The sequence below is a fragment of the Melospiza melodia genome, chromosome 3 (genome assembly GCF_035770615.1).
Source record: "Melospiza melodia melodia isolate bMelMel2 chromosome 3, bMelMel2.pri, whole genome shotgun sequence".
NCBI classification, from domain to species: Eukaryota; Metazoa; Chordata; class Aves; order Passeriformes; family Passerellidae; genus Melospiza; species Melospiza melodia.
This window is the reverse complement of record NC_086196.1, coordinates 34,316,806-34,446,322: the sequence shown is the minus strand read 5'-3', so window position 1 is coordinate 34,446,322 and position 129,517 is coordinate 34,316,806. Positions and strand designations below refer to the sequence as shown.

At 42.4% G+C, this 129,517-nt stretch overlaps 3 protein-coding genes and 1 long non-coding RNA gene across 4 annotated transcripts; 3 read left to right on the top strand and 1 right to left on the bottom strand.

Annotated features, from left to right (window-relative positions):
- The first annotated feature begins 22,138 nt into the window (after window positions 1-22,138).
- Window positions 22,139-23,128, top strand: MAS1 (MAS1 proto-oncogene, G protein-coupled receptor). The gene has a single exon (XM_063153446.1). It carries the CDS (start codon window positions 22,139-22,141, stop codon window positions 23,126-23,128), a length of 990 nt encoding a protein of 329 aa, XP_063009516.1.
- A 12,209-nt stretch (window positions 23,129-35,337) lies between these two features.
- Window positions 35,338-91,593, top strand: IGF2R (insulin like growth factor 2 receptor). Its single transcript, XM_063151245.1, has 48 exons — window positions 35,338-35,451; window positions 43,671-43,804; window positions 49,105-49,229; window positions 50,857-50,955; window positions 51,324-51,450; window positions 52,448-52,568; window positions 53,671-53,788; window positions 55,312-55,474; window positions 55,630-55,810; window positions 56,540-56,643; window positions 57,017-57,181; window positions 57,858-57,998; window positions 58,357-58,509; window positions 59,438-59,569; window positions 59,964-60,111; window positions 61,477-61,654; window positions 62,213-62,328; window positions 62,710-62,872; window positions 64,370-64,549; window positions 65,578-65,679; window positions 66,535-66,636; window positions 67,301-67,475; window positions 68,800-68,967; window positions 69,523-69,666; window positions 70,938-71,116; window positions 71,484-71,571; window positions 72,978-73,184; window positions 73,546-73,676; window positions 74,328-74,425; window positions 75,247-75,383; window positions 75,987-76,177; window positions 76,750-76,876; window positions 77,249-77,371; window positions 78,338-78,600; window positions 80,231-80,443; window positions 81,382-81,531; window positions 82,190-82,351; window positions 82,838-83,039; window positions 83,431-83,577; window positions 83,710-83,944; window positions 84,912-85,048; window positions 85,566-85,683; window positions 86,557-86,703; window positions 87,124-87,308; window positions 87,688-87,874; window positions 88,642-88,806; window positions 89,419-89,488; window positions 89,906-91,593. Exons 1-48 carry the CDS (start codon window positions 35,357-35,359, stop codon window positions 90,305-90,307), a joined length of 7,398 nt encoding a protein of 2,465 aa, XP_063007315.1. The 5' UTR covers window positions 35,338-35,356; the 3' UTR covers window positions 90,308-91,593.
- On the bottom strand, window positions 88,554-94,783 carry LOC134415646 (uncharacterized). Its single transcript, XR_010027102.1, has 2 exons — window positions 94,584-94,783; window positions 88,554-88,788 (listed from the first exon to the last, which is right to left on the bottom strand). It is a non-coding gene; the product is annotated as an uncharacterized LOC134415646 (long non-coding RNA).
- On the top strand, window positions 93,986-104,467 carry LOC134415645 (solute carrier family 22 member 2-like). The gene is made up of 11 exons (XM_063151246.1): window positions 93,986-94,479; window positions 96,636-96,739; window positions 97,702-97,856; window positions 99,967-100,135; window positions 101,144-101,258; window positions 101,363-101,469; window positions 101,586-101,800; window positions 102,070-102,178; window positions 102,559-102,671; window positions 103,728-103,827; window positions 104,321-104,467. Exons 1-11 carry the CDS (start codon window positions 94,069-94,071, stop codon window positions 104,385-104,387), a joined length of 1,665 nt encoding a protein of 554 aa, XP_063007316.1. The 5' UTR covers window positions 93,986-94,068; the 3' UTR covers window positions 104,388-104,467.
- Window positions 104,468-129,517: the final 25,050 nt, after the last annotated feature.

The following is a 129,517-nucleotide window of genomic DNA, read 5'->3' as shown; positions in this document are numbered from 1 at the left end:
CACGTTTCTGATAAAGTTCAGAAAGTTCTGAAATGAAAGATGCTATTTTAGCTTCAGTTGTAAAGCAGGGGAAATGTCACTGTTTACCAAATGAAAATGGGCAGAGTTGATGGAGAAACCACTCTTGGGGCTCATGACAGATTCTGGAGAATAGTAAATAATTTGCAGTGCTGTCAGTGCAGTATCATGCACTGGTATTTTCAGTGGCAGTGTAGCTGAGGTTTGACACAGATAAGTGGAATTTATCAGGTTCCAATTTGTGGAGTATACAGAGGTCAGGTGAATCAGCACACATTTCTGTTTGCTTCTAGTGCTCAGCATGTGAGCAGTCCTTTGTCCAAAGCAGCATGAGACATGCTTTGTGGATCAGTTTCTCTTGATAGAGCTGGAGTATTTGTCAATCCAGGGAATTTGGTCTTCAGAGATTTTTTTTTTTATTAATCCCCTCTTCTTAAAAAGAACCTGTTGATCCAGGGTTTCCATATAATGGTTCTTAGCTGTCATTAGTCAGACTTAATTGGATGGGGCCCATGCTCACCTAATAGGCAGAATGTGCCTTTAATTGCCTGTAACGTGTGGGCTGCTGCAGGGGACCTGAGGCAGCAGCACAGCCCTGCTGTGTGCCTGAGGATCATGTGCTCTCTGCTGCTCTTGAGGGGAGGAGGGCTGCACATCTCCACACGTGGTTCTTGAGTTCTGCACAGCTGTGGTGTACAGCTCTTGTTTCACAAACAAGACAAGGAACAGACTTCTTGATGACCTTTTTTATGACCCTTTAGTGATGGGGTTCTCTGTCACAGTGTTCCTTCAAGTACCAGTGTGTCTCCCTGCTTATTCTGTAAAGTTAGTTTGTCTTCTAGCATCATTAGACACCCACCTGGTGTCAAGGAGAGCACAGGCTCTTTGTGTTGTGTAGGTTTAGGAAGATTTCCACTGGGTGTTATATACAGTAGCATGTGTTTTCACATAAAAACACTCTTCTTGGGAAACATAATACCCTTATTCTCTGAGGTCTGGATTCAGCTATCTGTTTAAATGTGGGGAGACAAAGCCTCACTTGCATCTAATCTTTACAGTCTGGGCATCATGAAGAAACAGATGCTGTTACCTGTGAGAAGCCCAGGAGTTTCTAAGAGAGCATGCACTTTGAAGGAACAAAGAAATTGTTCTGTCTTTAAATTTTGTTCCTTCCATTTTCTTCTCAGAGTGGCATACAGACACATAATGACTCAGTTCCCTGCAGTGCTCTTCTCTCTCTTGGCTCACCTCTAGAGAAGCACACTTCCCCGTGGACAAAAGTAGAGATCCTCTCACCCTTTTTTGGAGAAATAGCCCATGGGTCTGACCACGTGTTTTCCATGTCCAAGAGACAGACACACCTCATGTAGCAACATGGTGTAGTGAATCAAGAGACTTGATTTTCCTGCTTTACAGCTGGGAGAAGGGACAGTTACTGTAGAACTACTAGATATTCCTAGTATAAATCAGTTACGTTTACATGCAGAGTAAAAACATGAAGAGATCAGAGTGAGTTAAGTATGTTCTGATCTTCCAAGGGAAGACTTCACAGAAACAAGTTGCCTTCTCTAATAATCAAGGGTCCCTCGCTGCTTAGAGCCTGTTGAAGGGCTCATTGTGATGTACTGGCAGTCAATTCCAATGAAGTGTGTTAGCTGGGGGCTAGTCAAATCAGAACAGAGCAGGATTTGGTCCTGGGAACAGAGCAGCAAGTTTTCCTGAGCTCATGTTGATCAAGAGAAAAACTTCCTGAATATGTCAATCTGGCCATTCCAACCTCAGCCCTTGCTGTTGCTCCAGACTAGAAAATTCTTACTAATTGAACTTGGAAGTATCCAAAGTTTTTCAGGTTATACCTGTTCTTACCTGTCTCTTGCAAGAATGAGATAATTTAGACAGTAGGAGATAATTTAGATTCTTGTGAGGCCAATTCATGGTGGTGCAACCTGACTTGTGACTCTGGCCCTGAAGAGATGCATGTCAGAGCTTCTGAGTTGTTCTGAGGGCTGGCAGTTCAGACAATCAAACCTGTCTCCCTTGGACAGTGGTAAAACCACAGCAGAGTCCCTAGGAGCAGTTACAGCCCACCTGCCTCTTAGCTCTGTGAGAAAATTGTACTTCAGCTGCAAGGCTTGAAAGGATAATTCCAACCCTCAATGAAAAAAATGTAAAAATTGAAGTTGTGAAGGTGTATGCTAAAAATACAGCCCTGCAAATGGAACACTGCAGATCAGAATATATTTATTTACAAGAACAATTTGATTTCTAATACATTGACTTTTTTTGAGGTGTTCAAGTTTAAATATGTGAGTTTTGATATAACATCTCCACTCCAATGAGAAGGCATGGAAAAGGCAGAACTATCTCTAAATATTCCTTTGTTCTTGCTGCAGCTCATGGCTTCTGTGATAGTAGGCCAGATTCCCACTGGCACTGGAGGAGAGGAGAGCAGGATTTACCTCTCTGAAAAGATACTTTTTCCATATAGAAGAAAACTTTTTATAGTTCTGTGGTTTTAAATGGTGTGAATCAACAGTTCTTCACAGTTTGTTTTCATTCAAAAGACATCATAGCAGAAAACCTTGGAACGGTGAGGTTGCAGATGTCTTGCTGGATGAATGAAGTGCAACAGCCAAGTGCCAGCAGTGCTCAGCCCCTTGGTGGGAGGTTCCCTCACAAGCCAGAACAGCTTTGGCTGTGCTGCAGCACCACAGCTGGGTCAGAACTCTGTGTGCTGATGAAGAGACTCACAGAGTTTCCATATGCCTTAGACATGGGAAAACCCTGCTGTGCAACTGCTCTGTTAACACATTTTTGTGGTGATCTTTTATATGCAGCAGCAATAAAACTTTTATTTTCTGGTTTTTAATCTCTCTTTTTCCCATGGCTTTCCCCAACAGCCCCTCTCCACTGGTTGCTGTAGTTATGGGAGTGCCTTTGGGCTTCCCTTCTGGGAAGGATCTTGGCACAGTCCCATCTCTGAGGGGTACCTGGGCTGGGGTTGCTCCATTTTAAGCACAGACACACTATGCAGATATGTTCCCACCTGGCATTCAGACCCCTGCCCTGCACCTTGGGCAGGGGAATGAGACTCTCATCCTCAGTGGATTCAAATCCCATCAGCATCCTAACAAGCAGGTGAGTAGTTGGATCCTCTTGAATTTTCTCCCCAGCCAAATGAGAATATAAACAGACGTTTCACCAAAGGTAAGATGGAGATGGGACTCCTGCACCACTTCCTCCCCATGCAGGGCAGCTAAAGACCCCCTCCAGACACAGGAGAGATTGGCACTCATTCTCCTGTTTCTGGAGATGGCTGTGTTAATCCATTGACCTTCCATGGTCAAGCTTTAAAAGAAGATGGCAGCAGCAAGTGTGTTGGCAAAGAACCTCATTAAAATATCTGTGGGATGGAAATCTGTGAAAGGTAATAGCCACTGTGCAGGGGAAACACATGGTGCCCCGGCAGAAACACATCCAGTCTAAAAGGAAAATAAAAGAGAGTGCTATTTAAAACTTAAAGACAGCTTATTAAACAAAAGGTGCCCACAAATTAAGGAAATCCTAAAGTTCTTCTAAGTTTGGACCTGGTCCACCCATGAACACTCCTGGAGTTTACCTGGGTTTATAAGCAGTGGAAGAGTAATCTGCAATCCTCATTTTGAATCTTGAAGTAATACAAACTATTTTACTGGCCCCATAAAACTTGGCACTAGTGTTTGAACAGATCTGTAACATGTTCTGACCTTGCTTGAAAAGGTGCTACTAGAAATTCCTGCTTTGCCTCCAGCTTTTGGTTAACAGAGGTACAGCTGTCTTAATTTCTCACCACTTAACAAGATGCTTGCTTACAAGTGCAGCCAGGCGAACCAAAACAGGCAGTCATTCACTCACTCTGGAACTTATCTGTCCTGTGCATGAAACATGCACAACTGACTCTGCCATGCCTACACAAGTGCCTACACAAGATTTGCAAACCCACAGGCTCCCACAGCTGCCTGCAGTGCTCAAGATTTGCCCCCTCCCCTGGGATGCAGGACAGAAGCAGCTTGATGCAATTGTTCCACAGGGCCACTTGGTCATGGGAAGCAGTGCCACAGGAGACACGCTGGGCTCCTGGGCCTCCCTTGGGGTCCCACAGCCTGCAGAAGCTGGGCAGTCTCCAGGGATGGACTGGCTCTGGCTGCCCACTGAAGGGCGTCTGGGGGCTCTACAGCCAGGGGCACCCCTGTGAGGGGGGTGCTCTTGCTCCATGGCTTGCATTGGTGAATGTCCTAAATGTACCATAACACAAGAGTACTGCACGCTGACGGGGGAACAGAACTGCAACCAGAGCTCTTCCCAATTCCACAGGCACCTGTCTCCATCTTTAACTCCCAAGTGCTTGCACAGTCTGGCTGGCACCTCTGATTCTGCATCTGCTCCTAATGAACTTTCCCTCCTTTACTTGCATCCTTCCAGTGGTGTAACTGCTGAAGGAGGAGGAACAAATAGCGCCTGTCAGTGGCTGCTGGCTCATAGCGGGCTCAAATCGAGCAGGAGGCAGGGCTGTGGCTCCACAAAGCACCGCCCCATCCCCTTGCTGTGGGCAGCTCCCGAGGAAGACGTGCTTGCCTGTCTCATATTTCTATGAGTATTTGTGCTGGAGCAGTGGCCGTGAACTCCTGGCACACATGCCAGGATCAGCAGCCTCAGTGCTGCTGGGGCAGGAGGACCCTGGCCCTGGGACTGGCTCAGCTGCTCAGAGCATGGTACTGATAACACAGAGCCTGTGGGTTCAGTCCCTGTGTGGGATATTTGCTTGAGAGTGGAACTCAATGATCCTTGTGGGTTCTTTCCAACTCAGGATATTCTGTGAATCTGTGAAACCTGGTCCCCCCCTTCTTGCAGTTTTTGGCCCCCACCACATCCCTGTAACAGCAAGCACAGGAGAGAGTTGGGCTTTGCTCCTCAGCAAGGAAGAAGAATTGGGAGAAAAAGTTGGATTTGGAAGGAATGGGCAGGAATAAGTGACTGGGAGCTGGAGGTGATGTGAAAGGCTTTGCTAATGATGATCTGCAGGGAGAAAATAGTCAGGGAGAAAACAGGGAGAAAAGATCTCCAGTCTTTAGAGAGATCTCTCTTTAGGAGATTTTGGCACTTCAGCTGCACATAAGTTTCTCCTCGCTGAAGGTTTTTGCACATTCACCCTCTAATCTGCCACATTCACCACAAATCCCACCAGAGATGGAGCAATGGATGTGGATGTGTGGACCTGCCAACCTACAGGAAGGGTCAGTGTTGCTTTCCTGCTATTCTCCCTCTACAACTCTGAAGTTTGGAAATGAATGCACTTTCCTCTGTAAGTACGGATTTCCCCTGACACCAACACTTTTTCCAGTGTAGGGATAGTGCTGGCTCTGTGTCTCATTGTCAGGCAGGTGTCCCAGAAAGCTGAATACATCCAAGGTTGCCCTACTCTGCCCCCAGCCTGTCACAGGTGCAGGAACCAGCCTGGACTGGTGCCAGTGCCCTCTGTGCTGGAGCTGGCTTCTCTGTCCCTTTTAGTCTGCTCAGCTGGCAGAGACTGGGAGGAAATTTCCCTTGGATCACTCTGGCAAGGACCCTGTGTGATTTTAATATTCTAGCCAGGGGCAGGGTGCCTACCTGGTAGGGAGGATTAAGCATTCCTTCCTTCACTCCTTATTCCTGCAATGCCCAATCACCAGCTTCCTGTTCTGTAGCCACTTGTGCTTCATTTTTTTGAGATGTGAAATGCTATATCTTATTTAAATTTTTAGTTTTAGTGCGTTTGGGTGTTTTTCCAAGAAATCACAAATTCATTGACAAATGGAGTTTTCACCACAAAAAATGGGACTATTTTTGAAAACAAAAAAAAGGTGAAGTTTACCTTTTTTCCCCTCAAAAACTTATTTCCCATACCAATGGCATAATGCTTGGTTTTGTCACACTGCAAATCTGACACCACCACCTACCCCTGGTACCACCTCCCCCTCAAATCCACTTGTGCTGAAGACTATGACTCTTCTTGGGTAATACCATGTAGCAATTTGCTGTCTTTGTAGTCTCCAAAATCTGAAAAACTCATCCATCTGCAGAGTGCATCCCTTCAAGAGGGTGTAACTAAACCTCTGGGTTTCCAACCCATCCTGGCTCTGCTTCTGTTCTCACCTTGCTCCCCATGTCCCATGCATTAAGGCTTTCTGCAGGGCTCTCTGAATGGTTTCCCCAATTCTCATCTTCTTTCATGCCCTGACAGAGAAGGAGGCCGGGGGTTTTGCACTGCTGGTGATGCTGAATGAAGCAGAAATGTACAGGAGCCTGAGAGGCAGCAATGCAGGAAGCCTTTGTTTCACAGGGGTTGTGAGTCTGACAGCACAGCAAAGATGAGGAATGTCATGGCACTGGCCACTATGGTGAGGTCAAGCCTTATTTGGAGGCCACTTTTAGACAGTGATGAACAAGATCAAACTGGAGAGAACTATGAGTGAGTTAAAAATTAGGTAATTACTGAAAATACTGATTGCATTGTTGCTCCCAGAGCCCTTAGCAAACAGTTTGAGACCTTAATTTCTTGAAATCCTCCATCCCACTGAAACCAAACTAATGTAAGATGCTTCTCCTCTTTTGAGGTATTTGATAAAGACCCAGGAAATATAACCATGTTGGCAAATACCAGAGTTACAATGTGCTTCATCAGCTACTAGGTACTTAACATGGAAACCAATCTGATGAAATCGTAACTACCATCAAAGAAAAAAATCAACATCTGGATAAGGTCTTGTTTATCTAACTGAACAGTTTGTGATTTTTTAGAGAGCACAGTCATTGATCAGTGATCTGTTTTTCTCTGTGTTAAAATGGTAATTTATGTACTGTGTTAATAGATAAATGTATAAAAGAATGTAAAGAAAACTCACAGTATCATTCAATCTTTTTTGCCTTTTGCTATCTAGCAAAAGTAGTAGTTTGCTATATTTACATAGACTTGGAAAGCACAAAGTACCAAGCATTTTTTTACCCCATTTATGCTAGTACCAGCTGATAATGTTCAAGGTTTGGTGGGAATAGGTGCTACATCTTTCACAAGTCATGAACTTTGTTGTAATTTGCCTCCGAGGATCCATATGAGGGTGCAGCACTGATCTCTCCAGCTCTGGTGGGATGATTTCAGTTGATTCTCTATATCCACCAAAGGGGAGAGCTTGGCTGTGCCCTGGTCTTGTGCTCCCTGAGGCTGTCTCAAGGCAAGGGGACTTGGCCTCAATGCCTCTGTTGTGAGGAAGGGCTGAGCACTCAGCTTTGTCACTGTGACCTTCACCAGTGAGTCCTGGGTTATCTCCTGTCAACAAAGGTGAGCACCTTATCAGTCTGCTTTCAGAGACCTAGCAGTGAATGTGCAAGGGCATTTTTAGAGAATATAAGTAAGAATAAAACCCTACCATTGCTCTAAAAAAAAATTGAGTTTGGGACAAAATCTTGATTTGGTGCATTTGATTGCTGAGTTTTGAATAAAATGGCAGAAACCCTTTAGGCTGTTAAAATACTTATTTGTATACTCTATTTATTAAAAAAAAAGACACAGAAAAAAATTTTACTACTAGGTGGCATTCATTTAAAACAATGAGTCAATCAGTATTATAATTCAAATTATTTGTCTTCTCTCATAACCAAAGTGGCTCAGAGGCATTTCCTAAGACTCCTGCGTTATGCTCATGGTGCCCACATCCCCATGTCCTCCTTGCTGGGGCTGAATGTGAGCCTTGTGGCAGCCTCATGCGGTTTTTGTTTCCTGTGAAGGAGGAACTGTGGGCACTGTGGGGTGCATTCTTGCTGTTACAGTTATTTGAGGCTGCTCTGGTCTCCAGGGACTGGCAGGAGACAGCCACCCTCTTTCTCACACAGCTCCTGCTTGTCAGACCTGAAAAGTGAAGCAAATGGGATGCTGAAGGCTCCACTGGTTGTACAGGAATGGAAAGTCACAGACACACTTGTGAACTAGATTAAAGCCAAATAAGCAGGTTTATTAGTACCACTCCTGCACAAAAAGTGCTTGAATCCAGAATCCCCAAGGGCAGAAGAGATGCAAAGGAGAATATGCTGACTTTCTTTTTTTGTTTTGCACTACACTGAAGTAAGATCATTAATGTGCTCAAGAAGGAATGCAGGACTAGAAGGGAGTTCTTTGCAAAGCTGTATTTCTTGTTATTTCAATTAAAAAAAGAAAAACCCAAAAATCCCATCTTTAAGCTGACCATATTCTTTCCTGAAAGCATTCAGGATTTTGGATTTTCTGCCTCTTCTTATTCCAGGCTTACTGCAGAAGTCCTCTGGCACCAGATCAGTTTCCAGCCCAGTTTCACTGTCATGCTAGAGGTGATACACTCTTGTCAGCCAGGCCATGTCACTCTGACACTTCTAGATAATGTCCAACAGAAGTAATCATATCATTTCCTAACTGGAGGAAAAGACTGTGCTTCACAGGCAGCTCACCTCAGTTTTTCAGAACAAAAAGTGTAAGTCAACATTCAAAAAAGTGTCAGGCTGGGTCCTGCTCTCAGTTAAGCCAAAGGATGAGCTTGGCTGGAGGCTTCAGTGGGAGGTGTTGTGGTAATTCAAATGTTTAAGATATTGTTAGACATAATTATTTTTGTCTCAAAAAGCACCAGCATGCCGCTCTTTGCAGATAATGGTACTTGTGCATGCAAAGAATTGCAGACATTCATGGCAGCTTCCATGCTCATGGTGAGGGGACCCCCAGCTAGTCCAGCTCCTGACTCCTTTGCCAAGTGTGTTAGTGGTGTTCCAAATCTGTAGATGAGCCATGGGGGAGGAAAGTGAAGGATAAAGCTGAGGCAGGTCACCACATGCCCTTGGACAAGCTCTGGGGCTGATTTTGTAACTGGAGGGACAGCATAATGCCTCCCAAAAGGTAGCATTTCTTCAGTGCTCAGTGTATCTAAAGGGTTAAGGTGACAGAGAAGGTTTTGTTTTCTGCCTAAATTAGGAAAGAGAAGAAATTTCTGAGATTCCACATTTTGAGCATATGTCTGTGTCCTGGAAGACCTCTAGCAAATAAAGACTTTACATAAACAATTGGACAAAAATAAATTTTCTCCCTGAGGTAGAAGGAGCACATGGTAAGAGGGGGTGAAGGCAGCCCCCTGGAGCCACTGGGTGAGTTTGAAATGAACATGTAGACTGAGAAGAACTTTAATTGCTGGTGGTGTGACAGGAGATGGGTCTGAAGCAGGTTATGATCAGACTAGTGAGTAGAAATGCAGAGAGGATGAGGCAGGGAAATGCTGAAGATGCCTGCACTCTCCACACTCTCCATATTGGTTTTACTCATGCTTTGATGGCTCTGTCTGCACTGAAGTTAAGGAAAAAGTCCCATACCTCTTCACCTCTGAGTTTTTAAATTTTGGATCATTCTTCTTTCCATTTTCCCCAGTCTCTCAAGTCTTGTCTGGTACTTCAGGCTTTCAAAAGAAGAAAGTGAACACCTCAAGGGAGAGCTGCAGAAATGATGAGAGAAAGGACAGAGCAGGAAAAAAAAAAAAGCCATAAAGAAGGAAGAGGGAAATAGAAACACCCAAAGCTGTGGACACAGGAGTAATATGGTGGACGAAGGAGGCAGAAGAGTAATTTCAGTACTGCTTATTTTGCTCCTTCTGCTTGGTCCAATTCAACACAGGGCTGAAAGTTTGCAGCCAATGGAATGGCAGAAATACTATTTTAAGGTCTGTTTTCAAATCATCTGTTGAGCAGTCGATTCAGCACCCCAGGCCTTTGCCTAGCCCCAGGAGAACATCTCTACAGCCATCAGATTGTGCAGCTATCCAAGAGCAGAAAAGACCAGGGCAGACACCCAAAAAAATAAATGCTTCCCCTCCTTTCCCCAGAAGTGTTTCCAAATCCTCATCTGAGCTTGGCTTTGATATATGAGAAAGAAATGACCCTAGAAGAGAGGGGCCAAGTGTGCCTATTCCAGAGAATTCTGACCCTTAGGCAATACTTTCTATGGAAAGAAAGGCTTTGAAGTGCACAAACACATAATTTGCCTCGTGGTGCTACAACAGCCATGTCAGAGGGCGATACCAGGGGGTGATGTGCCTGTGGTATGATGGTGTATTTGAGATGTGTGAGGAACAAGAGAGAATATGAGTATCGCCAGTCACAGACCATGCCAGTTACTGCAGTGGGGAAGTGCTCTTTGCTGTGAATTGGGGCAGAGACTGTATCTCCTCTTGCATTAACCTGAAGCCTGTTCTTGGAAGCCAGAAGGGATAATTAGGCTTAATCAATCACATGTTTCCCACCAGGGAAGTCTGTTTCACCACTGACACGAGGGGATGAATGCCTGAACAGCCTGGCCTTGTTTTGCCTGGCACAATGTTCCTTCAGGAATCGCACACCTACAGTTTAATGATCATCCCAAGAAAGATTTACATTTGCAATTATGGAACAGGCAGCACCACCCCTCAGCTGTTTCTTCCCAGCTGATGAAAATGTGAAGACTGAAGAATTTAAGCCTTGTTTGAATAAAGTGCCTGAACAGAAGCTAGAATTTAGGTGGCATTTAAGACATGTTCTCATTCCATCCTGACTTGAGCTTGCCCTTCAGAAGAGTTTGTGTTTTATATACCATACAAAGCCTTTGTATTCAGAGCCTGCACCCTGATCCCATCCTGAGGTGCAGATAGCCACTTGCTTAAGTAGCTGAGAGGATGCAAGAAGCCCTTGTAAAACTAGTTAGCTGGGATCAGGCAGCACCTGGGGCTCATTGCCTGGTTTTGGGCTCACATATACTGTAGTGTAGTTTAGCTCTGCCAAAACAGAATTAGTATATGCCCACTGAGACTATCACAGGTGATAGCAACAAATACCACCCCACATTTACAGATTCTGGCCAGCATCTATTAATATTGCCTCCTCTGTCCCAGCAGGGTCATCAAACCAACAGCCATGGTGCAGGACACACAGACTCCAGTGGCTCATCTGCCATGTGAAGGGTGAGCCCCACTGCCATGCCATCCTGATGGTGCTGCAGGAGGCTCTGCTTCAGGACTCTGTCACCGGAGCTACCTCCCACCTCTGGATGCTGGCACTCCATCTCTGTGCCGGGTCAAAAGACAGCTCTGATTCTGGTCTTCAGCCATCATAATGTCTCCAAAACTTTCCAGTGAAAAAAAGAGAGACAGATTATCAGGTTATTTTACAAATCTCTTAATCTATTTTTTTCCTCTGACTCATATGGCTTATACACAATCAACTGTATTCTAGTCTCTTGCTGATTCTTCCTTCCCTCATCTCTGTCCCTCAAAAAATACCCCAATGCCAGAAACCAAGCCTTTCTTCATCTGTTTAATTTTGGTAAGATATAAATATTATGCATATTATGTGCTACACAGTCCCCTGGGTGATTGCTACACTTGGCCTGCTGAGGAGGAGCTGTATAGCTCTGTGGCTGACACCTCTCATCTCCTTCCATTGATTCCTAGTTGGAGGAGGACTAGGAAATAGCTTTGCTAAGAATATGTCTCAGATTAGAGTCTGATCTCTCTGTACCACAGCAGAACAATCCACATAACACAGTTGCAGAAAACTTATTAAGTGTATTTAAGTGTGCCCTGAGTCATGCTTGTAAACTCTGCTTGTCCACCTCCCTGCAAACGTGGATTTGTCAGTGGGAATGTGGGTGCACGTAAACCACAACAAGGCATTAAGAGATTAAGCCAGGATCAGAGAGAGAGAAAATAAAAGATACTGAGAAAGAGAAACAGGATAGATGATACAGAGCCACCAGCCTTCAGTCTTTTTTGTGTAGGTGCCTTGTGAGCAGTGAAAGTGCAGTCAAACACGTCCCGTGGGACTGTGTTGGCCTGGGGGTATAGGTGATATTTTCACCCCCAACAAAGGGGAGGAATGATGAGGAGGACTCCATCTTATCAGAAGGCTAATGAATTACTATATAATTCTAAACTATATTACATTACATCTAAACTGACTCTGCCAAGCACTGAGCTGCACTCCACTGCCCAGCATCTCGTGACTGTCAGCCAACAGTCCCGACACACACACGGATTCAATTGGCCAGTGAACCAAAACACTCACACCAGAATCCAATTATCAATTCCCTTCAGGTAAACAGTCTTCCATGATGCACTCCACTTGTGAGCAAACACAGGAGCAGTAAATGAGATAAGAATTGTTTTTTTGTTCTCTGAGGTTCAGAGAATGTGAAACCCAGAAACATTATTGGGAAGAATTGTGCCTTGCTTTTCTCTGTGAAGAGAAATATGGTGACACGGGGGCTGCTGGTAACCTGAACATTTCTACACTGCACAGCTGTATCAGGCCCTCTCCATCCCACTGTGGGTGCACAAGCAGACACAGCTGCCCTCCTGGGACATGCCCTGGAGCCCCACCTGCATCTGCCTCCCGTGTGATCAGCAACACTTACTGCATGGCTAAGAGCCACACGAGATGCTGGTGTGCTGCTCATGGGGCAAGGAAAGTCATGGGTGCTTGCTATCAAAAGGTAAAGGCAAAGTATGACCAGGAATAAAAAATTTAGTCCTGGGAAATGTATTCAGCAGTGAATAGAGGCAGCAGTAGCCCCTGGAACATCTAAATTCAAGGAAAATATTTTCTATTTATTAAAGAAACTAGAAACTTCAGCTGACTCAACATATTTTAGTTGTTGAAGTCCCTGTTAAGGAAAGAGAAAACAGTGGTGTCTTTAATCCCTCCAGCTCAGAGGAAGAAGGAAATTTATGTTTTAATCCAGGAGGAAAAAGTGGAATGCCTAAAACCACAAAATTTCAGGTTCTTAATCTGCAATTCAGTTGGTTGTTGTCCACAACACAGCTTATGTAGTGTTATCTCAACTCTGCAGGGCAAATACTTTGTTACCAAATCGAACTATGAATAAAAGAGGACAAGTCAATGCTGTTTCTGAAAGCAAACTGATAACACAACCAATATAGGTGTTTATGCTGGAACTTTGGCAAGATGTACTACTACACCATTGTAGGAGACAGAAATCCTGAACTCAAAGTCCTCCAGAACAGCCTTTTTTCATGGGCAGTCTTGGCATTTTATTGCAAAAGTTCCCGTACCTTCTCAGTGATTTCTCACATGTAACTCCTCACAGCAATGACTCCTTGTCACTCACAGCACAGCCAACAAACTCCAACTCTCTCCTCACCCAGCTAACCCACCCTTTTGTAGCACTCTGCTTCTTATTGGACCCAGCTGTGGCCTGTCAAGGGCAGGCCTGTTCCTAATCTTTGGTGATTAGCACAGCTGCAACTCCTCAGGGGTGAGATTGCCTTCTGCACTATTCTCCTACATTCTATCCCTCCACAGTGCAGGTGCAGGGCCTGAATTATGACCTGGTTTAATGACATGGATTTCTATGTGATGACTACCACAGCTTAGCATCTAGTCCCATTTCTGTCAAAGGTATAAAGGTGAAAGTTGAAAAAGCTGAAAATATATAAAGAAAAAGCCAAGACCCCTTGTTTTTCCTGTCAGAGGCTCTAACTAATTTCTTATTGTTCTTGTGAGGTTGAAGCAGTCGGTAAATTCCTTGTATTTTTAGTACTTCTATTACTGTGTTAGATAAGTGTCTCACAGATTTGAAGCTGGCCTCCCAGTGCTCCCATGCTACTCCCATTTTGCAGAGGAGGAATTTTGATGATGTTGAGGCAGTCTGAAACAGAGTAATCATGATTTCTACCCTCAGAGTCATTGTCCTGTACTCTTGCTACACCTTAACAATTTCATTTTTTAGAAAATATAATGGCCTTTTTTATATTTTAGGACTCTAGACCCACCCCATGTATATATGCACACTTGATAGAAGAGACAGTTCAGTGTTTTCATTCAGTGACCTTCTGACTTCATGCAGTAAACCCACTGCATGAGCTTGTTTTGCACTTGCGTTCAAGATACATCACCTTGAAAAATAAAAATTATCTCAGAGTCTATGTTTTGTCTTTGGAAAGAGACGGGTATTAGAGGCAATTTACAAATAATAGAAGAACTTTACTCAAAGGAAAATGTTTAGCTTCTTCATTTTAGAGTCTTCATTTAAAAATTCAGCATTTGGGAAAAATCCTAAAGCAGGAGGAAATATTTTCCTTCTGCAATGATATTTTGATGCACTGTGCTCTGGTTCTTCTCTATTAGTCATGCTCCCAGCTGGAGGCTAAGAGAAAAGAGAATTGTAATACAAAGTCATATTCCATGGTGCACTGTGGGAGGTTCTGTTCAAAAAGGAGAAATGAGACATGAGAAAACTGGGCTACAGTTTCCCTGCAAAACCACAATGTGATATACACACCCCCATCACAACAATGAAATTTTGATTTTTAAAATAATGAATTAATTCATGGACCTTTAGACCACTTTTACAGTTCTCGTGGAAATTCCTTCTTTAAGCCCCACCAACACGTAGTAATACACACCTCATTCAGGCATGTCATTATAAAGCTCTTGTTGTTTGCTGCTTATTATCTAACTACAGTCATACACAGTAGTTCCATTTTCAGCATGTCATTAGATGACTTGCAAAGATGTTGCCCTAAGGAGTCACAGACCAATCCTGGCTGATTCCAAAGAGTGTCCAGAAAGGGTTGTTAACAATTCCTGTGTCATCTACATTTTTTTTTTTAACTCCTGGTGCCTCCATACACGAGTTATCATCCTTTTTAAACAATTTTCCAGTACAAGGAATCCTCAGCAGTATAGCAATTTCTCTTGTGCAGAGAACAAGGAGACAGGTGAGCCATCAGACTTCAGTTGAAAAATCCTGAGTGTTCAGTGAACTGACCACAAGAGACACAGGTTTCACAGTACCATGCATCAAGCATCTTACTTAACCACCTACTCCTGCAGTACTGAGGGCAAATAAAGAATAATGGCTAATTTATGGAAGGCTGGAAGTGCATGCAAATGATAAATACGTGATGCAGATTAAAAGACAAGAGACAGATTAGTACATTCAAGATTAAAGATTATTTCAGGGTGATCTTTCTTACAAGGGTGAGCACTTGACAGACACAACTCAGTCTGACAAGCAACACTTTTTCAAGAAGAATTTGGATATATGTTGCTGGGAACATCCAGAAACAACGTGTGTTGAAAGAGAGAGCACCATGGTATCAGACCCTTCTTTCATTAACTTGATCAATAATACAAAATGTCTTACTCTATATGCACTACTGGCTAATCAGCATTCAGAGCTTTCCTTCCAGCATTTTATAATGGGAAGCTCTGACTCATCTCTATCATGCCTCAGTCACATTTTCTAACTGCAACTTCTTCTTTGCACAACTGAAGCTAGAGTGGTTCAAACCGCCTGTACTAATCATACACGCCAGGTTATTGCTGCCATTCTTACCCAATTGTCTCCCCAGTGGTTTCCTGCCTTGTTTTGCATATAGAAAATGAAAATGTAGAGAGAAAATGCTGTTTCCTGTATTCTCTTGCACTGCACAGCAGTGGTGGCCCCCACGTTTGGTTGCTGTTGGGCTGCCAGCAGACAGGTGCAGGGTACCTTCTCTTTTGATGCGTGATGACCCTGGGTTTGGTGCAAGCATTTGTGCCATCAGTGACCAGAACAAGAGGGAAATAAGTCTGAGAATGATTTTAGCAGGGGTAGATTTCCACTGGGGACAGACTGCGCTGTCTTCAAGGTAAGAACAACCACCTGCTATTCATGTTAGGGCTGAAGGCAGGTCTGCAGACTGGGGAGCCTCTGGAACCCAAGGATACAGGGGATAAAGATGGGCATTAGGAAACAATTATTTTGTATTATATTATTATTATAGTATTATTATTATATTGTATATATAATAGTATATAGTATATATATATATAATACATATATAGTATATATGTATATATACTATATAGTATATATATATACTATAGTATATAGTATATATATAGTATATATATAGTATATATAGTATATATATATTATATATAATTATATATTATATTATTTTGTATATACAATGATTTTGTATTCATTTTCCCCAGCTCACAGCAACACCAAGAGCTCCTCACTTGTTATGATATTCTCTCTGATTTGGGAAACTCCCTGCAATTTACTCTGGCTGCTTTCTCACCAGCTGTGACGTGACACAGAGGTATGAGCTCAGATCCAGAGCACCATGTGTGCTGCCACCCAGGTGGGTAAACACGGACATCTGCTGTTATGTGAATAGGTTTGTACAGCTTCCATAGCCAAACTGGCCAATTTCCCCTCTGGCTGTGGGAAGAGGAGCCAGCTGTGTTCCCCCAAAATTCAGCAGCCACGTTGGTGAGCAGCACACGCCCTGCCCCGAGGCTGCTGAGCTGGAGCTCTGCTCCGGCTGCTGCTGGCATCACCCCTGAGTGCCGAGCCCTGGCTTGCTACCCAGAGCTGTGCCGGTCAGAAAAATGAAGGTGTGGCTCAAGTCAGGAGCAGGAACATCTCCAAATCCTCCCTTGCTCATGAGACAGTCAGTTCATAAAGTTAACACATAAACAAGTCCTCTAACCTTCCACCAGCCTGCGCAACACCACCAGAATAATTGCCAGACACTTCACTTTGCTTCCAGAGATCTGCTCACCAGCTTGGGGCTTGCCTGGCCCTACCTCTTTTCTGCTATTAATTACCCTTTTCTCATCAGCATTTTCAGAGCAGAACCTAAAATTCATGAATCATTCAAAATTATCTCTGACAAAGAATAGACAAGTAATCTGAAAACAGCCTCGCCAAACTATTTTAGGAGCCTATAGGGTTCCAACACCAACTATAAACTGCTCCATCTCTCACTATATGCTTTATTCTTTCTTCAGATAAGGTTCTTCCCTGTTTCCCACAGTAGACTTGGCTTTCAGGCCCTAAATCCACTTTCATAAACATAACGTGGTGGGTCTTAACCACCCACAAAATAATACGATTAATTCACCTCAACCAACTTTAGCTGTCAAAATTTCTCAGTAGGATTACAGGATTAAGCAGGAACCCTTGATTCAGAGCCTGCTATTCCATACTGTTCTCATGAAAACACAATCCTGTTATTGCCACTAATAGGATTTTAAAATTGGCCTTACAGCAACTGAGCAGCCACCAAGAAGTCTTCTGCCTCACACCAATTCCAGACTTAGTCATCTTTGTTTTCTAGAATTTTAACTCCTACCATAACCTTACTTTTAGCTGTTAACAGATGACCTGTGTTGGCTTCAAAGCTTGCTGGTGACATATATTTCCACCTTGTTTTGCAGAAAGCAGCACTAAAGCCAGCTTTCATGCCCGTTTCCTATAAAACACAATCCATCAGTTACCACCCTTCAGGGAACTGGTATATGCTAGGATCATGGCTGGTAGGAGTGGGATAAAAGATGTCCAGCAAGTTCTGTGGTGAATTTTAGGTTAACCTTAATTCTTAAGTTTCCCAACACCTAACTCCTACTTTAATGACACTCTCACATCACTTACTGAGGAGTATCCATAAGTCATCATGGCTCTTCCAGTCTCTGTGAGACTTAAGGGGCCTTAAAACTCTTAGGATCCATGCATTTTGTAGTCACAGAATAGTTTGTGTTGGAAGGGACCTTAAAGATCACCCAGTTCTCATCTCCTTGCCATGGGGAGGGACACCTTCCTGTACATCAGGTTGCTCAGAGCCCTGGCCAGCCTGGTCTGGAACACTTCCAGGCTTGGGCATCCACAGCTTCTCTGGGAAAGTTATTCCAGTGCGTCACCACCCTCACAGTAAAGAATGTTTTCCTAATATCTGATCTAAAACCACTCTCTTTCAGTTCAAAGCCATTTCCCTTTGTCCTGTCACTACATGCCCTTGTAAGAAGTCCCTCTCCAGCTTGTTCTCAGTGTGTCCCGTATCCTCTGTTTGCACTCTAAAGCCCCCTGTTGACTTTTTGGCCCTCTTACAACCCCTGTTTCTCAGTGTGCCCTTCAGCTCTCTGTTAATGGTTTGCACCCAGATCTTCAGTCCACACTCTGAAACACAAGCCCAACTCCTACCCTTTGTTAGAACTGAATAATTAAGGAATGAATTCCAGCTGGAAAGTGGTAATGACTGAATGACCATCAGGAAAAACTGCACTTCCTGAAAGTACTACCAAAGCTCATCCATGAAGGGTTTTGGTTATGGCTCATGTAAGTATAAAGTGGGAGACCTGACCCCTGGGTACACAGAGGCTTTTTTACCACCTGTACCAACCACATAAACCCCTCTAATCTGGTTTATAAATCCTAGGTTGTTGGGTTGTGTTCAATGAACAAGTTAGAAGTTCTGTACAGGTTACCTTCTGTTTCCAGGAACTGGAGATGGGAGAATATGAAATTATTCAAAGACTCTAAGAAAAATGATAAAAGGCATCACTACTAGCTTCCTACATACAGGATACTTGCAAGTGTTAGTCCATTCAGTTTACATCCACTGCTCTGTTCCACCAAGTTAGGGTCAGAGAGAAAGATTTTAGGATAAATTATCATTCATGTGACATCTTGCTGTATATTCAGTTTAGACCAAAATGACAAGAGTTTCCATATTGCCCATCATGTCTTTACTGTCAGTACTAATTTCTGGTCCCAAGATCAGTTCAAGTTCCTCATTGTGCTATTGTAGGCCCCTTGTTCATATCTGAATACTTAAACTGATTCAGAAATAGCTGGTCCAACTTTTGGCAGCATCTGATATAAAGATTGCTATTCAACCTTCCTCTTACTCCCAAAATCACCAAGGATAAGGTGTGTTTGACCCATTCCCTCAAGACCAGGTCTCACTCGGCGCCCTGGCCATGTGGATGGTGACTGAGGGTGCTACAGGGATCAGTCATGCAGGAGGGGCTGTGTGCCTGAGGAGATCTCACAATCCAGCTGCCTCTGGGAGACTGGGAAGCCAGGGCATTTCCAACTTTGGACTGCAGTGGGCTGCAAACACAAGTACCTGGTCAATCTTGACATGTTAACATGTTCCTGTGATTACTCTCTCATTACTTGTATGCATATTTCCTTTTTGGGGAAAGGCGCAGGTTTTTTCCTTTTTCAGACATAGCTTGAAATTTTTGGTCCCATAGGTGTGGAATGTAAGGTAGGTTACAAGTTAAGCCAACAAAAAACAGTTAAAAGTTGTTTTAAAAGTTGTTTTCACTCTGTTCCCTTCCTAACTTTATTCTGACCCTCCTTTTGGGGTCATTTATTTCTCACATTAGTTAGTTGCTCTTCCCGTTTGGGGATTTGGTAGTTTTAGTGAAACATTTAAAGGAGAAGACCAAGCAAACTCTCTCCTTATTTGGCTAAGAATGTTTGTTCTGCTAATATCTGAATGTAAAAACAACCTAATACTTGGGACAAAAGCAGGGGGTATCCTCAGGAGACTTTTCAATCTCCTAGTTTTGTTTGAACTTTTCAGGGGAGACTGTTTAAATCTCGTGAAAAGATTTTTGTGTTTGGTTGGTTTTATTGTTTTTTTTAAAAGAATAATCTCAAGATATAGATTTTACCTAGAGGAATGGATGTGTGAGACTAACACAATGATGGACTATTTACTTTGCTCTGTGACCTTTCCTTTCCTTTCCTTTCCTTTCCTTTCCTTTCCTTTCCTTTCCTTTCCTTTCCTTTCCTTTCCTTTCCTTTCCTTTCCTTTCCTTTCCTTTCCTTTCCTTTCCTTTCCTTTCCTTTCCTTTCCTTTCCTTTCCTTTCCTTTCCTTTCCTTTCCTTTCCTTTCCTTTCCTTTCCTTTCCTTTCCTTTCCTTTCCTCCCTCTCACTTTCTTGTTTTCTTACATGAAAAAATATGAAACAAATTTGCAAATTGACTTTTTTTTTAGATAGCATGTGGTCCACAGTTCTAAATTGAGATTTTTTTCTTTGGATCTTAACATCCCCAAATAGATTTTCTACTCCCTTAATGTTTGTTTGTTTAAACTAAGTCTCTTGGTATTGTAGCAGCTCAGGACAACTTTCCATATACTGCCCTTCAGTTCCCACAAGAGTTAAATCCCAGGCTTTCAGCTAGATGGGTTGCCAGCTACTGAGTGATGCCATTTGAAGCTCAGCCTCAGATGATGAGCCTGGGACCTTTTATTTGGCATGCCCCAGACTTTTGGAGCAATGGGAGGACTGCACACTTCTTTTTGAGTCATGGTCAGAGTCACTGTTTGCTCCCCCTCTTACCAAAGGCAAATGGTTGGAGAAGGTGAACTTCAGCTTCTTCAAGGAAGTTCTTCAACAGCCTCAGGGAAATCTGGACAAACCATGGATGTATCTGGAAGAAGAGGATTCTTTCCATCCTCATCTCTGAATGCTGTCATGTGGGAATGACCTTAGTAAGTCAAGAACTTTTTCCTCTTTGTTTTACTCTCCAGAGAGAAAACTCCTTTCCTACAGTGATACAAATCCAGAACTTGCTTGAATATTTTCATACTCTGTTGCTTTTTCATACTTGAGTATTTTAATTCTCTTTTTTCCTTTCCTATTTGTTTTAACTCTCGAAGTAGATTCTCCTCTCCTTTTTTTTACTGATGACCTTTACTGGACTTCCAGCTTGAGCACCTTTCCTCTGCAGTTTTTGCAGAGCACTGCTTTTGGGACGCTTGCCACTCATTCTGGTCACTGCATTTACTTGTTGCATTCACTCTCCCCTACCACATCTCCAGCTATGTTGTTTGTTGCCTTCAACTGTCTCGGGTGGTGGCATGGTCAGCATACAGGTGGGATCATCATTAATGTTTTTGCACAGGCTTAAATGCCAGCAAGGCCTGAGGCTTCCCAGGTTGTTTACAGAATGCTCATTCTTAGACTGTGATATCTTTGTCTTAAGGAGCTGTTTTAAAATCAGGAAATGCAAGGGTCATGAGAGAAAAACTGTGACTGGGGTGAATGTCTCTCTTTAAATAATCATTGCTCCAGTAAAACTTCTTTACCTTGCATTTGATGTTCTTAACTACTTGACAGTATGGGTAAATTCTTATTGTGACACGTTAATGAACAAGGTAACTTATCTGGATGAACCAAGTCAGCTAGGCAAGCTTTATTGTCAACAGTCCCTGTTAACATCAATAAATCCAAAAGTGTCCTGAATGTGACTGCATCATCACAGGGCAGCTGGGAAGTTAATAGGGAGTGGGGTATGAAATATTTGTATGAAAATCAGCAGAAGCCAATGGTACCAACTCTCTGTTATGAGATAAAAGGAGAAGTTACCCCATAACTCAGCAAAACAACAGTTAAAACCATTATAACAATGGCAGGGAACCTGAACAGATTGTGGTGATGATGATGATGATGAACACGAAGTGATGAACAACATCTCCTTGTGATGGGTTAGATGGATAATGTTTGCAAGATATCTGTAGTCATGTTAAGTATTTAGAGTGTGTGAACATGTTTAAATTATGTTATGCTGCGATAAATAGCACTTAAAGCAGGTAAGAAATTGCTCTCTCAAAACAGTAACATTTTGCCTTCTCCTCCACACCTCTGTACTTGGAGGAAATACAATGCTGAATAACCACAAATTATTTTTACTTAATTAAATCCCTTTCTGGAAAACTAATGTTGGTATCAATGTTTTTTTTTTTAAGCCAAAAAACCTATGAGCCAAGTTCACCTGAAATGCATAAGTTTAACTTAAAATAAATGCCATTAACTTCAATAGGAACTGAAGAGACCTCTCTGGGAACAATCTAGGGCTCTAACAAGAGCTACCGATGCCATTTGTCATGACTATATAATGAAACTGTGCAATGTGATGGGGACATTGCTTGTCTAAGAGCTCTTTAAGAGACTCTCTTTAGCTGTGGTTTAGCACTCACAGACTGAGCCCCTTGGAGAAGGCAGCTCAGGATTTCTGCTAGCATGATGGGCTAGTGACCTTTAACATTGCCAAGAGCAGTTCTAATTGGGTTTTAGCTAGCATCAGTGTATCAAAGCTGGTGTGCCTTTTCTCAAGGCCTTCGTGTAAGACCAGAAGTTGAGGGTCCACGAAACAGAAGGAAAAGGGGGAGGGGAGGAGCACACAATGCTCACAGTATATTTTTATACATATTTACAGAAGGAAGAGCTGTGCTATCCAAACTTGAGCTTTCCCCATGGATGAGTCAAACATAACGTTTCATCCCAGCGAAGGCACAGAGAACATCTCAATGCACAGAAACATTTCTACACAGGAAAGGGTCTGGGAGATATTGACCCCACTTTGGGTAATTATGATCATCTCCTTCCTGGGTTTTTGTGAAAATGGAATTGTCCTCTGGTGCCTCTGCTTCCAGATCAAAAGAAACCCATTCACTGCGTACATCACACACTTGTCCATTGCTGATATCTCCTTACTGCTTTGTACGTTTATTCTGTCAATTGAGTACATTGCTGGTTTTGGATTCGCATACGGTTTTTACTATTATGTAACCACCACACTATCTATTGTCTTCCTTCTTGGCTATAATACTGGTCTCTATCTCCTGACAGCCATCAGTATTGAGAGGTGTCTGTCTATTGTTTACCCCATCTGGTACCGATGCCACCGGTCACAGCACCAATCGGCAATCGTGTGCGCCATTCTGTGGACTCTGTCTTTTTTCATGACAGTGGCCGAATATTTAACATGCAAAGATGATTCAACCAAGGAACAATTCGACGACGGCAACCATTGCCAAGCACTGCTCATCTTCACGTGGATCCTGACTTTCATGATCTTCATTCCTCTAATGATTTTGTCCAGCCTGATCTTGGTTATCAGGATTCGCCGTAACTCCCTGAGACCTCATTCGTCAAAGCTCTACATCATCATTGTGGCCACAGTCATTGTCTTCCTCATCTTTGCTATGCCTATGAGGCTGCTGTATCTTCTGAATTACCACCACTGGTCATCTTTGCTCAGCCAGCAGAACCATGTCACCATTGTTCTGTCCACCGTTAACAGTAGCATCAACCCCCTGGTTTACTTCTTTGTAGGAAGCAGCAAGAAGAAGAGGTTCAAGGAGAGCCTCAAAGTGGTTCTCAGCAGAGCTCTCACTGATGGCTTGCGGCCAAGAAGCCAGGAAGTGGGCATGAGTTTGGATATAGCCGAAACAATTTTCTAAAGCTTAGGGGGGAAACTGTAGGGGCAAATAATTGGACTTGGAATGTTTATTAAGCCTCTGCAAAACGAAAAGCATTTATCATAGAATGTAAAAAGCAAAGGTGAAATGGTGTTGTTATCTTTGGTGGTTGAGCAATGGAAAAACAGGGACTAGAATAAAGATAACTTTTATTTGTTGTTTTTTTTTTTAATTTGTATTTTCTTAATTATTCAAATACATGCTACATCCTAATGTGACTATACCAATCAAAGATACCACAGTGAAAAATGGATAGGCCAACAGAGAATATTAAAAAAGGACACAGAAATATGTTATAAATAGTGTGACATTTATAAAATCACCGAGCACCCATAAATGCTATTGAAGTCATCAGGGCCTGTGTGTGTTCGCATTTTTAAAAGTCAAACCCACTAAACACAGGATTCACGTTACATACTGGGATTTAATTTCAACTGTTTCCAGCTCGTTTAAGTGCGCAAAAGAGCTGCTCCCTGGGGGAAACAGAGGAAGAAATCCACGTATGACAGTAAGTCCCCATACATAGCAATGCACATACGGTGCAACTTTGATCTAGCGAGACATTTAAGTATATGTTAAAAGGCCTATTTAATCTGTTGTTAAACTTCAGAATTTGTTTTCAAAGTATATGTTGCAGAATTCCTACTGACACCGAGATGTCTCTGGGTCCTTGGATAATTTGGTACTTGACACATAGGATTATCTGGCAATACAGGGATGTTGCCAACTCACAGAGGGATTTTGCCCTAATTATGAAGGGTGGGGCGGGCTTATCCCCAAAATGTCAGCATTCCTGTAGGTTTAGATATTCAAGGAGTCTATGAGAAAGTCAGTCCCAACATTTGCTGTCTCAGGCACATACTTAGTTTTTAATCTCTTTGGAGAATATTTGTCCCCTGTGTGGCCTCCCTGTTTTATAACAACCGGTTTTGGAAAAACAGAAAAAAGAAAGGTGCCTTACACAATGAATGACTGGAGCTACACACCAGCCACACTTTTCCAGCTGCCTGCTTCCTTCTGTTGTATGCCAGGGTACTGGGGCTGTTATTTTGTGGAGTTTAATTCCCAGGGTCACTTGCCCAACTATAGCCAAGCTGCAGAATGCAGAGGGCAATAGGAAAGGTATGATGGGGCCAGATGAGCTTTATCACAAAGAACATGGCAGATTTTGTCAGTCAGAGCACATTGGCACATTTAAAGAGACACACATTTGCTTCTGGCCCCCATGGAGCCAGTTCACAAATTCAGCAGGAACTGAGATCTCCCCCCACAAGCAAAAGCAGCATCTTCAGCTTCCCGCCAAGTTTCCATTGGCACACTTAATAGCTAACAGGGGAAAGAAAAATACGACCCACCCCTCCTTTGTTGAAAGACTGCCAGTCCTGGAATAAGGAAGACTGTAGGTTTAGACAGAGGATTGGGTGGGAATTCATGTAGAAAGGAGATCTCAGAAGGATAAATGTCCTTTCTGCACATGCCCTTTCCTCCTTACATTAAAGCATTGAATTGTGTCATTGTAGAAGGCTTGGGAGAAGGAAGAGGTTACTCCTACATCTGCTTGAGTTCCTCACTCCATCAAAAGCTTTACCTATGACAGCCCCTCCCCCTGTTCCAGTTTTTGTCTTTGAAACTCCAGTCCCAGGCCTATCACCTCTACTGGTTCCAGCAGTAGATGAGTGGCGTCTGCTTCTCTCTTAGGGCAGAGATCTACTGTGCTGCTGGAATGACACATCAGCTGAGCTGCATCCCATTGTTGATGGGGAGTGCAGGAGAGGGCAAGGAGGTCTGTGGACACCTTGTGAGGGAGGGCCAGGGGAAAAGCAGGTTTGATATCCACATACATGTGTCATGTGTGTGCACGCAGCTGCTGAGGGCTAGGGGACTGCAGGGAAATTTTTCAACACTGATAAATGCCATAAACTTAAATACTAGGATAGATCTAGCCCCCACCAAAAAAACCCCAGACTTTCCTTCAAAGCTGTTCCCTACCCTTACCTCAAAATAATCACACAGAGAACCAGAGACAGGGGCAGCATTGCAGGAAGCATCTTCAACACATGCTTCTGCTGTAACCACACATGCAACCCAGTTCTCTCAGAGTGATTCAGGTGAGGTAAGGCACATGATTTCCAGTGCTTAAACATATCCAGATTATTACAACAGGCTTGGGTTAAGGATCACCATGCATGCAGCCAGGGCAGTGGATCTGAAGAGGCAATAATGTGCAGCAGAGCAATGGGGATGCTTGTGAGATGAATAGTGCTCTAGCTTTTAGCTTATTACCCCTTTTCACCTGGCCATGCCTCCAAATGTTTCAGATTTTGGACAAGTGTTCATAGATCAGTTCACAAAGCAACAAAAATTAACATTCAGCATGAGATGCACATGCAGAAGGACAAATAAGAATGAATATCTAACAGTTGAAAAATTACTAATATTTCCCAGTGGATAGATAAAAATAACTTAGGGATGTTCTTTCTTCTTTATCATAGCACCTGGTGACTGTTCTCCGTGCAGACAGGCTGCAGTACAAGGGGAACTAATAAGCACATGATTCCATGATTTAAAAAAACCAAAACACAAGACATGGAAAATGTGACAATTTGTTGCACAACAAGGATGTGATTCCCCACCAGCTTGCATCTTTAAAAATTATTTGCAACTGTGGGAGAGATTGAAATACCACTGTACAAATCAGATGGTTTTAGCACTTTTTAGTGGTGCAGAACAGGAAGGGTTGTCTTGAGGGTCAAGTACTATCGATGGAGCTTAGAGATGTGGGCTCTATTTTAATGCAGTATTGGCATCTAATTTTTCTGTGCCACTCTTTCCTACCTATAAAATGAGAGTTGTATTATTTTGCCTCCAGTGTTGTGCTTTCAGTTTTGCACTACAGGCACTTTAGAACAGCAACTATCTCTTGGTTATCTCTTGTAATGTCTGGGATAATAAGGATGTAATTTTGCTGTGCTGCCAAGACAAGGAATTATTCAGGAAAGTAATGTCCAGTATACAGCTTGCTTTGTTAAAATGCTCTTTACCAGGCTTCTGATCGAATTGATACTAATGAATGTTGTGGGTTGTAAAAGTGTGACTAGAAATACAAGGAGAAAAGTCACTTCCCTAGACACAGAAGAGTTTTTGTTCTTGTAGCTACTCCCTGGGTGCAGAGGATGGTACGGGGCAGGCTGCTGTTTCAGGCCCAAAATGATGTGATGAGTTTATGCAGCAGCTGTCCTCTATAACTCACAGAGTTGTGAGTTAAGGACTTTGTGAACAGTCCTTGTGACAACAAGGGTGGAGAGGTGAGGAACATGATATTGCCCAGTTTACTTCTAGCCTGAAGCATACCCTGGGAGATCCTCTAAGGGAAGCTGAAATGCTTCCCAGTTGTACTGGTTGCTGCAAACAACAAACCTCCCCTTCTCAGCATGAGAACAATCCACAAGTCCACAGCATTCCCTGGTAAAATGCCTCAGGTCACTTTGTGGAGTGAGGGTAAGAGGGATGGCTTCTTTGCAGGGTCCTCCAAAAACCCTAGATAGATTGTCTGGCTCCCCTCAGTGAGATTCTTCCTTCTCAAGTCCTCCTGCTGTGCCAGTCTCAGGGAGAGCACGACCCACACACTGGGTTTTATGAGCAGATGTTGCAGTGATGGTCGTGGCCAGCAGAAGATACTCTCAGAAGGTACCAGGTCAAGGCAAAGCAGAAAGTCAGTGTGAGCTTGTGTGTAGCTCACACCATACAAATGGCTGCCTTGCCATTTGTGTGCCTGCTGCTTCTCTTCCCAACTCCATGCAGAAATAATTCATTAAAATCCACTACACAGGGTTTCTAGCTACCCATCCAAATGGAAAGCAAGTTTGCCTTCTATTTGGTTGCCCAGGCACTTGTGCGATGTCCACATGGAATTATTTTATTTTCCAGTTGATTCACACAAGCCTAAAAGATGAAGCATTAGGATCCACGTTCAAACAAAAGTATTACAGGTGCAAAACTTTGAATTCAGATTAGAGGTACTGAGATAGCCTACATGATTCTAACACTTCTTCCTTGCATATAACATTCAATTTTTAATTATATTATTGCAACCTATTTTTTCTCCAAACTGGACTCTTGCCTCATTAAATACACAAGACTAGACCTGCTGCTGGCTTAGTTAAGTATTTCTAGAGTCCTTGCTTCAGTTGTTTCAGAGATATGAAGGGTAGGAAAGGGGAGGCAGTGGCTGTGGCTGTATCCATCTGGCCCCAAGTCCTATCTCCAGCAGTGTTCACAAGCAGATGCCTACAGAGGAGAAGGAACAGAGCAAACCCATATCATTCTTCATTCTCATCCTCTCCAAGCCTTCAGCAGTTACCAGCTCAGAAACACTTTGCTCTAGAAATCTTTACACTTGGTACCTTTCAATGGATTTCTCTTCAACAAAAACATCTGACCTCCATGGAAGCCATATGAGTTTTTTATGTCTTCAACACTTTCACAGAAGTATTTCATGTTTATTCTGAAGGATTGTCTTCAGGAATTGGAGAATTAAATTCTTACTTGGATTCCATCATTCTAACACCACTAAGCAAGATGCAATACAAAGCAACTAATTTTTTTCTCTTAGAGCACACGTTTTTCTTCCCTCTGGACACAAAGCATCTCTGGAATTGGAGTAACTTTTAATTATTTATTTCTCCTGTTAAGAATTTGCTTTATAAAATATATGGCTCTAGAAAAGTGGACATTATAGCAAATAGATAACAATTATAATGATAAAAGTTAACCGTGTTTTGAGGTAAAGAATAAATTAAAATATTCATAGAATCAGCATTTTTAGGTATAGTGTTCAAAGAGACGTAAAATTTAACAGCTTCGTGCAGGAGATGGAGTGAACACCTTGGTGTCACTGTTCTGTCTTAGAACAAAAACTCCATTTGCTTAACACATTTGAGGAGGGTGCTTTATGTTTCATGTTGTCTTTGGTCTGTCTGGATTTATTTTTGAACTCAAAGATTGATATATGTGTTTCAGATATAACTTTTTATATTATTTATAGGAAAAAAGTTCTCTTTGTTACAAGTCAAGTATTTCAGATGACCACATATGCTAAGCTCAATGACTATACTCAATTATATACTACAGCAAAATGTAATTATTTTGTGAAAATAAATATATACAATCAGTAATTTGTGTTTTGGCTAATTTTTTTTCCTTTCCCTGGGCATGGCCTGGAATGGACCTGTCCTTAGCCAGGGGACAGGCTGAGCCTGTCAGACCAGTGTCTGAACAGTAAACACCATCTCTATTGCTAACCTCGGCCTGGCTGAGGTCCTCTGTAAATATAGCTCTGCTCAATAACTATATTCTTTATATTGTCACCTCTCTTTTGGTTCATTTATCTGCCAGCACATATAGCATTTCAGTACAACACTGGCCTCTGTTTCTTAGCACCATTCAATGTGGAGAAACTTTTCTCTGTACTCTTGTGTCTGGATTTGATGCCACCTCCCAAAGCACCATTCAGCCACTGCATGTGCCATCCTGTGGGTTCTCCCTGGTTTAATCCCTGTGGCAGGAGACTTCAAGCCTACAACAGCACAGCTATTTTAACTCCTTGGGCAGACACAGTGAGAGACATGCCCTGCATCTCTCAGCTATCTATTCACCCTGAGCTTCCTACTGTGCACTCCACTCATACCTCCCTCCAGTTTCATTATTCACATCAGGCTTGTAAAATCCTGCAGAGATTTGATGCCTCCTATCCTGTCTATTCAGAGCCAGTGCAGCTATCACGTTCTTCTCTTGGCCATGCTCATGACATCATGTCCCTGCTCTGGGATAACAAAACACTGCCCAAGGGACTCAACAAGCTTTCAGCATCACTGCCCATCATCAAACAGTTTCAGTCTCCTCATTATTGCTTTGTGTGGAGCAGCAAGAGAGAAAAGACAGAAAATCCCTCCAACTAGTTTTATTGAAGGCTTCAAAGACAAATTACTGCTAGCCCATGAGAAAGCTCCAACACCTGTTTCAGAGAGCAGCCTCTGAGGCTCGAGCACACATTAGAGCATTGAGAAGGTAAAAGTTAAGACAAATAGTATACAGAGAAAACTATTTTCTCTCTTGTGTGGGACAAACCTTCTATCCTATTTTGGATGAGAACACACATGGCATTTCCTAATATTACTTTATGTCAGCTGCTGAGGCAGTAACTGTCTGACAATATCAGTATTTATTACTAGCAATTTGTCCACTACAGTATTTATTCACTTCACCTCACTTCCGTAAGGGTGAACCAAAAGATTTTCTTCCCCACTGTAACATTTATCATATCTTTAAATGTCATGTCAGTACCTGAAAATATGCCAGAAAACTCTTCAAGACAGTTGTCATTCCATGTCTATCTATGCATATTTCTTAGCACATTCACTATCATATTTGTACACTTTCTGTTCATTTTACTCTGGCTCTGACTGAAAAAGGCAAGGAAAGTCTGGATTACTGCAGGGATTCAGATGGCAATATTACAGATCCAAAACTGTGCAGTGTGGAGATCTCCTTCTTGTCTTGTGGTCCACACGTGCAACCGGTTTTAATGTTCTAATGTGAATCTCTAATTGAACCATTTATTCAGTACTGTGATGGCTTACCTGAGCCTTCATGCGTACACTGATACTTATTTTTCTCTACCATATCTCCTTTAGCAACTTGTGAATATAAAACATCTAGGGCAATGTGGTATCTATTATTAAAAAAACCTAGATTGTTACTTTTCTTTTAAGTAAATTAATACGTAAACTTCTTTCTTCTACTTCAGATATCTTAAAATGTTTTACAGACAATTGCAATGGAAATACAATGAATGCCTAGAAGGAGTTTAATACTGGCCTAAACCTATTTATGAATGTGGCTATAAAAACAAATATATATGCATGGACAGAATATATAAATGTATCATAAGAATATATCAATAAATTCTAGCAAGGCAGGGTGATAGAAAAATCACCCGAATAAAGTATACCACATATTTTAGTCCTTCACAAATATCATATTATGCAAGAAATTTATTGCTCAGTTCTTTACCCCTGAGAGGACTAGGAAGAAAGAAAATATAGGTTGAGCCTGGATGCTTTAAATGAAACAAATTTTTTAATTTCTCTGCTGTGTATGAAGTTTGTTATTTTTAAGTGTGATGCTGAAAATAGCATTTTGATTTCAGTGCCCTTCAGCTACATGGGAAAGAAGAATTTGTTTTTCTTTGAAATTTCCCATTACAAAGAACCAGGAAAAATACAGCAAACCAGAAATTTATCAGCTACCTTGTAACAATCAAGAAGGAAGAGATGACAACATATTTTCTTACATAATACTACTGAATTAGGTGAAATAACTACTGAACTAGAAAAAGAAATGTTGCCTATTGTCTTACAATAAAAATAAAATATGATGAAGCAGTAAGACTTCCAGATGATTCATTTTTTTCACTTCAGCTCTGCACAAGACATCTGCAGGTTTCTGCCATTGTAAAAATGTGGTCTTTACACATCTTGTACCAGCTTGCACTTCTTCCAGACAGGGATCCACAGCTGTTTCCAGCTTCAGGCATTGCTCTAGGTTAGTGCTGTGGTTTAGACCCAGCTGGCAACCAAGCCCCATGAGCCACTTGCTCTCTCTTTCAGGAGAGAACTGGAAGGGTAAAAGTGAGAAAACTTGTAGGCTGAGATGAAGACAATTTAATAGGGAAAGCATAAGGCACACCACAAGCAAAGTGAACAAGGCATTCATTCACTGCTCCCACAGGCAGGTGTTCAGCCATCCCCGGGAAAGCTCGGTTTCATCTCGTGCAACAGTGACTAGGGAAGACAAACACCGTCACCCCAAACATGTCCCCTTCTTCCTTCTTCCCCCAGCTCCACATGCAAGCACGATGCTGTGTGGTGTGGGACATCCCTGTGGTCACTTGGGCTTGGCTGTCCCAGTTGTGTCCCCTCCCAACACCCTGTGCACCCCCAGCCCTCCCGGTGGGTGTGGGGGGGTGAGAGGCAGAAAAGACCTTGATGCTGTGTGAGCCCTGCTCAGCAATAACCAAAACACCTCTGTATTATCAACACTAACCTCCTAAGCCACAGCACAAAACAGGGCCCTTTTCAGTGCAAACACCGAGGACAGCACGTAAGGACTTTCCCAACAAGACAAAGATTTCACATAAAGTCAAAGTGTTCAGACAAAGCTGATGTTCTTTTACAGTAGCATTGAACAGTACCATCTAGATTAGGAAATGCCATTAATTATCTCCCTAACTGCTTTGGGAAGCCTAAACCTAAGTCTGCAAAACAAGGTCATCTGGCACTGGTATTTTTTTGTTATAAAGCAGGATAACTCATCAGAACAAATCAGAAGGTAGCTCTTATCGAGAGCTTGCCTTTAAAAATGCTAAGGAAAGTAGACGTAGAACAGAAAGAAGTAGGAAGCATTAGAAACAAGCAGCAAAAAGAATAAGGAGCATTTAGAAGTAATGGCAATGGGAGTAATGTTAGAAGACTGAAGTACAGACTAGCAAGCAAGAGAACAGGAAAGAAAAGGAAACTACCCAGAGAGTGGCACATCTGTGCTTTCCGAAAAACTGCACAGCTCCACAGAAGAGCCTTGTGAAGTCTCCATGAAGTATAAAAGTAATTACTTCAACATAATGTAGCTTACAGACAGATAGAAAGAAACTGTCCAGACCTCACAGGGTAAGGAATTTTCCACAATCAAATGTAAAACAACTCTGGATGCTGAAATTTTTTTTTGTTCCTATTACTGAAAAAAATTAGAGATCAGATGTGAGTGTTAAAGGGGACTGAGACAGTAGCAGTAAAAGTGAGCTGCCTCTCAGCCAGCCTGACCTGCACAGCTGATGGTGGCCACATGAAGCAAGACTGTGAGTCAGAAGAACAAAAAATGATGTGACACTTGACACCTGGCAAGATGAAAAGAAGAATCCTGGAGGACCTGTGTATCCATCACTTATTCATGACACTGTACCTACTGAAAACCCAACATGGATATTGCAGCATGACTTTCAGGTGCATTGGGATTTACTCCACATAACTAGCAGCCATCGTGCTGAACTTCTCCTGAGGGAAAGGAAAAGGTAAGATTAACACAATTACATAATTTCAGAATATTTTAACACTCTGTCACAGTACATGGTTAGCTGAGATGCCAGTGAGATGAAGCATGGGAGGTAAATATTTACTTTATTATTTATAAATCATACTCAGAATGGCATATTCCTATGGGCTATTTGCAAAATACAGTTTAGGATACAAAAATGACTGATACATAGGTCCTGACAATTTCTATTGCATGTAGCTAGCTTGAAGCATGGCAGAAAATCCACGAATCTTGAGAGAACACTCTGGTATCCACCAGATTATAAAGGCTAAGAAAATTATGTAGTAAATGGAAACAGTCACATGATTGGAACTTGCAAACTTTTATTTCATTTTATTTTAAAGGTATTTGCACTTACAATGTGTATTTCAGTATTTCTGCAGCACCCTTGCTGTGTTGCAACACTGGTTCATTGTTAGGTTGATGCTTATGTATTAGCACAGCAGATGAAAGAAGAATTTCTGGTTTGTTCCTTTTTCCTTTCTAACTGGGATTTTTCCCCCAGGTATTTCAATTTCTTTCCTTCTTGCTAGACAGCTGTTCACATACTTTCCTCTGCATGCAAAGAAACTGCTCTGAAGTCCTGTGCAAATACAGAGCATTCATAGCAGTACAAAGAGTGAAAATGCCACTCTAAACTTCTTCATTCTTTAGTCAGTAAACAACTTTGAGTTAGCTCTTACCAGATAACTGAAATTAACTGCACTGCCAGGCCCTGACACTGCAATATTTATACGTATTCTTAATGCTACAAGGGGAGATGTCACATTGTCTTCAGTGGTACTCAGGTACTTAAATCCACACAAAGAAAATTTCAGGCATAAAGTCCTATGTGCAGAAACCTGGGTAGCCAATAAGATCAGCAGCTACAGAATGTCTGCCTGCTCTGCTGTTTGCAGTGAACATCCTGGCTGATATATTTTTAATTCAATTTGGTAAGCAGAGACAGGATTTCCACCAAGTCTTTTCTATTTGCACTGCTCTGTGTAGAGTGAGTGATGCCAGTCCTGCCAGCACTGCAGCAAAGTTTAAGAAACATAACCACAGAAATTCACAGACTTGGTATTCTTTTAGTCAACTGCTTCTGTCTTTTTGAGCCTTTGAGTTGGTGTCATCAAGCTTCTCTTTAAACTATACAGGATGGAGTCAAAAGCAGACAACAGGGATTCTTGGGTAATCAAATTTGGAACTTTTGGGAATCCACTGAAGGCTAAAATAAAAGACAAAGAATTGACAATAATCCATTATATTGCAGTAGAAAACTGTAGAGGACAGTAGCATTTACTCAGTCCCTTTTAATAGTTCTTTTTCTGCAGTTCCTCTGCCCCTTCTGGAGCTGCTGCTGGTGTTAGTGCAGATATGCAGTGAGCCTAGCAAGTCAGGTGACAGGTTCAGCTGCAAACCTGCACAAAACAATCAGAACAGTGTGCCAGCTTTCAGCCAGGGCAGCACCTTCAGGCAGCTGCCTGCCCTGCTGCAGGGCTAATGCTACAGCCCAGAGAGCTGGGCTGTACCTGAGAGAAAAGAGAGGAAGGGGAGATCACAGCAGCCTGGAACCACACTGAACTGCCTGAGAGGCAGATCTTCAGTGCTGCCTCATTCTCATGGATGCTAGGGAATGGGGCAAGAAAAACTATTCCAGTTTTAGGCCTTTTTCAGGTGTTTTTTTTTTTTTTTTTTTTTTGTGCAAATGGCTTTTGGAAAGTATTCATAATTAGAGAACAGGATTTCTTCACACAATACAGCTGTCTGTTTAATGAGTGTAACTTTTAGGTTTTTTTCTCTCTCCCACCCTTATGCCTCTTACATCTCTCAATGGTTCTTTTCTTCTTAACTGCACTTTCATAAAAATTCACTAATTAATTCCCTTTTTTGAATCTTTATGTTGCAGTAAAAATTTGCTAAATCCTGGAGATAACAATGCAAGCTCCAGGCTGGATCACTTTTCTCTGCAGGCCAGGAGGCAGTGGAGGTAGGACAGTGTGTGTTCCACTTCCTGCTGACAAGGCTGCTGCTGCCTTGTGCAAGCCTCCCCTCCTGTCCTCTGCTGAAATGGGGCAATTTCCACACCGCACCAGCCTCCCTGCTGCAGCAACAATTCTTGCAGCCAGACAACTAACCACTGTCATTGCCTCCTCAGCCTTCATCCCTAATGGGTTTAGTCTCCTGATCTCTCACAAGATTTCGCTGTACATTTTGAATAACTTATTTAAAAGCTCACTTAATGTTTCCCAACAGCATTTCTTTGATTCAAGCACCAAGCCACAGAATCACAGTGTGGTTCAGGTCAGAAGGGACCACAGTGGGTCATCTGGCCCAACCTCCCTCCTCAGGCAGGGTGGCCCCAGAGCACATGGCACAGGATTGGGTCCAGGTGATTCCAGGGAGGGAATCTCCAGTGAAGGAGACTCCACACTCTCTCGGGGCAACCTGTTCCAGTGCGTGGCTACCCGCACAGTAAAGAAGTTTTTCCTCGTGTTCAGCGGGATCTTCCTGTGCATCAGTTTCTGCCCGTTGCCTCTTCTCCTATTGCTGGGCACCACAAGGAGAGCCTGGAACACCCTCTCGGCACTACCCCTTAACACACTTACAGACACTGACTAGATCCCTTCTCCAGGCCCAGCTCCCCCAGCCTGTCCTTGTTAAGAACTGCTCCGGTCCCTTCACCTTTGTTCCCCTCAGCGGGACTCGCTCCGGGACACTGCAACCCACTGGCGGTGGGCCCCACTGGCCGGGCCCCTGCGCTGCTTAGCCGGCCAGACAACAGCCCCGGGGACACGGGTGCCGGTGTGGCAGTGTCCCGGTGTGGCAGTGTCCCGGTGTGGCAGTGTCCCGGTGTGGCAGTGTCTCGGTGCGGCAGTGTCTCGGTGCGGCAGTGTCCCGGTGTGGCAGTGTCCCGGTGTCGCCGTGTCCCAGCGCCACCGCAGAGCCCGGGGGGAGGGGGCGCGCCTCACGTGAGCGCCGTGCCCGCGCACGGCGGCGGTCACATGGCCGGGGCGGGGGCGCGCGGCGGTCACATGACGCGGCGGCGGCGGCGCCTGACGTCCCGGGGCAGCCCGGCCCATGGCGCCCATGGCCTCGCTGCTGCTCGGCGCCCTCCTGGCGCTGCTCCCGCCCGCCGCCGCCGCGCTCCCCGACTCCTACCAGGACCTGTGCAGGTGGGCGGCCGCCGGGACGCGATGGGGCGGCTGGGGAAGGGCTGTACCGGGGGGTACGGGGAGGGGGGGCGGTGTATCTTGGTGCCCGTGCCGCTGCTGCCCTCCGCGGAGCGCAGCGCCTGGACTCGGCAGCGCGGGCACGGTCCCCGGGCTATTGCTCGCCCGTCCCGGGAAGGGTCAGGCCGGGGGTCTCCGGGGGAAGCGCGGCCGGGTCCCCGGGCGTGAGGCCGAGGCTGGTCCGCGGCGGAGGCGCAGCCGGGCTGGGAGCCTGAGGGGCGGCTGAGGGGCCGCTGCCTGCGGGACCTCTCTGCTCTGCAGATACAGGAAACCTGCGGGCGAGAGGATGGGTAGGCTTGCGCTGTGCAAGGCGCCTGTGGTCGGTCTAGTCTGAAAAACACAGTGGTGTTGGTTTGGAAGGGATGTCACTTGCGAGTTGGCTTCTTGCTAAGAATATCACCATGAGCCATTCGGTTGCTTACAGGTGAGTTGAGAAAGCTTTGGGAAACTTAGCACGTGGAAATGTCACCATTATTCGTGTCTTGACATTTTTCTGCTCCAGTTTCAGCCGTGAATTTAATATAGCACCAATATCTTGCCAGTCCTAATTTCTTAATTATTTAGCCAGAATACGCAGGGTACATACAAGAACACATTATTTCAATCAGTATCACTGTGGAGGCACCAGTGTAGCAGGGTGAATGTTGCACTAAGGTCAGAGCTTGGATCGCTGGAGGGAATGGGCTCTCCACCTGGCAGAATCTGGGATATGATATAATAAACAACATTATATTGTTAAATGATGAAAAAAGGCGGTTAGCTTGCAAGAATAATCCATGACGGTGGCAAAAATTGGTTTTGTGGTTTTGTCAGATGACCACCCTAATTGCAGAATCGAGGCACTATTGTGTAGCTTTTGGAGGGAATTTAGCTGCTCTGATGAGTGATTTTTGTTGTTGTTGGGTTTTTTTTTTCCTTTTTTTCTTGGCTTTGTTGTGTTTCTATGACTAGAGGAATATTTGAGAGTCCTGTGGAGAGACACGCAGTCTCATTTTGGATGCAAATTACTTCAGCTGGTTTCATTTTGTTACTGGCAAGTGGAAATAATTTGCACGTAGATAGCACAATCAGCAGGTTTCCTTTTAAGATAGACTGCTTCAAAAACATGTATTTGCTGTTGTGCCACGGTGGGGGAAAAACTGCTTTGGAGGATTTATGTCCAGTAATCCATAATGGGTAAAAGAAAAAATAAGAACTTGTGCTCTGGTAGGTAGGAAGTCCCCATGGAGTTCAGTGGTGAAGTTTCTTCTTGGGTACAGTTGCCAAAAAACTTTACCAAGTGAGGAATGATGCAGGCAATGCACACGCACTGCTGGTGGATTTCCCAGCCAGAAGTTACAATGTCGGTGTGCAGGACAAGTCCCTGGCCAACCTATTTTTGTACTGGCTTAAAGCAAGGTTTTTATTTGTTTTACAGCTGTTAAGAAAACAGTGTCCTGGGCTTTGTGTGCTGAAATAGGGCTGCTGAAACTGCAGCAGCCGTTGTGTCTGGTGTGTGAGTGTCAGAAGGTGGGCAAAGAAGGAAATTGCTGGGGGTTAGAAGGGGCACTGGCTCTCCTTTAAGTAAGAGTAGGAAAGCTGTTTTGCAGGGAGGAGGAAAGGTGTCAAAACTGTTTAGCGCAAGAACTGCGGCATGAGGCCACTTAAACTTGAGTTGGAGCTTTTCATTGTTTGCTTTGTGCAGCCTTACTGCTGCTATGCTTGGATGGTCTCGGGAAAGAAGAAAAGCTTTCATTCCCTGGAACTTTGTCTAATGGCATGGCTTCAGTCACTGATTTTGTTGTGCTTTCTCCTTTGTTCTTGTGCGCTCCGACAGCTGACTGTGGCTGTCATGTGACTTGCAGTTGGAATTCTTTTTTTATCTTCCGTGTAGAGGTTTCTCCAGGATTGCTGCAGTATGAGTACCTGTGAAGGAGTACAGGGAACTGGTTGGATATAGGAAGTTACTGACTAGCTTGGTCTCTCACAGTTTTTCTTCTTCCCCTTATATTTTTCATGTCACGATGCAGGAAAACTTCTGGAGTCAGAGTTAATTTTGTGACATGTTATTTAAGTCCATCTACTTCAAAAGAAATCTTGACAGTTTGGGTTCACCTACATAACACTGCAAAAGTTGTTGTCTAATTTTCCTTTCTTTCTAAAAAAAAAGCAGAATATATTTTGGGTGGTAGGGCAGCAAATACAAAGTGCCTCCTCTATGAGCTGTTTTGCCTGAAAATCTATACTGGATGAAAAGTGATTTAATGACTGGATGTTTTTGCCCCCTTGCAAGGATAGGAGCTGGTGCATAATTTCAGTGATTTTTTGACTAGTGGATGTAAGGGAATCTCAAACTGCTGTACAACACAGGATTGCTGTTACACAGACTCCAGATTTTGGAGTTGTAAGTCAATTCTATTTTCTGTTAAATGTGTAGTTTTTGATAACACAACTCCTACAGCTGACTGTACCTACACTTCTGCTCATTCAAAACCCTGTCTTTTCAGCCTTTGTTGTGAAACCACAACTGCACTCATCTGTGCTGCTTGAAAGCCCAGGCTTGGCCTTGGTGAGGAAGCACGTGCTGAGTACAGAGAGGTGACCTTTGGGTGCACTCATTCAGCTCTATTAAGTGCTTTGACATATTGAAGTGGGAGATGTCATAAATAAGATATCACTGGACTTATATACCGATGTGAATGGGTGTGTCACGTGCCTGGGAAGCTGCCACTGTAGTGTCTGAGTGTGATTTCTCAGTACATGAGCCTCCTCCTATAGCTCTTGCTTACTTAAACTTCAGGTTGCTACCCCTTTTCTTAAGCATTCTGTGAAATGGTGTAGTAGATGTGGTTTAGAGTGCAGCATGAAAGCCCAAATGTCTTCTGGATGCAAAAAGCAGAAGAGCTTGTAGTGTAACTGAGGCTCTCATGCATGATGCACACAAGAAAACTTGCCTGAAGAGACACAGTGTGTGTGGTAGCTGGAAAAGGGGACGGGTGAGCTAGAGCAGAATTATGCATGGGTAGGGATGCATTAAAAAGCTCTTGAGGCATAGTGATGGCTGTACTCTGTGCTGTTCAAGCTCTCATTTTCTGTAAGGAGAGCTTGCTTTGACATAGAGATTTCTTTACTGTACACATTCGTGTGAAAAGGGTGGTCACATCTAATAGTGATTTCTGTGGCAAGTGAGCTGCAAGCTTCAAATTTACAGTGGCCATTCTGGAAATTGTTCCTGATCTTGTCTGCCCGAGATTGTGCTGGTTGAAACTGCTGGTGAGGAGCTTTGGATACTCGTTTAATCTCTGCAGTGTTCTAATAGCTGAGAAGCATCTGGGCACAAAATCGTGCGGCTGCATAATCACATGTGGATGTGCTTTCCAGCTCTGTGGCCGTGGCTTGCCTTGTCTCTCTGCCAGGTCGTCTGTACAGCACCCCCTCAGCAAAATGAGCTATTTCAGTGCATTCCCCCGAGAGGGAGCACATGATTCTCCGTGACTGTGCTTTACAGCCCTTTGGAGCAGGGTGCGCTGTTCTCCAGCAGTCATCCCTTGGGTGACGCTTGGAGAGCCAAAAAGCTTGAACTGTTCTTGGGGATCGGTGGCAGTGGTCTCTCTGGAGCTCTGCTGATTTGAAGTGGTTCCCTAGCACTCAGGCCTCAAAGGGGCTCTGGCATTGGGATTGTGAAAATGCGTATTTCATGATCGGCTTTTCACAAATTTTAAAATTAGTATTATCTGTGTTATGTTAGAAAGTTATTCTGTATTAATTTTCTTAAGTTGTGTGTTAAATATAATTTTAGGTTATAACATAAGGTTAAAATAGAAACTATGCTATGTAAGATACATTTTTTTAAAGAAAGGACTTGCACTGAAATAGCAGCCACAGGACACCTAAATCTTTCAGAAAAAAATAATTTATTGCTCTCTTATCAAAAGAAATTAAATTCTTCCTGCCTTGCTCAGCCCTGAAGATGCCTTTAGGATTAAGAGCAAGAAGTTGATGATGACCAGACAGAATCCTGTGTTTGAATGGAATTTATGCATCGTGTATGAGTATGCAAAAAGCTGTTGTTTTTAAGGGTTAATCTGTTGTTAACGTGTGTCCTTTTTTGGGCTTATTTTGCCCAGAAAAACATACCCAGACATCCATAACTCTTTGTTTCTATTGTCTCATATTGTCCTAATCCAAATTGTCCAAATTATTATTACTATAATTATATTGCTATTTTTATAACCATTTTATTACTATTAAGCCTTTAAAATTTTAAAAACAAGTGATTGGCGTTTTTCACAGGATGCACTTGCTGTGACAGGAGTTAGCCTTTCACACCTTGCTTGACTTCAGTGCCTCGGTTTCTCATCACAAAGTAACCTAGGCTTGCTTTTCCCTTTCTCATGTTATTTTTTCATATTGCTTCTTTGATTTGTTAAAAAAACAGAGCTCTCATTTGATGTTGCAGCTTGCCAAAAAGTAGATTTTCTTTTTCATATGATTGTTTCAGTGTCTCAAGAACAGTGCTAGGTGGCTGAAAAGGCTGACCTGCAGGCAGGGATATTCCCAATAACTCGTTTGGACCTTGCTTGCACAACTGCTTTTGACAGTGGTCTGAGCTGGCCCTGCCTCCTCCTGTGCCTCCTGCTGCTGGTGCATGGCCAGGAGCCACCGTGAGCCAGACGGGGAACTGGCCAGCCTCAGTGCCCCTCCGCACACATTCACATGCACCTGTTGTTTTTGCTGTGTTAATTTGGAGAGAGGACAGTCCCTGGGCCCAGCCTGTGTCAGGTGCTTGGCAGGAGACAGGAGAGCCTGCCCTGGGGGGATTGGCGTGGGTGTGTGTTTCATCCCTTAATTCTGGGATAGCTCGCAGTTGGGCTTATCAGAAAACAAGCGTCATGTTGTAGTTTCAGCAAAAATAACTGTTTGACAGTTTTATATAGGGCAGACAGCATGTTTGAGCCCTGACCTTGAACTGCTCCAGAAATGGCTGTTTGAATGGTTTAATCTGTGAGATGGCATCTGCACTGAGCCCCCTGGATCAGAGGATGCATCATGTCCCACCCCAGCATTGTGGCTGTTGCTTTTTAAAGGTGCTGATATAACAGCTCCCTAAACTAGCTCAACTGCATTGGAGCAGGGTAGCTTAAGCCCTTCAAACAAGATAAGTTCTTCTGGCCCTGGCAAAGAGGTGATTACATCAGGCATCACCACTGGTGGAGGTGAGTGCTGAGCAGGCTGGAGGAAGCCAGTCCATGTGACTCACATGGTCAGGATGGGCAGTGTGGTTGCCAACAGATTGTTTCCATTATGGATTGCAGTACAGAGGTCAGCTTGTATCTTACTGGAAAGTAGAGCACATGCAACTTGAAACTATTCCCAGGTACTGATTTAATGCCTGGAGTCTTACTTCTGTGAGAAATAATTGTTGCTTTTACTGTGAAAGTACTTTGCATCTCTGTGAGAACAGCTGCTTAGGCTACATCTGGGCTGCTGTTAATCACAATGAATAAATCCCACCTTGCTCCTCCTACACATTAGAAAAAATAGAAGTCTCTGTAACATCTATATGAAAGTAATACTACTCTGAAACTGCACTAGATGCTCACTTCTCTGTGCCCCTGAAGTTGTGGTTTGGAACATCACTGAACATTGGATTTGATATTTCTTTTGTGCAGACGGTTTTGAAGGATTCCTCAACCTTCCCTGTCCAGGGGCCTCTTAGAGGGCAGAGGGAAGGTCTGGCTTCAATGGCTGCTTTGCTTCTGTTCTGTAAGCTGCACATCTTGTTTCTGTTTGGCTTCTGGCCTGTGGGTGAACTGACTTGAAGATGCCTGTTTCCTCTATTTCATAACACGGAACTGGAAAAACAAAACCTTAATCTCAGAGTGATAATTCTGTTGTGTGAAGGACTTAAATTCTTGTTCCATTCACAAATAGATTTTAGCTTGCAAGGTCTCTATAAAAACCAACAACACACTGAAGAACACCCCAGCTTGATCAAAAACATTGTGCCTTAGTATTATATGTTACCTTTTTGTCATCTTCAAAACCAGTGAAAAAAAATAGAGTACTGAAGCCCTTCAGAAATTTTCAGTTCTCAATTTGAGAAATGCTAACTTTCTGGAACTTCATTGTGAAGAAATTTGGTTTGGATTGAAATGCATTTTCTCCTGGATGTAAAAGCATCTTTGGTTTTCATCTCTTGCTGTTTTCAGAGCTCTTGAAGATAGTCAGGTTCTTCTAACTTCCTTTTTTTTGTGTGTTGAGAAGCTTTATTCCATTGCTGAACTTTGGTTATTTTGTACTGTGGCTAAATTCTCATCATCCTCCTGCATCAATATTGTCTTTATCCACTTCAGAAATGCAACAGACTAGCTGAGAGAGCTAATCAGTATGATTGTAAAAGGTCAGGTCTGCCTGCTTATGAGGAAAGAATAATGGCAAGTATTTGTCTAGGATTGAGACACAGTCCTTGAATACATACTTTTATTGATGCTTTGGGTATGACTGGGTATACCTGGCAAGTTATTTTTGACCCTTATATTAGGATATAAAGCCTCAAATATAATATTATGCTAATGTATAAAGATTTTCTTTGTTTTTTTGAGTTCACAGAGAGTGCTCTTGTATTTGCCCCTCACTTGTTCCAGCCATCAGCAGTCTGAATTGAATATGACTGCTGTAGTACAGGGAATCCAATAGCCCCAGAGTCAGTAATTAAAATGGAAAAGTATGTGATATCTTACTGCTGGCTCTTTGATTAGATATTGGATGCACTGGGTTTGAGAGGAATCCTCAGAGGATTTAAAATTTAAAATAAAGTAACTGAACTGCTGTTGCCCCTTTCTCATCCAAGGACTGAAGTTCAGAACTGAACAGGAATGGTTTCTCCTCCTGGGGGGATCTGGAGTATGATAATGCTGAGTGGTGCAACACATATGCCCTAGAGATTAAGGCAAACAAACCTGATGGGTGAAGCTTCTTATCAACTGAGATTTGAACATTAAGCCAAATGCTTCTGTGGGTCACATAGGTGCACTAAGTTTTGTGTGAGTTTTAAATAACAGGAATGCCTAATAAGTCCCTGTAGTGTCCTCAGTTTTCTGATGTGTTGATGAATGTGTATTAATCCTGCTGAAGTTTCCACTTGGAATAGAAAGGCAGCTGGGAATCTGTTATATTGCAAAAATCAAGTGTCCAGAAGATGCAGGCTGCTGCCAGTGCCAGAAGAGGGATAGTTGAGCCAAGGTGGCAGCAAACATTTATCGAGTTGTGCTTTTTTAACAGAGCTTGGCCAGAGCACCCTGATAGTAAGCCAGGCTGTCTAAAGAGCTCCTGGCTCTAAACTGGATGACCTGGGCCTGCCTCAAAACTGAGCAGTGCTGTGTCATGCAACTGACCACATTTCACTGCAGTCATACTGCCTGCTGTGAGGGGAAGGGATCCTTGCTCTGCCTCTGAACTGTGCTGCATTTGATTTCGTTGCTGCTGTTACTTGGATTTATTCCTGGTTATATTTAACCTGAGCTTCGTGTTCCTTTTCCAGTTTTTAGACAGCTGGCTTTCTGATAGGCCTGTAGCTAGGTAGTGTGATCTTTCACTGGGTGTCTTGAGGATAGCCCTGCTTGTGTCCAACTTTTGACATATATGTAATGCCTAAAGGTGCAGCTAGGCCCTAATAAGCACTGTTAGCATCTTTTGGTCAGAATACTGTCAGACTCTCAACCCCAATTTTGACCCTGAAGCTGGGAGACGTTACTGCTCTATTCCATTTAGACTTAGCACTTCTGCCACTGTTCTTGGGCAGAACACTAAGGTGCAGTAGTGTCCAGCCAGACAAAGTCATGTGAGAAATTTATTGGGCTGTCAAGGATAAAATATCACAGGTGGTGATCCTTAGTCAGGGTGGCCTTCACAGAGATTTGATGGGGAAGAATGGATAATTGGGTGTTCAAGACAGGGAAAAATGGACTCGATGTTACATTCCACAAGTGGTTAAATCTGTTCTCCTCTTAGTCCCAACAAAATAGCAATTATTTCTGGCATTTACAAATACAGAACATAAATAGGAATTTAAGTTAGTGGTGCTCTTAGCCTTTAACTTGGTTATTTCAGGGACTGGTATCTAGATGGGATGCAATTCAGACCATTTGAATACCAACTGACGGGCATTTTTGTCTTTTCAGTTACACTTGGGAAGCAATTGATGCAGACAAAGAGGTGCTTTATAAAATAAATTTCTGTTCTGGTGTTGAAGAGTGTGGAAGGACAAGTGCAGTCTGTGCGTTTGACACGAAGACGAAAGCCCATCTGTCTGTAGGTAAGTACGTAAGTGTCTTGTAGGTAGTTCAGAGCCTTGTTAATGGATGCTCTTGTAACTGTTGCAAAGTTTGATGTGTTAGCAAAGATTTCCCTCCACTCCCTCCTGCCCTTGGAACTGTGTAAAACTTTGGTTTTTTGCCAGTTTACTAGGGAGATTTGGTAAAACATGATCTGATTGTAGATAATGACTTTATGGGACAGTGAAATGTATCTTATGCTCTAGTTAACTGTAATCTAGTGTGAAAGTATGCAAGGCTACCTCTGGTACAACAAGTGCATCTACCTATGGCAGGGTATGGACTGTGCACAACTTTGTAAATACTGAACACAGGACAGAGCTTGGGTTACAGCTCTGAAGTATACTCAGCCCAGCCTGATAGAGTGTCTGGTCTTTGTTCAGAGGCAGGTTACTCTTTGAAATGCAATCTTGGGAGTATTGCTAAGTGTCTGAGGTGTCATCTTCAAGTTGTTCCACACGGAAAGGAAGCTAATTACATGCAGTTCTCTGGTTGTGGTTACACTTGTGAAATCTGGTGTCAGCTTCAGTAGTTCACAGATGTCCTTGGTATTCTGAGGAGAGGCGGACTTGTGCATGCTGATCTAAATATGAAACTGACGTTTTCCTCTACATGTACGCGTGATTTCATCAGTCAGAAGCACCTTGTGCTCTGAACAGTATTTTTTCATGAGTTTATGTGATTTATTTTCATGCATGTTTGTCGCTTTCAAGGTTGCCCTTGTGTTTTGGCTAATGAGACAATAATATATGAGTACTGTTCAGGAGGCTTTCTCATAGTTGACTGTAAGTTCTAATAAAATAAAGTAATAGCATTCTGAAGAGCAATATCTCTTCAGACTGCTTCATAGTATCTGCAGATCTGAAGTCTGATTCAACATGCTTGCCAGTCTTGCCAGCCATTGGCAGACAGCTTTTAAAAGAAGCTATGATTCTTTGTTGAATTGCTTGAACTGCCAGAATGTGGTGAGGAGGAAAGTTTCTCATCTGTATGCCAATGCACAGCAGCTAGTCAGCTGCCATTCTCCCCACAGCTCTCTACTAACAGTGGAGATACTTTGGTTTTAGTCTATGGTCGATGAGTGCTTTTCAAACAAACTCTGTTAATGCTGGCACCCAGACTTTCAGAATCACTGAGTGCATGAATAAAGGTATATTCAGGCTCCAGAGTTCTCTGGGATGACTGGTAAGATTGCATTTGTATTCAAACTGCAACCGCATGTAGTGTAGCATCTTCTTTGAGGAGTATGGCATGTTGGAGCACTTGATGCTGTTATTCTTGTACATTTTAGGAATGAAACACATTTTTATTTTCTGCTGATGGGGGTCTCAGTTCATATGCTGTTGAGGCTTCAGTTGCCTGTGGGTTTGAAAAGAAAGCAGCATCTGAGTGTTTGTTTTAACATGCTGCTTTGGGTGAGACTGGAATGTGGCAGGTGGAGTGAGATTGAGGAAGTCTGTTCTCCACAGGGAGGTGTGAGAACTAGAGGCTTGTGTAGGTTTTGTTCCACACTTCTTGTGGAGAGAGGAAGGGTGAACAGAGCTGGGTGGTGACTGAGCAGTATCAAATATTCCTCTGTGTGCAAACCTTGAGTTCCTGAGTGCCTCTGTGGTGTGGAAGAGGATTTAGCAATAGATATACTGTGGTCTTGCCAAGGCAGTTTGAAATGACTTTCAAAGGTTAAGCCATGAATCTTGTTCAAGTGGGATATGTTTTTAACTACCTTGCAATAAAGTGCAAAAATAAGGTGAGCAGTTAACATTGTCATGGAATTTTGGTGTTTTTAATTGGTCAAATTGTCCAAGTTTTGTTCTTGCTCATGCCTCTAAATGCCTTTAAATGCCTTGAAGCTTCATCACCATCATACTGAGTTTAGATCATGCTAATGGGTCATCAAACTTTTCTGTTAAAAAAAAAATAAAAATCACTCCTAGTGAGAAAAGAGGAATCTCTCTTATCCAGGTCTAGGCAGGTGTAGACTCCTGGTTACCTAAACCAGCTAAACCACATACTTGTCTTCAAGCAATCCAGATGACATGAGGTTACCTATATGCTGAAGCTGTGTGCTGGTGAAGGACATTTATTTTGGGGAAGAAGGGCAGTTTGTTAACTGATAAATTTGATAATTTTTAAGTAGTAAGCTTTCTTCAACCCACAATGCAAACAATTGTGGGGTTTTTTTGTTGTTTTTGTTTTTTTTGTTTTGTTTTTGTTTTTTTTTAGTATTAGCTGTGCAAAGGATGACAGCTGTAGGACTGCTTGTTGCTCCCAGCTCTGAGGGGTGTTTAGGCCATATGCTCTGTGGCAGTAATCAGCCTGTATCCCAGGCAAGCCTTGTGGCTAATCTTAAGTGTGTGTCAGTGACATACCAGGGTTTGCATGGAGACCCCAGAAGCTTCTCCTCTGCACTTTTATTGATTAATCCTAGAAGTTTTCAAGGGTAGGCAAATGTTTAGTTTGTGAACATCAGTGAGAATGGAAATGACATGGTAGTTATTTAACTTTTCAGCTTACCATGATGCCTAGTGGCTCATGTGCCATGTACTTGGACTGCTCCTAGAAAATGGAGCTATTACTTTAAATGTCCCTTAATGATGGTGGAAGGTGCACTTTGTCCAGCTGCTGTAGGATGAGTGGACATGAAATGATAGCTGCTACCTAAATCCCTCTTTCTCCTGGACAACTGATTAGATACCTTCCATGAGTGCCTTTATCCTAGCTAAACAAATGGAGTCAATGATCAGAAGATGTTGCGGCCAGTGCCTTTGGTACTGATTTAGCACACCTGTGTAATATGAAGTATTTGGTGCTGATTTCTGTGAACAGTAATAGCTGATTTGTAATGTGTTGTTTTGTGGAAGGCATGAAGAAACATGAGTGATGATTGTAGAGGGAGCTTGATGCTCCAGTAAAAGTGGTTGCAGCTGTGGCAAGAAGCTGATCATGTGAGGGGCTGATGTTCCTTGCCCTGTGATGAGGCTGTGATGAGGCATGTGCCACTGAAGAGACTTGCTAAGACTTTTAGCAAGTTCTCAAACTAATTTTAAGCATGTGAGGGGGAAGAGAGCATACGTGCTGGCCTGTAGTAAACAAGATTTACTGGCTAAACTGTTTTTTTCTTGAATATTATTTTAACTGAGAAAATTGGAATCAGCTCAGAAGTGCCTTTAACAGTATGTACTGTGTTTTTAGCACAGAGAGAAGCTAGTGCATACAGAGCACGAAGTCCTCAGATGGTGCTGCCATAAGTTCCCTGCTAAATGGGAGCTTGTAGCTGTATACATTTATAACTGGAGGGGTTTTAAGTCATGTGCATATTGTTACTATATACATCTCTTGCCTAGAAAGTTGTGTTGGCTTCCTTCTGCTAATCTGTGGAAGAAAAGAGGACACCTTGACAGTATCTTCTAAGCAGTCATGTGATAAGTAACACTCTTGCTCTCAAAGCAGTATGTAGCTCTTAGATTTAAGACAGCTGCATGGCACGTTGGCTAGCATCAGTGCTGGAAGCTGTAGAACCTGAAGATGGCCTTTTGATAATACAGGAAATAAAAAAGGCACAAACCACATGGGTGGTCTTTCTGCACAGTTTTTTGGCTTCTGCTCCCCTTCTGTTCTCTAGGCTGTATTATGTGGGTGCGATGTAGTTTTCCTTGCCTTAAGTGAGGAGGTAACAGGCTCAGCAAAGTTCTTACAAGTGTATTTTTAAAAATGAAATAACATTTGGCCTAAGTGCAAAGCTGCTATCTGCAATGATTACAGATTTGACTTGCTTTCTCCCTAGTGTAGACATAAACTAAAATGGAAAGGGGGAAGCTCACACTTTATAGCATTTTCTGTAGTTCAAACCAAACTCATTGTAGAATTAAAATCTACTTCCTTAAAAAAAAAAAAAAAGAACAGGGTGGATTTAGCATGTAAGGTCTAAAAGCAGTTAGTGTTTAATATTAACCAAAATGGGCTTGAGCAGGAACATTTCAGTGGCCTGAGCTGGTGCTCAGTATGACTTGAAATGTGCTCCACCTTTCCCCTTCATGTCAAGTGCTGGGGAGGAGAGCAGTGTGCAGTGACAAAGCACTGCCCCTACTCATCATGCAGCATGTGAGCTGTGCTAAAGGGGATGGGGGATTTGCACTGAGGCAGTGGATCTCTGCTGGGTTTGTCTGCAGAGAGTGCCAGTGCACCAGTGTGTTCTTCATTAAGTAGATTAAAGATTAAGTAGTAGAGCCAGCAATGTGCACCTGCAGCCCAGAAAGCCAGCTGTATCAAAAGCAGCGTGGCCAGCAGGTCGAGGGAGGTGATTCTGCCCCTCCTTTCTCTCTGGTGAGACTGCACCTCAGCTACCGCATCCAGTTTTGGGGTCCTCAGCACAGGAAGGGCATGCCCCTGTTGGAGCAGGTCTGGCGAGGGTCACAAAAATGCTCACAGGGCTGGAGCACCTCTCCTGTGAAGACAGAATGAGAGAGTTGAGGTTGGTTAGCTTGGGGAAGAGAAGGCTCCAGGGAAACCTTATTGCAGCATTCCAGTGCTTATAGGAGGCTCATAGGAAAAATGAGGATTTAGCAGGGCCTGTAGTTAGAGGAAATTAAATTATTACCTCTTGTAATAAAATTATTACAAGAGGTAATAATTTTAAACCAAAGGAGGGTAGATCCAGACTAGATATAAGGAGTAAATTTCTTAGTGATGATGGTGGTGAGGCAGTGGAACAAGTTATCTGGAGAGGTTGCAGATGCCCCATCCTGAAAATGTTCAAGGTCAGGTTGAACAGGGCTCTGAGCAACTGATAGAGTTGAAGATGTCCCTGCTTATTGCAGAGGGCTCCCTTCTAAACAAAAACCATTCTGTGATAGACTCTCTTTAATCTTATGCTGATGCTATTAATATAAATTATATAAAGGCTGAGAAACTGATAAATAGAAACTCGTAGGAGGAAGGAGTGAATTGTGATTGAAACTAGTTGGTAACAGCTTTCCTTGTTCCTAAGGAGGTGACTGGATTGTAGTAGCACCTGCTGTTGTACTTTTATTTTACAAAGTGTTTGCTAAAAACCTTTAAGAAAGTACAAGTGTGACGAGAGAGTCAAATACTATCTTAACTTGGATCTGATCTTCCAAATCAGAAAATCCACAAAGATCTTTAGTTGTAGTGTTTTCAAGTGGACTGGTATCTCCTGTGCTGCTCAGTGGTTAAAACTAGATCCTGTTTGTTGAGCTTCTATGAAAGTGTTGAATTATAACACTCTTTTTTTCCCCCCCACCTTCTCATTTTTAAACCCTAGGTGAATTAGCCTTGCAAAAACTTTCTGAAAGTCTTCTGGAGCTCAACACTACACGTAACTGCTTGCAGCAAGGCAGTGAACACCAAATTCAAAGTAATATTAACTTCCTGTGTGGGAAAACACTGGTAAGTCTAAATAATGTGCTGTGTTCTTCAATGGAAATGACGAGTAGTTCTGACTTGCTTTTTAAAGAGACTTGCTGTGCTTTTGGATGTACTGATTACTGAGCTTCACAGCTTAAAGAAGAGCCAATTATGTTTTACTGTTAAGTTAAAAGTCATAATTTATTGTGGCTTTCAAAATTCAAAAAGTGCTGGTAGAATATTGTTGCAGGTCTACAGCTTAGTTTTGGTTCTGGGTTCTTCTTTGTCTTCAGTGCTTTTACATGGTTGGCACTGTAGTATTTTATTAGCTTAATATGGAGGAATGAGTCAACAGTGTGCAGGGTACCATAACAGTGTGAGCTGTTGTTTAATTGTTGGCTGTGCCTTAGCTGTGAATGTGGCAGGACTGTTTAAATGACTGACCTCTGTTGTGGGGCAGCATAGTTGACAGCAGTAAGCCTTAGGCTTGGTCTGCACATTGTTCAACTAACAGTGCTTATACAGCCAGCTGGGCTTCTGAGGACATAGTTTTTTGTGAGAATGTGTTTGAAGTGTGATTGGAGATCCCTGAAAAGTTTCTAGGGGCCTGTGTACATGCAGTTCCCTTCAAAATGCTTTTGGAGTTACACCCTCCACACACTTAACAGACAGGAGAGCTCACGATGGGCTGTGATCAGCTCCCATATTTGTGTTTCCGAGAGAGGTATTTGTTGGTGCTGCTCTTGGCACTGACAGTGCTATTGCACACCCCCTCTTGGAAATCCAGCCAATTCAAACAAAGTGCCAGTGCAGCAGAGACTTAAAAGCTTCTTGTTCTGTTTCAGCAGATGACTCTTTAAACGAAATTAAAAATTATTGCTCAACTTCAGCTGTAGCACCAGATCATACTGATCTTCAGGCTTCTTCGGGTTAGCTCAGTTCTAATACCTGTTTGTCTCGTGACATAGTAAAAGGATTTTGTAATACTGTCTGGAGCAACTTGTTTTGTCCCATTTTATGGCAGGGTTAAATGAGAGACGTAATCAGTTTGTGTGCTAAACTGCTTCTAGCTGAGGGGATGGAGAGCCAAGTGAAAAATTGTTGTGTTTTCACTGTTGACATTCAGTTGAATATGTAGAACACCCATCTTGAAATATATACAAATGTGTATAACATGAGCCTATAAAAATAGGCAGCTCAGGTCAGGGATATTATTTCTGTGTAGCAGAAATGGCTGCTAATCAGTTGTTTCTGTAGGATAAAAGGGAACTGATAAACCATGCATTGCCTCACTGTGTTAACCTATTTGTATGCATTTCTATTGGTGTCTTCCTTCCTTTCTAGTAAGCAGATAGGACTGGTGCTTCTGTCAGCTGACATAGTGAGCACTTCTAAAAGATGGAATACAGTTACTGCATATTAGGACTGGATATGTTGAGTATTGGTGCAGACTATGGATTTGGCATCCTGCATCTTCCTGAGTGGCCCAACAAAGCTGTTACATAACAATCTTGCTGTTAACAAGTGCAATTAAGAAATTGTATGCCCTTGTTCTTTGATGTGCTGTATTCTGTTTTTCTTAACCTCTTGAGTAAACTTCTTAATGTCTACAGATGTAAAATAAAACCAGTCTGTTTTTCAAAGCATTATTTTTTCTTACTTAAAATAGGGTACCCCTGAATTTGTAACAGCAACAGAGTGTGTGCACTATTTTGAATGGAGGACCTTTGTGGCTTGCAAGAAAGACTTGTTTAAACCTGTGAAAGAGGTAATCTATGTGCTACTCATGCAGAAGTTACTCTTCACCTATGTGACAATTTTACTCTAATTACCTGCCCCCACCCCAGATTAATTCAAACAACCTCCATAAACTATGTTTTTCACAGGTATGTAAAGCATAAATGTTGGAAGATGGTGGAGTTGAGAATTTGGGTGGTTGTTTATAGTAAAGCCCTTTTAGAAGCTGGAGCAAATTAGTCTAACTTTGGATGCCTCATTTTAATCAGCATGTCTAGCTTTGAGCTTCCAAAAGTAAAAAACTTTTCCAAATACTAACTGGGCTTCATATATTCCTGTTCATAACTTCCCTCTACTTGTGTAGCATGATTTGTATGTAATTTTTTGTTGTTGTTCTAGGTCCCTTGCTATGTGTTTGAAGGTATCAAGAAACATGACTTGAGTCCTCTCATCCAAGTTTCAGGACATTACTTGGTGGATGATTCTGATGATGATTCCTTGTTCATAAATGTCTGCAGGGATATAGGTTTGAATGGTTGTTTATGTCACCTGTCCGTGTGTGAATTTCTTGTAACGTGGTTCTTTGCCATTGTCTCCGTTAAAGTTGTCCTATGTTCAGAGATCAGTATTTCAAGACTTAGATAATTATTTTGAACTCCCTACTCTCCAAGTATTGAGGTGTTCAGAGATAGGCCCCCCCCTTCTGCATGTGCAAGTACTGTTAATACACTTTCTCTAAGTGGGAAAGGGCAGCTTGTTGTTGTTCACAGGACCAGTGTTGTTCACAGGGCTTCATGTGCTCCAAGTTTATTCCTTTGGACTCCAGGTTGTTGCCCAGTTCCTGATGAATGTCCTGAGGTGCATCTAAAGCATCTAAGTGCATCTAAGCTCTGTTTAGATGCTTGCCTTAGTACTTGTGCGTAGCTAGCACTTCCCTCTCAGTTGAGAGCTATATGTATAAGGAATTAAACCAGAAAAAACATATTTGAAACTTGCTGAAAAGGTTAGTTTAGCTGTATACTCTCACTGCGATTTTTACTTAGTAGTTAAATATGTGGTTTGTGCCCCTGTTAAAGGTTTAATGCTTCTAGTTGTAGTGAGAGGTCTATTCTTTTAAACATCTCACTAGTATGAAACTTTTTGCTCACAGCTTTGAATTAGATGGTCAATAAGTGACAAAGAAGGGGAAGAGTAAGAAGGGGTTACCCCTGACTTGGTTGTGGGGAAAAAAAAGGAATACTTGGCACACTTTTGGAAGTTTTCAAAGCCCTGTGTATCCAGCAGCTGTAGTAGCAAATAGCTGCAGCTGTTTTGTCAGGAAGGATGAATTTGCTGTTCCCAACCAGGGCAGCATGAATTACCACAAGCACTGCAGATTTTGTCTTATCAGTTTTACAGTCTAATGTAGCCTGTTTTTTAGAACTATTTTTAGAAGAACCCACAGATGAAATGGCAAGATATTTCAGGTAAAGCAGGGCTTAGAAACTGAGTCCTATAACTTCTTTTCTGTGTGCTCTAACCAGGAGGTTCAAGTGGAGAGACCAGAAAGTGCCCTGCTGGCAGTGCTGCTTGCTTGTTACATGATGGTCTGGCATATGATGTTGGCCGTCCAAAGGAGCAGCTGAAGCTTCAAGACAAAGACAGGTATGCAATTTTTGTGGTAATACTTCTGTGGGCACTTCAGTCATCTGGCCTGGAAACAACGCTCTTGGGAACAGATGAGTCTCCTAAAATGTAACATTAATACCTCTTCAGTGTTGAAGCATTAGCAGAAAACTGGTCAAAAATACTGTCAGAGCAGTCTGTCCTGTGGTACTGCCATAACAGATCAAATTTCCTCCTTTGTTGTGAGAGAATTGTTTTTACAGAATTGCAGAACTCATAGAAGCAAGGGGCGATTAGTGCTCTTGGCCCACAGGCAGCAGGGTAAGATTTGGTCCTGTCTGTCTGAGGGCCCACAGGCTAAATGCATTTGGCTCACTCTACTACCCAGGAGTACTTGAAAAATTGGGAATAGGAGCAGATGATGCCTTTGTGTGCTGTGGCTAATCTGAAGCCAGAATGTCACTGCTCTGGGAGCTGTTGTCTTCTGCCTGTTAAACTGCACAGAATAATAATGCATAGCTGGGAAATTGTGGTGGTCATCCTGTTCTCTCATCCAAGTCATCTTGTTATTTGTTTCCCTATCAGTTACCATGGTTTATTCTCCTTCTCCTGCTTCACCTGATCTGACCCACTTGCCTTGCTCATGTCAATTTGCTGATGAGTTCATTTTGCTGTTAATTCTGGGGGCAGAATGGAAAGAGTTTATATGTAGAGAGGTGATAAAGTACCATCATGTGACAAAACTTGAGTGGATACTGCTTTCAAAAGTTGCAAGAACATTTGCCACATCTGCTCTCCAGCAGTAGTTTTGAGAGCAAAACTGCAATTAACCTGTGTTCCTGTGATTATCAATTAAATTCTTGCTACAATATGAATCACAAGGCATTCAGCATAGTCTTTAGTAGGATTGCCAGAAGATACTGTATTAATTAATTTTGCTGGGACTATTTTAATTTTTATTTTTAAATAACTCTTAAGATTAAAGGAATGAGGATCTCCCTAAAAGTTGCTTTTGGGAGCAGGGCTGCATTGGTATATTCTGTTGGAGTGTCTAGCAAAGACTGAGCATTTCAAGAACATCCTTCTTCTGTAGAGTGTGGTGTCTTAACTGTCTTTTTGGTTTGTTGTTTTCTGTTTCTAGGCTTGTATTGAGTTATGAGAGGCTATACAAGCATGATGAAGAAAGGCCAGGTTTCTGCCTAGGCCACAATCCAGCAGTGACAATCACTTTTGTTTGCCCATCAAAGAGGGGAGAAGAGGTAACTTCAATGTTTTAGTTTGTGTTAACTGGTTGGTATTTAACTTTTGTGTTTTATTATTTATTTTTATTCAGACCTGAAGAGAGTGTAAGTATTCTTGGCTTGTAGCTTGTGAAGAGTGTGAGATTCCAGATGTACTCTTAAAGTCTTTTAGAATTTAAGAAATGAGAACCTGAACAGAATTTCCCCAGGAGTGTGTTGTCTCTTTTATGGGTGAATTTGGTTGTCCCTTTACAGGGGGCAACAAGGGTTCAAGGCTTATCTCTAAGCATAGGAGGACTTAGTGTAGAGTTAATCCTGGGCACATTGGCACAGAGCTTTGCTTGCTAATGAGCGCTCTTCCTCCTCAGTCAGGCTGGGCAGGCTTATAGCTGTTGCCTGGTACTTGGTTTCTTTATTAATCTGTTCTTCCTCAGGGAAAAAAAGTAACTAGTGAGTGTCATTTTGTGGCAAGGGTCTGTCACTTACTAAGCAGGCTCATGAATTCGTTTTTAGTAAAATCTGTAGTGTTCAGCAACAACTCAGTTTGTGCAGGACACTGTTTTAGCCTAACTTGAATGCAATGTGACAGTAACTTCAAAGTAATGCTGGGTAATTTCAGCAACCTACACTCCTTGAATTGGCCAATTGCTAATGCTCTGCCATTTCATATAATGATGCTTTTTGTTGCAGATTAGTGAAGAGGGAGCTCTTGTCTGGCTAATTTTTGGTTTAATGTCTAGTCCCTCATATGACCTAGATAGGAACCGCACTTCACTCTTGTTGCTGCTGAAATAAACCCGGCTCTTTTGTACTGTCACTTTGTACTACCTTGCTATAGCTATGCACTCTGTAGGATGACTAGTATTACTGATGATACTTGTGCCTGTAACTTACCTCATACCTGTGTATGTGCCAGTTGTTCCAGTGGATGGCAGAAATAAAGATTTATGAAACAATTTGCATTTCTAATGTTTCACTTTAAAGTGGGGAAAACCAAGACTATTGCTTCTCCCGGACATGCAAAAATATATCACGACAGAAAACACATCTGACAGAATCGTTGGCTAAAGAGTTCTCAAATATCTCTATTTTGATTTGGACTGAGGGAAACAAAGCTGCTAAAACACCAGTGTCTAAAAGTCTGCTTTGCCTTCAGAGAGCATTTGATCTCAATTTCCTGCACTGAGGACTTCTCTGAGGCAAACACAATCCAAGCTTAGGCCATTTGGGCTCACATCTTTGCTTTTTCCAGCACATTAAGGAAAAGTACTTTTAAAAGCACTATTACTTTTGCTGTCTTTCTCCTAATGTCTGATGCTTTACTTCTGCTTACACTTGTAATAGTTCGCTACATCATTTATAAGACCTGTTTTATTTCTTCTCAACACCTATTTCTGAGGCCAGAAACAATGTTTGCACATCTTTAGTATTAGAGGTGAAGTAGTTGTTACTGATCTTAGAGGAATGTGATACTGTTGCTTTAAAGATTATATTTCAAGTAAGTGTACTTATAATTTAATTTCTGTTCACTTCTGTTTTAGAGTTCAGGTCCCAAACTTACAGCAAAAACAAACTGCCGATATGAAATTGAGTGGGTTACTGAGTATGCCTGTCACAGGGATTACCTGGAGAGTAAGAACTGTCGTCTGACTAATGAGCAACATGATATCGCTATTGATTTAAGTCCACTTACTCAATTTTCAGGTAAGCTCAGTATTTTTCTTTTGTTTTTGTGGTTTTTACCAGCCAGTTTTGCATTTCCTTATTTAGGGACAGAAAAAAATGTCCTGTGTTGATATTTGGAGTTTCTTGTCTGTCCTGATGTATGTTAAAACACTTTCTTTTTTTTATTCATTCAGAATATGTCACACCATATGCAGCCAAAGATGACAAAGAGGAGTATTACTATTACTTGAATGTGTGTGGGAAAACCACAGCAGGTAACTGCAAGGATGATACAGGATACGTTTCATCTTGCCAAGTAAAACTTTCAAATAACCAGCAAAAAGTGACAGGAAGATTTTCGAACCAAACCCTAAGGTGTGTAAATGCTCTTCAGCCCTGCTGACTGGTCTGATTGGTCCGTTTCCTGCTTTGATACTTACTTGTCACATAATCAACAATTGATACAAAATGCAAGCATTTTTTTTCACTTTTTTTGTCAGAAAAGCTGTAACAGTGTAGCGGGATGTCATTAGCAAACAAAGGCGCCGGTGAGGTTGGCAGAGCCATTGGCTAGACAGGAAGACTTCCACTGACTTTGTTGTCTCAATTGCACATTGTGGTGCACTGCCTGTTGTCCTCCTTTTTACATGTTTTACCTGTAAAGCAGTATCAGAAGAAGCTGGTTCTCAAGTGGCATGTAGGGATAATAGTTTGCTTGAGATTGTAAAGCAGAGATTAATTCGTGTGGATATGATCTTCCATTTTGTCTGTGACAGGTTTGTTGTAGTGATTTTCTGGGAAGTATGACTTCTTCCTCTTGCAGAAACAGCCACACAATAAACTAGTGGGAATAAATATCCCACCATACCTAGGGGAGCTTTAAAACATTCTTTAATTTCTATAGAAATTAATGAAAAGTGGTCAGAAAAATCAGTGGATGCAAGCCTTCATTACTGTAGAAATGTCATTATTGTTGAACTAATATTTGTTTTCCCTTGGAGTGAAACAGTTAATACTTGAACAAGAGTGTGACTTCTGTTATTTGAAGAACACTGTGTGATTGTCTGACCCTACATTTCTATCTAAAACTGACTTCTTCCTCAGATACTCGGATGGGGATCTCACTTTAATTTATCCAAATGGGGATGCATGTAGTTCTGGCTTTCAGAGAATGACTGTCATAAACTTCGAGTGCAATGAAACAGCAGGTGAGTTTAACAAGCTCTGACAGCTCTGCTCAGGGTTTGACTCCTGTGCTTGCTAGTAGATCTTATGCTCAAATGAATGCTTGCTTTAAGCCACAGCCTGCACAAGAAATTGTTGCATCAAGCAGTAATTTTGATGGCTGGCAGGATGTGCTGTGTAGTAGCACTGCTAGTCTAAATTTACACTGATGATTGAGAAGATGGAAGTACAAAAGAGCCTTTTTTTCTTAGCCAGTGGTAAAAAAACAGAAACACAAGTCCTCTGCAGCAAAAGGACTTTGTCTTCCTTGCTCATTGCTAGTCCTCAAGTCTTCTTGCTTTTTTCCCCTTCCCCCTCTAGAAACCTCATATGTGTTCATCTGTTTCCCATGTTAAGGTAATGATGGTAGAGGAACTCCAGTATTCACCGGTGAAGTTGACTGCACCTATTTTTTCACTTGGGATACAAAATACGCATGTGTTAAAGAGGAAAAAGATCTCCTTTGCAGAGTTACTGACAAGAGAAAACACTATGACTTGTCACCTCTTATCCGCAGTTCAGGTATGGCAATAAAAGCTAGCTTTCAGTTACTTCTGCAGTCCTGAGCTTACATGCCATCTCCAGTGCAATTCTTTAGCTGAGTATTAGTCAGCTTTTGTTGTTCTTAGTGAATTTCTGGGGTGCTCGTGTTTGCTCCCCTCATTCCAAACAGACTGAGTGCCTTAGTAGCCATGTCCATGACTGCCTTGGTTGCTGCCATCATAAGTGGTTTTCAGTCACAGAATCACAGGTTGGGTTGAAAGGGGCCATTAAAGATAATTTAGCCTGACTCCTCTGTCATGGGCAGGTACACCTTCCCCTAGACCAGTTTGGTTAAAGCCCCATCCAGCCTGGCCTTGAACACTTCCAGGAAGGGGGCATCCACCATCTCTCTGGGCAGCCTGAGCCAGTCATGATCCACCATGAGTCAGCAGCTTCCATCCAGTGGTTTGTGCAAAGGAGACACATCCAAAAATGACAAGATTTGGCAGCTGTGGCTTCAGGGGACGGATGTAGGTGGTAATCTCAGCTGGTGGGGGAATGGAGCTGAAATCAGGGCTTCTGTGTGCTGGGGGATGCTCTGAAGGAGAGATCATAATGCAAACGTGGGCTACCTTATAATAAAAGGCATTTTGGCATGGAGATGCTGCAGCAGTTTAGCCAGATGACTTGTTCTTAACGACCCTCTATATTTCAGAGTCAGCCCAGAACTGGGAAGCTGTGGATAGTAGCTTTTCAGAGGTAGGAAGGAAACATTACTACATCAATGTCTGCCATAAGGTGTTGAAGAGCGGAGGAGCTTCCAGCTGTTCAGATGATGCTGCTATTTGCTCTGTAGGTGAGTTGGGTTTTTGTTGGTGGTGTTGTTGGAGTTTTTTTGGTTCACTGTTTTTTTAAGCCTCTGAAGGCTTGGCACTTCCTGTGCAAATGGGGTTGGTTGTCCTGAATGCCTTCATTTATTCGAGGGTACAGAAGTTAGGAGTCTGTTTCTTTTGTGATCTCAGAAACGCTTGAAGAAAGAATGCACAGCTTTTTCTAACTAAAGAACCACAGACTTAGCAGCGTGGTTTGGCAAGGTAAAATCAAACTCCTAATGATACTTTCTCACTAACTAGACAAGTGGAAAGTCTTAGTATCTAACAGAAGCTTCACTTGTTTTCAGAGGAACAAAAGTTCTGTATTTACTGTTTTTACAGATAAGCAAAACAACAGCAGGAATCTTGGAACATTTGTATCTTCTCCAAAAAAGGTTGGAGAAAATATTCAACTTATCTATTCAAATGGAGACAGCTGTCCTTCTAATGAAAAACAAAAAATCCAAACGGTCATCACTCTAATATGCAGACCAGGTGAGAACATCCACATCCTTTTCATTGATCCAGTTAAAAACTGTAGGTCATCTAATAAGCCGAGACACGAGTGCAAAATATTAGCATTTGCTAAATATTAGCATGTTTTCTATCTCTTTCTATGCACAAGCTTGAAGTATCAGGGTTTGTTTACTAGGATGATGGCAATATAATTGCAGGTATTTAGTTATTTACCTTTTATGCAAGTACTCTTTAAAAACTCTTGAAATAAGATTCTTCCAAACATGATTAAAGTATGCTTAAGTGTTTAAGACTCTGCAAATACCTGGAAGTGATACAAATATTTGGAAGCACTTTCTTTCTCTAGTTATCTTGATGGGAAAGAGTGGTTCTGAACTGAGATCAAATGCTTTAGCCTTCTTTTCCAATAAATATGGTTTGTATCTAAACTGCTGGCAGTTCATGAAAGGAAGCTAATATTGTCATGTTGCTTATAATAGCCTGCTAGTTAACTATCTCCCAGGAAAATAGAAAACCTGTGTTCCTCTACCTCAGCCTGAAGAACTTGGAACTTCCAAGTGTGCTGGCTTTTAGGATCAGATTATGCACTATTTGCTAATATAGTTATTGCTTTGTAGTAAAACCAGTTTTGTATATCAAAATACCAGTTTTGTATTTTGTATATCAAAATACCAGTTTTGTATATCAAACTAGACTTTTTTTCAAATATTGTGATGGTTCTCAGGAGCAGATTGAGCCCTGTGCCTTTACTTCTAGGGGAAACTTTTATTTTTTGGGAGGACGATGCAAAGTCTGTGAAAAATATTTTTGGTACTGTTTTCAAAGAACAGGTACTTTTGCAGTTACCTTGGCTTTTGAGGAGAAATTAGTTTCTTAGGTGTAGATTCCTAGTTCCTGATGGCAGCCTGGCTGTGTGTATGTGTAACACGTTGCTCTATGATACCAGGTGATCTAGAAAGTGCTCCAATCTTGATGGCAGAGCTTGAGTGTTCATATGCATTTGAGTGGTATACTGCTGCTGCGTGTGTCCTGTCTAAAACTGAAGGAGATGACTGTCAGGTGTCTGATCCTCAGGCAGGTATGTATTTCTGTTCAGCAAATCAAAAGGTCATTAGGGATAAAACTTATGCCACAACAAATAAGCCCTTATGATACCCGGGAGCAAAGTGACTTCAGTCTAATACTAAGTACCCACAGTTTTAAGTACGTGCATAATGGAAGATCAGAACAGCATGAGCTTAATACTCTCCTAGTGAATGTAGGAAAATAGATGTAATGTGTATTTTACTGAAGTAGATCTCTCTGTATAAGAAACCATGCTTTTACTTTGTCCACTTTGTTTCTGGAACAGTAATTGCATAGAAGGAACCTTATTCGGGGGAGGTGAGCTAGCCATGTGACTGAGTGAATCAAAACCTGTGAGAGATATCAGGACAAAATTGAACTGATACAGTTTATTCCTTCCTGATTAGGTTTCTCTTTTGATTTATCACCTCTGGCTAAGGCACACAGTTTCTATACAGTTACTACTCAGGAGTACTTGTTTTACATAAGCATCTGTGGCAGTGTGCCTGAAGCCCAGTGTCACACAAAATCGGCAGCTTGCCAAGTAGCGCGGAGGTGAGTAACTCATTCTCTTGGCTGTAAGGGAAGATATCTTGTTGCATGATGTGTTGTTGGTGTGCAACAATGAACAATTTGCATGTAAAGTAATTACTGGACTACCTGTAATAGATTCAGGTAATTAGCATATAATTTGCAGTAATTACACTGCCAGCTGTTTCAGGCCAAATGCACATATATGTGACCTTGCTTACAGCTAACTTGTGAGATGGAGTGTGCCCATTGCTCTCCCTTTTGTTATCCATAGGGACTTGTAAATTCTAGATTAACTGCTGCAGCTGTAGTAAGGCAACCTATATTCCAGAGATTGAGGGTCAGCTCTGTTCCAAGAGCTGGCCTGAAGAACATGAGCTTGCTGCACTTGGGATGAGCAGGGGCTGTCTTAGATAGTAGTGAAGCCCAGATCTTGAATGTTGTACCATATGGCCTCAGGTTGTGCCAGTGGATATTTAGATTAGATAGTAGGCAAAGTTTCTTCATGGAAAGGGTTGTCAGGCATTGAAGCAGGCTGCCCAAGGAAGTGGTGGAACTGCCATCCCTGGAAGTGTTCAGAATATGTATGGATATGGACTTGAGGACATGGTTCAGTGGAAAGATTTGATGGTGGTACTAAGTTGATAGTTGGACTTGATCTGAGAGGTCTTTTCCAAGCTTAACAATTTTATAATCTCCCTTACTAAATGGGCTCTTCCATGTACGGTCCTAGTGTGTACTGCTACTCTGACAGCATCACTGCTTTTGCCTCCTATAAACTATGTCTGAGGTAGCATCAGAAATACCTGTGTATTTCAGGTTCCTGGTCAGCCTGCTGCCAGAGATGGGGTACTTGGCCCTGAGTTACTCTCCAGCCAAGGACAGTTTTTTGCAGACCCTAGAAATGTTCTTCAGAGGAAGATGATGAAGCTAGGATAGAGTCAATGTTAAGTCAGTGATGAAACACTCCTGAACCAAAGCTGATACCTAGCAGAGAGCTGTTGTGCAGTGCTAGGTCTTCATTGCCTGTATGTAATTGGATGAGGCCAGTTTGACCCCAAGATTAGGGTGTCTGCAGTTTGACTTCCACTTTGGAGAATGAGAACTTGATGGTATTGTCACCCTTTTAGAGACAGGAGTATTAAGTTTTCTAGATATCTTAGCAATATGTAACTTCCTTTCCTTTTCAAAGGAGGACATCTGTTCATGTTTTAAGTTTCCTTTTGGCAGCGTTCTTTTTATCCCAGCTCACTGAGGTCTAATCAACCCTATTTAATTATGCCCTATTATGGTGTCTTGTGTAAACTTACATGGTTTCTATTTGTAAGACTTCTCTTCAAGACAATTTTGTGTTCTGTTCACTCTCAAAACTCACTTTTTATTTTCTAGTAATGAGCAGTCTTGGAGTCTTGGACTGCCCAGTTCCAAACTTTCCTATTATGATGGCCTGATTCAGTTGACCTACAAAAATGGTGCAGCATACAACAATGAGAATAAAACACAGCGCTCTACCCTTATAACTTTCCTGTGTGACCATGATGCTCGAATAGGTCAGCCTGAGTATCAGGTAAGAAGTTGTATATGAAGAAAGGAAGGATCTCCATCCTGAAATACTGACAATAGCTACTAGGTCCATACGAGCAGGGTGTTATGTGTGGAAATACCCAGTATCTGTAAAGCAGACTAAAATAAATAGTTATTTCTCTTGGTATATTTGACTCTTGTTGCAACCTTAAAACTTTCCTTGACCAGTGAACAGTAAGCTGTTTACCTGGATCCAGATTGTTACCTCACTCTCTTCTAGTGGGCCATGTAATTAGTGCTTTTGGCTGTCTCATATTTCTAGCTGGAAAAACCCAAACTGGCTGAGAAGTAACAGATAATATGACTGTGTACCCAGCAGACAGCAGTTTAACAGAACCAGAGCAGTTTTTTTTGGCAAGAGCATTTTTGGTGACACAGGGAATGGCAGGATCTGTAACAGGACAGACCAACACAAATCAGTCTGAGAAGATTATATCCCAAAACCAAGGGGAGATACCGAGCTTGACGTATAAAGCAGTAGCTGTGAGTCACAAAGTTGTCAATGTGAAAAGCCTCTCTTACCTATTCTGCTCATTTGTAGAAAGAAGATAACTATACCTACAACTTCAGGTGGTACACTGAACATGCTTGTCCAGAAATCCCACTGGAATGTGTTGTGACAGATCCCAACACCATGGACCAATATGACTTGTCAAGGTAGGAAAGTGACACGTGCAGTGTAACTTAGCTATTCTAGTTTGGTTCTGGCTAAAGTTGGTTTCCTGTGTAGACAGCACCAGAAGCTTCACCTCTTGTGAGAGTCTTGACTGCAAGTATGGTGAAATCCCTCTAGTATGTTGACTTGCCTCCTAGGATGTAAACTGACTTTTTGGGATGGTTTTGCTTATAAAAACATATTACCTTGTCAACTGTGCACTGTGTCCCAGGAGTATTCTTTCTAATTGTAGCACTTAAAAATGAGGGGGAGAAGTTAGTCGGGAATGCCTTAGGGTTACTCTGTTTCTTGAGACTGAGAAAGCTGGAGAGAGTCTATGAAGCATGTGTGTCCTTAGAGCAGAACTTTCTCTTTCTGCTCAGATTAGCAAAATCTGAGAAGAGAGGTGAAAACTGGTATGCCATGGATAATTCAAGAGCAAGTGAGCGCAAGAAGTACTACATAAATGTCTGTCGACCCCTGATTGCTGTCCCAGGATGTGACCGGCGAGCCTCTGTCTGTCAGATGGAATATAAGCAGGTTTCTGTGAGTACTCTTTCCCAACTCAGAGCTGGTTTGCCACACGAGTGAGACTGAAAGAGACACGAGTGAGATTAAAACAGCCATGTGATTTCTAACTCCTTGTGCAAAGGGATATTCTGTGTACCATAATAGTTGCATAATCATAGCAAAATGGTAGAGCTCCTGTCCACCTCTTCAAAGAATAAAGCTTTAATTTTTACAAGTGTACCAATGTCATGTTTATCACTGATGATTTTTTGCCCTGTGTTTCAGAGGCAGACAATCTGCTTCTCTTTTGTATGAATTGCTGGAGTCTCAGAGACTGCTAGGAATACACATTTCTTCAGGAACAGGCTGTCATCCTGGATATTTTGTCATGCTTCTGGCTTGTTTTAGGTTGAACCGTGGAAAAAATTTGCTTAAAGATTCTTTGTTGCATCCCTGCCCTCCCTGAGCTTGCTTTGGATCTGAAGAGTAGATTAGGTAGATGTTGCCAAGCAAATAAAAGAAGAAACAATGCTGGTGGATGTTATGGGCCTCTACTTCTGTATTGCCCTGAAGTACAACAATTTATCATGGAAGTGATAGCAGCTGACAGGCTGAATCGACCTGTTGGCCTGACTGACTTCATTGCTGCTCAGAGCTGTAGGGAAAGCTGAGCTAGAGGCTCACCCAGCTGTCCTAGTTCCTTCTATCAAACACCTTCCTCTCTTACTGTTAAAGGGGATGTGTTAGTGACTGAAGCCAGTCATTGCCAACACAGCACTTGAGAGATAATTATTGCTCGTTCTCTGTGGTTGCAATGGGCCTTGTTGTGCAAGGCTGCTTCCTTGACGTGTAGAGACACTTCAGGGCTTTATTTCTTCACTGCTTGAGATAGTGAGTAAAAGGTGAGTGCATTGGGTCAATCTAAAGAGTTGTTAAAAAAAAATTTAAAAGGGCAGAAGTCTGTGGACAGCTGTTTTGGAGGTATATTTTTCAGTTTGTTCCTGCTATTGACTTTAAGTAGTTTCTTAAAACTAGGAAACACCAGTTATGTTGCAGTGACAATGACTTCAGACTTTGGTAGTAGCACCTACTGTCTTTCTAGTGCTCAGTTTCTGTCGCTGATTTTTAGCCTTAGCTAAGCATGGCAGATCCCTAAAGTCAATGCTGAGGACGCCTGGAGGCTTCCACATATTGTTTCAAAGAGCTCTACAATAAATTCTACCTATTGCAGAAGACACAGGCCTCCCTAAATTGCTAAGCTATATGCCCCAGGAGATGCAGATGGGTGTTCTAAGGTAGTACAAGCACCTTATTGTACTAAAAAATAAAACCAACAAAAATGGAACTGTACCTTGTTGTGGAGGTGGTTTGTTAAATATGTGAAACTTTAATATAGAATGGGAGAGAAATGTTGAGAACTTTGTTGTCTTCAAAGCTATTGACCTGTGTATACAAGAGTACTGTAGTAGGTATCTTCTTTTTGGTTGTATCTGTTTTATTAAAAGTTGTTGACATGCTTTTCCTTATTTCTAGGGTTCTTATTCTGAAGTCACCTCTATTAGTAATCTTGGTGTTGCCAGCAAAGAACTAGTAATTGAAAGACCTGGACATGTTTCTCTAACCTATGCAAATGGCTCTGTGTGCATCAATGCTGATGGAAAGACAACTACTTACACCACTACCATCCACTTTGTCTGTTCCAGGGGCACTCTTGTAAGGACAAATGATCTTCCAGTTGTTATTTCATCATAGTAGGTTTCTCATCCTATAGCATGAAGCCATGTGAAGATGTGTAGTGTATAGCAGATTTGTGGCAAGGGAGACTGCTTGAGGGTTTGAATTGAGATGTAAAACCAGAACTGATTTAGATGCTAGAGGAGCATGTGTCTGAGTATTTTATCACAAACAAGAACTAGATACAAACTAACAGCCTTGATGAACAGTAGTATTTCAGACTAGTCTAATTAGCATGAAAAATACATGAGTACTTAAACCAGCAAACATTGTGGACACTCTTAAGTGGAAAAATATTGTAAGGTGCATTCTCAGGCTTAGGTTCTGCATTCTCCATAGATTGTTGATTCTAGAATTCTTAAATCTGTAGAGCTTTTTGGGCTACAACTCCACATAGTGAAGATTAGATTTAGGGGATTATTAGACTTAAGCTTGTGTAGACTTGTTTTTCCTGGCTTTTTGAATCTGCAGGTCTTGCTCTCACCTTACCCACATGATCTGTAGCCCAAGAGGTGTGGTGAAAAATCTGTGACATGGAGCAGTTATGAACTGCTTTGCTTTTGTCTAAAACACTGACATGAAGTGTACATATTAATTATTCCTGTTACCTTGTTACCTCACCTAACAGATTTCTGTTGCTTTACTTTTGCCTTTTTTTTTTTTTTTAATTATGGACTATGTATTATACGCCAAAACTCCTCAAAGCTTAGACTGAGACAAGATCTCGTTATATGTGTCTAGATTAAATATTGACTTTAATCTGAGTATTTGGATGTCAGATTCAGTTCTTGGCTAATGCTTGGTCACATAGTAAATGTTTAACTAAAATAAGTTTTCAGTGATGACCTTCAAAATAAATTGGGGAGAGGGAAGTGGGGTGGAAATTGTGTGCCTTTGTAGTGAAGTGTTTTAGAAGAACATGACAGTTTCTCTAAGGGAGAATCTCAAACATGATGAAGTGTTAGCTATTACACTTACTCTGGTCTTCCTCTGCAATCTGTTTCCAGAGTAGCAGCCCACGGTTTATAGCTATTCTGGATTGTGTGGCCACTTTCTTATGGGAAACTGAGGCTGCTTGCCCAATAAAGGAAGCAAAAGATGATTCCCAGGTGAGAAAGGAGAATATAAATTGTATTTATAGTCTCAATGTATGATGTTTATTTATAGCACTCTTGGTTTCTCTGTTTAAATGGCTCTTGAAGAAAACTACCTAAAGTGAAGTCTTAAGTTGGTCATGATGTAGTCTTGTGATATCTTATCATGTTGTATTTTTGAAGTGTTTATGAAATGCCTAACTTCTGACAAAAATACTCAGGTGCTTTCTCGTGAGAAAAGTTTACTTCCTCTTGAATGCTTCATTTAATGTTTCATTCCCTTGTTATGTTGCTAGTAAAACTGAGTTTATATGTATGGATATGTAATATCCTTGTTTTCTGCAGATCATCAGATGAGGCTTTTCTTTTTTCACACTAAGCCATGAGATTAGCTCGGTTACTCAGAGCATGATGCTAATAACACCAAGGTTGAGGGTTTGATTCCTGTTTGATCCCCATATGAGCCATACATTAAACAGTTGGACTCAATGATCCTTGTGGGTCCCTTGCAATGCAAAATATTCTGTGAAATCTACTCAGTTGCTTCTGCTTTACAGGTCTCACCATAAACACATTAGTGTGCAAACAGCCCTCAGTTAAAATTTTCATGCTCTTAGCTAATATGATAGATGCCATCTGTTAAATTCCACTTTCATATGTTGGTGTGGCTGATGTCAGTGGACAAAAAGAATTGAACAAATATACAAAAGAATTGAATGAAACTACTGCCAGAGTAGCTTATATATGTTCTATATGCAGGGTAGGAATATGTCTGAATCACTGCTTTGGTTCTTGAAACGAGTTAGAGGTAAAATCTAAGCAGAAGAAATGCAGAAGGAGAAAATAATTTTGTTGTAATTTTTTTCCCAGTCGTGCTCTGTGCGAGATCCAAACACTGGTTTTGTGTTCAACCTGCGGCCATTGGCTTCTGAGCAAGGGTATACGGTTACTGGCAATGGGAAAACATTCTCGGTAAGGATTTTGACTGCATTCTCTGTTGTTTGAGTGCTGTTGTTGCATTTTTTGTCTTGCATGGTGATCTAGGGGAGCTTTCATTCAGTCTTCTTAGGAAGTATGAGTTGGCAGGAAAGCATTGTGGTTGAAGGAGGGAATGAAAGATTACTTCATTCGCCTAATCTTGAAAGCATTAAACTTCTGGTTCTTGGAGAACATGAGGTAGCCACACTTTTGAGGCTCCTTTTTGAGGTGATTTTCACCTCCTGGACTCTGTTGTGTACTGCCAGTTTATCTGCTGATTCTGAAGAAATTAACAGGGAAAGTCTAGAAAGGGATTTAGTCTGTCTATATCAGTGTTTTTAATGTAATCTGCATGTGTCAGTAATCCTAGACTGTCATAGATAATACCAGAGCGATATCTTTAGGCCAAGAATAAACATGCTGAACCACATCCTTTACTCCTAGTGGGGAGAATTTATGGACCCCATAATCCGAAGATTGAGGATACTCGTACTGTATTATAGTTGAATTATAGTCTGTAATTTCTGCACTGCAAGACAACTGTGTTGTTTCAAATAGTTGTCTACAAGTGTTTTACTGATGTAGAAATGGCTATGTGAACCTTGTTTTTCTGATGCAGTTAATACTATGTACATCTACATGTTTTCAAAATTTCTAGCTAAACATTTGTGGATACTTGCCATATTGTGGTAAAATCAATGGCAAAACAGCTGCTGGGTGTGAAAGAGAAAATCTGACACCTCTGAGGCCACTGGAATTGGACAAAACCCTTTATCTATCCAGTGAAGGCTTTCTAACTCTTACCTACAGAGGCCGTCTTCGTGTGGAATCAGGTGAGTTCAGGAAATACACAGGGTATTGTAAAAACTTTGTGTGAGTGGTCTTCATTCCTTCTTTTGTTCATGTGCTGAAGTATATTTGACTTGGTATTAATTACTTAAACAAGCTTGCTCCTATGGGAATTTTAGGAAATTTAGCCATTACACAGAATGGTAATGGCTCAGTAATACATGTGCATTTCAAAACTCTAGGAAAGTGACTCAATACACTATAGGGTTTTCTCCTTAGCAGATGAAAAATACTGGTCCTTGCTTGGAGAAATGGATAGTCAAATTGGGAAAACAAAATGAACTCAGGTTCTTTTTCCAAGTGAAGTAATAGCTTTTAGCTTCAGTTTCATGGATAATTCTCTCTAAAGGTATTTCATATCTGAAAGGTCAGTTTTCAGTAAGCTTGTGCTCTCCTGTATGGAACTTTTTGAATTAGTGCTCTAATACTTCATATGCACCTACTTCATGAATTTTATCTTTTGCAGGTAAAATGAATTAAAAATGTATATCTGGTTTTTTGATAGTAGATGCTCTTCAATTATACTGAAACTGAGCTTTGTAGAAAGGAATATGACATCTTAACAACAAAACGCCTTGGGAAAACGGGTTTGGATTCAGGAACCTCAAATGCATCAGCATGCTTAATTGCTGGGATGCTATCTCTTATTTTCTCAGTTGTGACATTTTTGTACATAATATGTAACAGTGATTAAGCTCTTATGTATTTTACTTTGAGAGGTTCTACAATTTTTATAACACTACTAAGCATTTTGCTGACAGATACTACTCCCTGACATAATTCTGTCACTTCTTGAGGACTAAACAGAACTTAACATATAGTGCTTTGATAGGATCAGTATTACTTGTTCTGCAGTCATTACACTGAACTTCTTGCAAACAAACGGAACCCCCAAACCAAAACTTTGTGTGATGCAATTTAAAAGCTGCTTGTTACCACTGGTGGTGTTTTAAAAGTTTTCTGTTTCTTCATATATGTCAAAGAACATAGGGAGAGTAGAGGTCGATGAAGGTAATCATGTTGTTGAAATGTGTCAAGGAGACACATTTCAACAAGATGATTACATTGTCAAGGCATATTTTGGTCTCTTATTTGTAGAGGCAATGGTGGCTGCTAGGCAATTTTTCATGGCTCTCTGAAAAAGGCTTGCATATTTACAGCTGAAACCCCATAATCAGCAAGGTAGTGTTATCCTTGAAGCAGTTATTAATAAGAAGCTCTTAGAAAATTTTGTAGTCGAGTATTAGCTTGAACTTAAATTCAAGTGTTCCAAACAGAACTATCAGTAGATAAATGTTTGTTTTATAGGAACATCAGACATGTTCAGAGTGACTTTCATTTGTAATGACTCATATCCTGGAGAGCTTAAGTTTGTGCGTGAGGAGATAAACAGCGTGCTGGACGTCCATGATACTTTTTTTGAGTTTCACACAGCTCTGGCTTGTGCTCCTGCTCCTGTAGATTGTCAGGTTACAGGTAAGTACCTGGAGTTTAGGTGGACTCTTTCCCATGTTGGAAGGATTAACTGGGCAGCAAACTTCTGCTCAGTGGAGGGCTGTAAGATTACCTATTGAGAAGACATTTGTAAGACTTAAAATCTGTGTAGAAGTTGTAGAGTGGGAGAAGAGGGAAGTTGTTTGAAGCAGGCTTAACTTAAAAAACAGGGAAAGAAGCTAATTTAAAACATTGTGGTATACACAAGAAAGTTGATAATTACTTTGAAAACATTTAATCATTAGTGTGACTGATGCTGCTTCAGCCCTACTCTAAAGAAAATGAGTTAATTTAGTATTGACATCTGTAAAAATGCACCTGTGATTTGTGGAGAAGTTACATTTGGGAAGTAACTGTCAAGGGAACTGTGTTCTACGTTTGGCATGGTGATGTTTTTGTGGCAACAGTACATTCTCTTAATACATATCTAATGTGATTCTGGTTTTATTTTGAGTTGTGTATTTGTCAGTGAAACTGGTATAATTTCAAATCCTGCTGCAAGTATTAAGTTCTCTCAGCTTATTGCATTTTTTCTAGATGCTGCTGGCAATGAGTATGACTTAAGTGACTTGAGCAAAGATGGTGAGCCGTGGGTTGCTATAGACACTTCAAAGGAAGCGAAAAAGCGAACGTTTTTCTTGAATGTCTGCAAGCCCCTGCCCTACGTGACTGGATGTCCTGGTAAGACAAGTGGCAAGCACTTCTTAACTTGTGTCTTCTGATGCAAGACCTTATAGTCAGAGTGATGTCCCTGGGTGTTTTAGTAAGATTTATTGACTCCTGTCCGTTTAATTACCGAAATGCATGGATCTGGGTGACGTATGTCACCCATGTGTCTGGGTGACATATGCAGGAGTATTAGTAAACAGACTTCTGCAAGCTGAGAGCAGTCTTAATGCTCATCAGGACTCTTGCATTGAGATGTATATTAATGCATTTGGGAAAATTGCATTGAGGGCAGAATTGCCAGGATCTGTGAGCTTATTATTATTTTTTAAAGAAGATAGGATATAAAGTGTTGTAGTTTAACCCCAGCCAGCAGTCAGCCCCATTCAGCTGCTTGCTCACTTCCCCACCAGCAGGATCAGGGTGAAAATCAGAAGGGTGAAGGTGAGAAATTGTGGTTTCTGGTAAAGACATTTTAATGGGCAAAGCATAAGCTGAGCATACAAGCAAAGCAAAACAAGAAATTAACTCCCTTCTTCCTATGGGGAGGCAGGTGTTCAACTATCTCCAGAAGGGCAGGGCTGCATCACATGTAACAGTGACTTGGGAATACAAACATCATAATTCCAAATGTCCCTCCTTCCTCCTCCTTCCCCCACTTAAAGAGAGTATGATGTCATATGGTTTGGAATATCCTTTTGATCAGTTTGGGTCACCTGCCCCTGCTATGTCTCCTCCCAGCCTCCTGTGCACCCCCAACTTCCCTTGCCAAGGCAGAAAAGGCCTTGGCTCTATGTAAGCCCTGCTCAGCAATAACAAAAAGTCTCTATATTATCAACCCTGTGTTCAGTACAAATCCAAAACACAGCCCCATATTCACCACTGTGAAGAAAATGAACCCGAAACTAGTGCAGAAAGTCAAATGTTGTTGAAGCCTCCTAACTGAATGAAGCCAGAATCAGAAGCTTAAGCTGTGTCTTACTCCATTTCTGCCCAGTTTAATGTATTTAACTGTACTGTAGTCTTTTACAAGTCTGTGGAATCAGATAAATTAGTGCAGTTTGAAAGGTTTGAGTATGCAGGAGTAACTTGTTACATTCCTCAAAGGCTTTAGGTACACAGTGTTTCTCACTGTGTTGATGAATATGTGTGTGTTGTGTTCTGCTTCAGGAGTTTGAGACAGTTTACTTCAAAGCTCTCTTAAAGCTACCCTGTTATATTATTTTACAATCAATTTAATGCTAATTGTTAAAGCTTTGAACTAAACACCAGTTCTTTTCCTGTAGGTGGTGCCATAGGATCTTGTGTGAAATACACTGATAAAAGCAAGAACTTGGGAGTCATTCAGATAAACCCCCAGGCTGCTACTGATGGGTCATTGAGCATTATCTACTTGAATGGTGACACTTGCAAAGATAATCAGCGTTACTCCACACGTATCATTTTCCAGTGTGATCAAACCACGGTAATTTTCTCTTCTACTTGCTACTAATGAGGATTTTAGTGCTTTTACCAAAATAAACCATGTTTATTCCTCTTAACATGGAGAGACTGATTCTAAAAAGTAAAATCTTACATATTGGGTTTTTCCTTGGCTCTTCTTGAAAAAGCTGTTTTGCTGAACCTGTAGAACACAATTGTGAACTATTGTGGAATCCTTTTTCCTCCTGTGAGCCACCAAAAGCAGCTCTTTGCTGAACATGAATACTGCAATTTGATAGTGGAGACGTTAAACTGTGAAACTGCAGGAAAAAAAAAAAGCTATGTGTGTATGTTTTGAGACTTGCAGTGTAATTTTTACTAAGCCTCCTTCATATGGCTCTTTTCTGTAGGGATCACCAGTGTTGGAGCAAGAGAATGACTGTGAGTTTGTCTTTGTTTGGAGGACTTTGGCAGCATGTCCTGTTCACAAAGCGGAAGGTAAGTAGTTATTTGAGATTTGAAGTATCAGTCAAACTGTACAAATAATAAATACTTGAATGAAACTGTGTTGGTTTCTTGCCCTGTGAATCTTTGTATAAAAAGTGTTGGCTTGTGGAGGAATGTCTATTCTGAGCTTTAAGCTAACTACAAATCCTATTTAATGTCAAAAGTGCAAGTTAGGATGAGAGGCAAATGTACTTGCCTATCTAGAGAAAGAAGATGTAATACAATACTTTATCAAAACAGCATTATTACTGTCTTGTTAAATCACAGACAGACTTGGTAGTAAATAATAAAACCTCAGTTTTCATGAGAACGGAGTTGATTCTGTCCCTGGCAAGTCGTTCCCTGTTCCTCACCAAAGACTGGAAGCAAGATAAAACTTGACCCTTGTTAGACAACGGGTGAGAGGCCAGTGGGGGAGTCTCAGTTTGTATTTGACTCCAGGATGTGCAACAAGAAATCACAAGTTCTAGTTCTGGTACTTGATTGACTCTTAGATGGAAGATTGAGTGTGTAGGCATCTTCTCTGCCTTTGCAGGCTTTGTTTTGCAGCTTGTAGATAATTCCTTATTCTTGGACTTCCTGTAAAGGATCTGTCACCACGGTCCTAGTCATTATTGAAACTGCTGATGAACTGACATGGCATGAGGAATGTTCACAAACGGCTGCTCTGTAGCACATAATTACTGTGCAGGACACTGGTGACTGAATTGTGGTTTTGAAGGAGGAAAGCTGATGTCTTTAGCTGGGTACCAACAATATGTATGATCGAGAAGAGTGTAATGTTTGAGTGATGCAATCTGATGATTTTTTTTAAAAGCTTCAGAATATTGAGCAAAGGGTCACTTTAAAAACTGAGGACTTGAGCAACAGCAAAGTCACTGACATATAGCAGCTAATGACACTCAGGAAACTAGAATTTTCCTAAACCTTCTTTTATATGCATCTTTGTAGATTTGAAAGCTGGAATAAATATTTCCTATGACCGATTATTTTCTCAACTCATCAAACTTCAGAGCTGTTAAAAGAAGATGCAAGACTGACATCTAGGACACCTCTTGCTTTGATCTTGTGACCTTGCTGTTCTTTCCAGATAATTAAGCAAGTTCTGGACTTAGTGTCTCTGATTTCATACTTAACCTTCAGTACAGCTGAAAGAAGAACTTGAGACCACTCTGGGGCAGTTTTTGAACTACAGTGTGGCTTTTGCATCTTGCTTTAGTGGCAGTTGTAAAAGAAATGTGCTGTTTGTACTAAGATGGTTCTTCAGTGTCACTGCCTTAAAGTAGCTACTCATTTTTGTGGCCTTATTTGTCCAATAAGCCTTTAATGTCCCCAGTGTATTTGGGAAGGCTAATAGATCTTAAGTTGTAATTTAAATTGTTAACTTCTCTTTAAAGGAAAAGATTGCCAGGTGAAAGATCCAAGGTATGGTCACGTTTTTGATCTGAGGCCACTTTCCAATAAAGACATCAAAGTGAGTACAGATGAGTATGACTACTACTTCAGAGTTTGTGGAGAAATAACAGAGCCTTGCTCTGCAGAGCATCACAGTGTTGCATCCTGTCAAGTAAAGAAGATGGACCCTAACTTCAAAAAAGTAGCAGGTACTGCACTTACCTAAATGAAGCTAGGGAACGGGAAGATTAACCAGGGTGTAATAGAAGAAGGGTTCTTGCTAATCTAGTACATCTAATGAGATAAAACACCTCACTGCTTTTGTGCAACGTGCAGATAAAATGGCATATGTGTAGCTACCTTGACACTCAGTTATGAATGAGTTCAGCTTTACTGTGCTGGAGTACTAGTCCCACAATAACTGGATTGAAGTTTTAGAGGAAGGTTGAGGTCTGTCCAGCTATTCTTTAATTGTGAATTTTATTGCTGTTTATGTGACCCTGTTGTCAGAGGCATTACTGCAGTTGTGTTTACTGTAGCTGTTGACTTTTCTCAACTCTTTGCTTCTAGGCTTGCATACAGACAAACTGACTTTCAAAAATGGTCTAATAATGATTAATTACACCAGTGGAGAAAAATGTCATAAAATATATGAACGATCAACTGCTATATTATTCTATTGTGACAAGACTACATCTGAGGTTAGTTTCAAAACATGCTACCTGTACATACTGTCTTCCAGAGTTTCTCTGGGAATAACATGAACGTGCCTAATCACTTACAGATTAGACAAGTGATTCAAAGGTGCTGTGAGGGGACAGAAAGATGAAGAATGTTTTGAATCTCCTGTCTATGGATGGTACCTTTATCATTGCCTGGGAAGATCAGTGCATATTGTTCCTTTAAGGGATGTCTGTCATTACCAGAGCTCTTGGAGAAGTTGGGAAGGGATGTTCTTCCATAAATAACAGCTGTTTCTTTGTAAGAAATAAGAGGTAGAAGGTTGATTGTGCAGGAAAGCAGGTATTACATGGCCAGACTGGTTAAAAATAAAATTACTTGCTTTTGGTATCTGATTTGTGCTTCCCTTATTGTTCTAAAACAATTTTGTCTAGAATTACTTTTGGTCTTCTTATTTCCTGGGGGAGGCAGCAATTCCTAATGTCTGCCCTTTTATCAGAAGTGTGCATGTGGATAAACTCAGGTTTGGGAGAAGCCATGTTTAGCTGATCAGAGGCATTGTGTGGCTCTAAGACAATATGTGTGTTCTTGCTGAAGCAAGACTGAGGCATTTCATTGTTTCCATGTGTCTAAATGAGAAAGCAAATTAATTCTATATTGTGTTCTTTCAGCCTATATTTTTGAAGGAAACTCCAGACTGCACCTACATGTTTGAATGGCATACTCAGCATGCTTGCCCACCTGTTAAATCTACTGAGTGCTCCTACAAGTAAGTTGTTTCCACAAAATTAAAACGGAGCTGTATGTTGAGAGAGACAAATACAGCCTTCTTGCAGTGCAGTGCAACACTGCCCCTTTAGCTATTATGTTTTGACCAGCTAATGTAGCATTCAGTGCCAGTGCATAATATTTTAAATAACTTTTGCAATTTGTGCTTCTGAAAACTAATTTCATTGGAAAAAAACCCAACTTTTAGATTCTTCTGTGGAATAATAAAAGGGAACTGTTTGGTATGTATTGATGGTTGAATCTGAGTATGTTAGGTTGTTGCAAGTGTCAAGTTGTTATTTAACAATAGCTAATTTAAATAAGACTACAGCTGTCTGCTTGGAACTTCCACCAAACACTGCTTCAAGAAAAATGTCATTTATTTCTGTCACAGCCAAGTATTAGCTCATTAGGATTGGATGTGGGGTCAGATGTGGCTAATATTTGGACATCTGTCCTCATTATAGGTGTGTACCCTAAGGTAAACCAGTGGATTTTAACTGTGTGTTAAATACATACACACTGTAACTGTGTGCATGCTTGCCATGCACTGAAGGCCAACATGCTTGAATTAAAAGTTGGAATTACTCTTGTATTGGCTGAGAGCTGTGTGCATGTGGACAGTTTCTGTGGGAGTAGCTGGTGCAGTGATGTTATCCCTCTACTGAATTTGAAGTTTCTGGGGGGCACTGTGTGTGATGCAGACTTCTTTTCCAGTGTAACAGTCTGCTTAGAGTTATCAGATTGAAATTGCTGTAGTAACTTAAGAATTGCAACTTTAAAGTGCCTAATTATTTTACATGCCTTTAATCTTTTGTACAGGGATGCTGAAGGAAATTTCTATGACTTTTCATCCCTGACACGACACAGGGAGAACTGGGAGGCCATTGCTATATCTGCTACTACCCAGAAATACTACATTAATGTCTGCAGGCCCTTGGTACCCTACAGCGCTACACGTAAGTGCAAAATACAGATATATTCTTCCTATAGCTGGGGAAGGCAAGTGGCAGGACAGTACTGCTAGTGGCTGTTTTGAGCAAAATAAATCACAAAGCAAAGCATGTGGAGACAGTATGTGGTGTGATTTTAGCACCAGAGGGAAAGGTAGGTTGTGAGCCTGATTTCCATCTGCTTAGTGGGTGAGATTCACTAGCAGCTCTTCTCTTGATAGCTTTGGTACTCTAGCTCTTCAGTCCTTATCCAAAGTTTGCTATAGCTCTTAAAGATTAAAATAATAATATCAGAATTTCCATATGGCATCTTCTGACTGACTCTACATTTCGTGCAGTGCAAGGCCAGACTGTAGCCTTCCACTCTGTAGTAGTCTACTTCCCCTGTGGTAGCTGCTACTACTTTTTGCATGATTTTAAGTGAAATGAGACAATTGCTGCTAGTTGCAATTTTTGGGAAAAATGCACCCCTATGAGTATGGCTGGGACAATGCCTTGGAGACAGATCAGCCATGATATACCTGAAAGTAGAGTAGTGGACTTTTATTCCAGGCAAGTACACCTTACTAACATTTGAAGTAATAATGCAATTTTTGTTTATATGTATAGGATCCTGCCCTTCTGATGCCGCTGCCTCCCTCATTGAGGGTACAAAATGTACCAGTCTTGGGGAAGTGGCTGATGGTCCTCGTTGGGAAAATGTCACTTTTATCCTGAAATATGTTAATGGAGATCTGTGTCCAGATCAAATGCGGAGCAAAACAACAATATTGCGACTCAAGTGTGATGAAAACAGAATTGTAAGTGGGTTCCTTCGGTTCCTTCTGCTGGGATTTTAGGTGTTCATGCAAGCAGAAGGACTTCTGGTACTTGAATTTTAGATGCTGAGCAATTTTTAAGAGATCGTTTTGTATACTCTGTTAGCACAAATTTTATCATCTGTAATAGCTTCAGATCATCTGCTTACATCTTGAAGATGAATGTAGTGCAGGTTGGGAAGTGCTTCAAGTAGTAAATAATGCTGTTGACTGTGTAGCTCTTAAGTCTCCTGCATCTCTATGCCTTGCCATTAAGTAATCTTCTATTTGATGAGATTTGAATTGCCTTTTGGATTTTCTATTGCCCTAGGCTACCTTTAGCTCTCCTCTCATTAATTTTATTTCTCCTGATAATGATTCTGTACTATTGTGTATTTGACATAATCAAAGTTAAATACTCTGTTCCTGGATTAATTCACTGGACTATGATGATCTGTCAGGTTTTAGGACTGGTGTTTGAACTGAGCTCAGCTATAGGCTGCAGGGATAAACCCATTGGCATGGAATCTTACACTATCACTCTATAGTTGCTCTCTCCACTGTTTTGTGTTTAGGAATCAAAGCCAGAACTTATAACTGCCATTGAAGATTGTGAATATACCTTCTTATGGTTCACTGCTGCTGCATGTCCTCTTAAAAGCAGTGTGCAAAATGACTGTCGGGTCACCAATCCTGCCACAGGTAAGGAGGAGGCCTCAGGATTTTCTATGTGGAAGAGGCTGCTGGAAGCAGCACTGCTGTGTTTGTGTTCTTTAGGGACTTCTGTTAGTAAAGAGCAGTATGACACATCCTTTGGATAGTGACCAACATGCTTACTGATGGTAGAAATCTCTTGTACTGCAATGTCACTTGGAACATAAATAGCTGATAGTTGAAACACTAGTTTTTCCTCTATTAGTGTAATAAGTAATTGTTTGCCTTTCTAAGCTAGCAGACAAGTAGGGTCTGGTTAACCTTCTGACTAAATTAAGTTACTGAAAGCTTATAATACAAAGAAATATCTTGATTTTTAATCTGAATAAGAGATTAAAGTGTTCCCTGATCTCCCTATAGGACACCTCTTTGATCTAACACCTTTAAAGCGAGAGTCTGGCTATACCATCAGTGATTCACACAACAGAATAATTGAGTTGAATGTTTGTGCTGAAGTTAAAAGTTCATGTGCTAATGGAGCTGGTAAGCAACTTATCCTCTCTGGTACTGTAATCATTGACTATAGGGTAACCAAAGAAATGCTTATGCTCAAGTTTTACTGCAAATGCAGAAGGAGTGAAGGGAGCAGCTTGTGGCTGTACTGACCAGGAACATAAAACTGTTTTAGGAAATGAGGCCATATATTTTTACCCAACACCATTCACATGGGCTCACTTCAAGTCCCAGTCCCTTTATTTCCTAATGAATGGACATGAAGGCAGGAATGTAGTTGCTTCTACTGCATGTCTTTCATTGCTGTGAAAATGGAAACATTACAGTCTTCCAGCTAAAGTGAACTTTATAGTGATTGCTGTAATATGTCTACACTGGGCTTTGTATCTGTACTTCAAACCTTTGCCCATCCTCTTTCTAGCATTGTTTTGTTCTTGGTGCTTCTGAAACATCAGTGGAAGTTAAATTTCTGCATAATAAACTAGTTTTGTAGCTGCTTAATTGCAGGTTGAATTACTAGCTCTTCTGTCAAATTGAATAAGAAATAATACTTAAGCATCTTAAATGCTAAAATAGGAATATTGCTTGTTGAGAAAATTATTTTTGTGAAGTTAAAAGAAAATATTGGATTGATTTGGTTTTTAAGAGGCATCTTAATAAAATTATATGTAATCTGTCTGACATTTTGTATTAATTGCTTGGTTTTCAGAGATGTGATAACCAAACACTGCTCTGTAGCTGCTTAAGCATGTATAGATGCAATACATTCAGCTGGTTGATGAAGAAAGGAAATATTTGGTCTTTGTATCAGTGCAGTTCAGCTCAGTTTAATTGCAACTGGATTCTGGATTCTGTGGCAAAGCCATTCTTTTTTAGAAAAATTAAAGTGATGATACAGTCTTACTGTTCCTTCTGTTTATGTTGTATGGTGCAATTTTTGAAGGCAGTTGCATTAGACTTGATCTGTTTTCTTAATTTTTCTTTTTTCCATTTTAGCTGTCTGCATCACAAGTGGCCAAAAACCAGTTAATGCTGGAAAACAGAGTAAAACTTTAAGTTATGAAGATCAGGTGTTAAAGCTTGTCTATGAAGATGGAGATCCTTGCCCTGCAGACCCTGCACTGAAGCATAAAAGCTATTTTAGCTTTGTATGCAAGTCTGATGCTGGAGATGAGAGCCGGCCTGTTTTTGTGTCTTTTGATGAGCAGACATGCACTAGTTACTTCTCTTGGCATACTTCCTTGGCTTGTGAAGAAGAGGTGAGAATCACTTTTGCAGAAAATGCTCATGGGACTTAAAATCTCTGAGGGGGGGTAGATATAATAGCAGTATATTTTAAATTCCTTGAGGGAAAGATTCTTCCTGTAGTACAGAACCCAAGTTCATGTAGGAGTTCTTGAATGCTTTCCTTACTAACATTTAAACAGGGGTGAGCAATACTTGACAAACTCCTTCTGAGTGTGTTGAGCCAAGTTAAAACTTCTAACACTTGAGAATAACCCCTTTGTGGAGCCTCCTTAGCTGCTTTTCTGTACAGTTCAAATCAGAGCCATAGGGTGTCATGTTGGGAAGCAGTGGTGAAGATCCTCCAGTGCAGGAGGCCAGCAGAGCTGAGGTTGACTGGAGGAAGGATAACATCTTTGTGCATGGGGATGGTCTTTGTTTCTGGGCAGGTGACTAGAGGCCAGGCAAGTGCATGATCAGTTTGCCTGGTGCAAAACCCGATAAACCTTGACAGAGTGAATTTAGAGTCAGCTTCTGATGAACAGCACGTGCTGTAACAACATAATCTGGTCGGTTTAGTTGAACTGGTGTTCCAGACAATGCATTGAGGTAGTCTTTAGTTAATTTTAGCTATTTAAAAATGACCAGTAGAGGATGGGTGCATGGAGTAAAAGGCAGCCCTAGGAATAGAAGGCCAAACAAATTATTGGAGGAGTTTAGATCTTTTCTTAATACCTGATATTTTCTTTTGTGACTCTGCCTAATAATTCTTTTTGCTGCTTTAATTACCTCTAGTGTGACCATCATTCTCTGCAACAAGAGAAGAGAGTTTTTCCTCCCTGTCACTGTTTCTACAATACTACAATAGCTCTCACTTCCATTTAGAAAAAAAGATGTTCCAATTTTTCTTTCACCAACAGGAACTGTCACATTCTCTCCTTCAGCTACACACAGTTCTGGTTTCCCTTCAGTAATATGTACCATGCTGCAATACAAATCAACAATACCCAACCCCAATGTTCTCTAGCCTGTTAATTCCATTGGTGATCTATAGTGACATTCTGATCCCTTTTTTCACAGTGACCCAAGCTATTTCAGTGTGATGATATCTAGGTAGTGACAATGATTATTTGTCCTGAATTTTAATGGTAATTGTATTAGTTGCTTCTTTTCCGGCATCTAAAGAAGAATAGATTTCTCAAATTCCTCATAGACTCTCAGTAGGTTTATGCAGGTTAAGAGTGTGTGAAATTGGTTCTGAGGATAGGTAGTACTCAAGCCATCAACTGCAATACACTGACTTTACATTATTATAATGTTATAACCAGGCTTGTTTGTTGGAGGTGGTGTGGATGAGGAGAGGAAGGCATGGGGCCTGATCTGGTGAAGTCATAGTGACTATGTATGCTGGTATATGTGTGCCAGAGCTTTGTCTTGGTGTTGTTCTGATAGGGATTTCATTCCATAAGAATGTTTAAATGATCAAGGTTTTCCATATGGTGCTTAGTATCTATAGATGAGCAAAAATGATAACAAATTCTTCTTTACTTACATTTGAAACTTTTAAATGTAGCCATGCTTCTGGCCCCAGAAAGGATAAGATGTTTTTCAATTAATCAAAGCTAGTAATAAAAGAATAAGAGCAATAAATGTATTTTCTTGTAGGTGAAGTGCTCAGTGATGAATGGCAGTTCCATTATTGACTTGTCTGCTCTAATCCATCGCACTGGCTATTATGAAGCATTTGTGGATGAAGATATCACAGATGTTTCTCCAGACTTCTACATCAACATTTGTGAGCCTCTCAATCCTATCAAAGATGTCAATTGCCCACCTGGATCAGCTGTTTGCATGGTTCCTGTTAATGCATCACCAATAGTAAGTACTATGCCAAGAATCACTGAAACGTGCATTTCCTTAATAGTTTAATATAGTATCCCTGCCTAGAGACCTGATTTGAACCAGAGGCCTGACAGTGGATTAAAGAAATGGAATGCAGAATCAAAACCTCCTCTGCAAAGTTCCCTTTTATTGCTTTTCCCTATGAAGAAGTATTTTCCTATACTGAACCCCATTGGGTTTTTTTGGATGTCAGAAGATTAAATACAGTGATAAATCTAAAAATTGCTACAGAGAATTTTTTTTCATGTAGTGGAAAAGAATTTGTGTACCCAAGTTCTGTGTGCCAAATGTGGACACTGGGAAGCAGAATGTCTTAGCCATTCTGTGGCTCAATTGATCTTGTGATAGCCTGTTGCAATTGGAAGCAGTTCTAGATGCTGGTATACTTCAAAATGCATTTAGGTCTTTCATGTAAGAACTTGACAGCTACATAAGTAGCAAGCCTGTTACAGAGGATTGACTAACTTGTCTGCATCATTACCTTGAGAGATCTAGGTTTTTTCTTTTGAGGACTTGTTTGCAAGCTCTTGAAGATAGATGCAAAAAAGCTGTGATTGTTTTCAACGAATTTCCATAGTCATGTAGGGACCTTATTCCATTGTTATTGCTATTTTTAAGTGATGTTGTGATAATTTGGCACATTGATGTAAAGAAGAATCTACCTCTAAGAGGCAGAAACTCCTTGGCTTTTGTCTAGCTCAGTGAAAAACTGTTTTGAGTTGCTCAACTTATGTTTTGTTAGGATTGAAATGTAATGGCTGTTCTTTGAGTATAGATTGCAAGTTTTTGGAAGTGTAGTAGTTGTGCTCCTGTGTAAACCAAATAGATGAATCTGAATTGATCTGAATCTCTGGGCTGATCTGGAATCTAGATGTGTCCTGTAATTCTATTAATACATATTTTTGCTTGTGTAGGATATTGGTCGTGTTACTGAACCTCCCCAGTTCAATAAGGCAGCAAATGAAGTTTACATCACTTACAACAGCACTACTCCTTGTCATATAAACAATGGATTGAACTATACTTCTATTATTGTGTTTCACTGTGGCCAAGGAACTGGTCTGGTAAGACATCTATTCAACTTAGGTTGATATTGGAATGTAATGGAAAGTGGATAGTAACCAGTGTTAGCTTTGTTTAAACCTAAGTCAAGGGTTTGTTTCTGTAATGTATGGATGGACTCGCTCCAAGAAGTATAATATTTATTTTCTTGACTGGCTAAAATTTTATTGAGGGCATGAACTTTAAGCTTGAGAGTAACAGATTCTGATGATTTCAAGCATCAGATGGCACAGAAGTAATGTAATGATAACTTATTGCTGGCACTAAACTTAATGCTGTATTGCACCTCATTTAGATCCTAAAGTTTGTACTTGTACCTCAAGCCAACACAAGAATCAGTGTAACCTTACAGGTATTACTCTGAAGTGTTCCCCCTATGCGGTAACATTTTCTATAAATGTTACAGCATAGGGGGAACTCACACACACACAACTTTAAAAAATTTGCAATTAGTTTCTTGTGTTTTTATTTTGTGTCAACAACCTGGACACTAAATTGAGCTTGCATGGTGATGTGAATCTAACGCTTCTTGAATTTTTTTAATGCTTCAACAGACTGTAAAGAAGCACTGCGATTAACTACTGGAGAATTGGGAAAGTGCAGAGACAACAGCAAACTCTCCAAAAATTAAATGTGTCTTCCTGTGTTCTTTGGTTACAGGGTAAGCCAAAGATGATAAGGAGAGTTGACTGCACATTTGTGTTTGAGTGGGAAACTCCACTTGTGTGTCCTGATAAAGTGAAAACTTTGGGTTGCTCTGTGATTGATGAACAGCTACACTATACATTTAACCTGACCAGCCTTTCTGGAAGATCATTTGAGGTAATGCCTTCTTGTGGTATGACATTTATTTATATTTTTATTCATAATAACCTATTGCTATCAACATTTTAAAACTGCAGGAAGGATTTCTTTGAAGCATTCTGTGTGAGAAAAAGCTGAAACGTGCTGTGGTCAGTATTGATACTTGTTTGGCTTCTGACAGAGGGAATAATATTAGGGAGTATAACATTTTAATGTTTCCGAGAGTGAAGTTAATGGACACAGTGAGGGGTAAAGGAATGAGAAATCTTCACCTTTGACAGAATCTTGGATGAGAAAGCAGGTCTGCTGAACATATTTTATCTGTGATCCTTTATGCTTTATCTGCAGCTTTGTCATATTAAGGAAGGCCAGACTTGATAAATTAGTTAGCTCTTCCTTCTGCAGTATGCAAATGCTGCCTGAGGCTTGGTTTTATGAAACACTCGTGTGATTTTCTAAGTACTGACTCTAGACTTGCTGTGATGCTTCTGATTGTCTACACAGGTATTTTCTGGATCCAACAATTACCACATTGGTGTGTGCAGCGTGGGCTTGCCCCAGGGAAAATGCAGAGATGGGGCAGTGTGTCTGACATCTAAAAGTGGTGTGTCATCTTTTGGAAACATAAAGGAAATGAGAATGGACTATAGCCACCAGGATGAGACAGTCATCTTGCAATACACAGGAGGTGATCGGTGCCCTCCAGGTGAGATCCAAGCAGGCAGGCCCATTCTTTATGTTGAAAATATTTTCCCCTTAAAACAGGAGGTTTTGTTGTGACAGGAAGAAGCAACCTAGATTTTACATACAGCAATAGAAATATGCAGTTTTGCTAAATCACGAGCATCATATTAATCTGCAACATCAACATGTATCTCCTTGGAAGAGACAGTGCAACTTTTCTGTAGGGATGATTGTAGCTAATTGTATGCTACATCTGGTTTTCTAATCGGGTTTAAATTCAGTGTTTCAGTATTTCTGTTGTCTGCCACTGACCTTTCTTTAGCATTGAAGTACAGGTTTTGAATAAGGTTCTGAATACAGATATGCCTCTATTCTACTGAGTGTAGTTATGAGATTATACCTTTCCTTCTCAGTGACTGACAAGGGAGAGCTCTGTGTGTTCCCCTTCAAGTACAAAGGGAAGACCTATGAGGAGTGTATTACAGAAGGGAGGAATAAGCCATGGTGTGCTACAACTGAAAACTACCAGGGAGATGACAAGTGGGGATTCTGTAGTAGCAGTAAGTACTTCCTATACTTTATGTACAAGGGTGTTAGCTAACATAGAGATTTATCTGCACTAAAATCCATATATGCCTGCAAACCTCCTGTAAAATACACTTTTTCTTTTTTTCCAATCTTTCTGCTTATAGCAACTGCAAAAAGGGAATCTACCATTATCTTTACATGTGATGAAAATGCTGATGTTGGGAGCCCATACCTTCTCAGTGAGACTCTTGGTTGTGCTGTGACATTTGAATGGAAGACTCAAGCTGTTTGTCCTCCCAAGAAAATGGAGTGCAAGTTTGTCCAAAAACACAGAACATATGACTTGAGAATGCTCTCTTCCCTTACAGGATCATGGATCTTTTTCCACAATGGGAACTCGTGAGTATTGAGCAACTCACAGGGAGCAGCTTACTTATCAGTAAAGTTGCAATGTGGCATAGAATTTCTATTTAGTCCCTCCTCAGTGTCTTAAACCAGTCAGTGCTTAACATTTCATGTAAATGAAAAAAAACTGAGAAAGGGACCCATTTTATCGGAAGGGACTGAGTAAGCATGTTCTTCATTCTCACCCTCTCCCTCTATTGGTAACCCTTTTTAAAGGATGAATACATCTAAACTAAAAGCTATTTAAAAACTTTATATTTAAACTGCTATCTTAAAAATGTAATTTGTTGAAATGCTTTTTTTTTGATTCTTAAACTTGTTGAAGAAAAATCTTAATTACTTAGTTGCTTTCTTTTGACTCAAATGTACAACTTACTTTGTGATGTTTTACTGGGGCTTTTCACCCATATTCCTCAATGTATTAGCATAGTGGAAAATATGAATGTGAAGAAGTCATCAACCTCTCCAGCCTCCCTCCTCCAGCTAGGAAATAGAAGTGAACTGGCAAGGATGACAGCATCTAATTCTAAACTTATGATAAACTGTGGGGTAGAAAAATGTTTCATTCACCACCTTGCCAGCAGTTCTCTGCTCTAACATGTCTGAGCTGGTATAACTCTGAGGAGATGCTGAATTTAGGGTAGTACTATAACTTTTGTAAATGAAAAAACTTCAGGATATTTCTTGACTCTTCCAATTTCTAGTCTGGACCTAGGTCAAAATGTACCAGATTAGTCACTGTTAATGAGCAGTTTTATTTTTTGCACAGTCTTTTACTTGAAAATGATAGTTAGAAGACATCTGCCAAACCTTAGTACATGTTTTAGTCCGTCAGCTAATTTGAGATTTAGTTTGTTGCAACCTGTCTAGCTTCCCACAAAGACTATAAAGTTTGTGTAGCACTTCTTCAGTTTAGCCTAAAAGAATTTTAAAGAAGTTTTGTCTTCCATGCTCTGTATAGGTACTATGTGAACCTCTGTCAGAGAGTACATGAGGGACCCATGGGCTGTCCTGAAAGAGCCAGTATTTGCAGGATAAGCAAGAATGGAGATGTCCAAGTTCTTGGACTTGTTCATACACAGAAGCTGAATGTGACAGGTAGGGTTACTTTTTCTTCCTGTGGAGAGCTAGAGGTTAAAGGTTTAAATCTTACAGCCTGGCTGATATAGTTTTTAAATTATGCTGAAGCTTTTATTTTGAAATATTTTATCAGTGAATCTTCTGTTTAAAAACGAAACCAAATGTGATGTTTAAGGCATGAGAAAACATTGAAGCAATTAAACAGTGTTGTCATTAATGATTTAAGAAATTAATTATCTATCTGAATATCAAGAAACCCTCTCATTACAATGACGTTACCCAAGCACTGGCACAGGCTGTCTAAGGAGGTTTTGGAGTTTGCTGCCTTAGAGGTATTCAAAGGCTGTCTGGACATAGTCCTGGTCAGCTGGCCCCAAGTGACCCCACTTGAGCAGGGGGTTTGGACCAGATGACCTCCAGGGATCCCTTCCACCCTCAGCTAATCTGTGATTCTATAGTTGTGAAAGGGCAAAGGAGCAAAGGAAATTTTTGACAGGTGCTTACAAAAACTTTTTGTCACCTTTTTTTCTTCTAGGTGATACAGTATATATTAGTTATTCCAGTGGGCAAGAATGTAGGAAAAATAAGAAAGTAACAACAACAATTATAGAACTGAAATGTGCAAGAACAGTTGGCATGCCCATGCTGCAGAGGTGAGTAATAAATTTACATACCTTCATGGCTGATTTGTACCTCTCTAGTAAACCCTTAAATCTCAAGACAGGAACTCTCTGCTCTGTTGGACAATCTCAAAAAATAATCCATGGTCTGTACTTGCAAGGCATAGGGTCTTGTGGAGTTTGTGCAATTGTTAATTTTCATAAACATCATATTTTTTATTTACCCTAAAATTTCTGGGAAAAAATTTAAGCTTCTGAATTAGATCTGACAATGGCTCGGATGCTGTTGTTTTCAGTGCCAGTAGCCAGTGTCATTGTACAACCACTCTAACCTCTGTCCAAAATCCATTTATTAAAGAACATTATTAAAGAACAATCTATAGGTAAGTGATTGAGCAAATAAAGCATAGGTTATTTCTGCCTCAATACAGTGTATTTAACCAGAAGCTCTCTAAAATAAGGTATATATACATGATCACAAATACTAAGAAAACTTAAGGACTTTTGCTTCATGGCCAGAACCAGGGCATTAGTTATACCTCTTGTCCTGCTTAAATAAAAGGCAGGTTTAATGTGCTGCAGAAAAGCAGCCTGATGTGTTTGCTAGCTGAAATATATCCATAAAACCCTTTGATACACTGTGGAAATTCTGGAATTTTCAGTAGGAAGTCCAGGTGCAGCCAAGTCTTCTAAAATCATGAAACTGCAGAAAAATCCAAGGTAATTCTTCAGGTGGTTTGTTTTTTTGAGTGCTGCTTGACTATTTTAGCTTACTCTAGGAATGATACTTAGGCAGGACAGGAATAACCCCAACATGTGGGTTTGCAGTTGTCTTTTCCTTTTCTCAAGTTGCTAAAAACTTGTTACTCTTCCCTGGAATCATCAGCTTTATCTTTTATTCGGTAGGTTTGATGAAGAAAACTGTGCTTACTACATCACGTGGGACACACGTGCAGCTTGTGCTGTGAAGCAGCAGGAGGTAGAGGTGGTGAATGGAACAGTCATTAATCCTGCAACTGGGAAAAACTTTTCTTTAGGAGATGTTTATTCCAAGTGAGTAAAAAACCCCCAGACAAACCCCAAAACAGCAGAATGGTAGAACTAGTTACCTTTCTGGAGAAGATTACTAAACTGTGCCATTTATCATAGCTGCAGAGCACACCAGGTGGTTCTCACAGTCAGTAGGGTGTATGAGCCACTGAATCACATTTTGGTCTTCATACTCTCTTAGATGGGCAGTATAACTGGAAAAATCTGCTTTCTGTGCTTGCAAAGGATTATCTTTATGCTAAATATAATACTTATTTCTACTTCAAGGAGGAATCCACAGTCCTGCATCTTTTCTGGTTGCTGAATCACACTCAGCATTCTCTGAATCAACCAGTGATAGCATCTACCACTGCTGCCAGTCTTGGCAATAACCCCAACCTGTCAATTTAGACTTAAGAATGGATTTTTCCTGTGTGTCCTCAGGTTGTACACAGCTTCTGGTGATGTACGGACAAATGGTGATAAATATGTGTATCAAATTCAACTTTCTGGTATAACAAACTCAAGTTCCCCAGAATGCTTTGGAGCCAACATCTGCCAGGTGAAAACCAATGAGCGGCGCATTCGGAGAGTTGGTTCTGCCAGAAATGCCAAGTACTACGTTGATGGTAAGTATGTGTTCACCAGACACAATTGCTTGATACTCTGTGAATTGCTTCAGCAGAAAATGGTTCTTGGTTGACAACATCTATGCTAATCCATTTCTGTAAAGCTATTCAAAGTCTGTCTAGCATAATTTAGATTTCTTCTTTTTTTTCTTTTTTTTTTTTTTTTTTGCTATGTAAGCTCAGTTGCAAATATGGCTTTAATAGGGGTTAGGGCTTGACACTTGAAGGCAGAAAGAATTGAAGTTAGAAGACTTTGATCTCCTGTTTTCATCTGTGCTCATACTGCAATGATTTCCTTTAGCTAGCTCCTTTTTTTTCCAGGGTCTAGTGTTTACAGACTGTTCTCAAGGATGTAAACTATTTTTTCTTCTCATTGTAGATGATGATTTGGATGTCATATTTTCATCTGACTCCAGATGTGGTAAAGATAAAACAAAGTTTGTGTCTTCAACCATTTTCTTCCACTGCAATCCAGAAGCGAAGGAAGGCATCCCTGAATTCCTTCACGAGACAGCAGATTGCCAGTATTTATTTACCTGGTACACATCTGCTGTGTGTCCATTAATGTGAGTAGATAACTGTTTCCTGAAAGCAGCTTCTGTCAGCACTTCTCAGTGAAAGGCTCTTTTGTATTTATTTGTCGCAGTGATTGGGAAAAGGGGAAAAGCTAAAAAAGGAGTAGGCTTATAGATAAATTGATGATCATGTATGCAGCATTTGGGCGCATGACTACTGAATTAAAGCTTGCCAAACTGATCTGGACTTACAGCTGGAGAGGCACAATGGAATTAATGTAATTGTTTTCCCTAAGTAAAAGCTACTATAGCTGACAGAACATGCTATTTCATGTTACTGAGAGGAGCAAACAGTTTGTGGGTGAGATGTTTGGTCCCCCTTGCCTTACTGTCTGGAAAACTTTAAAGCTGTGACAAAGACTGGCCTTCCCCTCTATCTGCCCACTTCTTTAACCTGGAATGGAAAATCATTACAGGTTTTTCAGGAGCAATGAAGCATTTCTGCAATTAAATATGATCAGCTAATCTACTGATTAGTGAGGGGACAGTGTTAAAAGGGGAGTGTGTCTGTATCTAGGTGCTTGCAATGTTCTTGACAGGTAGGTAGCCTCACTGTGAAAAATGGAGTGACTACTTCTGGAAGTGTTTCCTTTCTGGCTGCTAGCTTGAAAGCACAGGCAAACTCCCCTAAATTCAGTTTGTGCAGTTGTTAGATGGGAATGACAGGATGGCGTGGCATGTCTTCTTTTAATCTGATGTTTCTAATCCAGTTTAAAAAATTTATCAATAGACCTTATCTTTTCAATTTCCATTGCTAGATCAACCAATGATCCAGGAAACAATCACCAGCAGACAGATGAGGAGACCCAAATACATAAAGGTCTTTCAAGGAGAAGCCAGGCTGTTGGTGCTGTGCTTAGTGTCCTCCTGGTTGTTCTCACTGCGTGTCTCATAATCTTGCTGTTCTACAAAAAAGAGAGGAGGTAAGAAATTATTAAGAGGCTTTAGAATTTTCTTTGTCAGGACTCTGTTTTCTGCCAGAAATGAAAGGAAAATGGTAAACTTCAGAGATTTGAATTCTGTTTTTCAGTTGGCAGGATCAGCTGTCAAACTGCTAGTTCCTTCAAATTCTCCATTACTGTCTGAAGGCCCATGTAAAGAGGGCTGGGGTGTAAAACTGAGTTGGTCTCTTGTGGGCAGCTGCTAATTAAGAAGCATAAAACACAATGACAATATTGTTAGTATTTGGTATCCCTCCACTTTCATGGAGTCAGACTAGATCCATACAACAGTGTCAGGGAAAAAGTGCAAGTCCTGCTGTTCCTCTGCTTTCCAGCTGACTTTTGGGGTTTTTCCCTTAAATGTGAAGGCCAGAGGGGTTTCAGTACAGTCAGCCTGAAGCTGTAGCAAGGGGGAAGATGTACATTATCCCAGACTGGATTTTGATATAGTGGTTCACGGTCAGTGTGATAGTTTGTAGCTCATTTGCTGACATGCTTTATGTTGATGGTAAAATTCCATCAACATAAAGAAGAAGAGTGAGGGCTAATAAGTGGATATAGTGTTCCTAATGTAGTATTCTTTCCTTTGTTTAGGGAAATGGTAATAAACAAGATAACAAACTGCTGCAGAAGATCATCTGGTGTTTCTTACAAATACACAAAGGTAATACAGTGACAAAATCAAATTTGTTTCTTGTCAAGTTTTCATAATAAGAAGCTTTTGTTAATAAATAAATAATCCCGTCAATTCCTAACTCCTTTAGTGCATGGAAACCATATGGTGTGGCATCAGGAAAGCCACATAGCTGATGTGTCTATATATATTTATATTGTGAAATGGGAAAGGAAGATGGAGTTGAGGAAATGAAGAGCAGTCCATAAATCACCAAATAACATGTCAGTGTACAAGAAGAGAGCCAAGTCTGTTTCAGCACGGTGGAAAGTGATGCTCTTGCAGTGTTTACCCTCACAGCTGCCTTAAACCAAGGCCGTGCATGTTGCGGGGTTTGATGTCTGGGGAGATCAGTGTGTGTGTCAATCTGGAGTGGCAGATGCATTCTCCTCTTTTCTTTTCTTGCAGATAAGCAGTGAAGAAGAAGCTAATGAGAATGAGACAGAGTGGCTTATGGAGGAAGTTGCAGCACCAAATCCAAGAACAGCCAAAGGAGGACAGGAGAACGGTCACATTGCTACCAAGTCTGTTACATCCGAAGCCCTTACCTCTCTCCATGTGGATGACCTGGACAGTGAGGATGAAGTGTTAACCATTCCAGATGTAAAGATTCAAATAGGAAGAGGACTAGACAAGAGCAAGCACCCACAAAAGAAGCCACACAATTTTGGCAGTGATAACAAATCTTATTTACTGAACGGAGGAAAGGAAACAAAAGCAATAGCAAAGCCAGGCCAGCATCAGGCACAGAACTCTACAAATACAGCATCGTTTCATGATGATAGTGATGAGGACTTGTTGAATATTTAATAACCCTTCTTGTGCCTAATCAAATATATATAGAGAGATTATATATAACAGGACAACATTTCCAACCAAATACGAGGACTTCAGCCTGAAAGATTTTTCTGAATTTTGCCTTTAACAAGAAACCATTGAAAAGGGAAGAAGAGAAAGATTTCTTGATTGTTTACAATGATCTGTTCAGTAATGACTGGATTTCTGACATCCAGTTGGCTGAGTTAGTTGACTCTCTCTAGCCAGGACACTTTTTTTTTTAAAGTCTCAGCATAGATGTTAAATGCTTGCTCAAAAAAGAGAAACCTTTGAAAGGAAAAGATTAAGGCTTAATGAAGCCCCTGGCTTCTGAGACTCAAGTTATCTGACTACTATAGTTTTAACTCCTTGTATTTATTGATCCTCACTACTCAGGTTTGCTTAATAGTAACTTGTTCTTCCTGCCGGCAGGGTATTCTTCTATGGGCTCACCCATTGTGAGACAAGGAAAAGTATAACTTTTGTGTGTTGGGATGATTTGATGTAAATTTTGGAACTGGTCTAATTTATCCTGTAAATTTGAATATCCATTCTAATTTAAACAGATCATTGGTTCAGAGGTGTGAACTAAAAGGTACAATTCTGTATAGCTTTAGCCTGAAATGGTTGCTGTTCTTCGCATGGTATTTTATTTTTTTTGGTACTGGTTATATGACTGACTTCATCAGTATTTGCCTAAGCAGCTGACAAGCACCCAAAGAGTTTTTTTTTTTTTCCTTGATTATGGCTGGACTAGGCCAACTGCACAGAGAGCCAGACTCTTCAAGAACACAGAGGCAGAGTTCCTATAATACAGTCTGCACTACCCAGTTTGTCATCATAAAGAAAAACCCAAGGACTAGAGGAGCCCTAGTCTGCATAATGCCTCTCTCTGGTATTAATTTCAAGAAAATAAATCTGGGCCAATATTTTCTGATAACCTGATTTGTAGTCTGTATGCTATGATCCTGGCCATGGTCATTAATTTGAAATGTTGCTGGTAATAAATGCAAGTCAGTTTTTCTCTAGCGGTCTTGCTCCTCTCCAGGTGTTTCCTAAATGAAATTATGGACAATGTTAGGGTTTCAAAGCATTGTACAAGAACATGCCTTGGTCAGAATTTTTTGAAACTTTTTGTTGTTCCTTTTGGCTGGCTTATTCAGTTTCAACAATGGTTTCTTTTTATAAAAACTCCATTTTGAATCAAAATAGTGTAATATAAAGTATTCAGCAATTTCAATAAAAGATATGAAGTGGGTGTTCCAAATCCCACATCTCAAGTCTGGAATCTTTCTTGCACTATTCTGTATGCCTGGTGAGGCCCTTTCCTGCTGTGATGGCTAATACCTCAATCATGTCACTCAAAATGAGAACCAGTGTTTGATGACAAGGATGAGAATATATAGACAGGCCCTGGTGGGTGTGTTCTTTCTTTAATCAGGCTTGGGTGTTCCTCTTGTATTGCTACAAGTGTAGCTGTGAGTCAGTTTGGCTTAAGCATCTTCTCAAATTTAAATCAGAATTTTCATATTTATAATTAGGAGAGCTTGGTGAAGTGACAGGCTTGATGATGTATTTTTAATTCCATCTGTTATCATTACAACAGCTCTCTCAATGCATGTCAGAGGGTGCTGCTTCCCTTGCCTAGGTCATCAAGGCTGGCATTTGGGAGTTTGATCCATGAACCAACTGCGTGAAATGATTTCTCCTGTGTAAAATCACACGGTCTGTTTGGGCTGTGCCTAGCAAGGCTTAGAACAGAGCTGCTCTGTCTAGGAGTGCTTGTCTGAGCAAAAACAATGTTATAATTTGTATATGACAGTGAGTGACTTCAGTGCCTGGTCTTGGAATTATTGCCCACTTTTTACCCAGGCATTTGTAGGTAGCCTGGCTGGATCTTACCTTTCAGAGAGCTGGAAGCATTACCAGCTTCACCAGATGATTTTTCCCAGAAGAATACTCAACTACGTGGAGAGAAGGGTTATGAGAATAGCAGGGCCCAGATGAGTCTGTACAAATGGCTGGGCCAGGAGCAGAAGCTTTGCTAGTCAGCAGCATGACTCCTTGGGAAACGTCCCAAGGAAAGCCCCTGCCTGGCAGGGTCCACACAGCCCCCTCTGGGCTGGCTCCAGAGAGAATGGTGGGAAATGGGGAAAACTGGCCCAGTCTGGATCAAACTTCTGTAGTTCAAGGGAAACTTTTCCACACCATTACCGACTTTAAATAAAACTGTTGGAAAAGAAGTGATGTGAGGGGGTTTGGGGTGTGTTTTTAAGATGCAGCCTAATGCCTTAGCTTCATCCACATCCCAGGCAGGCCTTGACTTCAGTTCCCTTGGCTCCAGCTGAGTGCACACTTCCCCTTGCTGAGGAAGGTTGCAGGGGCTGGCTCTGAGCGTGGTGACTGCTGTGCATGTTTGAGTCCCTGTTCCCCTCCCCAGTTCCACATGGAGCTCCTGCAGCCAGGGAGGCAAAGGTCTGGAGTGGGGTGGTGCTGTGCTTGGCTGAGGGTCACACAGCTCAGGAGTTCTTGTTAACTTGGTGTAGATGTTCCTGACAGAGAAGAGGATGAAGCAGGAGAGGAGAAAGCACATCTGTGTGATGTAGGGAATGATCTTGAAGTGTTGGTTTGCAGAGCAGCTTTCACAACTGCTCAGGCCAGTCTTGGTCTGTAGTTGATGAGCAGTGAGACAAAGTTCTGTTTCAATGCCTGGGCCAGAATGGCCTTCTAAGCTGGTTTATTTTTTTCAGAGTGTATTGTGTCTTTAATTTTTTTTCTTTGTTGCCTAAGCTATTCCAATTGCTTTCCAGACAATTTTTCACTTTTTAAAACGTCTTTTAAATGTTACCTCCACTTAGGCTTTTCTTTCTGATGGAATGCTGCTGTTGTCAGCAAAAGATATGGGAGTAGCTGGTGTCTATCCATAGGCAGGACAATGTACCACTGGAGCTTAATACAACTGCATTTATTTGAGGTGCCTGCAATGAAGCCCACCTGAAGTCCTATAGGTCTGCTGTGATAAAGAAAAAAAAATAGCTGTTTTGTCCATAGACACTGTATAGTATGGCTTTCCACAGCTATTCCCAATGCATAATTCTGTAATGAATGCTTTTTCTCTTTTGGATCACTGCAAAAATACAGTCAGGTGAAAGTGTGTTCCCTGATGGGGAGAGGTTTTCCTTGGGAATGGAAGAGGGTGAGGGGTGAGACACATGTGAGAGGAGTTTTCAGGAAAGCTATTCTTTACTGCTCTATGGCTCAATGTGTAGACATTCCTTTTTCAGAGTGTGCCCACCTATTTTTTACAGATCCTGGTTATGAAGCTTTGCTCATGTGGTGCCCAGCCATTCTGCACTAAACCCATGTGTTGCTTGTGTGTTGGTAGAATTTTCCACCTATGTTTGCTGTTTAAAAATGCTTATTTTTGATGAACTGACTTGGCTAATTAAAAAAGTAACCCCAAAACCCCCAAAAAAACCTGAAGGGCTGTGACCCATAGGGGCTGTTCCAGAGAACAGGAATGCATAAGTGCTCTGATTAGGGGTTAAAGGGAAATTCGCCTTGGGTGAATTAAGGTCTGATTTCAAATGAAACCTAAAAAATAGAGCTTGCAACATGTAGTTTAATAATTTATAGAGTTAGTCTTGACTTTTGGTCAAATATCTTTGTAACTTAAGTAGCTTTGTTGCCAACTAAATATATCACGGCTGCAGAGAGGACCTAGTTGAGGTTTTTGAGGTGGTCTGGGTGCCAAAATGCCAACCCTAGATGACATTTTAGAGCATGTTGGCGAATTTGACAGGTTCCAGAAGCAAACCTTTTTTGTCCTATGTTTGTTATCTGCCTCCTTCACCCCAGTGTACGTGGGGGTCGTCTTCTTTGGGTTCACCCCTGAGCACCGCTGCTCCAGCCCCGGGGTGGCTGAGCTGAGCCAGCGCTGTGGCTGGAGCCTGGAGGAGCAGCTCAATCACACAGTTCCCCAGTGGGATGGCCACGGGGCCAGCTTCAGCAGCCGCTGCAGGAGGTACGAGGTGGACTGGAACACAACAGGCATCAGCTGCACCGACCCCCTCGGCAGCCTGGGGGGCACTGGGGACACTGTCCCCCTCGGGCCCTGCCGGGATGGCTGGGTCTACGACTCCCCAGGGAGCTCTATCGTGACAGAGGTAAAAACAACCCCCTTTGTCCTGTCCCCTCTGTTAAAGACCAGGTGAGGGCTGGGGGAGAGGGTTGGTGGAGCCTTGGCTCTGTTAAAATATCCCCTGCTTACCTGGAGGAGGGATTGGCTCTCACTGTGAACTTGCGCTTGGGGGTTTACAAGTCATTGTCCCTCTGTCCTTGCTGTGAAGTCCTGCCTTGGCTGCTCAGGAGGCTTATATCTCCAGCTGGGGAGCAGAGCATATTTCAGCAAATAAATCCCCAGGTAGATAAAGTCCAGTTCTGAATGAAATTCCTGTCACATGAGAGGTCCAATTGGTGAAGGTGTGTAAACAGTGCAGCTAGCAGTGCTCCAAACAAAACCGGCCAATGCAATGGTCTTAATTTCTTCCCCCCACCCCCTTCCTTTTTTTTTCCTTTTTTTTTTTTTAATGAATAATGTCTTTTAAAGTTGGTTTTAAATAAAAATGAATTGCAGTCAGTGTGAGGAAAGGTATTGCTTCCCACAATTAAACAGCTTAAGTCAGGAATAAACTGTAGAAACTGTGTTCTCAGAAGGAGTGTGAATAAACTGAAAGTAGTACTTTAGCTACTTGCTGTACTTCAGCAGTTCAGGTGCTTTAAGAATAAACCAGTGGGATGACAAGCTTGGGATGACAAGCTTGATCTCATCATAGAAAGCTCCACCAAATATTTAGAGGCAGTCAGGATTCTTTGCCCCATATGTCTAACACAGGAGCAGTTAAAATCTGTGCTCCAGCAACTTCCGTATTCATAGTTTTGTAAGAGATTGATCCTGGATATAAGGGGCTGCACTCTAAGTGTACTTCTTTTCAGCAAGTTATGGGCTGTGAGATATGAAAGGGAGGAAGTGAGGCACCTCAAATGCAGGCTGAGCCAGGCGTTCTATGCAGCAGCAGCTCAGCAGCACATCTCACAGGAAAATGCTCCAGCAGATCCTGGGGTCAGATGCCCCCACCATCATCTCCTGAGGCTGTGGGAAGCTGAGCACTTGCAGTTGGTGTGAGTTTATGCAGTCATGCTCTCACATCAGCTGTCTGCCCTTTCCTGCTGAAGGAGTGCAAGGCCAGGCCCACGGGCTGCTTCCTTCATGGGGTAACCAGATGTGTCACATAACTCCGCATTTTGTCAACAAGCTCATTGTTGTCACTGTTTCTGTGAAACTTGTCAGGCTCTGATATGTTGTCCCCTGCTCTGACAACTAAGAAAAGGAAAGGATAGTGCAGTGTAAATTGTGTTATTTCAAAGCAAAAGTTTTCACATGGAAGAAGGTCCTCATGGGAAGTCCCATAAGAGCATCAGAAGAAATATTTGGTTTTGTATTAATTATGGATATATAGATTCAATTAAACCCAGCTACCAGGAGGAAGAGAAGGGATTCTCAGCTATATTAGGAGAAGTCTTTGCAAAAACTTTTTCTATAGTAGCTTTTATGTATTTCTATCAGTAAGATAGGACAAGACTAGATGGCAAATATATGTGGGTATCCATGTGCTATAAAGCTTGGCCCTGGATAAAAAAATGTCTGCTCTCCAGACACATACAACAATGTAGTTGAGCTAAAGACCAGAGCAGAGAGAAAATGCTGTGGCCTTGGGGCAGATGCAGGTACTTCCACCCTCCTCCAGAAGGCCAGTGCTCCCTGGGACCTGGGACAAGGCAGGCTCCTGAAGGCATCTAAGATGCTTCTAGTAAAGGCATTACACTTAGTGGGAGGTACCCTTCCATGCCAGGGTATGAGGCAACAAGAACTGCTTAGAAATGCTCATCATCAGCCACAAAAAAAAACCTGTTTGAAAAACTCAGGGTGATTGTCAGATCCATGCTGATTTGATCAGTAAGGGCCAACACAGGTTCGGGTGCCAGTTTTGACAGATAATAATTCACTTATGCTCTTTCCAGAAAAGAGAGATGAGACATGAATGGGACATGCCAGTAAACTGCTCAAGGGCTTTTTCCAGTTTTTAATGTCGGACAATTAGTTAAGTTAGTAGGATTTCTGTGTGCTGGCAAAACAGGCATTGACCCAGAAACATGACCCATTTAAACAAGTTTAAATCTTTAACTGAAGTGAAGGAGATTTTTGGATGTGAGCCAGCTCCTCATTTCATTCTTTTGTCTCTGACTGTGGTTGCTCCTTTAGTTTGACCTGGTGTGTGAGGACTCCTGGAAGTTGGATCTCTTTCAGTCTTCTGTGAATGCTGGGTTTTTTATTGGCTCCTTAAACATTGGCTACATTGCAGACAGGTATGTGTGGGCTGATAGCAAAACCCTCTGACCTCCCTTATCAATGTTCAGCAGCCAAACCTAGATAAAGATTGTGCAAGTGATATCATCTCTGCTCTTCTGAAAATAGGGTCATCCCCCTGGACCTTCAGTGGCAGCATGAGCCAGTACCCTGCCTTTCAGGTTGTGTCTGGTGGTTAGCACAGATCTGCTCAGACAGCCCTGCAGAGCCCATTCTGTTTTAGAATTGTACACCCCAAACTTTGTACTGTGCCGTATAAGAGCCCTCAGATGTTAACCAAAGCCAGGAAATGCATGGTTTGGATCTCCCACTTAACCTGTCACACTCTGCGTGGCTGCAGTTTGGAGAAGCTTAGAAAGAGTTGTCACACACTGCCAGATGTGTGCAGTAGCAGTCACTCAGAAAAAAAGCAGATAGTCCCTCTAGCTCCCCATTCAGAGCCAGCAGAGTCAGACTCCCTGGCCCAGGCATCTGGGGTTAAAAGAAACAAATGTCAAGGCCTGTTTTCCCCCTTGCTCCCCTTCTGCTCAGGACTGTTAGCACAATAGGCTCTGAGTTGCTCCAGCTGAGAAATGCCCACTCACAAGTAGATCCACTCATTACTACTGTTTTAAAGGTAAAGGTTGTGGTGAATAAATCCCTTATAAATCTGGTGCATGTGGAACTATCAGAATCATAACATTGACCCTTACTTATTTTTCAGTCCCAATGTAATATATGTAAACATGGGACTATTTTTTTTTCCTTAAAGTTTTTGTGGAATTGCTGAGCAACTGGCACAGTAGCTTTTCATGGCATAGAAAAGCAGATTAGTCAATAATGGGCAAGGAAAAAAAGCATGTTTCTATATTGCATAGCAAAATTGGATTTTTTTCCCCCTTAAAGATACATAAAGCTCTTACTAGTTTAAAATACTTCCATGACTAGTGGTTTGCTTCATGCCTATCATTTTCCAACCCAGGTTTGGCCGTAAATTTTGCCTTTTAACAACAATTGTTGCCAATATTGTGTGTGGACTCCTTCTGGTCTTCGTGCCCAGCTACCTGTGGATAGTCATCATCCGGTTCTTGCAAGGGCTGGTCAGCAAGGGCTGCTGGACTGCAGGCTACATCCTGGGTGAGTGCAGGACCTGCTCCCAGGAGAAGGTCTAGCTTCTATGCTAGACTAGCTGCAGATGATGAAGGAACAAAACTCAACTCCAAAAATAAGCCATTTTAAAAATGCCCCTATGGTATTTTATTAAGGCATTTTCTCCCTCTTTGACTCCCCAGAATGTTTTCAAGCACTGTCATTAGGGAGAACCAACAGTAGCCTTCAAAGCTCAAGCAAGCGGTGGTGTATTAGGGCTCCTAACCCCAGATAGGCTTTCCCCTGTGATGCAGCTCACCTTTGCAGATCTGTCTGGGCCCCATGGCTCCTGTTCCTTCCATCAGGTTCTGGCTAGGGAAGGTGACCAGGCAGGCACAGCCCCTCTGCCCTGGGTGCAGACAGGATGGGGACACAGGAGGCCATTAATGAAGTAGGCAAAGGGTGGGGAAAACTTGAGACATTTTTATGACACAAAGAGGGAAACAGGGAACATAAAAATAACTGAAGAACAGCACGTACTTGCTGATAAGAAGACAAGGTGTTTGTGTACCTGTGTGTATGCACTCAGCTAAGCAGAGGCCAAGCCATGGAGGAGCCAGCTCGTGTGGGCTCCTCTCTCCCCAGCGTCCTGCACCAGCTGCGTCTGCTGGTGAGGCACAGCTGGGCAGCCAGGCTGGGTCTGGGACCACCTCAGGACCTCCTTCTGATTCAGGGTAGAGCTGCCTGGGACTTCTCTGGGATTTTTCAGGAGTGGAGTTCAGTCTCTTGTCCAAAATACCCAACTGCAAGCAATCACTGAAGCAGCAGATTAACTGCTGCTGTTTTAAAAGCTGACCAACAGAACATTAGCTGGGTTAGGGTGACAGATGGCTCTACAAAATATCTCTAAGAGATACGCTGTTCATTGTGATACTGGTAAAAATGTAAAAGTCAGTGCCCTAAACTTCCATGAAATCTTTCAGTGTGGGAATTTTGCTAATTCAGTTATCCAGATGTCTGATATAAAAAGCACCTATCCCACCATCTAGACTGTCTTTCTGCTAAGACATGATTATTCCTTCCTGTGCATTTCTGGATGCTTGCTTGGCATTTTAAATCTTTTCCTGGCAAAAATAAAATATACATCTTCGCTTCTGGGGAACTTAAAGCTATTTTAGAGTGTGAAGTCCTTTTCAGGACAATTATTTGCCCCATTCTGATATTTTCTCTCTGTTACATCTTGTTACTCCTGGAATCTCTAGAAACTGTCTTATGGAAAAGATCCTGAACCAGGCCCAAAGCTCCCTAAAATTTTTATCTTCTCCCTGAGGGTGGCCAATACTGAATATCCAGGGAAGGATACAAGGACAGAATAACTTTGTTATCCTGCTTGCGTACCCTTCATCTGCTTCTGGCTCAGTGCTGCTGAGCCTGAGGAGATGTCTTTGTGCATCTTCAGCTGAGCAGCATTAGCTAATCTGTGGCTCCAAAACTCAGCAGCTCATTTGGCTGCTAAATAGCTCCTTACTGCTCTTTTTCTAATGAGTTTGCTTTCTTGAAGTCACACAACTGGATGCAAAATGTTGACTGGGCTTGTGCCGGCCTGCTGGAATAGTTACTTTTAACTCTGAATCCACAAGACACAGAGACCCACAGATGTGTGGCTCTGTGCTGTGGAGTTAAAAAGTGCAGGGGAACAGTGATCCCACCCTGGCCTGGGAGCTCAGAGCCATCCTGTGATACAGGCCTTCCTTATTACTTGGAGTGAGAAGCAGGCTGAAAGCCTGTTCTTTGGGAACAAAATATTCAGCTTTGTTGTTGGGTTGGAGACATTACGTAGGTTGGCATTGGATGTCTCAACAAAACCCATCTGTGCACTGTGACAAATGCCTGATTTTCTCTGGGATCTCGGCAGCAGAGGACACTGCTGGATGCCTTAGGCCAGTGCTCGGCCAGCAGCAGTGTTCTCCTCTCTGCTGGAGTCTGGGTGCCAGAAAAGTGCAGCAGGGGGTTTTGTTGGGAGGCATTATGCCGGGAAGCCTGTGATTACCAAGGTTTCTCCAAGGAGTTACCACAGCACTGGGCCTGCGGCGTGCCCCGGGTGGTTCCTGCCGTGTGGGGCAGCATGGCGCTGACGCGTCGCTGTGCCTGCCCGCAGTGACGGAGGTGGTGGGCCCGCAGTACCGCAGGACGGTGGGGATCCTCTACCAGGCCGCCTTCTCCGTCGGGCTCCTGCTCTTCGATGGCATCGCCTACGCCCTCCCGCACTGGCGGTGGCTGCAGCTCACCGTCACCCTGCCCACCTGCTTCCTCCTGCTCTACTACTGGTGAGTGCCCTTCGGGGTACCTCTGCCCAACTCCCAAAATCCCGGCTCCTCCTGCTTCCCTGCTTCTCCTGCTGATGCTGGTGCTGAGGGAGACTGGGCGCTCCTTCCTGCTGCACACACCTCTTGGTGCAAAGAGGAGGCTCCCAGCAAAAGGGAGAGGGAAACAGGACTCTGAGCAACTGAGATCTTGTTGAATCCTAGCCTGTGCACCTCACCTGACTTTGTGTTTAAGAAAGAGACCACTGGGGGAAAGTTGGACTAGTATAATTTACTACTTTCTTTAAGCAATTAATAAAAGAAAACAGTTGCCTTGGCATAACTTAGTTGGTCTGAAAATATGGCTATTCACAGATTGTCTAACATAACTGTACCAGGCTGTTAGCATGTTCCTTCAAGGCAGAGAAGGTGCGGTTTTTGTGGTCCAACTGAAAAAAAACAAACACTTGGGTCCTCCTTAATTTTCATTTCTCTCTTCTCTTTTTAATCAATAATTTTTGGATTGAGTGCTTTGGATTTGAGAAATTGTCTGGGTGGGTCAGAAAGTTAGGAAGAGTAGAAAGAAATTTGTTGCCTTCCTTCTGCCATATTTTGTAATTGGTAAGCCAGTTCTAACTTAATTAGTAGTTTTTATTCTGTATTGGCAGAAGTGAAAAATGGCTCCCTAAGAGGAGCTGGTTTGTGATTAATGGGCTGGATAAGGTGACAGCACTACTCTCACTCCAAGCTCCTCCCTTATTATTTATCTTTAGTAAACTCCTCTTTTACTAAAGCCACTACCTCAACTGTTCCTCTTCCAGTCTCAGCCATGGGATGTACTCCTTTTCCTGGCTGGGGTAGTGGGAAGTAGTACACAAACCTCACTTAACAAAAAAAAAAAAAAAAAAAAAAAAAAAAAAAAAAAAAAAAAAAAATCCATTGACCTCTATTTAATCCCTCCAAAGTCTCCAATCATGGAAGAATAGGTAGGCTTTATGTTTTGTTGTATAATGGCATCCACTCGCATTGTAGGTGCCTCCCAGAGTCTCCCAGGTGGCTGATATCTCAAGGAAAAAATGACAAAGCCATGAAAATTGTCAGAAATATGGCTAAAACAAATCACAAAAAGATGCCTTCCCATTTTAAGGTGAGCTCAGGGTTTGCTTGTACGTGCAAGTAAGCATCATGACAGTACCTTGCATCAGTTCCTCCCAGAGAAATATAACGTGCTATGTACTGGCTCTTCCATAGGATATCAAATTTGAAGAGGATGATTGTGGAAAGCAGAATCCCTCACTGATGGACCTTTTCAGGACACCACAGATAAGAAAGAACACGCTCATTTTGATGTACAACTGGTAAGAATATAGCACTAGACAGCTAGTTTTGGAGCTCTGAGATTGACCACTCCATCAGGACAGGGATGTCTACTCTCTTGCTATCTAACAAATCCAGGATACTCTTCTCTGCCCAGGTTCACAAGCTCCATCCTCTACCAGGGGCTCATCATGCACATGGGAATGGCTGCTGAGAACATGTACCTGGATTTCCTCTACTCTGCTCTCGTAGAGTTCCCAGCTGCCTTCATCATCATTGTCACAATTGACCGTGTCGGGCGGCGCTACCCCTGGGCCGTGTCCAACCTGGTGGCTGGGGCCGCCTGCCTTGCCACAGCCCTCATCCCAGAGGGTGAGTCACCTGAATGAAACCCCATGGGGGCTCCCCACCCTGTCCTCTGGCACCTCCATGCTGCTTTGGGAGGGTCCCTTTGCCACTGCTCATAAGTCCTCACTGTTCCCGTTCCCTCACTCACACGGGTGAAACAAAAAAAACCAAACATCCCTTAAAAACATCAACTGGCATGGATCAGAGGCTCCACAGAATAACACTGTTGTGTCAATTGACACCTGCTAAATCACTGGGATGCTTTTAAATGTGTTGAATGTATTTTTCTGCAGATCTACATTGGTTAAAAGTGATTACTGCTTGCATTGGGAGAATGGGAATTACAATGGCTTTTGAAATGGTTTGCTTTGTAAACACAGAACTGTATCCAACTTACATCAGGTAGGTGCATCCTCTCCCCGGCTGGTGTTTGGCCTGGAAACAAATAGTTGAGGCTGATGTGTATGTTATGTTTTATGCTAAATTAAGTTATCCTCAAATGTGTCAGAACTGCACAGGTATTATTGAACATAAAGTAGGGGAAGCACAATTAAAATGCTTAAAAAGGTAGCTTAATAAAGAAAAGAAATGTACTTTTAGACAAGGGGAAACTCACATAACTAACTAAACTAAAGGGAAACTTTGGGAGAACCAGGGTGGGTGAGGGATCTGAAGTTCCATACAGTGCCTGGATCTGTCCTGTGTGAGGGTGGGAGTTGTGATCCATCCCTTTCCAACTGCAGTACTCTGACACTAACATAATCCCTCTGCTGCCAAACCAGGAACCTCGGGGTGATGGTTTGCTCCTCTCTGTGTGATATTGGTGGAGTCATCGTGCCATTCATTGTCTACAGACTGGTGGAGATCTGGCACGACCTGCCACTGGTTGTCTTCAGTAAGTGCCACCTTCCCTCCTTGCCGGCCCCTTCCAGGGTGCAGGGGGGGACCCAAGTTCCAAAGGGAGGGAAAAGCCACCAACACAGCTGCTTTAAGTTCAGCAGAAGCCTCCTGCTCTCTAAAAGACCTTAGCCTTCAGTTTCTGACAAGCTGGAACTTGTTTATGCATCATGCCTCCCTTGCCCCTATGATTTCTCCTTGCATTTTAAAGGAAGTTTGAGTCAAATATGTATTTGACAGATGGCAAAGAAGTCATAAAAATTTTGATGAGCTTAATATTTGATGGATTTAAAGCTGATTTACTGCTCTACTGTGAGTTATACTGTCTTTGTCCAGCAGTCAAACCCTAGAATTTAATGTAATTCCCTGTTTAATGGAGTACAAGTATGGCTGCTATGCTTCAGCTTTTCTGACACTTTGTTAACTGGCTCTTCTCCAGCTACTCAGAAAGTGGCTGGTGAATAAATGCAAGATAAGTTTTACAGACTAGTGACCTGAACTCTCAGGTCAGGGCCTGCAACACTTTTATGAATCTTTAGGTCAGCACATTATTTATAGAAAAATACCTTGAATGCCAATGTACAGATTTTGACAGACAGGACATCTAGAAGGGTGCTTAACAGATTTAAAACACATGCCAAACATGTACAAGCTGGATAAAATAAATTATAAGAGGAGAATTTGATTGTGTTGCTTAGAAGATAATACATTGTGTGTACATTTTCTAATCTTATTTGAATGGCATAAAGATGGAATGTGTTTCCTGTCATGCTCTAGCAAAAAAAAAAAAAAAGAGTTCTTTCCTCTACAAAGGAAGGATCTGTCCAGTTTGAGGTGTCCTAGTTCATGCACAACTCACAAGAGGACTTGGCTTGGTGCTGTCTCCACAGGGCAGCCACATCCTCCATTTTGCACCAGTGTGACAGTTTTGCATATGAGACTTGAGGTGCACACCTTGTATACAGGACAAAATAAAGTGCCAGTGACAAGTCCATTCCGTCTGGCATAGCAAGCTGATAAATGCTTACAAGCTCTTTGTGCCTCTGTTTTGAAGCTGTGCTTGGTTTGATTGCGGGTGGATTGGTGCTGCTTCTGCCTGAAACTAAAGGAAGAGTTTTGCCTGAGACTGTGGAGGATGTTGAAAACTTTCACAGGTGAGTCAAGATGATGAACTTGTAGCAGTTTTCACTTGAAACTGGGCAAAATCCCTGTCCAGAGGGCATCCCAAGGGTTACTTGGCTACTTGTTTGTTTCCAAGAAGTTGCTGGGTAAAGTTGCTGGGTAACTCTCACTGGACAGATTCTAGACTCCTTTTACCCCATGTAAAATCTTGAGAACAAGTAGCCTAGGCCTTTCCTATCCTGTAAATAGCTGCACTAGTCTCTCAAAAGTGTGGCAACACCATTATAAATGGTATTTGTGTTTAAAAAAATGCCTTAACAATTGAAGAGGAAAAGGGCAGTCTTGGCAGCAGCTTCACATGTGGTGTGTGAAGCACCAGTATCTGCTGAGGAGCCAGAGCAAACCCAAGGAAATATATATGGTGATTTTATTGGGGCCAGGGCAGAGCAAGTGAAGAACTTGAAGTTAGATGCTCCCTGAACAACTTCATTCCTGGTTGATGTTCATGTCTTATTACTCTTGCAGGCAAAGTGCTCCAACGGCCAAAAAAATCTATCTCCAAGTCCTAGGATCAGAAGTAGCACGTGGCTGAAGAAGGTGTAACTCTTTCTGAGTAGTTTGCTTTAAGGCAGTAGCACAGAAATGCCACTTAGAATAAACACCCTCTGAAAAGTGTTGCCTCTCTTATTTCAATTTCTATGCATATCCTTTATTTACAGTGTTTAGGGTTTTCTGATGGGATCGTCCCAATTGCTGCAGAGCTGCTTCCCCCTCTCTACACTAAAAGAAACATATTTTAAGTCTGGGAAATTTTTGTACTAGCTGTGTGGACTTCAATATGGATTTCAAGAGGTCTTAACTTGAGTATGGTAGGATCAATACCAACAAAACTTTCTAAGTCTCCATGAAGTCTGACTTCATTGGTTTCTCTTAAGAAGAGGCAGCATAATATGGTATTTATCTCCATTGTAGAATCAAGGTAACTACAAACCTGGTTCAGTTGTGTGACAACTTGCACAGTTTTTAAAAAGATTGATTTTATTTTCTCCTATTTTACTGGCTACTCACAAGGATGTATACTCACAAGGATGGGCATGTGGCAACTCCAGAGCAGGCATAGCAGAAACACTCTTAATCCTTTATAAGGTAATAGCATTATACATGTGCCCTGCAGGGGCATTCCTTTGGAGTGAGCTGGGATCAGGCTTGGGAACGTGCAGGACCCTGACCAAGGGTCCTGTCCATCAAGGAGAATCAGGAACAGCACTGGGTCTTCCAGGAAATGTCCAGCACCTTCAGGATTGTCCTAGTCCATCCTGTTGAGCGACTGCAACAGGCCTGTGGTTGCAGGGCAAAACAGGGACAATCATCCTGTGGCTCCCCTTCCCTGTTTGTGTTGCTGGTCCCTATCTGCTGGAAAAACCACTGGTTTTCCTTAAGGATACTGTGAGCAGGGTACAAGACACCTCTGCCCATTGCTAATCAGCTGCAGGGAGAGAACTCCCAGTTGAGCAAGACACTGCTGGACTCTAGCAGGCAGGGTGAAATTCCCCCAGGATTGCATCCCAGTGACCTTGCACCTGCTTTCAGCTGACCTGGACCTCAGTTAATGTTCAGTGCTGCTGTGAGGGCCTCCAGGGCAGGGAAGTGTGCTGTCCAGAGAGGCAGGGCCATGGCAAGGTTGCCTGAGAAGAGCAGGGACAGATCAGGAATGACATGACTTTGGCCCGGGCAGTTGCAAAACTACTATTTGCTTTAGGATCAGAGGGGAATGAGCTTGTCCTGAGAGGGCAAGAGGAACAGTGGGGGTGTAATTATGTGTCTAGTAGAGCTGATATCCTGCTCTGGTTGCAGACATGTCTCTTCCCTGGACTAAAAGAAATCTATCAGAAATTCTGACTTACAATTATTTGATATAAAACCTGTTGAAAACTCTGCAGGTAGAAAATGGGGGTGGTAGCAAAAAGTTAAGCAAAGCAAAGACTGAGATGAATAAATAAATAATTACAAAAGCTGAGTCCCAAGACTCTTACTTATCACACTGGTATTTATTCTCACAAGCACTGCTACTGCCACAGCAGGAGCTACAGAGGCTCTGGCACACCTTTGCTTTACTGTTATCTGCATGTGATAGTGGCATCTGCTTCTGTTGGCAGCTTAATAAACACAAGGGCAAATGTCCTTCATTCATATCTTTGCTGGTGACCTTTGCCCATTGATGGATTGATTCCTGGAGCTGGGAAGTCAGAGGGATGTAAAAGCTGGTCCAGGTGCACATGGCTGCTCTCAGAATGGGGAGCAGCAGCACTGTGTCCTGGGGGTGGCAGGAGTGTGTCACCCCAGGCTGTGGGTGGAGCTCACATCCTGCCTCAGGTAACACAGTTTGACAGCTTCCCTTCCCCTAAAGAGCAGCTGGAGCCTGTCTGCTCCTGGGGCTGCTGGAGCACAACCAGGGCCAGTGGAGCTTGGGAAGGAGCCCTTCAGGACCAAGCACCACCTGACTCTGGCAAGGAGCCTGGGAGCAAGTAAACAGGGCCACATTAATTAAAGTGGGACTGACCCCTAAAGAAGGCCCTACTCCTCACCTAATTACTTAAACCTGGACTTTATATCAGCTGAGCCTGAAGAGAACTTAAAAGCTCCATGTTTTGGGATACCTACCAGCCTTCACCAAATGGGTTTGGCCAACCAGATTTACTTTTACAAATTTTCTGGTGTTCTCCATGGCATCATCTGATGGGCAGATGGTCTTGTGGCCAAGGGCTGCACCTTTCTAAGCCCTGTTCTCATCCCCTGCTGTTGCTGTCAGCACCTAAATCCAAATGCCAACATGCAAGCATGGCTCTTGTTTGGGCACTTCTGTGTTCCTATCCCATCCCTAGTCTACAGCACTGTGTCATCCTACATTTTTAGTATTTTAAAATATTAAGAAATTGGACCTTCTTCCACAATTAGCACTGGCCAGGAGGCAAACTCAAATCCAGAGAATAAACATAAGTTGATGAATATGATCTGAATCACAGATTCCCAAGACCCGTGGAGAGGACTCTTCAACCTTCAAAAGCATCACAGCAGTGATTTTCCACCATGGTATGGAGAGAAAACTACTTTTAAAGCCACATCCTTTACTCCTTCTTTGGCTTATCTTTCCCCCTGCCTCAGTACTTATTTCTGACAGATGTTTTGGACTTTGTCCATGTAAATAATCAAGCTCAGAGCATTAGGAAAACATTCATGCATAAACACAAACTTTAATGTGCTTCAATATGCAGAGCAGAGCATCCTGTTATTGTTTGTGCTGGTCCCAGGGGGTGTCTGTGATTGGGCTTTCTGCTCCTTCCCCATTCCTGATCCTGAATTTTGATGTGGTTGTATGCGGCCCAACATGTCCTGAGGGTTCACTGCCTCCAACTCCTCATTGTCTTTTTTTTCATTTTCCAGCTTGCCTAATATCTAGTAAAATTCTAGAATGCCAAATCCTAAAAGCCAGCCTGGGCTTAGAGGTGCTTGTTTTTTATACTTATTTCTCTGGAAGAAGAGGAGCAAAACTAGGAGGGAAAAGGGCCTTGTGGATGCCTTGGGCTCCCACAGTGGGCTCCACAGGGGCAGTGCTCACTGCTGAGTGGCAGAGCCGAATTATAGACCAACAGCACCAAGATTTTAAGGAAAGTAGAGGGAATTGTGACAGCAAATCAGATACTGCCTCTGTGCTACTTTTGTGCAGAGTCAGGTGTAGCTTGGAGGAAGTGAGTTGGGCTCGTGACTGCACTCCTGCTCGCTGCAGAAATGACCTGTGAGTGAGTAGCCCAAAGAGACTTTTAGTTTTATAAGAAGTAAAAGGAAGTGCTCCTTCATGAATTTTCCACTTTAAGCCACATGAGCTGCTGTTGTCAGATGCTCTGGAACACCAGAAACATGAAAGTGTTCAGGAGGCAAATAGAAAAATTTTGCAGGATGGTACATGAAGGAGCAAAGCAAAAATGCTTCTGGCTCAGGAAGTCTGCTTGTTACAGACAGTGCTTTGAAAATTAGATGGTGTCAGTGGGGGTCAGGCTTGCTGCTAATCAGGGGTCCCTTCCAAGAAGGTGCAATTGCAAACTGGGCACCTGAGGACAGAGCCTGTGCGCCAGCTTCCCTGGCTGATCAGTCCCTGGATCAGGCCAAACATCACCGTTCAGGTGTAGCTCAGTGCAAAGGCCATCAGAATCCCTGAAACCATTGATGCAGTGACAGGAAGGCAGAGTTTGTGCCCAAATCTGTGAGGGGGAAAAAAAGAGAAGAAAGAAGCTCAGGTCCTGGAAGGGTAGGGGGCAAACCAAAGGGTTTGAAGAAGCTGGAGAGGGTGATTTTGATTAGGAGAGCTGAATAACTGATTTTGAATAGGAGTCTATATCTGCTCTTCATTTGCAGCATTAACCACCTCTGTGGAACTTCAGGGAACTCCCCTGCCTTGCATTTTCAGGTCATTGCTCGCTTTTGGTTCAGACTTGGCCAATGAATTCAAGATTACTTTGATATGGCTTCCCAACCTATCTTTCAAAGCTGCCATAGCTTTTTAATAGGGATTTGTTTGCTACCTGTGATCTTTTCATATTTTCTTATCAACCCTGGCTGATTATTGAGCTCTTCTTGAGTAGGGTTTTGTACATGGCTGTCATTTGTCATTCCCTTTTTCACTGTGACTCACTGGTAGTCAGAAATAGAGGGTTTCCAAAACAAACAAGATGACTGGAACACTGGAAAGGCATTTGATTTCTAGCTGACAGAGATACACATTCAGTTAGAAGTATGAATTATAAAAGCCATTAAATCAGTCAGCATCCACTAACAAAAATAGCATGATAATAAGTACCGGCCAAAATAAGTGTCTTTTTTTTTTCCACAGTAGCATCAGCAGATCCCATCACTCAAACTTCATACTCTCATGAGCCTGACATACAGACATTTTTGACTTGCCTTAAAGTTTAGCCCATGAGAGCCTCATCAGACCACATTGGAGACCTCTGGTTTTGTTTTTACCCTGAGCACAACACATCCTGGTTATGGTATTTCGTGTTGCTCTTGGGTGCTCTCAGTGCAGGAGCAGCAGGGAGCTGGGGCAGGGTGGTGTGAGCAGGATGCAGACCCCTTCTGAACACTCTGACATGTATTGTTTTATCTTAGGAGGATTTATATCCTACTCCCTCATGTCTTTCCATGCTTCTGCTTCACAAAAAGCCTCTGCAAAAAGATCCTGCAGTATTTTGACAGAGACAGAGACGGAAGAGCATTTTGGCTATAAATGGGTATGATTTTGGAAGCTCTGGTTTCTGCTGGCTCTCACCATCATATGGTGGCAAGAAATGCCTTGGCTAGGGAACATGATTGCTTGGAAAGGTGCTCTGAAGAGTGGTGCTTCTGACAGCCATGGAATCTGCTCTCTGCTGTTTCATGTCCTGTTATGGCTGGGTGTGGGTACATCACCACCCAAACCTCAGTTCTGGAAAAAAAGATGGAATGCTTCAAGTTTACTAGGAGATTAGTCAGAAAACAAGAACTTGGATTTAAGAGAATGAGAGGATGAGGGAGGCAACAAATGTTTCTGATTAAAACAAAACAAAAAAAAAAGGCCTTCCAAAATGCATGTGAAGAAAAGCAGTTGTTGTCATAAGTCTGTCCACTTTTGTCCTTGAAATGGGACAGAGGACTCCATCCCAGGATGGAAGACTGGATGTAGGATTTTTGTGGCACTGCTGTAGCCATTTGATGGTTTTCACCTGAGAATTTCTTCTGCCAAAGTTGTAGCCACACACAAGATGTGGCCACAAAGAGTTACTTCAATAAATCACTATCTACTGATGAAAAATCCATTTAAGCAGGAAGCTTCTAAAAAAGCCCGTCTGGTTTGCAGTATGGAAAAGATTAATGAGGATGGGAAAGCAATCTGTCCAATCTGTGCATAGATGAGCTCCTTCACAAGCAGATTCATCTGCACAACCTAACTGACGGTGTGTTTGCCTGCACTGAAACCAGGGAGCAGGGACCAATGAGACAAACACACTCCCATCCTCATTTCGAAACACTGCTGAAGTACTACAGGGGATGGCTATGCCCTTCCCATAGACCTTTCTCCTTGGAGGAGTGGGACAGTGAAAATAAGGGAACAATAGCAATATCTTTTCAACAGAGACAATTTTGGGGCAGTCTTGGGGGGAAAAGGCTATAGAGAATACAAAGTAAAAAAAAAAAAAAAAAAAAATTCAAGACAGACTGCATCTCCAGAAGGATTATTCACTCCTTGTTACCTCCATTTCTTCAAATTCCAGTCTTCTCATCCCTTGTTATTTTACTGAAAAATTTGGTATATATGCAGAGGCAGATAAGCTACAAAGCACTAAATTTGTTCGGAGTCTAACCTAAGAAACCAATTCACTGGGCAAATATATGGCACAATGATAATTGTGATGGAAAAGAGGAAATGAAGGACAATAATGTCTAGAACTAGTAAATACAGACTCAGCTGAAAAAAAGTAGGATCAAATAAAATTTAGGAAGGAACAACTGCTTCTATTTCTGTAGAAAATGGAAGAATATTTCTGCTTCTGTTTTCTGAGAAAAACTCTCCTAGTTTGAAACTGATTTATGGCCATCTGGATAGTGTTAAAATTAATGTGAAACAAATTTATTGCAAAGATGAGCAAATAGTTCTTGGTGCAAGAACTATTTCATCATGGATTCTGAGCTTGTGTTGCAGTTTGCACCTATGAGAGAAAACAAAGTCTCTCCACTTGTGTGAATTCCTCAGGGTTGTAAAAGTGGAGTGATACTTTGGCATTTTTGTGGATTTTTGGGTCACAACAGCATTGAAAGTAGGACCTTAGAAACCACCACCCATCTCCCTTTTAAGTGACACAGAGACCTTTTCAATCAGGTTTTGGTTGCATTTATTTTCTTTCTGGTTTGTGAATGTTGTTCAATAATATCAGAAAGCAACCAGAAGAAAGAGTTCATCCCATCCCTGTCTACACACCACCCACCTGTCTGCCATGTAGCCAATGGTCATGGAGCCAATAAAATCCCAGCATCACACACCACTGGAAGAGGTCCAGCTTCCAGGAGTCCTCACACACACACCAGGTTAAACTGTAAGGGCAAACACAGTTAGAAGCTCAGGGGCATTCCCCCAAACCATGGCTGTTTGAGAAGGAAGGAAACCAATGGCATCAACCAGAAAAAAAGAGGGAAAGAAACCCTCTATCTTCTTAAGCTTACATGTGCATTACATCTTGTTTGGACTTTCCCCAACCTTGTGAAAGTTACACCCCAGAAAATGATTGCATAATGACACATAAGGAGGCTGAAAAAGGGAGGAAAACTCTGAAAGAACAAACAAAAAGCTCAGAAAAATCTCATCCTCCTGTCATCACCTATCTGCTTGAAATTTGGAGGACACTTGGAGCATCGTCTCCTTCCCAGACGCCAAGACCTGTCTCAAACCATGTGCAAAAGCTTGCTGCAAAAGCAACGCCAGGTGAGAGAGATGGAGGTGCTGCTGGGGTGGAGCCAGGAGCTGGGGTGTCCCTCACCTCAGTAGCACTGGCAAAAGGCCCAAGATTTGGCTGGCTTTCCTCTGAAGGGAAGGGGTACTTGTGAATTTGCTTTTGATTTACAAGTAACAGGTTGTCAGGACACACCCAGCAAAGGGAGGAGGACAAATTGGTAATAACTTCTCCACAGCTGAAGTATTCACTCAAGTGTGATTAGCCTTCAGCCCAGAAAGAAGCATGAATGTATTTGGCTGTTTATTTAATCTTTGTCTAACTCAGACAAGTTTGCTGGGGCCATACCAAACAGCTCAGCTTGGTTTCCCTGGTGTGGAGGACAGCTGGGGTGCTCTTCTCTGCCCCAGCCCATCTGCCCCAAGGGAAAATGAGATGGACTTGCTTTGTAACAGTGACGATAGTGAAGCAAGGAAATGTGAATGCCCTACCCAGGGAAGCTGGGAGGTTTTTTAGGGTTGAGCTACACAAACATCTGCTAGGCACAGTTTAGGTATAGCTAATACAGATTTGGCAGTGGAGGGGAAGTAGAAGAGATCTGTTTGGAGATCATTCCTATACTCCAGTACTTCAGGTCTCTACATGATTTTAAGACTATTAGTACTGCTTTGCACTGATTTTCATATTCTAGATTATCTGGTTTAGATACTGTAAATTGAGATGAAGGAGCACTGCTGTTGCTAAAGCATTATATGAGAAATGTAGCCCTAATCTCTGATTCTTGTTCGTTATGGATGAGAGTCTGGATTATCATCCAAAAGTGCAATTCCTTGGTTTGGGCTATAGGGTGCTACTCTCAGTTTGGTGATGGAAATAATAATTATGAGAATAGCCATTTATGACAAGACTGCAGTATTATGTGCCAGGAAAAGCAATCATTTCCCCATGTTTATGTAGATGGATCTTTGCCCTAAGTGTCTAGCAGGTTCTGACATTGTTTATTAGCAGTCAAACTCAGACTGTACACCAAAAGCAAACTTTATTGGTCCAGCATGTTCTATCTTTAAGCTGTGCAGACAGGAGTGATTTTTCTGGACAAGCTATGCATCACCTCTATCACAACAGAGCTTCCTGGAGAGTCACAGACCCAGCCATCCCGGCAGGGACCGAGGGGGATGGTGTGGCATTCACATTCTCTGAAAAACCGCTTTGCCCAGGATTTTTCTCCTGGGAAGCTGAGAAGCCTCAGAGAAAAAGGAAAATGATTATTATCTCATTTGCTTCTCCTATGTTTTTCTCGTCTGGAATGTGTTTGGAGATTGTTTACCCACAGGTGATTGTTTCCCTGGATTCTGGTGTGAGCTGTTTTGGCTCAATGGCCAATCAGTGCCAAGCTGTGTCGGGGCTCTGGAGAGAGTCACAAGTTTTTACTTTCAGCTTTTTAGCATTCTGTAAGTATCCTTTCTGTATTCTTTAGTATAGTTTGGAATAGGATTCTATAATATAATATAATATAATATAATATAATATAATATAATATAATATAATATAATATAATATAATATAATATAATATAATATAATATAATATAATATAATATAATATAATATAATATAATAATAAATTATCCTTCTGAGAATATGGAGTCAGATTCATCATTCCTCCCTGCCACGGGATCCCTGCAAACACAACAGAACAGTGTCCCCAGTGCCCCCCAGGCTGCCGAGGGGGTCGGTGCAGCTGATGCCTGTTGTGTTCCAGTCCACCTCGTACCTCCTGCAGCGGCTGCTGAAGCATGTATGCACAGTATGGGGCAGGTGGTAATTACTCTGTCCAGTATTTTCAGAGGCCATAAACACTATTAAAGAAAGCACCTCTGAGCAGGCTGCTGTCCCTGTGTTGATTTTCCCCTGAGGAGCACTCAGTGCCCTCTCTGAGGTTTTGAAGCACAAAACTAAATAATGAGGAAAACAGAGGTGATAAGTAATACAACATTTAAAAGAGCTATTACAAACAAGCACTCTTGAATTACAATGACCAGCATTCCTAGGAAATGTCACGAATCACAAACGGGACTGCTCCTTTGCAATAAACATATTTTGCAGATGTTTATTGCAAAGGAGCAGTCCCGTTTGTGATTCGTGACATTTAGGTCTAAGAAAAGACCAGCCCTTTGACTGTGTACAACTGAAGAGTTTACCTATCTCTGTTCAGTCTGGTTTCTTTAGGAGCAGAGAAGGGACTATTTCCCCTGTTAATGCTCAAGGAGCTCCCTGCACCTGCAGCCTTTAAACCTTGCACCCTCCTGCACACAGACTGCTCAGCAGGGCACATATTTGATGCAGTGGTTAACAGCTAAAGCCTGTCCCAGCCAAAACTGAACTAAGTGCAACAGGAAGTGCATAAACTCTGGAAATCTGCTTTACTCCCTCTCCTGATTCTGCCTACTGTGGTTGCAATGTGGAGAAAGCGAGAGCTGCCAGTGTGGTGCTCACATGCCAGTTATCCTGGCAGAAGGTTGGATCTCTGATGATGATTAATGTTATTTTTTATGGAAAAACTTCACTGTAACTTGAGTATTCTCTTTTATTGCCAGAAAGAAAAGTGTTGTCCTACAGTGGGAGTGACCATGGGTACATATTGCAGGATGTCCAGAGATTTTGGCTACTGTCATCCAAGCTGCCCTTGAATAATCCTGGCCAGACTCTATCCTGTCTATGGTCTCACCAGTCTTGAGGGAAATGAGTGCTCCATCCCACCAATATAAAGGCAGGTGACTCTTGTCACCTGGATATCCCTGAGTAGGATGTCTTTAAGATGTTTTAAGTGTGGTTTTTTTCCACTTTGCTGGAGCCAGAGCAGGCAGGGAGCATGCATGCAGTTCTGCTGGTGGATCTGAGTGCCAGAGAATGGAGGCAGCATGAGAGCTGGCCAGCACGACATCTGTACTGAAAAACTGAACACGACTGCATGGGCTCGAGCACTGTCTCTTAGGCACCGTGCTTCATCTTTATCACCCTCCCCTGATTTTTTGCCTGATTCCTGTTAGCACCTCACAACACCCAGGCAGGTGTGGGGAGGGGATGTCAGGCAGGCTGCTTCTGGCAGTCAGGAGGGAAAAGATCAACCTGACTGGGGATGGTGTGTACAGAGGTGAGCAGTGCCTCCAGCCTTCCCATTTATTAGCACAGATGCCGTACAGCACCCACCCCATACAGCAGGTAATTCAGCCAGATGAGAAAAGGAAAGAAAGCCAGAGCAGCTCTTTTAGCAGAGGGCATCCATGTCCCTGATAGAAGACCTATGTCACTCTGCAGTGGCAGGTCCATGAAACACTGTCAAGTGTGTCAGGGTTGCTGGGTATAATCAGTAATCCCTTCAGTCTGCAGTAGTGAAGCATTACCATGACTGCTTTAAAACAAGTCAGCCTTCAAAAGCTGGGGTGAACATTCCTGTACTCTGACCTCCTGAGCTTTAGATGTAGGCTCGAAGGGTTGGTGAAATGTGAGCAAAGCCAAGCCTACCACACTCCTGTAAAAAAACAATTACAGATGAAAGGCATACTGATAATGATTGCATAAATAGCTGTTGGCTGCCAAACAATAGCCCCAGTTCAAAGATCTGAAAGCATCCTCTCATGAAATCTCTCATGAAGGCTGAGAAACTGAGGCAGACACATCTAGCAGGTTAGCTTTTCAGAGAAACTGCTTTTCAGATCTCTGAGAATTTAGGTTAAAACAGTTTGCTAGAGGTGACTTAGACAGACTTTCCCACCAGGAGCATGCTGACATGTCCTACAAACCTTCTTGCATGAGTAATCACATCTGCATTGATTTCTTTCTAGTGAGTCATTCTTAGTGATGATTTTGGTTCAGTACTTCCCTGTGTATTTGGGTCTTATAATAGCTCTGTTTCCTGTGAATATACCAAGAACACAGACTTTTAACAGGGAGCTCTGAGCATGCTGTCTGTCAGAATCACATGCTACTCTGTACCTGCACAGGACATGCTTGATTCACACAAATGTGATGGAGAATCACTGGAAACATCCCTGGAAGCATCAAATAATGCACCCACTGAGATGCACCGCCTGTGCATTGGGGTGCAGCTACTTCAGCCAGGCAGAGCCAGTCTGATTTCTTGGTGGAAATCCCCATCCCCTTTCCCACAGCCTGTTGTGGCATTTGTTAATCCTGTAGACAATTAACTGGCTCAACTTGCTATGAAGACAGAGGCCAATCCTTCTGCAGTAGTAGGTTGTAGGGCTCAGTGAAGGGATGAGGAAAATTCAGCACAAAGGAAGGCACAGGATCACAGGGCATTCAATCTGCTGGGAGAAGGAAGCTGGAAAGAAGAGGGAAGAAGCAGGATGTCCCTGTGGTGATGGAAAAACCATCTGCCTTGTAGTTTTTGGTAGGGTTTCACCTGGGCTAATGTCAGCCATGTAAAAGCTGAACATGCAGCATCTAGTTACCTCTGGATATACATCCACACGTGAAGCAGGACCTACAGTGGTGTTTAATGGTAGATCTGAACACCCAGAGCTGCTAATAGCAGCTTGGGTCATGGGATCTCAGCTCTTCAGGTCAGCACTGAGAGCTGGATATCCAAGAACTGACTGTAGAGGGAGCCTATGCACCTTGTTTTTAGGCTGCTTAAGTTATTTCAAATGGCTCATGTTTGCACTTGGTATTTATTTGCACCATGAGAACTTATTTTCTAACCGAGAGAAACAAAGTGTACTTTATGGCTGGCTCATATACTACTAACACATTTTTCTCAGATGATAATCATTCCATATTTGGCAAAACTCTCTAGTTTAAGATTATTTGCATCTAGATCCAAAAGTCACAGCTTGAGCTCATTTCTTCCTTGCACGTTAATTACCATTGGTATTGTGCAACCCAGGAATATCTCCCTTTGGTGACAAAGACAGCTCAGTGCTCAGTCCTTACTCCTCAGCTTTTGCCATGGCACAGAACACAACGTGTTCATGGGGTTTGTCCTCTGAAGGTTTCATTTCTGCAGCCATGAGGTGGCATGGCTTTTGCCAAAACAGGAGCATGCTGAGCTGCTGTACCACTGGCATTTGGCCTCTTGGGCTGCTGGAGTGCTGTGTGAGCACTCTTTGGCTACGATGAGGATGCTTGGGCTGCCCAGGGAGAGGGAATTGGCCCTGGGACAGCTTGGCTTGTTGTGAACCTGTGCCATGGTCCCTAGGGTGCTGTTGCTTTGTTCTGAATTCCCAAGGAGATGGCAAGGTCACCCCACAGTGCTTGGGGTTTGTAGAGCTGCTCTTATCAAAGGGCACTGATAACAGGTTCCCAAAGTGAGCAGAGGAGTCCAGGCAGCCCTGTAACTCATGGCACAGAGCCTAGAGGGTGTGCTAGGCACTTCAGGAAAAACACACAGGTTTTAGTTTTTATTTAATGCTGATCAGAGACTTTTCCTGAGCCCACACACCCATCCACTTCACAAAACTCCTCCAAGAGCTGTCTGGAAGGGGTAAGTACATCTGTCAGCAGAGTCAGGGATGGAGCTTGGCAGACCAGCCTTCCCAGCTCTGGGATGTCACAGCTCAGGTACAGCACACACCATCATCCATGGTTATCCCTGTGACTCTACCCAGCCTGACACCACAGCCACCCAGACAGGAAGCCCATGGCTCCCAGGGCTTCAGTGTGACTACAAAGAGCAAGGGCTTGCAGCCTAAGCCTTAGCTTTGTTATTTCTTTTGCTCAGTTGAACTGCTGATACCTGCTGTAAAGGCAGCAGGACCTGCCTGAGACAAGCAGTGCAAACAGTATGGGTGTTGCAACACCAGGTCCTGCTCAGAGCACTTGATAAACAGCCTGGCTGGGATCAGCTGGGGACTGAGGCTGCATCATAACATGCAATTCTGCTGCTGGTGGGGAAAGCAGGCTTTGTTGTCATGACACACTGGGTAACTGCACCCAAAGGAACCTGTCAGGGGCTGAGGTGAAGCCTATTTCACTGCTCTCTGCCTGGGCATGGTCACTCTTGAGCTGGCTTAAGCTCATTGCCTCCTTCTATCCCATGTGTAGAAGCTTCTTTTGGACTCTGCAGGAATGGGAGCTGCTTCATGCCCAGATAAGAAGGAAGGGGCAAGTTAAGTAGGTGTCATGTGAAGCAAAGCTTGAAGAAAGCTTGCAAATTCAAAAGGGAAGAAAGAAAAAAACCCCAAAAATAGGAGAAAGCAAACCAGCAAGTAGCAAGCAGGTTTGCAGTTTGGAATTGGCCCTGTTCCAAGACTTTAAAATGTAGTTAATTACAAGCATTTAATTTTGCAGTAAGGTCTTGGGATCGTGATTGCTTAATGGGTTCCTAGATTACACATATCAATCATGTGCTTACTGCTGTGCTCAGACAGGGCATCACAGCTGCACAGCTCAGGGTGAGGCTCGGGGCCATCCCTGGCTCCTCCCAGGCTCAGAGCAGACCTAAAGCGGTGGCAGGGATTGAGGCTGTCCTGCAGGGATCAGAGCAGGGTGTCCTGTTCCCATCCCTGCAGGTCCCTGCTCCCGGTGCTGCTGCTCTGAGCAGCCTAGGAGGGAAGGTGACAAGGAGCAGCACATCCTATAACTGCTCCCATCATCAGGGGGCTCCACATCCCTGCTTTCTGGAGCTCTGTCCTGGCCCACGCCTTTCTCCCCCTCCCCAGTGGGAATGGCAGCCGTGCCGAGGTGGGAGAGGGAGACAGGGCTGCTTCTCTGAGGGGTGGGTGGCTGTCGGAAGAAGATGGTGACCCTCTGTCTCATCAGACAAGACTGCTCTGGAGCAAAGTGTCCTGGCCGTGGGAAGATGGACAGGAACAGGGGGGCATGAGGAGAGACTGCTCTTGTCCTTTGAGACCAATTGCTCCCAGTCAAAGTTCCCTAATTCACCTCTGCCCTGCCTCAACCTGTGACAGTTCCCTTTGACTCCTCCTGCCATCCCTGTTCTTGGCCCAACCCCTTCAGAAACCCTGTTTGATCACTGAGGCAGCAGAATGCCATCAACCAGAGGACTGGGCTGTGTAAACCCAGCCCTAGTAGAATAAAAGATGGTATAACATTATGAGAATTGATTTTTCTGAATTTCTGACAGCCTTGCTCCTTGCATATCACCATGCAGCTGTTAGGATCACTGCTGTGAGTGGGGTCTAATGAGAGGCTGGCAATTACAGAATTCCCACAACTACACCATGCCAGAAGACTTCAACTTCAGAGTCATTATGAACAATATTCTGGGATCTTCCATATGGTCCTCAGCTAGATCATCCTTCTAGCACTTTTGTGAAATGAGTGAACACACCTATATCTCTTGGCATCATAAATTACTCTTTAAATTACAGAAAGCAAACACAAAACACTTATTTAAAAGAACAAAGCAGTTAATACTGACCTAAGAAAATTGTAATTGGGAATCAATCCTAATTAAGCAACAGATTCAAGGAAAGACTTCTTGACTCTGGGTTTGAATATTTTTTTTTTTCTGAATGCAAAAGGAGTTCAGATATATTTCGCAAGCTTGAATCTTTGGGGAGTTAAGTATCTTAAGTACACAGCTGGGATGCAGTTTGTCAGTGTTTACACAATTGTTATTAGAGTGGACATTTATGTTTCTAAAAGAGATTTCTGCTCAGCAGGAAATGAAGCTATTTCTTCTGCTCAAATTGCTTTTAAAAACCAGTCCTTTTGTAGCTGAGAAATGGCACATTGGTCTGTGAGATTTTGTGTTCAAGTCTGATGCCTCTGACATCCAAGTAATTTATGATGCCAAGAGATATAGGTGTGTTCACTCATTTCACAAAAGTGATGTGCAGCCCCAGTAGAGGAGGAGGTATCCAACACTACTTGTCATGTCAGGTGCTCCAAAGTCTTCCTTTCAGGACAGGCTAAGAGTTCTTGCTCTCAACTTTTATTTTCCATTTCTTAGCCTGTTGGGTTTTGATGTATTGTAATTTGGTTTTGTGAATTTTGGGCATCTTTCCATACATCTGAGAGATAATGAAATACACTGATGACACAAAGCCACTTGCAGCTACAAGTGGGGTAATACAAACACAATAAACAGAGTTTATTATAAACAGGGTGTTCAAGGGTAAAGAAAACCACCAAGGAGCAATGGCAAGAGGGTGCCATAGTTTAAGTCCAAAGGGAACATACAAGACCCAGTATTTATACACCGACAGTCAACCTTTGGTAAGGAATTTACACTGAACTCTGCCAATCTATCATGAATGCAGACAGCTCTGGACTAAATTTCAGTGGGACTGGCTACAAGTACACTGAAAGAGGCTGCTCAGGGAAGTGGGGGAATCAAGCACAAGGACATTAGCTAGCAGGCAAGTTTGAAGCCAAACACATACCACATGAAATAAGAAACAGAGAGCAATGTTTTCTGCTTGAGTCTTCCCATGCTAATTGCCTGTCTGTGCTGCCCAGTGGGCTTTGGTGCTCCCTCCCTGCTGCAATAAATGCCTTCATAGTGGTCTCCAGGGTAAGACATGAGGCAGTGGGTGGACCTTAGTGGTGGAAACGAGAAAGTGATAGTCACCAGCAGATATCCTGTTTGGAGCAGTGCTAATTTGCCCATGTGCTTCAGTGAGATGTGACCCTTGAGCACTATAGGGTTGGTCTGCTCTTCAACAAGCATCTTTTGAAGTGAAATATCCATGGGAAAACGGAGCCACTTTACAGCTAAGGGAGTGGGTGGAATGAGATCATTGAACTTGGCACTTGGTACAGATGAAGTATAAAGCCAGCACAGGGACATTGCTGAGCCAGAGCAGGTCCACGTCTGACTCAGGAGGAATTGGTGAAGTGAAGCAGGGGAGCTCCCTGTGGAAGAGCCATTCTCAGTGGCCTGAAACTAAGGCATGAATTCAAGCAAGTTAAGTGACTGTATCTCAGCCTGTTAATCAGATCTAGGTAAAAACAAGGACCAAGTGTAGGCAGCCTTCACAGAAGGAGCCACAGTGGGACAGCAGCATGTCCCTGTGTGTGTGTGCAGGGTGTCCTGCATTTCCCAGCAGGTGAAGGCCTGATGGCCAAATAGACTCCCCAGCCATGCCCACAGCACTGGTCCCACTCTGCTTTGCCAAGGCTGAGGCTGCAGAGGAGGCAGCACAGGCAGTTTTACAGTGCACAAGCTGTTCTCCACGGAGGTACTTTGGAATGAGTGACCTTGTAAAATGTATGTCCTGACGCTCCTATGGGGCAAGCTGCCCATTCGGTACAAGAGATTATTGATAACTTCTGAATCACTGGGCTGCTCCCGTAAGTACAAGAGTAAGTGGACTGTGATTGTACCAAGAAATTGTGAGCCTAAATTGTCATTCAATTTTCTCTCTGAGTCCCTAAGGTTGAAAGTGGGTGGGCAGGGTGGTTAGTCATACCTGTGGAGACCACCCAGGTGAATGTCTATTCTTAGACACACACGCAACAAAGTACGTAAAATACAATGTGTGTAATACACGCACATAACACACAATGTAAGTAATACTGTTGGGCCAGGTCATAGCTGTATCACAGAAATGTTAATATTTAACTGCATCCGCCCCTTGCTATCTTAGAGCAGAAGGTAACTGTGATCTCAGCTTTCTCTCCTAATTTCAGGGTGTGTTTCCTCTGTGACCTGCAGCAGAATTGTCCCATACCAGTGACACCAGGGCTGGCTCCCAGTTCAGACAGCCTTTGAAACTGGCCTGGAGCCCACCTCATGTTTCTGTCAAATGAGTGCACATGACACAGGATCTATGCCAGCTCTGCCTTCACATCAGTTTTAAGGCCAGTGCCAGCACGGCAGGTCATACCCAACCTGCAGACAGAGAAGGATCTCAGCTGGCACAGATACTGTTAGGTCTCTTCAATACTTTCTGGCTAAACCAAAATCAGCTGAGCATGTTTATGCACCATTTTTACCCAGCACTAGAAGCCTTACAGCCATGCTGACCAAAGACTCTCTGATGTTGCTGCTGGTGGTGCATGGACACTCTGTGCATCAGGCACTTCTGGCATGTGGGAGAGGTGTGACTTCACTCCTTGTTTGCTTGAATGCCACAGGCCAATAAATAGAAATACAGTAATCAAGGACCATACCCAGCAGGAGTTTCAGTGAGTTTGGGGCAGTAGAGCTCAGCAGAGCTCCTTTCCCAGGGTGCATGTACTTTGTGGTGGTTCACACACAGGTGCTCTGCTGGGCTGGTCCAACAGACAGCAGAGCCATGCCCAATGCAAAATAAATCTGACAGCTACTGAGCAGGGAGAAATACACCGCCAACCCCCAAACCCTGACCTTGTCACAAACATCCTATAAGACTTGTGTGTGCTCAGAGATAATTAAAGGTGGCAGTGGTTAAGAGGAAAGCTTTTGAGTAAGTCATATGATATAGCATGTAACAACTTTGTTTAAACTTCTGTTTGCACTACGGTTTTCTTGGAGTTCCCAGGAACAGGGAAATCTATGAAATAATAATCTTAAGAAATAGCCCCTAGGTCTGCTAAATGAAACTGCTGCATAGCAAGTGAGAAGCTAAAACATGTCTGAAAATTTTCAGAAGTTCCAAAGTAATGAGCCAAGGTTTTCTAAGGAGGCACCAGGAGTGAGCAGAGACAGAGGCTGAATGGGAGGGTGCAGGAATGCCATGTCCCTGTAGATGACATATGGAGCCGGTGGCAGTATTAATTCTGCTGTAACAGTCAACAGTGCTGAGTTTCAATATTACCTATCTCTACTTGAAAGTGACAGCCACTGGATGAGCAATCGTGCTTCCCCTCACTTCTGTGACCTCCTTAGTCCCTCCTGCTATTTGGCAGTCCTGTTCTTGTTTTTGCACACAGACAATATTTTCTGACAAAAGCATAGGAAAGCAGAAGTGAAGTCAGAGAAACGCAGCTTGCTTTTCCAGTGTAATGGCTTAGCACAGGTAACACAGGCTGCAGTTGCTTGGAGCTTTGCAAGGAAAAGGAAACAGAATCATCACAAATGGGTTGAGATTGAAAGGCACTTGTGAAGATCACCTGCTCCAGCCCCCCAGCTCAAGCAGGGCCACCTAGAATCTGGATCACTCCCAGGTGGCTTTTGAGTATCTCCAAGGATGGAGACTCCACAACATCTCTGGGCCGCTTGTTCCAGCACTCAGTCACCCTCATGCTAGAAAGATATATCCTGGTGTTCAAAGGGAACAGTTCAGCCTGTTCCTATTGCCTCTTAAAACATACTTCTTGAGAATGTGCTTTAATCCTCTCCTGGCAAAAATTCTGCAGTCTCTGTACACAGAAGTCTGGACACAGCCTGAGTCAATGAATCTCCAGAAGATCTTTGCACAGTATAAACTATCAGGGATCACAGCTGGGACTGTGGTTGCAAGGCCTCCTTATGTTGGTGACAGGGCTAGTGTTTCCTCCTGGATTGTTGGCTGTATGGAACAGGAGAGCAATGGGAAGAGGGAGTTCTCATATTGTACACAGAGGTTTTCAAGTTTCTGGTTTTGTCCAGGAGCAAACAGGACTTTCCTGAAAGGTTCATTCTCAGAGGAAGGAAAATTGAAATGGAGCAGAATAATATAACAACAAAACGTTATGTGATGGGAAAGTCAGGAGAGAAGCTTCCTTGGATATAGAAAAGTTAGTGAATGACTGGCTGGGAACACCTTAGACTTCCAGAAGACAAAGAAGGATCTTCCTTGTTGAAAGCTCACAAAGTGCTTGGCAGTGCCACCTGAGCAAAAGCTGTTACCAGGAATAATGTGAATGAGGCATTCCTGGTACTTTAGTATATTAAAATTACCATTTTAATAATGTTGCTGAAAGGAAGGAAGGAAGAAGAATGATTTTGAAGCAGAAGGAGGTTGGTGAAGTTGCCTTTAAACCTCCCCCATGCTGGGAGAGTGAGTGCCAGGGCCTGCCAAGCATGAGGTGTGTGACAGACAGCCTTCCTCAGCTGCACACACTGCTCCAACAGGTGAACCACCTTGCACCCCTGCCCTGCCACCCTGTGCTGGGTGGGCAGTGAGTCTGGGACAGGCTCTGCTCCTTCTCACCCCATGGGAAGGGGGTGGTGTCTAAAGTCCTGCTGCAGATGAGGAGAGCGTGAGGTCCCTGCTGGTGCCTGCTGACTGTGCAGGAACACAAACATTTCCTTGGCCCTGCTGGCCCAGGATCAGTTTGCTGCTGTAACAGGACTGGAGTGGGACAGTAATTTGAGGGGTCAGGAGGGTGCCAGCTGCTGTACTGACGCATATATGGAAATTATATGGTAACATTGCTCTTTTCATTTATTAAACAAACCCAAAGCAATCCTTTTTGCTTGTCTTCAGCTATCATTTTTGCTAAAAATACCGTATGAACTAATCCTCTAAATAATATTTTCATAAAGTTCATCTCTGAATCAGTCTCCTAAATCTAAGTTTCAAGGAGCTGGCAGTTAGTCGGAACTTCTTGTTTACTGAAATTGGTCTGTTCCCCATCTCCTCATCTCTGTGCAGAGGAGCAGATGTGTGGGACTGGAAACCCTTGCTCCCCTGAAGGATGAAGGGTGAGCCTGCATCCAAGGAGTGCTATCCACCCTGGCAGCAAATGGCACTATCCCAGATGTGCCAACGAGGCCTCCCAGTTTCCCCTTTCCAGCATGGCCAGCAAGGAGCTGGGGGAGCAGCGGTGCGGTCCCTTGTCTGTGGTTGATAATGTCCCTCCATCATGCAGCAGCCTCAGCTCTTGGCCACTGCCTGTCTGCCAGGGCTGAGCCAGGGCTGCACTCCTCCTGCTGACACCAGTGGGAGCAGCCCTGCAGCAGGAAGAGCAGTCTTTGCAGATGATGCATTCCAGCTCCTGGGCTTTCTGCCTGCTGTGTCGTGGTGACGCTGCCAGGGACCAACTCTCCAAGATTCCTGGTCCCTGCACGCCCCTCACTTAGGGTCCTCTGTCAAGGCCTGGGTTTGGTGACTGAAAGCTCAGCTTAGAAATACAGAATTCATCTCACGGGCTTCCTTTGCCAGCTCCATTATTTTACTGGGGCCAGCTCCCTATGACACAGGTGTTACACTTTCCATCCAATTGCTCCATGGGAAAATGGATACAAATACTTCATCCTTTTCAGGTACACTCAGCTTGAACAGCCTTTGTTTCAGTTCATCTCTTTATTCAGGATTTGGGGATCTTGGACCATTGTAAACAATTTCTTCATTTTTGAATTTGTTGAATCATTCTTGCTTTGCATCTTCACGTCAGATATTTACATCTTTATGTTTTTTTCCTTAAATACACTCAGATACACTCCAGAACATTCACTAGGGGAAGGAAAATAAAATAAATCCTGTGTAATAAATACACTGACATTTAAAATCAAATAAACATTAAAACAACTGAGTAACTGAAGTACCCTGTGGTAGGGCCACATACCCAAAAATGTCCATTTTAAGTAGTGTGCTAAGAGCTGGATCATGAACAGAGAGCATGATCGGCCTGATGAGAGTAATCTTGTCCCTCTTCCTATTAATAAAGCATTCTAATAAAGCAGGAGGTGAGAACCCAGCTGTGAAGAATTCCTTTGGGTTGATATTGTGCAGTCAGGACAGGGGACACAATGTTATAGCAGAGATAAACTACAAAAACAGAGTGAACTATAAATAGATTGCAACCGCTAAGGGTTTCCAAAAGCAACGACAGGGAGAATAGAGAAAGGCACTGAGAAATTATCGGTTCCCATCCATCCTTCCAGGATGACTTGAACTTTCCCTGGTCCATTTCGAGTGTGCTGGATCTCTGCTGCTGCTCTGAACTCACCCTCATCCTGCAGCTTTTTTTAGTTTCTGCAGAGCTGTTTCTCAGTTCTTTTTCGGTGGTGTTAAAAATAATTTGCTATTGTCTTGGAAAGACAGAAACCAGAAATCTGTTGAGATTAGATAATTTTTCACATAAATATAAAATGTATATTTATTCTCCCATGTGGACTTTGATCAACTAAGTCTTAAGGTTCATGAGGTATTTTGAACCTGAATTCTTTCCTACATCAGATCATACTGCTTCTACCCAAAGCTGCCCATAAGATGGGCAGTAGTGGTCTGGGGGAATTTCTCTGTTACTTTCTTCTCATGTATATAAATGCTGGCATTTTTGTTACACTGGCCACCTTAGTGGTCTTTTACATTCCTGAGAGTTCCCAGCCAAAAAAATGCAATAGAAAGCCAAAGAGAAAGAGGCTTGTTAGGAATACTGAACATAAAAGTAAAACTGAGAAACAGTATGAAAGTAAATAATTGAGTCCAAAAAACCCTGCAAGGGGTTTCACGAGTTTGTTTTTTTTCTCCTTTTTTAAAAATGGAATTCCCTTTTCATAAATAGCTAGGGAAGTAGATAGCTAGAGAGGAGGGACCCTCAGAACTCTCCATTGCACTGACACCATCACTGATAAGATTTAAAAGTTTCATCTTTATTCTCGCAAAATGGATCGATAAACTTTAAAGTAAAGTCCTTTTATTAGTATTTAGAAATGTTGGCTTCCAAGCTTCGTGGAAACTGAGTCATAAGGGAGGGATGTGCAACAATGAGGAAATCACAAACAGAACCAATGTGATTTTTTCTGACTTTCCAAGCAGAACTTGAGGCACGTGCAGTTGAGAGAGGAAGCAACCTTGTGATTTACACCTGTCTGATAACGTGAGAGGGAACATTTTCATTTTATTACACATTTACACCCACCTCTGGAAATACACCTTATTTGCTCCATTGTTTAAAATATCCTCTGGTGAACTTGGCTTGTCTTATCTTATGGCTGAAATGCTTGCTTACTCTGAGTCATTAGCAAGGAGCCTGATAAACGTGCTGTGGAATTATGGCTTATTTGTCTGAACAGGAAGGTAGAGCCTGGTGCAACCTCTTCACTGACCTCCTGGGTAACTGAAAAGAAAAATGATGAGGGAAGCCACATATAGACTGTGAAAATGGGTATGTAGGAATCCTTTTTCCTCTGGCTGCCTTTCCTTCAGCTGGCCTTAAGGAAACTGGTGAGCCCTTCCAGTTCCTGATCCAGTCTCAGATCCTGAGCTGAAATCCTGGCAAACACAGGAATCCTGTTCCCACCCCTGTGTGCAGAGACACATCTCTGCTGCTTTCCCTCAGTACGCTGAGAGTCAGGCTATCATCTGCAAGCACCCAATGTGTGGTACCTGATATTCCCCAACAGGCAAAGATGAGTCGTGTGCAGCCACCCTGGGGGTGAAACAGCACTGGGTTTGGGTAACAAGGCACAATGGGATGCAGCAGGATCCCGCTGGCCCTGAGCAGAGACTGCTGCACCCCAGGAAAGAGCCTGTGCAAGGAAAGGTGTCAGGGAGGGACACATGGTGGCTGCAGAGAGGACGAGCCGGGGGGAGCCCCAGGGGCTGTTGGCACTTAAACCCCAAGTGACCCCCACCTTCTGCACCTTGGCAGTGGGAGGAGAAGCTGAGGGGGTGAGAATGAGCACACACTGCAGATTTAGGATGGCTTCCTCAAAATGACAGATATAGGCTGTCTTCAAAATGGTCACTAGTGGTCTGATTTTTCCTATCCTGTGAGGAGAGAACAGTAATCTCTTTGCTACTCTTTTGCTTTTCCTTTCACTCTCCATGTTTTTCCCTCCTCATTTTGATTTTCCCTTCTTTCCACATGTCTCTATTTTCTTCTGCTGTTTCAGCTGCTGTTTTAGCAATGAGTACAGATTCCTCTGGTTGCTGTATTCTACAGTTCCAAGTACTACATTTATTTATATTTGTTCCTGGGATCAAGACAGTAAAAATAGCTTACAGTCCATGGAAATGCTGAGGGAGGGGAGTATAATGTATTGTGCATTGCTTTAATGAATTGCCAAAAGGTGGAAACCCTGTTGATTGGAATTGACTTTTCCCATGTCTCAAATTCAGCCTACAGCTCACTAAGTGATCTGGAAGTCTGGGAAAGGACATATTTCATGGTGTACATTTGCCACCTTTTAGAAAGAAAAAGAGGAAATCTGGGAGAGGAAGAGGGAGATAAAAGAAGATGAAAGGGGGCGTGGGAGGAAGAAGAAAGATAATAAAGTGAAGGAAAAAAAAATCCAACAGCAACAAAAGCCAACTGTCAGTGAAAAAGCTACAAGTATTTTAGTGTCCTGACCTGGAATGTAACTGTACCACGTGTGGGAGAGGGGAGCCTCAGCCTCTCTAACTGCCCCAGAAAGTGGTCTCACGCTGATCTTAAAAAATCCACTATCTATTTAATCTTCAAAACTGAGCTCTCCAAAACTGAACCTTTCTAATTCTTGCCATCTTCTGCTGTGAACCAAGCCCTGCCATTAACATCCGTGCAGTGCACTTTGAGCTGCCACTGCCTGGTTCCCTGTTGCAGTCTCTGCTGTGGGGTCCCCAATGAGCAGAGGCTCAAGCAGTCCCCAAATGCAGGGCTGTGGAGATCCCCAGCCCTTCTCCTGGCATGGAGAGTGGAAGACAAGGCTGGTGTAGGCAGTCTCCTGGCCCTAGTGTGAAGCTGACTGCTTTGCACCCTTGCTGCTTGGGGCCATCTAATCATAGCAGTTTTGTCTGGGGGACAAATATTTGGTACAATATGATTTTGCATCAAGTGAGAGAAGAAGCAGGGTGGATGACTGCTGCCCAAGCTTGTTCACAGGCACTCCTTTATTCAGCAAGAGGCACGTGTCTGTACAGATCTTTAACCTAGGTTGTGGTTTTTTGCATAACTTTATCATGGAACTGCACAACTTTATCAGTGCTGTTAGGTAGGATGGTGCCCTCAAGTGCCTGCAAGCTGGGTGATGTCACTGCCCTGCTGCTGACAGTGCTCCAAGAAGGACTTTGAGGTTCATAAGTGATTATCTGATGCAGTGGCAGAGGTTATCCAGGGTGCTGCAGTAAAGTTTTAACTGTCCAGGATTCAGTCAGAGTAGGTATTCAGCAAGATGTCTCATGCTGTCATGCAGGCATGGATAAATGGTAGTCTAGTGCCACATGTGTACAGGGAGTGTATGTGCCTTCCTCTCCAGACTACATGGTTTTCATTCCATGTCCAAAATAGCTGTGACATTTGGGCTGCTAAACAGAGCTCCAAATGAAGATGCCTGTGATTGTAATTTAGTTGTACTTCTATATCTTTATTTTCTCTGCTCCCCTTTCATCACCACTTCTGCACCTTCTCTTTCCCTGGCTTGCTCCCTTTACACTCTTCCCCCTCCTTCTTTCTGTTCTCTGCATCTATTTTTACTGCTTCTTCCCTTCTCATCAGCCAACATCTTCCTTGGCTTTTCCCAGTAACAAAGAGCATCATTTTTTACTGTATGCATAGGACAGAATGTTTAAAAGGATGACCTAGAGATCTGTTCTCAAAAATTTAAAGGCATTCTTTCATGAGGTTACAGTTAGAGGCTTTGTGTATGAACCCATCATCCTCCTGTCCCTAGATGTGCCCCGCTCTCACAGCACATGAGGCCGAAGTTCCAGGAAAAGAATGCAGAAGGCAGGAATGGCTTGCTGTGGAATAAATGCAGCAATGCACATTCTCATGCATCTGTCACTGTGATATTTTAGATTTCTTTGACAAACTGGAGTCTTGCAGTACACTGACATGGTGGCAAATACTGATACTCTGGTTTTGGACAGTGAACTTAAAATACAAGTTAACACTGAGAAACCCAGTTTGCCACGACACCACGTACGCCAGGTGTGGAAAGGATTTCACTGAATGGATCCTTGCCTCTATGACCAGCAGTGCAGCTGCAGGGAATGTTAGGGAGAATCCCAGATCCTCTGCCTTGACCTCAGCACTGGTCTCTCTCTCAGGCTTTCTGGCTTCTGGTCTGACAGACTGCAGTGCATGTGCTGTCCATGAGCAGGGCATAATGGACAGGGATGTGTGAAATTTTGACAATGGGCTACTAGACCATGCATTCTTTTAGGGAAGAAGGTAACTCCAGAAGCAAGGTTGCAACATGGACTGAATTCTGCCTCAAATGAATCTAGCTCCACTGATTAGCAAAGTGTAATCACACCAATGGATTTCTGAAACAGGAGGAATGTGGGGCAGCTGCGTTGGTGCGTGGCATTAACCCTCATGATTCTGAGTTGAGCTAAAACTCTGTAGTGTAATAGTGGAAGGTGTCCTTGCCCATGGCAGCAGGGTTGGAACAAGACGATCTCCAAGGTCCCTTCCAACCCAAGCATTTGTATGATTCTATGGTAATATTCAACAGGGACAGTACCAATATTTTTTAA

What these genes read in the sequence shown, in the direction of transcription:
- MAS1 (XM_063153446.1), top strand. Translation starts at nt 22,139, where the DNA reads ATGGATGAGTCAAACATAACGTTTCATCCCAGCGAAGGCACAGAGAAC.
- IGF2R (XM_063151245.1), top strand. Translation starts at nt 35,357, where the DNA reads ATGGCGCCCATGGCCTCGCTGCTGCTCGGCGCCCTCCTGGCGCTGCTC. An exon ending in TAGGTCAGCCTGAGTATCAG is followed by an intron (nt 61,655 to 62,212) that starts GTAAGAAGTTGT and finishes GCTCATTTGTAG; the next exon opens with AAAGAAGATAACTATACCTA. An exon ending in TTTTTCCACAATGGGAACTC is followed by an intron (nt 83,945 to 84,911) that starts GTGAGTATTGAG and finishes TGCTCTGTATAG; the next exon opens with GTACTATGTGAACCTCTGTC.
- LOC134415645 (XM_063151246.1), top strand. Translation starts at nt 94,069, where the DNA reads ATGCCAACCCTAGATGACATTTTAGAGCATGTTGGCGAATTTGACAGG. An exon ending in ATTGGCTACATTGCAGACAG is followed by an intron (nt 96,740 to 97,701) that starts GTATGTGTGGGC and finishes TTTCCAACCCAG; the next exon opens with GTTTGGCCGTAAATTTTGCC. An exon ending in GACTGCAGGCTACATCCTGG is followed by an intron (nt 97,857 to 99,966) that starts GTGAGTGCAGGA and finishes GCCTGCCCGCAG; the next exon opens with TGACGGAGGTGGTGGGCCCG.